The 126,070-nt window shown below is 39.2% G+C and overlaps 1 protein-coding gene across 2 annotated transcripts; it reads right to left on the bottom strand.

Moving 5' to 3' along the window:
* Window positions 1-53,238: 53,238 nt before the first annotated feature.
* Window positions 53,239-112,673, bottom strand: ST8SIA4 (ST8 alpha-N-acetyl-neuraminide alpha-2,8-sialyltransferase 4). Of its 2 annotated transcripts, none has more exons than XM_054185677.1 (5): window positions 112,160-112,673; window positions 107,381-107,512; window positions 97,361-97,618; window positions 84,047-84,340; window positions 53,239-58,921 (listed from the first exon to the last, which is right to left on the bottom strand). In XM_054185677.1, the coding sequence occupies exons 1-5, from the start codon at window positions 112,270-112,272 to the stop codon at window positions 58,639-58,641; spliced, it is 1,080 nt and encodes a 359-aa protein (XP_054041652.1). In that variant the 5' UTR covers window positions 112,273-112,673; the 3' UTR covers window positions 53,239-58,638. The 2 variants fall into 2 exon arrangements, with proteins under 2 accessions (XP_054041652.1, XP_054041653.1); XM_054185678.1 differs by lacking the exon at window positions 112,160-112,673 and adding an exon at window positions 99,306-99,584 and having other exon boundaries at window positions 107,381-107,508.
* Between the last annotated feature and the right edge of the window lie 13,397 nt (window positions 112,674-126,070).

The raw sequence follows: 126,070 nt of genomic DNA, 5'->3' as shown, positions 1-126,070 counted from the left end.
CATTATTAATTTATAGGCTGGTGTAATCATTTTAATCCTTTGTACCAGCTATATATTAAATGTCTGATTCTAATTTTGACAGTGCTTCCTCAATTATTGAGTAACAATAGAAGATTAATTAAATTGTGTGACTATTACCATTTATAACATCATCTGGAAGATATACTGCATTTAAAATGGAATTGTATCTTGTCAGTTTTGCATGATCTTGGATAACTGTTCTGTTAGAGCTTCTCAATTATGCTTAATTATAGTAGCTAAATAAGTAATTTTTAAAAGCTTCATTTAACAAAGTGTCAGGAATCAGCTTTATCCTATTAAATACAAGAATAAAACTAAAAAAGCCCAGCATGTGGAATGTTTTACGTAGTTTGATGGCATGCGTGGTTTCCCAGAAACATGTCACATCCTCTAAAGTAAATAAGTCTAACATTTCAGCACTGCAGAGTGCTAGTTACACAGTAAAACAAGTGAATGGCTCTCTGGTAGAACAGACTCCTTGACAAGAGTTTTAATTTCTTTGGTCTTTACACATCTGGAAACTCTTGCTGAAGATTTTGAGGATGCTTTATTCTTTCTTCTCTCTTCCATCACCACCAGAAAATTATATCTTTCTGTGTACTAAAAGTACAGTGTCCTTCCAGGTGTCCAAGTCATCAATAGCTCTTTTAGGCAGATAACAAGGTGCTGTTAATAGTTCTTCAGCTGCCAGCTAAAAAGATTTACAATAGTTTTGCTTAGTGAACTGTGGAGAAATGTGAAATAGAAACAAAAACATCTATCAGGCTTCATCATGTGTCTTTCTCTAGAGCTTCATTCCCCAACAGTGTGAAGTCTGGACTAGCTATTACAATTTCTAAAAGATATCTTTTGTCTGTCTGCATCCTACTGTGGGTATCAATATCAACACTATTAATTTCTTTAAGTGAATCTTACTACTGATTATTTTTTTTTTCAAATTAAGGTTTCAAAATATATTCCCAGTGTCCTGGTTTGAGGTAGAACAGAGCCATTTTTCTGTTCAGTAATTTTACTTCTCAGTTAAGTCTCTTCTAACTAACTGCACTCTCTGAAATTAACAGCATGTTCTTCAGACAGTGTCTGCTTCCAGAGTGGTGAGGCCTGATGTTTACAGTGAATACCAAGGAGTGGTATGCAGAGAGGCTCTTGCTTATACTTACTGCTATAACAACCAAGGTCAGCTAACTTTGGTATGCACCAAGTTGGAAGGTTGGAAGTGGAAGTGCATAGAGGGATCGCACCTGCAGGGAGGATGGGACAGGACAGGTGACTCAAAACTGACCAACAGGGTATTCCATCCCATCTGCATCATGCACAGTCTAAAAGCTGAGGGATTGAAGGGATCAGCCCACTTTCTTCAATGGCTGGCATCTGAGGAGGACTCTGTCTGTTCATTTGCCTCTGATCCTAATCCATGTGTTCCTAAATCCAGTTCCAGAAACCACCACTGAGTCCAATCTGGGACTACGCCACTGCTGGCCAGTGATGTGATCATCATCCTGGGAGCTTGATGTTGGTTTTGTATATATTGTATATATTTCTTTATTTTTGTATTGAAACTATTATCTTTTCTTTTTATTAATATTTCATTAAAGTAGTTTTCGTTTTCTTTTCAACCTCTAAGTCTCTCTCCCTTACTCTCTCCCCCTTGGGAAGGGAGAAGGGTCAAAGAGAGCATTTGTCATTCGTTCAGTGGCCAGCCCAGCCTAAACCATGACACCTGGTAGTTTGTGAAATAGTATAGTCAGAGTGTTTGGATAACCACGACGTATAGATGTGATGCTTTTGTGTTGTAAAAGATCCACAAATTTTGTGGAAATGATAGCTATCCAAAATACACCTGTAAGACCTGGTTTAAATAAAGATGTTAAAGAAGTCAAAGGAAAAAAAAAAGGCGATTAAATGTCTTGGTTGGGTTGGAGAGAGAAAAATATTATTGCCGGTATTGGACATTTCTCATGGGTATTGGAAAGAATTGAGAAATCTATCACCATACTGTGCAAATCAGCCTCGCAAGATGTTGTACCTAACACCCAGAACCCTGGAGCAGATTGAGAGACAGGACGGTTGGTTAACTGCATACTTACGCATTGTTTTCTCTGCGGTTTTAATACTCACTGTCTGGGATAGCAAGCAGAAATGTGTGTACACGTATGCAGAATTAAGATTAGACTACAGTACACTCCTATCATAGAGAGCAAAAATAAATAATCTGTTCAGTTGTTTCCGTGTTTAATAAGGTTTCAGTGGGTGATAAGCAGCGGTCTGACTGAATAAAAAGATCAGCTGTCTGCAGAGGATCAGCACAGGACCTATACAACACTTAAATTCATGTCAAGGCTTTAAATGGGATTAGTATAGATTTAGTACTGTCATTGAGAAATTTTGTTTATTTTTACCATTTGCCTTGTATCTTCTTATTTGTGCTGCTGAAAAGCTCTAATACAGTGTCTGTTTTGAGAAGCAAGTTATTTTGTGTAATCACAATGGCAACAACATTTAGGATTGTTTTGAATTTTACAGCACATTTCGGACTGCAGTCCGTCATGGTTGTAAAGTCTATCCATATACCTCATTGTTCCTTTTTAATTTCATTTTTAATTTAGGAATCACTTTTTGTTGGGTTTTGTTTGGTTTTGTCCAATATATAATTTAACTAGGGAAATGGCTATTAGACTTCAGAAAAGCAATTTCTAATCATTCATTAAATTTGAAGTAATTGTGTTTAACCATCTTTGCTTAGAAAATAGAAGAAAAATCTATACATATTAATCTATGACAGATTAGTAATGCAGCGAAGGTATGATGTTTTGTGAAGTTCATCATAATGATGAAGCAGACTCCATGGGAGAACAGTGCCATCTAAATAATGAAAGGTTGGGTCTGAAGTCTAGTTTTGAAGGCCACCATAAATTATTACATGAGATGCTTGTCTGATAAGCATTTGCAGAAAGTAATAATACTGGGATTTGCCAAGAAAGTGATTGAAAGCACTTTCAAAGAAAGCTCAGTGAAAACATTCCTGCAAAGGCTTTGCTAGTAAGTATGTAAGCGATCACACTGAAGCGATTACCTGGCATAACAATTTATTTATTTTTAAGTTCCATCCATTTCCTTGGCACTGCTCATGCGTTTAAAAGCAGCCAAAAGAGCTGCAGAAGGATTTGAAGAGGACAAGCTTTGCATATATTTTCACTGAAATGTTTCACTGTAACTCTCCCAAGCTCCCCAAAGCTGAATGGTTGAACTCTCCCTGTGGAAGAAACGATTCAAAGAATGTCTTTCCACTGCTTTGCATAACAGGAATGAATTCAGTACTCAAAAATCCTTCTATGTATTTGGAAATCAGTTACCTTTGAACTACACACACCTTTCTAGTTTGTCTACATGTGGACTAAAGTCAAAAGAACATGTCCAGGTGCAGTTTGCACTTTAAAGGTCCATTTGTGTAAATTGGTCCAGGCCCAGTATTTTACCTAAAATTTCAAGCTCTTAATTTACTCATTCTGTTTCAAAACATGAGAATCTCTTTTTTCTGAAAAGGTTATCTTACCTGGATATAGCTGAAACATGAATTATAAGCAGCCAGTACCAGTTTGAAATTGGAATGGAAGGAGTGGGTGCTATAGTTTTGCTCCAGTTTTTACAGAAACAGAGACTAAGACATTCAAGTAGTATTTTGCTTCTCCAGTTCTTTTGCACACTAAATTAGGATAGACATTTTGATTACAACGCATTATGCAGTGTTCTAACTAGATTTCTTTTTTCTTTTCTTTTCACCTGGCTGTGTTGTGTATTGCTGAATTGTTGTGGCACAGCTTTGCTTCTGTATCATACTTACCTTGCCACTGACTTTCATAATAGTTTGATCATTCACTGGCTGATGGTTGGGATACAAAACAACAGGCAAGAAGGGCATTAAAGAAAAAAGGCAGATGCCTTCATTAAAGGTATCTAAATCTATGGTATAAATTTAATCTGTAAATAGGTGATAACATGAATTATCCTGACTTTAAATTATATTCATAAGGTTTTTATGAATACTCTCCTGCCAACCACTGCATAATCTACAACTTGAAACACATGCAGAAGCCAAGTGCATTTTCTGCCTCACGCACAGAAACACATGCTTTTTGTTTGCAAATTCGGATAAAGGGATTAACGTATATCACAAACAATAGAGATGTAGATTGAGAATATGTAGTTATAAGTTCTGTTAAAAAAGAATAATCACAAAGGCACATACAGTGCCTATGGGGTTTTGTCTGAGTTCTTAGCTGGATTTAAAGTTAATCCAGAACAAAAGAATAGTGAGCTGCAGTCACAAAGAGACCGTGGGTATCTAAAAGCCTCTCCAGACCCTGTATGCTGATTTGTGGTCAGTACATCAAAAATCCACCATGCATTTTATGCCTTGTTTCCTGGCATAAGCAGCTCCCTGGTCTTCAAGGAGAGCTAAATGTGACAGTTTATGCTGTCTGAAAGGTACAAGTCTGAGATCCCAGCAGAACTTCACTGTCTGCGCTGACTGACTGCCAGTATGGGGATCTCTCACATAGTGCTGCATTGTATCATATAGACTTGCTCGTTTTCCTGTGTTCATTTTGTAGAATCATAGAACTGTAGAATCATTTAGGTTGGAAAAGACCTTTAAAATCAAGACCAGCCATTAACCTAGAACTGCCAAAGCCACCTCTAAACCATGTCCCTAAGCACCATATCTGCACGTCTTTTAAACACCTCCAGGGATGGCAACTGGTGACTCAACCACTTCCCTGAGCAGTCTGTTCCAATGATTGGCAACACTTTAAGGGAAGGTGTTTTTCCTAATATCCAGTCTAAACCTTCTCTGGTGCAACTTGGGGCCGTTTCCTCTTGTCATATCTCTTCCTACCTAGGAGAAGAGACCAACCCCCACCTCTCTACAACCTCCTTTCAGGTAGTTGTAGAGAGTGATAAGGTCTTCCCTCAGCCTCCTTTTGTCCAGGCTAAACAATCCCAGCTCCCTCCACTGCTGCTCATAACACCTGTGCTCTAGGCTGTTCAACAGCTTCCTGACCTTTGGACACGCTGGAGCCCAAAACTGAACACAGTATTCAAGGTGTTGCCTCACCAGTGCTGAGTACAGATCACTTCTCTAGTCCTGCCGGCCACACTATTTCTGATACAAGAAGAGTTCAGGGACCCCTGACCTTTCGCTTGCAGCCATGCATGCTGCTGGGTTGCAGACCACCAACGCAGTAGGAGCCCTGACTCTCATTCTATGCTTTTAGCTTTGGTTGGGGAATGGCAAGTGCTTTGGTCACCTCATTTCTTTCCATCCAAATGTTCAAGACTCAGAACCCCTCACCTGCTGATATGGAGCAGAGCCCAGGATAAATATTGGATCAGTACTTAAGGACATGCTTGAACCTTTTTAAGTTTGTGGCCAGCTATATGTCTTTTCTGAACCATAATCAGGTTTTGCAACCTCGTTGTTTCAGAGCAAATTGACACCACTGAGCTGTAAAAACTGTGCTAGCAAAAACCCTTTTGTGGATATTGCCAGGAAAATTTCAGCGTTCTTCCCTAAACATTCAAATGTGGAAAAACAAAGCCAAGTGCTTACATTACAGAAATTCTGGGTCACTTGTACAAGCAATTACAAAACTTCTGTTATCTGAAGATAATCTCTAATTCCATGCTAGCTAGACATAGAGATTGAAATAGTTTTTTCTGCTGGAAACTTACAGGAGGCTTTTAGTTATTTTTTTTTTATTATTTTTCTATAAAGGAATAGAAAGAATCCAGGGAAGGAGAGGATTTGTAGTATCAAGTAACAACCCTCAGAATTGCACAGGAAGAGGTGTTTCTTCCCATTTACCCCGGAAGCTGATATTATGAAAAGCAGATCTGTAAATGCTCAATAGTGAAGATACTTCTTTACTGTGTTGTTTTTCTTTTCTCTTCTCTGGAATGCAGACATGAAGCTCAGATACCAATTTTGGATAGCAATTTTTCATATTTATTTTTTAGCAGCAGCATCTGGCATCTTGGCAGACAACTCAAGCAGTTTTGTTGGCAGCTCCAGACTTGTCCCCTGGTGCAACTACTGTTAATGTCCTGAGTTATCTCATCCTCTTAACCGACATTTTTCAATGATGAATAATTTTCTTTCGGGGAACTCACCATGTTTCCCATCGTGCATCAACTTCCACAGAATTTTCAGCAACATGAAAAATGACAGGAATTTCTAGAACTTTATGACCATCTGACCTCATATTAAACCATCTAACACCTATCACTTTATTAGCATATGTTTGTGAACCTCTCTTTCTCTCTCATTCTTGTCAAATCTCTCATGAAAACAAATCCGTTTTGCCCTTCAAAGGATTTTAATTCTTTATCTCCAATTTTGTTTATCAGTTCTATCACACATAGAAGCAGGTTGTGAAGCATTTGGTATGGAACTTGCCCGCAAGAATTACTGTGAAATGTTTCCATGTATTATCAAAACTGCAGGCTAGGTTTTTTTCCCATTTCACCTCGGTAAAGCCTTCCATTTTGCATCAGAGTTGTTATTTAAATCACTTTACACCTGCTTGTTAATACATGAGATACCACTTGCTGTGCCATATTAATCAGGGAGAGTTCTTGGGCTTGATAACTTCTTTTGCTCTGTGTAGCTTGATTCTACCATAATTAATGCACAAATCATCTTGGAAAGTAAATAATCTTTGACCTTACTAACCTTTGGAAGGGAAACCAGTTAGAAATCCCACACAGGCTTGGGATCATGGTGAATATTTAGTGATCACTACACCTTGGAACTAAATGAGTTGAAATAATCTGTTAGCCTCCATTGCCACTACTTTGCTATTGGCAGGGAAAGAAAAGGCAACTACAGGGGAGGAAAATGCAAAATACATTTCTAAAACCTTGGGTTTAGTGGCAAGCATTTATATATTTGTAGAGTGATTAAGAAGAGAGTAGTGAATCAAATGTGGATTGACTCTTTCCTGCCGAATAGAGAAAACGTTTTTAAAATAAGAAGTTGCTAGCTTTCTCTTTCAAGCGCTGTGAGTCAACCTGTCACAGGCACTTGGCACAGTTGTCAGCGATAGTTGGTGCTCTGGAGACGCAGGAAGAGAAAAACACATCTGTGCATGTGTGTGTGAAAGATTAAGGAGATGGCAAGCCAGCTATGTCTAATAAATGTCATAAATATCAAATCTGACAACTATTTGCATGGTTGCGTTCTCAGAATCCACAAAAATACATTTTCCACAAGAAAAAAAATAATCAGCATTTTCAGTGGAACCAGGAGTTCAGCAATTTTTTAAAAGAATGTATCCAGCTAGGATGACTAAAATGGATCACGTAGTCACCAGTAAGCACTGAGCTACCATGCAAAAAGTGGGGTTTCCCCCTTGCGTCTGTACTGGCTTTATAAAAGAGAAGTGAGCCATCCATGTGCGTTTTAAGACATGACTTAGCTGCCTCACTCTGGAGGGAATTTTTTAATGTGAATCCCCCTGCTAAATAGTCATCTCTCACAGTGTTCTAACTTAGGAAGGGAGAAGTGGGAATATCTCATGCCAGTTTTCAAATGTTGCAGAAAACATCATAAATAAATACCAGATGGCTCATCCTGTAATTTTGTAACCCACAATTAGATTGAATGTATGTTGCTTAAAATATGTTAAGGGAACTGTCCCTTTCTATACGCACCTCTCACTGTCCCACATGCCTTTTGAGAAATTATTCTTTCTTAGAAGACATCTATTTCCTCTGTTTTTCTGCAAGCTAAAGAAATTTCTATGCCTGCTTTTATGAAAGAAAATCGTACATCTTTTCTTCTTTACCTGCAGCAATATCATCATAACAGTAATTCAGGAGAATGGAGAGACTGAAACACGTCTTCAAGACTGTATTGCCATATCTAACTATATCTCGCTATGCCATAGAAAAATGGATTCTGCAAGCCTTTTTCCTTTCTTGGCCACATCTACAGGAAACTGAGGCCCATAGTATGCACTCACTGCTGGAACCCAGGTATTATTAGCAATGCCCAGGCAGGGTTACACAACACCTTGCAGAAAACCCCAGGCCCAGTCTGCCGTTTTGTTTCCACCTCTGTCAAAGGACATCGCCAACAAAAGTGTTGCTTTATTGTCAGTGTGGAGGAGGACTTTGACATTGGCTTAATCTCAGCATTATTCCCAGCCTGGTCACAAGGGAAGAACACTCCTGTGCTCAGCAGCACATTGTTGCACAAGATCCCTGAGCTGTCTTCCAAACAGGAGGGCAGGATTCATCTGCCTAAAGACAGGTTTCTTGTGTCACTGGAGAGTCCACGGGGAGTGAAAAACATCTGTGTGGCCTGGCAGACATGGCACAAGCCTTGCAGGTCTCTATGACAGGTCAAGTCTGCAGCGGTGGCTCAAGGCCAGGCAAAATGTCTTATATTGCCTGTAATGACAATGTATGTTCTTGAGAGGTTTAGGTAACAGAATGCTGCCAAATATGCCTATAAAGCACAGTGCAGCATCATTCACAGATACTGATCAGAACCTGAAAGCAATACAGCTCTTTTGCCATGGTATTGCATCTCTCATGCATTGTAGAGAAAGGAGATTACTTTGCCTGTCGTCATGGGGCTGTTTTGCTTACGGTACTGCAACTGAATAGACCGGAGCTGGCTTGGGCAATGGCATAGTGCTGCACTGGCCAGTGCTCTGGGAATGACACATCTAGAGTTATTACTCCATGCATAGCTAGTATGGGAAAAGGTGGATTTGATTATTGGAAAGTACTTCGCCTAGCATAGGTTAGGAAGCTATTGCTTAATGATTGCTATGCAGAAGACTAAACAAACCAAAGAACACATACAAACCATGAAACTCATATGAAACTGATAAAAATACAGTAAAAAGGTTACACGGTCTTCTTTCTGTAGGTTGTCATAACATCAGAACTTGAATGTTTTTAACTTCTTTGAGCCATACTCTGAGAGGTGCTGAGGAGAAGCATATTGTTCCAAAGCCAGAGTGAATCACATACTCAAGAATATGCCATTTGGATTTTGATACCAAATATCAAGCCCTTTATATGTTCTTGAGTACTCAAAAACAGCTCTTTTCATCATTGAAGTCTGAATATTCAGAGTTGAACGCCCTACGTCATCTACTCCAATTACAACACTTTTAAGATGTCAGTCCAATACGCTACTTTCTAAGCAATTCTTCACTTGTTAAGCACAAGGCCTCTGAAATCTGCTACTGAAAATCAGGCTTCTTAGAACTGCCTAAAGTATTTGAAATATATGCAAAACTTCTTTGGCAGCTTAAAATATGAAATAAAGGCACTTAACGGTGACGCAGGAGTGGAAAGAATCAACAGAACATTTGTAAGCCCTCACTTACTTACACAGGAAAAGAGAAGCTGGACATATATAAACACAAAAGCTTTCATTCCTAATAACTACTCCAGCAACACAAATAACATGCAATGAACCACTGGTGTACACAGAAACGAGAAATAGTTCCTTGGCGCGATAAAAAAAACAGTGTGGGTGGAAGATTCAGTTTCAGTTGTTCCTAGCAGCCCAGCAGAGAAACGCATTTGTCAGAAGTAGAGCAGTGACACCCAGGGTGAGTGAGTCTTGGAGCCCCAGCTCCCAACTAAGGGAATCCTGGAGTAGGCAGGATAAAAGCTCCATCCGCTGACTGCCTTGGTACCACCAGTAGTCTGAAATGAAAGTATTCAAGTTGAAATTATTCCAATGAAAGTATTAATCATATAACACATTACTACAAGACAGTCTGGCTTTAATTTTTTGCTTAATATACCCCTGCCTTTTTCTCTGTTTCTTTTTTAGCTATATCCTATATATATGAACTTTAAATATAATATATATGTGAAAGTATTCAAAATAGAGGAGAGGTGTACAGAATAATTGTCCATTTTATTACTCATTTTTTAATCTGAGTTCTAGAACTTTTTCCTAGTTATTTTTCATTGTTCATAAGTTCTCTCTTGCCTTTGGTATTTTAGTAGGAATGGTGTCCCTGTGGCTCATTTTTGAGCATAAGATATCCATATATTTGTGGCAGAGTTAGACAATATAGTGAAAAGTCATAACTGTACCTTGAAATATCCTGTGCATTCGCTGCCACAAGGCAAATGCAGCTCTGAGATCCTTTGGTACAGGTATCTTGTGCCTGTGTTGTACAAAACCAGTTCTTGCTAGAATAGAAAATCTGCATGCTTAGTGTTTGGTGTATCCAAGACTAAATCTTAGCTGCATAGCTATCTCATAAGCCTTTCTTTGTTACTCAGGCCTCTGTTGTGGACCCCGAATGCACTACTTGTCTGCCTCACACACATTACACTGAATTTACCTTCTAAAGAGACATCCTAAGTCTTTGTGGACTACAGCACCTGGCCACTTCATCTACTCCTATTCTTTGTGGTTTTTATTGATCAAGGGTTAAGTTATTGATCCCTTTGTACAAGAGAGCCAGGTGCACCACATGAATGTACACCTGGAAATGGCTGTCCTGGAGAAGCTGCCACAGCTATTGCTCTAGACCAGATTTAGTAGCATCTCATGTATCAGCCACAGGCATGGATGACTTATTGGCTCATGAAAACACAAGCATTCTTGCCAGGATCATGCAGGAGTTTTGGCTGACTGAAGATCTGCTGAAAAATGTGGAGGATCGATGAAAGGCAAGAATGACTATTACCATGGAAACCACATCAGCCTGTTGCACTCCTGGTAAGTAAGGATGTTGCAGAGCCAAACTAAAAAAAAAATCTGTATAATGTTCCATGCCGTGCTCTCCCAGTTTTCATACCCACTGTAGGCACTGCCTTTTCACCGCTGTCATCCTGAGGATATGACTGGAGGACATTGGACTAAATGGATCCTACAGAGCTGTTCTTACATCCTTTGTGCGCACACTGTATCATCCCAAAAGCAAACAAACAAACAAACAAACAAACAAAAAACAATGCTACAACCAAACCAAAATTCCCTTTCCTTGTCATTCCTTTCTTTGCCTCACAATCATTCAAAACAGACTCAACCCAACTTCGTTCATTCTTATTCCTCTTCCAAAGTCTTTGAGAACAGGGAAAAAAACCCACATTATTTTCCTTTCTTTCTGCATCTGGCATGCTTTTGCAGTGCTGAAAACACTTTGCTTTCCTCTGTCCAAAAAACAGGGAAAAAAGTGGTTGTTTTTTTCTCCCTTCCAATCCAAAAGACAGTAAGATTTACTTAACCCAGTGATCTTCTTTCCCAACCATCCTGCATGGATTGTTACTGTTCTGAGAATCATACCTGGATATACTGCTAGTTAGTTATCTAGTCTTCATGCTCTTCTATCCACTTACTATCCTTTTTCCCCAAAATAGACATGTACGTATGAGTCCAACATTGAATAAATGGTCATGGCCACTCACACCAATCCCTACCTTGGGACCTGAATAGTCCTGAGCCTTTCTTTTCTTGCTTGGCGACATTGCTATGTCATAGGGCAGGTTAATAAAACAAATAAAGTTACAAAGGCAAGAGTAGAACACACCTAAATTCAAATATCTTTCTTGGAGAAAGAGTTCTAAACTGGAAAATTGTACTATTGAAAGACAAAATAGAAGACTTTCTGCCCAACAGTTAAATACAGTGGTTCAGGGAGGAAAATAACAATCACATCAGTGAAAATCCTGGATAAATGAACAAGAAAGAGAAGTTATAAATAGAAATATAACCAACTATGAAATGACTGGTATCAAAAAAACTGTGGAACAGGAAATACAAACCTCTGTGGGGTTCTGTTAAATATAATAACTATGAGAATGTTTTGCAACATAGCCCAAGAAACCAATCCAGAGCAAATCCATTCCCAGCAGACAGAGGCCCTCGGCCCAAAGGTTACCCAGGTAGCTCTTCGCTAAACAGGGGGATCAGAAGAATTATCAGGAGGTTTGGCGATGTGGGGATGACACCCTGCAATGCAGTATTGAGGTTTCTGCCTCTTCCTGAGCCTTCTTTGCTGGGAATCCCCATGGTGGCCTTCACCATAGATACTGCCAGGACTTGGTAGTCAGTATGATCTACAGTGCCTGTCAGCAGATATGTTTTTTAGCACTGCCTCAATTAGCACCAGGGCCAATGCCTTGTCATTTGAAGAATCTGGGGCAAAGAGAGCAAGCATGTCTTTACTAGCGCCTGGAAACTCACAATATTAAGCACCATTGCCGTAATCAGTCTTCCCAATGACCATTCACATGCCAACAGCCCTTAAGGGTATGCCTGAAGATGCCAAAGCACTGGACAGCTGTTTTACTGCATTTATTGGTTTTTGGCCTTGGGCCTAGAGAGGCAGCAGTGTACCTGAGACTGCAGCTCCTTTTGGAATTTGGCCATAAACAAGGGCTTAGAAGATCTGCAGGAGACGGGTAAGTGATATGGTTTGGACTCACATTCTGAAAAATTGGTAGGGTATTTGAAACTCTTATAAATTGCCTGTCTATCAAATACGGTGTAATTTGAAGAAAAGGGGAGGGAAATAGAGGTAAATAAACTGTTAAAACTTAACAGCACAATGGGAGATGGAAAAAAGACTAAATCCAAAAATCTATCTCTAAACTCATGCTCTGCATTTATGTAAATCAGATTTAGGCAGAGAGAGTAAAAGAAAGGAGAGCTTCGCCAAGCTGAAATTGTAACTTCCAATTACCAACCTACCCCTGCCTGACCTGTTGGAGTAAGATGCTTCTGGCTCCTGATACTAGAACTTCTTAAATCTGGCAAGTTTCCAGGCTCATGGACACATTCCGTCCTTCCTCAGTAACCACGAGCAAATTGCCACCAAAGTCCTGAACAGAGAGAAAAGAAACAGCTAAACACCCCTAGTGTGCTTGCCAGTGGCATCAGCCCTTGTCCTACGGCAAGAGTGAGGCAAGGCATCCCTGTGATGCAGTTAAGACTGGAATAGCCTGTTTTATAGTAGCATTGTGACATTCAATAAAACTAAAGGAAATGGAACCCAGAAATACATTTATTTCATTTAGAGGCAGATTATGGACTGCAATATATGGTGAATATAGCTTATGACTGCCTATTGCTCTGACATAGATAGGCAGACCCATTGCAACATGACTATATTTTTGAAGCATAAGAATTTTACTGAAATGTCTCAGGCAGACACTTAGGGAGTGAGCAAAACAACAGGGAAAATCAGCACATGCCAAAGCTAATGGTATTTCATTTCCCTTAATGGAAAATGCAGCTTTCATTGACACGGTATGTCCTGATGCTGTCAGAAAAAAACAATCATCCTTTTTCTTTAGAGGAGTTCCATAAGTGAAGGAATCATGCTTTCTCATTTCTACAAAGGACATTTGTAAGTTAATTGTGGTAGAATGATGCGTGTCAACACAGAGGCAAAGAAAGTTAGGAAATACAACCGGCTGATGCCAAAATGAGATGGAATGTGTAAAATCGACAGTGTCAGGGTACAGATTACTGAGGCACCATGGGAAAATTTGAAGAGAGAGAAAACTGTTTACAGAGAAATATACAGCATCTTAAAAATAAAATCTTCTCAGATCCAATGCCTATCTCCTACCTGTTGATCTCAGTTGCTTTATTTTCTTTTATTTACTTTGTATGATAAACTCTTTCTGATATGAGGAACTGGAAGTGTGAAAAAACTTCAGCCCATTGCCCCTGTAAATCATAAAGAACACAGTTTTTTGCTTTCTAATAAAATACATCAGTATTTAACACTGTCAAAACAAGAATCTGCATTAATTTTAACATTCATAATTCAGCAGATTTCATACATGTTATCAAGGGACTAATACAGAGGCAGGCTACAGCCCAAATAGAAAAGGCAAATAGCACACAGATACCACATGCAATTTAGCAAATTTAAGAGAAGTTTGCTGGTTAACAGTAGTACAAGGCAGGAATGCTGGAGAAACAACATGCTTCTGTGACTACAAGTAGAAATGCTTGGACGTGGCTGAACATACAAGGAAATCACTGACCAATGAGGAAATCCTGGATTGCTTTCTCAGGTGGTACAAATCAGGATGTAGCAAACACTGTGAATCTTACCCATGAATTTAAAGAAGATTTTTTTTTTTGTTACAATTGTTTTATTTTTGCAAAGATATAAACACGGAATGCACAACAAAGAAAATACCCATGTAGAAATATAAGCTTGATACTGTATCGTATCAAGAATCATATTGCAGTTACACTTTTCACTAAAATGTAATCAGCTTGACATTTATCCATCATAGTTTTAACTGAGTAGTTTTTAGAGCAGAGTCATTTAAGCCTTGTGCAGAAATCGAGTTCCTTTTGTTATTGCTAATTATTGTTTCCATTTTTTGCAGGATTTACTCTTTATGATATTTTTCCTCAACAACATGTCACTGCTTATTATAACTGTTTTCTTTGACTACTTAATCAAATAGAATTGATATTCATGAAAAAAATATTAAACTGCACTGTAAGATAAATAAGACAAATTACGTTTTCAAGAGCATCTTTATCTAAATTTTCAAAAGCGTTTCAAAACTCATTACTTCCAAAGGGATTAGGTGCATAAACTTATATTTGCGTTTGGCAGTAGTAATTTTCAGACATATGTAAGGAATCTAAAGGCAGAAATGGAGAGAAAGGCTTTAGGGGGAACCGGAGCATGGGTTGATGAGAAATTAGAAGCAGACCGCATATTCAGAATTATACTGGGAAAGCTGCCTACCACCTCAACTGAATTTATGTGTCTGAGCTCTGCCTTGTGATCCTAAGTATTAGTTCTGGTTCTGAAAAAAATCCAAGTTTGGGAGAAGCTGACCTGTCTGTTTCTTTATTTCGTATGATTTGAAACCAATGAGTTATGAAAACATTGTAAAGAAGCATCTTTCAATGCTTCTTTATATGTTATACATTTAATTGGAATAGTAAACAATATTTGATTTCTGTTCCTCTAAACCGAATAAGTCATATGTATCAGTCTTCCTGGACCTTAACGTAATTACAGATGTGAAGATATTACATAAAAGTATTTGATAAATTGCTGCCTTGTTCTCATTTGTTTTCAGGTAAGCATTCCGTATAAGACCATTACTGTGTTTAGATTTAGAAGGAGACTATGTACCTCCATTTGAATTATGATGCATTTAAGGCTAAAAGCACTGACACTGTCAAAGCTTAATATAAGGTTCCCTGAGTACAGAATTCTCCAAACAGATTGTAAAATGTTTTCTTAATTTCAAACACTGCCTTTTCTCCTTGCAACAAACAGTTCTTTCTTTTTTATAACAGCAGCCACAAAAGTCGATGGAAGTGACTTATACTGCAATTTTAGACAACCACATTATCCCCTTACAGACTCTTCCCTGAAAGTGCATCTTTGCAATGACTTGTACAGCAGTGTTTTTGTAGTAGCAAGGCATGTATTAAAGCAAATGCCACTATAAGGCCCTCTATTCATGTTTCTTCGGAGGAGTTTTATATGGTGTCTTTCCATGCAGAAAGTTAGCAAACCCTTCTGTCCACACAGGTGTGTGAAAGCCTAATACAGCTGATGTGACAAGTTAATAAAATCTTCCGGCTTCTGTGTCAGTATAAACATTAAACAACAAAAGCTGATTCTGCAGGTTAGCAGCAATCATCAATAAGATGTAGAGGCCACATCTTCAAACAGCACAGTCCTACAGAAAGGGAGTGCACAGTACTTTCTGAGCAAGAGTGCTTTCCAGACAGGTTTAAAATAAAATACTGTTGCTAGCCATGAAGTGAGTTATCTGTAACTCATCTTAGAGATTTTCACCTTAGAAAGCAGGATAGATGTGGAAAAATTTTCAGTATAAAACTGCTGGGAAAAGAGTTCATCTGGGGAGGAATTTCAGCTTACCAAAGGCATGTTTGACAGGTATCACGTGTCAAACATTTGCCATTACAGACGTAAGAGCAGTTGTCTGGTAAGATTAAATCTAAGAAAACTTGGGAATTACTTAAATTATGATTAAAACACACTTAAAAATAACCGGAGTCTGAGGTATAGCAGCTGTGAAATCGTAGCATTTAAAGCCAAGACAAACACCACTCTTCTCAGTTTTGCAACCAATTCAGCTGTACAGGAAGAAAACACTAACTTGCATTTACTTGGAGCATATTTACCAGAAAATATGGCACACAGATCGGAAAACAGCAAAAGAGAGAGAGGCTAACACATTCATGTTGTAGTGGTCTCTTAGTTCTCAAATGTTTTTTGCATCTCTCATCCATACTGTATCCAGTTTTTCATTATCTTTGAAAAATGATGTATATTGGAATGGATCGCTCTCATCAATTCATCAACAGAATAATTTTTTCCTTGTATTTAGTTCCACACTATGTTGATAGAGGAGCACTCCTACAATTTATTATGTACTCTAGCTACTAAGGTATAACTCAAAAGTAATCCACCAGGTAGGTTTTATTAAACTTTTGCTATTTTGGTTTTATTATATTGGGTTTGTAGCTTTTAGTCAGTGCATAACGTGGTCAAATACCTTATGACATCCAAATATATCTATTTGCCTTTCTTGCTTAAATTTGTTACTTCAGCAAAGAATAAAATTAGACTTGTTTCAGAAGATCCATTTTCCATATAAGATCATCAGCTGAATTAAATTTGTATCCAAACTGTTTATGAAATGATTTTTGCAAGAGATTTTTCATTATTTGTGTGGATCTCTCTAGCCCACCATTATTTAGATCATCCTCTTTGGGTGTTTTTTGGGGCTTTTTATGTTTGTTTTTTTTCTTTCAAGTCAGCATAACATTATCATTCTCCTCCTTTTCTAGAGGTTTAATACTTCTCTATTAGAACTCCTAGGTGCCATGTACTCCAACCCAATGATTTAAAAAATATTTTTATTCCTTTCACAACAAAGCACTTTCCCCAATGACTACTGAAGTTCATATCACTCTCTGATACAATCAAATCATTCTGATTCATAAATACTTGCTGGACCAATGTCTATTTTTATTTTAAAAAGTATTATCAACCTCCCCCTTTCTGTCTAATAAATTTCAATTTTATTCTTCTTGAATACTGTAAACTCCTTCTTCTCCCTATCTAGTTCTGGAGGTTTAGCTGAAATCCTTACTTGCCTGAACAACTTTCTGTTCTGTTTCAGAACTCATCCGCACCAGTTGTCATTTGGCAACTGATTTCCTATTCATTGTATATTTCCCATTAATTATATACCAAATTATGATAAACTATACAATATTGCTTTTAAATTTCAAATTCAATTTGCAGCTGACCAGAGTTCACCTCACCACATCACCAAAGCTTCTTGATTTTATACTGAGATGGGCTGGACTTCAACACACCTTGTGGGTGTTTTCAGAAGGCACATTTCCTTTACTTTGTTCTCTTAAAAAAATGCAGGAGAGGAAATTAGCAATTTGGAACTGAGTCTATTTTTGAAGAAGACAATATGATCTGATGGAGTGATTAAAAAGCTAAGATGCAAAAGAGTCATTCAAACAGCTGAAGAAAGCCGCCCCAGGAATGCACGTGGCTGGTATCCTCTTTTCCTTTTATGCACAGGCTGATCTCATGAAGCTGCTGTAAGTAGTAGCTGAGAGAAAGACTGAAATTTGGCATTAAAAATATTTAAGTGTTTAAAAGATGATTTAAAGACAAGGGAAAAATTAAATTACTAACCAAACTGATGATCTCTATACCACAGTTGATGGAGTTAATAGGAGATGAAGAAAATTATATTATGGGTCAGTGAAGTTGAAGTGAAAAGGTGAGTAATGTAGAAGATCCGCATTCTCCAGAATGGAGATTTTCCTGAATAAACTGGAATCTTTGAGTTGCAAATGTCTAAATGAATGAAACAACAAAGACTGAAAGTGGATGGATTAGAAAATAAAAGCAGAAGAAACAATCTGTCATCTTGACTTGCCTGAAGGAAAAATGAAAATAAGAATGGAAGAATTAACAGATACATCTTTAAAGAAATGTTTATAGAAAATTTAATGGCTGCATCCTTTGTCATGCAATGCACAGTGAGCAGAGCACCTGGTGGCCTCCACAAAGCAATGGTAACAAAGTTCCTTAATTATAGTAATATAGATAAGCTGTTACAGCTGGCTAGACTGAATAAAAGTCTGATTTATAATTCAGATAAGTATTGCTATTCCTTGATTGCAGTATGAAAATACAAAGGAAGCAGAATCCATAGAAACTGAGAGGAAGCTTTGGGATTATAAAATTGAATGCTTGTTTTATCCTGCTAAACTAGAAATTGATGTGGGTGAAGCCAGAGTGTTTCTTTTATAGTACTGAAAGATTGTCAGTCTTGATTTACACCAGAGAGGAATAAACAAGATCACTACAAAATGGAAGGAGTGATATTCTGAACGTCCCAACATACCCGTTTAATAGTCCTCACAAGAGCAAAGAGTCCACAAAGCCCATTCTCAGGATTACTTCTGCATTTCATCCAGACAGTTTGAATAACAGTTGAATAGATAATACACATGCAGGACACAACAGTGTCTTGCAGTCTCTCACCTGATTTAACATTTAATATTAAATATTTTTAATATTATGATTCGTTCTCAAATGCCCCTTCACTTTTGGGATGGTGAGGAAGGGTACGTAGCTGGCATACATTTCAGTAGGCTCCTGGACTCCTACGGAGTATGTGCATACACACATATCTGCACACACATCTGCCTACACATGCACAATCACTGCACGCACACACTGCACATACAGGGACATATAGTCTCTTTCATGCACTTTGTCTAACACTAGTTTGGGACAAAACCTGCAGTGAGGTGCTGTGGGCTCAGACTCCCACAAGCTCAGGCATTCACCATACAGTATACCCACTGGAGAGCAGGAGATTAAACTACACCATGTAAAAAGGGGGTTTTATCCGCAGCCAGTTGTTGACCCATTTTTAAAAAGCAAATAATGGTGCAGTTGACCGTGCCCACCTAACTGCATGAAATGGACACCTACTACTGGAAGCAGTTTCTGCCACAAGGCCTCAACCTTGCAGAGGAAGAAGAACTTTCCTTAGAGCTCTTATTAGGCATCTAGGAGGGAGAGAGAATTTCAGCACATCCCTCTCTTCAGTGTTTCCTCTTAGGCATATTAAGGATTTTGGTGCTCAGTGTGCCAGTTTCTGTGAATGCATTTTAGAGTGTCTAAACCTGCCCAAATTGCTGTGGGAAATTTAGTCACTTGAACACAGCATTGTGGATTTTACTTCTAAGAAAGAAATCTAACTTGAAGGCATGACAGTAGAAAGCATCACAACATCTAATCCCCTCTTGGCACTTGATCCGAGAACTTCACAAAGTCATAGAGTAGGAATTACCAAGCCATCTTAAGGGTCTCTCAGCCCAGCCTCTTGTATGTTCAGAAGATGTCTATTATTCTTATTGGGTAGTGTTACCTGTTTCAGGTATAGCTATTTCGATTTACAACTGTATTTAAATAAGATTTCTATCAAAGAATGATGCAAGCGTAAAAAAATATTTTTGCCTTAGAAAGAGCTCTGGAATAAATATTTCCTCAATATTCTGTATTGCTGTTTCTCCTGAGGAATCTTCTGGTAGGGGACTAATGGAAAAAGCACCTTTCACTGTGGTAACTGTAGTAGTTCCCATGTGGATAAAACAGCTGGAAACGTATTCAGATTCTGCCAGGCTAGCTCTTCAGAGAGATGTCTCTAAGTAACTTTTTGTGATCTCAGTCCTGGCACGGAACAAAGGTACTGCAACTGCATTCCCAAGCTTTCCATCATATCATATGTTAAGCCTCTCCAGGTGGCAGGTAATCTAATAGTCATTGATAAACTCTTCTTCTGCTTTCTGTGTTCATGATAAATTGCTGAATGCCTCTCCAGTAACCTTAGAAAAAATAGAAGAGATCAATAATACACAAAGTATTTTAAAATGGCAAGTCCATGCTGTGGTGATGGAGAAATGGAATTTTTTCACCTCAAAGACTGGCATAAAACTTGCAAGAACTGTGACTAATCGCTCATGGGGATTTTCTTTATTTTATTTTTTTTTGAAGAATAAGAAAGCAAGTGGACAGGAAAGCAAGTGAAAACAAGTGAAAGGGTCTGCCAATAACAATCTCCCTTGCATTTCTGTCACACCCTAGATTTTGCTAGAACCCCCCCTCTCCAGAGAGATAAACAGATTGGAAGGATCAAAGAGCTGGGTGGCCCTTGGAAGGGCCTCTATCAGCTTCTATCCCTTGATGGGCTAGGAGAAGATCATGAAGAAAAAGGAATCACCTTATACACAAATAATTGCCACTTCTAGATGTACAAACCAGACTAAAATGTCTGTATAGACATGATCATTGCAGTAAGGATAGAAACATCTGAAACACCAACACAACTGGCTTCTTCCAGTGTGTGGGAAAGCAGCTCAAAAGCCTAAGAGAAAACCTTGAAAAACACGCTCCTCCAGAATATGTATTCCAGATCGGCAAGCGTAGTATGCCACAGATAGACGGCAAAATGCAGAGCATACTAGCAAGCATGCAGTCAGTTTTGCAAAGGAGAAAACCATGATGGTAAAGACTTTATGTCACAGTACAGGTTTAACTCAAATTTTAGAACTCGAGAATCAGATTACCATGTACACACTGTAACAAAGATCACTCTGTGTTGTTTGTCCAAACCTTGTGTATTTTTGTAGGCTATAATTCCGTTAATCTGAAGTCTATGAATTGTGTTTTCAGTCACATACAACAAATGTTCTTAAGCAATTTTGGCATTTAGCACCACAGCAATAAATCTCGAAGCGCAGAACTGGGACAGACAACATTCACTGGGAAGTACAAAAAGTATCACAGATCACTGAGTCACCTCTGCTTCTTCTATAAGCTATTTATTATGCTGATCCTAAAACATACATGATATGCTACAGAGGCATTGTTTGTTCGTGTCAGCTCATGCTTTACGCATTGCCTTCTAATTAGGCAGAATACTAAAGCTGATGGCTCAGTTATTGTACATTCGCACACTGAATTTTCAGTAGAAAATTCAGCTGTGTTTATGCTCCAAGTAGAGCTATCGTATAAGGATATTGACAGACTATTGAGATAGGAGTTTTAGCATTAATAATTTCTATAAAATGGAAGAAAAAGTAAAACATACATTATCATGATCTGGTCCAAGAAGACACTAAGGAAATGCATGAGACACACATCAGCTATTTTAATTACCATTTTTAAAGCTTCACTAGTTCGTTTATCTTTTGTGCTTAATAAGCTTTTATAACAGTTTTGTATTATCTTTAAATTAAATTTTTCTTCTCTACTTTTTTTTTAAAAGCTATGAAGTAGCTCATTTTGTTTCCAATATACAAATATTTAAAAAAAATATATTCTTACAGTGACTCCTTACCATGATATTGTTTATCTGTATAGCTAATAAATGAGAACTTCTTCCACAAGACCAGTATTTCTCACTTATTTATATTCAGCTCTTGAATACAAATAAAAATAGGTTGACGTCCTAAATTCCTAAAGAATTCAGAGAGCTTAAGAGCTAATGCCTTGAGAAAAGGTCAGGGTCCTGTAATGTTCAAATATTCCTAATATCCACCTGAAATTACATGAATCCTTCTGTGCTTGGTAAAATTCTTCACAGTGCTTGTATTTCATTTGCTTTTTCCAATATCTGCTCAACAGCAAAGGCAGAGCCTTGCAGCAGAAATTTTTTCGTCAGGAATCCTGCTCTTCAAATGAGAAGGCATGCTTCAAAGAATTTTAAAACATTAAAATGTTAAGTGGGAATGCTAATGGAGAATATGTATTTTGAAGTGGACCTCTGTTTCAGGGTTAGATAATGAGAAATTTCTAGTTTCTGGTGGTACTGCTGTTACATTGCATGATAGGTCACAAGTAAATTTGTCAGCCCACAGCAACCTCACTTCTTTCAAAGACATTACTCGAGATTTATCCAGTGTCACTGACATCAATAGTAAGATTTTAGTGCATTCCCAAAGGACTGCAAGTGCTCCAAATGTCTTCAAGTAAAGCCCAGAAAGAAACACCACCCATAACTAAATAGTTCAGAGAGGAGTTTCATTGGGATGTAAGGTCATGTGTCTTCTGCACTGTATAACAAGGGAAATACCTAGTAGAACGCAAACGCTAGTGTCATGGTAGTAGAAGAAGGTTTAACAGAGCTGGGTTTATTATGTGGTTTTCATCTCATAATTGTTGTTGGGGCTTTGTGAAAATTTAATCTCCCTTGCCAAAGTTATTTTCTGATAATATTCTTGTTATTATTTTATATTTTTTTTAAAGCATCTGGCAAAAACTAAAACAATTCCACATACATATCATAAACACAGCCACAATGCATACCATGTATGGACCTAAAACTAAAGAGCATTAAAATAAAATAATGAAAAAATCTGTCAGGTTCTTAGGCTTTCAAGAAGGCATCCAAATGTCTTCACTGCTTACCTACCCATCTAATTGATGCCAAAAGTGACTTAGATGCTGACAACTGTGTTTTGAGCATTCCCAAAGATGATAAGCATCTAGGACCTTTGTCCCATCTAAAATTGTTTGAGCTTCACAGGCAAAGTGTTCACTCCAGCGGACGTACTGTCTGATACTTAATATGTTTCGGTTTCACTGCATGGCAAAGGAGCATTGGTACTTTGATTTAAAACAGATATAGATGAGAAGGGCCTGCCTGTCTTCTCCCTATTAATGCAGAAGTAAGAGACTCACCCCAGAAATAAAAGACTGTAGTAATTGGCCTGATAGGAGTCAGATTTCCCTATTTCTCAGTGATCCGTGTGGAAGCTACAATCCAGAAATCACATTTGGAGGTGATTATAGGCTTATATTATGGGCCTATGAAAAAACTTGCAAGAGCAAATGTTACTGTGAATCCTATGGTAAAGACAGACAAGCAGCTCCTGTCCCTCTTTCCATGACTTTTTTTTGTTCTATATTAAGAACTTTTTGCCTAAAACACAGAAATAATCAGAATTAAAGCAGGATTTAAAACATACATTAGGCTTTCTTTATGATATCTTTTCAGCAGTGGTAGAAATGCAAGTATCTGCTTCAATTTTTTTTGGCATTTTTTGTTTCCATCTTCATTCATCTTCTACATGAAGTCTGTGAGCTGGACAGGGAGGTTTCAGTAGCACCTACACACATCATTACAATAGAGGCACAATATCTCTAATACTAAAGGCCATTGCATGCTATTTTAGTTCCCTGAATACCGCACTTTATTCCTGTATAATCAGTAGTTTTATGGATAACATCACAACCAATGCTGTCATCCTGAATAACAAAACACCCTGAGAGCTTAAAGCAGAAGAGAGCAGGATTAGAGTTGGATTGATTTGTGGGTGCAAAAAGCACTGATCAGGCTGTCCACAAAATCCCACTTACTTCATTGTCCTCTTTTCTATTTTTGCAATACATATGATTTTCATTTTTCTAATTCAAAGGCTATCTCAACAAAACCCCTGTCCCTGAGTTTCATGTTCCAAACTATTTCATGGTCTGCCTCAAAAACGAAATCATGTTTCCATAAATATATAATACAGCCTTTAACCAAATATATTGGAGTCCACGTCAAGATAGATTTTGTGTCCACAAATTTTAGATCCTTGGCTACTGTGACAACAGTCAAAAACTGTCATATCTGAACAGTTATTTCTCCAACATGGTCAGAATAAAATATAGAACAATCCATCCAAGAAGTACTTCTACTCTGTATTATGTTTTTTTCCTAGATGCAAATAGAATAAAAGTGTCCTAAGACTATGTTACTCTTCCTTGATTATCACTACCTCATATCACTTCAGTCAGAAACACATAGCTTTAAAACCATAAGCCAGAGGAGCAACAGCAAAGGGAGGTTAGCTTTAAAAGGCCCTTAAAAAGAACTGTAATTATTTGGAGTCATTAAATCTTTTTTATTATCTTTCTCTTGGGTGAAAGCTTTTAAAACCCAGTTCTCTGGAAAATGAATATTCATGTAATTGAAATAACAGCCATAACTACCAGAAATGAATCCTGTATATTATCTTTTTCTTTTTGATTTCTTAAAATCAAAATGTAACAGATTGCCAGAGACAGGGAACACGTGTGCTAACTTTTTGATTTAATTGGATCTTTCTTGCAATGAATAGAGCTGTCTGCAAGGCCTTTTTCTTGTGCATTGAGAAATGCAAACAGACAGCCACAATAATGATGGCTTTTCAGTGAAAACAATAACTCAAATAACAAGATGAAGAATTTTGCTAATGTCGAAAATGCCATTGTTTCCAAAGTGGTACTTCTTTTTCTGTTTTGAGTCTTCTGCTCACTGACGCTTTGTTGATATTATCATATATATAATAATACGTAGAATGCAGGAATCAGAAGAAATTCTCAAACAATCATAACGTGGTCTGGAATTGCTTGCGAAAAATATCTTTTAGTTTCTACCAGAGCTTCATTGTGTAAGAAATATTTTCTAGTTTGAAACCAGAAGTTCCAACTATACTCTTAGTCCTTCAGAATGCTTGGTTTTTCTCCGAGCTGAAAAATTCACTTCCCATGTATACATATATAACTGTAGATAAATAGGTATAGATATATATACCAATGTGTGGACTTCTCAACTACTTTCTTTCCTGGTGCTTGAGACTCTATCTGCTGGATTATCTAATAGAGGAAGGAAGGGGGGATGCAGGCTTAGTGACAAGCTAAGACACTGCAGACTTTATGCTGGGGGAATGAGACTTCTAGCAAAGTTCCTTTAAACCTGGGGTATTGTTACCCTTGGCTGACATACAGTGCCATGAAATCTTCCCAATTTTATGATTTTGTTGTTTGAGCCAGAGCTGGTCAGCAAGCCCTGCTGTGGGAAGGATGGCATAGTGTGGTGGGAATGGAGTCCAAGGGAGTCAGTCTATAGTATACACAAGTGGCACACTTTTCTCCAGCTGAGTACAGAGTTACCTTGAAACCTGCAGCAACTTTGTTGTTGCAGTTCACTTCCTGGGGAGTGGGACTGTAAGACTCAGTACACTGGAGACACATGGACCTGCAAGCCCCCTTAGAAGGTGTCTGGCAGCAGCACTAAGTCTTCTGCTCTGGGAGCAGAGGTCTTCCAAGAGGTGAAACAGATGGCTTCAAGTGCAGTGCAAGGAGAGAGAATAGTGTGTTCCCCTCTAGCTGAACCTTTAGGTGTGGGAATGCTAGGTTATGCAATAAAAGCCCATCTGCATACCCACAGAGGAGCACAGAGAAACAACAGAAGGTCTGGAAGCCAAATAACAGCTTGCCTTGCCTACTCCAGGCCCATCACAGGACTCATCAGTCCATCATACGCCCATTTTCACAAGCCTAGAGGCACAACCATAAGTGGGAACCCAAGGTCAGGACTCAGAAGAGGCACCCTGTTTTGGCCCCTCAAAGAACTGTCCCAGGAGAGCCCCAGCTGCATTGTCCAGGCATGAAACCCTTCAAGATGGGTCAATTCCAGAGCACCTTTCAAACTGAATGGTCTCCGCATAAGGGAAGCAGAACACATTATGTTATTCAGAGGAAGAGCATTTGGGGACAAAACTACCTATGGGATGCATAGGACAGGAATCACAGGGAGGGAATGCAATAGATTTAAGCGATTTGGGATGAACAAGAGTGGGAAAATAGAGGAATAAGGTGATTAAAAGGGTCAGTTGTATGTAAATTGTTTGCTGGTCAGTACACTTGTCTAGCCATGTCATGCACTTGAATAATGCAGTCAGCCTTACCTTCTCTATGTGTAAAATTAAAACATAATGCTGCGGCACCTTCAGCTCTCTTGGACTGTCAGATCTGGCATGACATATTTTCCTCCCAACAGTACCAAATACGGTGATATACATGAGATCAAAGGCATATATGTGAGTCTCACTTTCCCGGGGGTGGAACAGAGTATCTTGTGGAAAGCTTACACAAGAGCCAAAATTTGGGACTGTGAGCACAAAAATTGTTTCTTCTTCCACCCACGCTGAGGAACAACAAGATGCATACCTTCCAGGGAAAAAATGGAGAACCGCACTAAGAAACCTGCTCTATCACAAACATGCTGAAAAGTCAAAGGTTCAAAAAAAGGTTCAAAACAAGAGAAAAGAATTTACAATATTTGAAAAACCTAGGAAATTATAGAGGATAAGCTAAATGTATATTTTCCTCTATGGGGGAGAGCGGACTATACTGGTCTTGTGAGTTACTCTGCGTCTTAGACAGCAGATGCTGTTTCTGTAACCTATCTCTTCCATTCACCACCTCGTGTAAACAGGTGTCTGCTCTTTGCAGGGTTAACCAAGGTCGTTAACTGTTTGCCCCTCTCAGCCACATACCTTTTGGTAAACTGTACTTTATGGATTGAACTGCATTTTTTGCTAAGAAAATGCAAGACCAAACCAACAATTTCTAGTGCCTTCCCTAAACTCCCACTGTGTTTCCAGAAGAGACAGTCGTTCTTACACAGTATACCCACAAGAGATCAGAACAGCTCACTCTCTGCAGCATAAAGAAACAAGGAATGTTCCAAAGAAGTTTACGTATAGCAAGAGGAAATTACAATACCTGAGCTCATCTAACAGATTGCTGCTGCTGGAAAGTGTGTTAGGTTGGTTTAATCTGTGTAGTGTAATGTTATCCCTGACGGAATACATGTGCAGCAGAAATAAAGCTCAATAAAAGTCCTCAGTTAAATCGTTGTATCCAAATTCATAACAGAAATGTAAGTCAGGGTGAATGGCGTTTCTTATAATCCATAGCTTGAATATGTTTAACTTTATTCTAATACTTAAAAGAGACTGGCTCTGTCAGATTCAGCAGAGTTTTCAGACACTTGAAAGACTGATACTTTTTTTTTTTATGTTACAATTTTATCCAGTTTCTTTTCATGCAGAACAATGGTTTACCGACTAGATCTTAATCTTAATGCAGCGCTTTTACGGGTTGCAGAACAAGTTCTGAAGTACGTTTCAGGAGTTTTCATAATTTTTGCTCATTACTTAACACGTAAGGATACATACAAAAGCAACAACAAAATGCTCAGAGCACTAGGCATTACTGCCCACTACTAATTAATTTTATGCAGCACAAAGCTCTTCACATTAGATATGTTTATTGTGGATTTTGCAGGCTCAGTAGGCCACAATTCTGGTTCAGAACTGAGCTTTATGGTAATATAAATGTTCACTAACAAGGTAATTGTTATTTTTTTGGGGATATTCTACTTCTCATTCTTCTTCCCTAGTTATCCCTGTTTCATTGAGATCAACATGATGACACAGATTACTCTCACACTTCCAGGCACGCATCTGGTAAACTCTTAAATATATGCAGTTATTACATCATAGTGATTTGGAGGATACCATGAACATCAGTAATGCGTAATAGACAAATGACTTGCCTCATCCCCTGTCCTTTTGTAATTCCTTACATTCAGGGCAAGAATGGCCCAGACACAGGTGACCAAAATTCTCTGGTTTTAGCACTTCATGTTGGTAGAAGCCCCTGAAGGCTCCACACCACCAAGTACGAAACTCTAGGCTAGGGGATTTTGAAGGAATTTAGACTACATTGTCAGACACAAATTTATGTGGTCTTGTGTCTGTTGCTATTTAAATCTATAATAATAATATAATATAATAATAATCTAAAAATGCTATTTTGGGGGACTTTGAGGGTTTGGGGGTTTTTGATTTTTGATACTGTGTGTCCTTCTCCTCACCTTTTCCCTCTTGCAAATTCATTACAGTGGCTGTCCAGCCTCCAGGGATATCTTTACACTTCTGCTATCTACCTGACATGAAGTACTTGACCAAGTACTTCTCAGTGCCTTCCCAGTTCCTGCTGTAGACACTTTCTTCAAACAACAGTGGTTTTCCTTGCCTGGAGACATGCTCCACTTACTTACATTGCAATAGAATACATCAATCTATGTACATACTACATTCTTCCAAAGCCAGTGACCTGGTGTCTCATTTAAACATCATCTTAAGCTTTGAGATCATAAAGGTTTCAACTCAGAAACCTTCATTCAGATAATGGAGGCACTACAATAAGCAACATCTTTTTATTTATACAAATTTATCATTCTGGATATTACACTTTTTTTATTTACAACAGTATACACTAAACCCGCATTTACCAGAAGTTTGTTTTGTCATGAGATCCACCATCATCATGGCTTTTAGAGGATATAATGCTCCATGTTTCTGACAGCTATGAATGAGTTTGTTTAAGCTCAAAACTTAATTCCACTGTTACATGAACTGTCAACAGTACGTTTGGCACAGGTTAGATAACTTTCAAATCTTCATCTTCTTATAAACCTTTTCGATGACAAGCAAATGAATCTGGCAAATGAAACCTCAGATAAAAAAGTAAAGCACAATTTATAAATAACTTGTTCAGTCAAGGTGCAAAATAGCAGAGAAAGGGACCTAAAACCATTAGAGTAAGTGGTAAAAATAATAATAAATTGCGAAAAACAACAACATGATTTTGGAAACCAGATCAAGTGTCTTACAAATGCAAAAAAATCACCTAATAGCTGCAAATCTTTGTTGTAGCCTCTAAATAAAGATAACTATGTATTTTTTGTTTATTCTACTGAAAATTGACTATATATTTCTGCACATACAGTTTGAAATCCTAGTGAATTTATTAATACAACTAAAATGGAACAATACTGTCTCTTAATCTTGAAATCAAATCAATATAACAATATATGAGTAATAACCTGGAATGAATCAACTAATTCCATTCCTCGAAATCCACAGGTATGGTGTTACCTAACCTAGTATGAGCCCTCTGAAACAGTAGCCCCAGATATTAGGAGGACAGGGCTTGACATCAACATAAGGCTTCAACTGCACAATTTTAGAGTGCTATTTTCCAAGCAACAGGTACAGCTAATTCTTATCCTGCCTAAGTGTTATCTTGGAGTATGGAAAGTCTTGCAACTCTCACTCTTCCTTTTTATGGTGAACTAGTTTTATGTATATGCTCAAAACCTATGGTGAACAGTGACTAAGTTAGTAATTTTTATAAATGTATCAATGGACACACTAATATTTTAAGAGAATTTCAATGATACTATAAAATTATGGACAGTAGTAATACATAAACAAAAATTTATGAATAATAAAGAACCGTTCTGTAGTTTGCATAGTATCATACATTTAGGAACAAGCACACACTATGGATGCAGTAGTCTGTCAGAGCTGGTATGACATTCAAAGCAGAACAAAAAATAGACCATGTCACTGAAAGACTCTGCCCCAAAACAATAAGGAGGGATCAAAAGTTCCCTGCCTCTGCAACAAGCAGGGATCAAAAGCTGCTATTTCAGATACCAACCACATGGCATCACTTTTAGTTAGTATCTCCAACCATGCTTTTCCTTTGGGCCTTGGCTCTGGGGTTGGTGCAATAAGAAGAGTTTCTCACTTTTTTCTCCCTTTTAGACTGACAGGACAGCAAAGGCTTCCATTACGATGTGGATGCTGAAGAAAGACACATCTTTTTGATATTTATGAATACCAAACTTCGCAGCTGAGATGACAGGTCTTTTCCTCCTCGGGTACTTCGACAGAATTATTTTAAACAAAACAAATGTTCAATAGTTTTGCTCTGATAGCATGAATAGGGTAACAGTTTGATCTTAAATCATATAGGCACTTCCCAAAGATCATTTCTTTTTACTATTTGTTGTGATTGGCTTAGCTCTTGTTTCTATCAGAAAAAAAAAATGTGTTTCAAAGATGTTATCAGCAACATCTGGAAAGGAGATGTCCTCACAGACACAGCATTAATGTCATCGTCCCTTTCATCTTCCTGATGCTTAGCTTGCTTAATTTCCTTTCTTGTTCTTTGTATGTTCAGTGACCAAATGACTAATATTTTCTCCCTGCTTTCCTACCATTAAACTTCCCTTATTTTCACTTACATTTCCATTACTCAAACAAATTTAACAGTAATCATGACCCTTCTTGGTTACTTTGAGGAAGTTGAAGTTATTTTCTTTATCTGATCAGATAAAAGTAATTATTGGCAACATATCTCTGACTCAATATATATTTCTTAGCTATCAATTAAGTAATAACTTAAGAAACAGTTTACATGGTTTAATTTTACACACAGAAAGCCTTGCTCATGTAAGCCAGCATAGCTATAGTAACACAGATTGTGAAGTAAGGTCCAAAATGCCTTCTTTAGATGAGGTATTTAGATTTCGCAACACTGGGTATATGTGAAAATAATAATAGAGGCTATTTTTAGGAGATTTTTCCTTAGCTATTTCTTATAGTTCTTCTATACCACTTTTTGTCCAAATAACAGTTTTATTTCACAGTTTTAATCAATGTTTCGCAGTGTAGAACGTGTATTCTACCTCTGCCAAGACTAGATCGTAAACTGGAGGAATTTTGCTTCTTTTTATTCTTTAGTCAGCACAAAATATACATTTTTATCTAATGAGGAGACACAGAGTTTTCTTTCCTGAACCTACAGCTACTGATCTGATTAAGCTTTTACCCTGAAAGGTATTCTGTTTTAAAATAACATTTAATCTTCTTTTCAAAGGAAGACCAGCTGGCATTTATTTTTACCTTCTAAATTTAGGAAGCAATGCCAAGCTCTATGGGAAAAACATCAAAAACTAGACAATTATTTTTTTAAATATGCTGAAGAATTCTCAATTCACCAGTTGTTTTTTTTTTAGCCAGTTTTACAGTTAGACCTAAGATCACTCCTACTGAGCAGCCAAATGTACAGGACCTTTGGGCATCTTTACACACACTGATATGAACCCTGGAGAAGTTCTACTGCTGCTAGAGCACAGCACATTTTGAAAGTTTTCTCAAGCCCCACAGACTTAAGTAAGAACAATTTTCCTAAATTCAAGACAAAAACCAGCCTGTGATCTCACTCTAAGATATGATGTGTTTTCAATATCGGGTGAAATTTCCAAATGCAAACTCTTGCATCACATGAAACCACTCTTCCCTCATACTGGTGTTTCTGCATCGTTCAGATAAGTACTGGTCCAGGAAGTGAAAGAAGGAGCGAGACTTTCATTTCTCCTATATATCAGTGTGGTAAGTGTTTGCAGCCTGATCTGAAACTGTTGACTTCTCCCTTTCATTATGGTTTTTTCTTCCGTTGGAGGAGAGTCAAACGAGATGGAAATGAAATGAGGTGGAGTGTGTCAGTGTGAGAGTACACATGGAGGCATTAACCTCAGATGGGGTAAATCATTGTTTTTCTCAACAAAGCTCACAGACCTCTGGAACCATACCCAGGCTGAAGGACTGACCCGTGTTGAGTAAAAATGCCAGAGAGAAGTGGCCACTTTAACTAACAAGGGACATGCTTGCTAAAATTAGAATAATTGCCCTAGTAATGATTAACAGTGCTGTAGACAATGCACAGCTAATGAAGTATCTGCTGTCTAACAGCCTATGTCACAAAAGGCTTCCTTTTTCATCTCAGCCTACACATCAGGGGCTTCTACCCCCTTGAGGAAGAAAGGAAGATAAAACTTACAGGGAAAAAAAAATGGATTAATGAACACATAGCGCTTAAAACAAAATAATAAACTGACACTGCTTTGTAAATAACTAAAAATCCTGCAGGAAATATCATATGCAATTCAGTTATGTTTTATATATATGTATACTTTTATTTGATATATACACATTTTTCTTCAAAGTTTAGTGTTATATCTATGTATTTATTATATCTATGTGTGTATATGTTCTAAATCTATGAAACAAAAAGCTGCACGTGCACATTCATAATTAGTAAAGCAAGAAACTAATTCTGTGTCAGTTGGGAATTAGCAAGATGAAGAACTTCTGGGCTCAAAATAAAAAAACACTTAAAGAGTCTTTTGTGTTACAGAGAACCTTATCTGAAACACACTAACATCATCAGGAAGACAGTTTCCCAGTACGACAGTTTTCTGAAGTTAAAGAACGTTAAATATCTTCTTAGTTATCTGTCATGTATGTACTTGCAGGGAGTCCTGTGACTCCCTGGCAGATGGTAGGAGAAAAAGCAGAAAAGCAGAACCTCAGAAACCCAGTTAAAGAATCGTGGATAAAAAGAATGAAGAAACAGTACGCCATCAAAGCACACAGACTCCACTTGGTCCCGTCATCATTTGCCATGTAAGCATGGAGAAATAAAACTGTGCACTTATAGGGACTGGACGTCTTCCAATTCCCCAGAACTTCCCCTCTTCCCTTGGGATATTAATGCTTTAGAGGCTTGTTGAATAAGAGCTTAACTCTATTTTGGAAGGTATCTATTTCCCACCTTTAAACTTCCCTTATTTTCACTTACATTTCCATTACTCAAACAAATTTAACAGTAATCAAGATCTGTTACTGTTAATTATTATGATATTGAAGAGAACTGGACAGTCCTCTTCAATATATTCATCAATGACCTGGATGAGGGGATAGAGTGCACCCTCAGCAAGTTTGCTGATGACACAAAGCTGGGAGGGGTGGCTGACACACCAGGTGTCTGTGCCGCCATACAGAGAGACCTGGACAGGCTGCAGAGTGGGGCAGAGAGGAACCTTATGGAATTCAATAAGGGCAAGTGTAGGGTGCTGCACCTGGGGAGGAATAACCCCATGCACCAGTACAGGTTGGGGGTGACCTGCTGGAGAGCAGCTCAGTGGAAAGAGACTTGGGAGTCCTGGTGGACAACAGGATGACCATGAACCAGCAATGTGCCCTTGTGGCCAAGAAGGCCAATGGCATCCTGGAGTGCATCAAGAAGAGTGTGGCCAGTAGGTTGAGGAAGGTCATCCTCCCCCTCTACTCTGCCCTGGTGAGGCCACATCTGGAGTACTGTGTCCAGTTCTGGGCTCCCCGGTTCAAGAAGGACAGGGAACTGCTGGAGAGGGTGCTGCAAAGGGCTACCAAGATGATTGGGGACTGGAACACCTCTCTTATGAAGAAAGGCTGAGGGATTTGCGTCTCTTCAGTCTGGAAAAAAGACAGCTGAGGAGGGATCTTATCAACACATAAATTCTTAAAGAGTGGGTGTCAGGAGGATGGGGCCAGGCTCTTTTCAGTGGTGCCCAGTGACAGGACAAGAGGTAATGGGCACACACGCGAGCATAGGAAGTTCCACCTAAACATGAGGAGGAACTTCTTTACCCTGAGGGTGGCAGAGCACTGGCACAGGCTGCCCAGAGAGGTGGTGGAGTCTCCGTCTCTTGAGACATTCAAAACCCACCTGGACGCATTCCTGTGAAACCTGCTTTAAGGTGACCCTGCTCCAGAGGTCCCTTCCAAACCAACACATTCTATGATTCTATGATTCTATACTGTCCATATCCAAAGATAAGTTCTGAGGCAACCGCGCCAGGGGGTGTAGAATAACATACTTCCTTCCTAGATAGCAGTTTGGCCTTATCACATTCAATATTTGAAAGTGTGTTATTTCTAGATTTTGATGGTGCGTAAATTTGCAGAAATGAAACAGTCTCGCTTCAAAAGTTAACATCCTTGGTTAAAGGTCCTTGTAGAAGTACTAAATTCATGCATGTGCAAACAAAATCTGAGCTCAAAAAATATAAATAGGAAATCTTGCCACTGAAAATAGAAGGATCCTTGGAGTGAAAAGTAAATGCTACTGTTCTTAAGTTTTTATTTGTACTGTCTGCTTCTGAACATATTTGCTGCCCATCCATGTGTCAGTAAAATGCAACAGCTTGTGAGCAAAGAAGGATTATTTGCAATTTTTTAAAGGTTTCTGAAGCTTTGTTTCTTTAATTTGATACAAGGTGAGGTCAAGGTGATGACAACCTCTCTTTTGCTGCAGATGTGTTAAAAGGCTGTAGAGATTTCAGAGAGTGTCTGTAGAAGGGTTTTTATCACTGTGAGGGTGAACATATTTCCTTTCTCACATATGCAGTTTGCAATGCTGCCATTCATCTGAGAAAAGATCTTTTCTTTCCCCCTCCATCTGTTTCAGTTTATGCACACATTCCCAGTAAGCCTGAAGGAAAGGGAGGAGTGCCCACTATACATTGCTACTTCTTCATTCTGTTCTTGTATCATACAGCCCTGGATGAATTTTTTTACCTTCCCTTGGCCTCTCAGAAACTCCATTTCTTCTGACATTATAATCAACCATGTTCAGTCTCAGTCAAGAAATACACATTTCCCACAGGCAAAGATTTTTAAAGTATCTGGAACTGTATATTACCAGTCTCCAGCCAGGTCATGGTAGGACCCTGTGATTAGATAGGGATCATTTAAAGCATTTTCTTACATGCATGACATAGCTGCCGTGTTCCTGGTTACATATTTAAAGTATCCGACAGCATCCCAGTTACACACTGTTCTAGATTATAGCAGTGCAATATGGATCAATATACACTAGTTACCGAGGTGTGTTGTCTAATGCACCTTGGCATGCTTGCTACCTGCTTTATTCTTTACAGTGGTGAGTGAGTTGGATGACATTAAAAATTCATGTTGAAAGAAGAGTGTTTCTCAAGCCAGCTCTTAAGGTCCCCTTTCAACTTCTGCCATCAGTGTCCTGATAGCCACTTGGCTAATGCTTTGAGTTATGGACATTTTCCCTATGGACTGACTAGCAATGAGATGCAGGATCCCTCTTCTTCCCAAATAGCTTGTTCCCCTTAATCATACTTCAGCTTGTTCCTTAGATCCCAATGCTCGTTACAGGTCCTCAGCAGAAGTTAAATGATCCCAAGTCAAATCTGTGCAAAACAGCTGAAATCAGATCATCAGTAGGAACAAACATCAAGATTAGCTGGATCTCCCACAGAGAAACCTCAGCTGAATGCTCAGCTGAGAAAGGAATGTACCTGGCTGCAAAGCTAAACTGGTTATAAACAAGTAAAGGAGAATAATAATGTCTTCACATTTCAGACAAAAGTGGAGTTTTAATATATCATCATCTGCTAGAAATGACTGTTCAAGACCTACATTTTTATGTTACTATAACTTCTCTACCATTGTAGCCAGCAAGTAAAATTCGGCTGAAGAATGATTTATTCTTTTTTACATACTCTTTATTAAAGAGAGAAAAAGAGAGAAGCTGAAAACTTTAATTTTCCCCTCTAAACCAGAACTCATTGCCAGGAAGATTTATTGAAAGAAAAAACAAACACGTAAAAATTAAAATAGGGTAACAGAAAGAAAGAGAGAAAGAAAGAGAGAGAAAGAGAGAGCAAGAGAGCAAGGAAGGAAGGAAGGAAGGGAGGGAGGGAGGAAGAAAGGGAGGGAGGGAGGGAGGAGGGAAGGAAGGAAGGAAGGAAGGAAGGAAGGAAGGAAGGAAGGAAGGAAGGAAGGAAGGAAGGAAGGAAGGAAGGAAGGAAGGAAGGAAGGAAGGAAGGAAGGAAGGAAGGAAGGAGGAAAGAAATGAGAGAGATTTGTAAGGAAAAGAAGCACAAGAATTGTACAAAAACAATTAGGAAATAAAAAATAAATACATAATCACAGACTGTCCTTGCATGACATCACCTTTAAACGGTCATGAGTTAAACATAGAGCTTGTAGACAGGAAATAACTTTCTATGTATATTTGCAGAATACAATAACAATAATAGCAAGACAAAGAGCTGTCATTTTTAGGAGAATCTGGAGTTTTACTTTGTTTCTTAGAGCTCACACTATCATTTAAATACACTCTCATTAGCAATTATCCCACAGAACGAGATTAATTTCTTCTAACAAAGAGGCAGGCTAAGTCTAAACTGTTTACTTTGTAAATACTGTTTACCTTAAACTAAGGGTAAAATGCAGCTTTATTAGGTGAATTTTCCATTTCAACTCTTTTGCCTGAGCTATTTAAAATATCTTCCTTTGAGAAGGGATTGATCTAAAGACACAAGAAATGCAAGCATAATTTTTAAATTAAAATAGATTCTTTACAGGTGTTTTAAGTAAATATTAGGATTTTGTTCCTAAATTCCATGTATGTATATTTAAAAGCTTCTTATCAAATAAGATTTAATCAATGTCATGCACTCAGGGACACAGTAAGGAGATCCACGAGAGGGTTTTCTACATTCTTAATTGACTAAACTTCAAGGAGCAGAAATAAAATCATAGATGTCAAGGTCTGAACATCCAAATTAGCTGCTATTCATATAGCCCAGTCTCGGCTGAGACACTCAGCTGCAAAGCAGCATACTTGTCTACAAATACAAGCTCGTTGTAAGTAAGTAAAATAATGAATAGTGGAGTAGAAAATCAGAGACCGCAGTGTCATAGTTTTAAAAATTACAGTATTTTCCTTTTTAATATCCCAGGATTTTTTTTCTGCTTGTTTTACCATAGCTAAGTCTGTATGTTTACTATGCTTATGATTTCCCTAACAAAATCCATACATGAAGTTTTTGAGAGGCTGAGAGACAGGAAGGACTTAAAAAAAAAAAATTTTCATGTCGTAAGTTTGGGGGGTGGAGGGAAGGGAGAGATATTGATAACTATGAAGAATTTGGAACTGGGGCAAGAAAAGCATGCAGAGAAAATCTATTTCCAAGGCAGGGAGGGAGACAGAGAAGGAAGTGGGTCTGGGTGTGAGGAGAGAGGCAGAGCATGAGGGAGATGGGGTCAGAGACAGAGGGTGTATGAGAGAGAAAGAGAGCGACAAATAGAGTGAGAGAGGCAGTGTGAAAGAGAGAAAAGGGGGAAAAGAGGAGAGAGACAGGGAGAAAGAAAAGGAAGAATGGGGGTAGGTAGGGAGAAAGTGTGTGTGAGGAAGAAAGAAGGACAAGAGACAACTCATTTTTGCTTTATCTTAGTATGACCAAGAATGATTTCTCAATCTAATATGATCTAACGAAAAGTAAACATAACTTCTGAAGAAAAATAAACTTTGTTTTCCCGCCAAAACTTTTCCTATTTTGCTAAATTTGATTTCATCTTCCTTTCTAAAAACTCTCTCAAAACCAAAGCTTTTCCCCTTTTTACCATCAGTGCCAACCAGCCGTAATCACAACCCTTACACCAACTGCAAGGTCCTATCAAGGAAACAGGTGTGCACGGTCAGGGCATAGTAGATTTAGACTGGAGTACTGCAAAGCCATGATATCAGATTACTTCCAAATAATACATTTCTACCAGTAAGCCAGTCAGTGAGTCCAAGTGCAACAGACATGGAGCTTAATCTCTCTGCCATACCTTCTGCTGTGAAGTGGTGAGTGACTATTTGGGTTCTGCTTTTCCGAGTGCTGTGATCTACTGATCACAGAAGCGGTATTTCTGTAAAGCAAATGTATCTGAGAGTGATTCAGTATTAAGCTGGGATGAGAAAAATCAGCAATTTTATTATAATTAGAACTGTAGTACAGAAGCACAGAACAAGCAAGCAAGCAAAAAAAAAAAAAATCCCCGCAGACAAACTCCCAGCCCACCCCTCATTTGTCATCTTCCGAAGATTCAGTCTGCAAGAGGCAGTTCATTATATGCACTATGTGCACTAAATAAAATAATCTCTTCTAGCCACTGATTAAAATGAAGACAGCATTTTAATAGGGTGACATCAGCTGCAGCACTTCAGCTGGGCTATGGCTGCTGTCTTTGAAAGACTTTGATTGGCTAATCACTGCTGTTTTTCTGGGTTGCTAACTACAGACTCCAAGCAGAACAAATTCACTCCTGATGGCGTCTCGTAGCACACAAAGTGGAATAATGTGAATGGAGGCCCAAAAAAAGCGATTAACATGGAATTAAAAGCCTCTGCCAGAACTACCGGACAATCTGCAGGTGAGCAACAGAGATATGAAGGGTTACTGAGTGCTTCCTGGTGAGCTGTCACTAGCTTTGAGCAAGTGACCCAAAATTAATTGCTCATTCAATAATGTTCATTAATATGATTTGTATACTTTTTTCTAAAGGATTTCTCTGATCTCATCTTACAAGTTTTACTAGGCTGCCAGCACAAAGACATGCAGAACACCCTGAAAAAGATAAAGGAATCGTATTCTGCTTTGATCCATTCCCATGTCAGAACACCTTTATTAAAGGATGAAAATGGGATAGTTTCTCTACCAATACCCATGATCATCTTCCCTCATCTTTGTAAGCTGTTGCACAGGCTATTCTGGGAAGAAGTCTTCCCAAATACAACTGTGCTACTGCTCTCCATGTCGATCCATCACAGGAGCCTCCAAAACGGCCAGGGTGCAAGAGACACATGATGCTCAGGCAGTAAAGCTCAGTTTGCTGGCTGTAGCTTGTCAGCTCAGCCTTGCTTTGACTTCCTCTTCCCTATATTGCCGGCAGGGGAAAGGAAAAGGGTGTGGTGGTACAATAGGGGGAATGACAACATCCTATCACTTGGAGCTTGCATCATGATGACCAGAACAACTTAAACCACAAAACCAACCTCTCATGGGACTAAGGTTTCATCTTTTTGTCTATATATTATTTCAGTCAAATTGCCAGTCAAGAGGGTTGTAAACTTTTGAAAACCATTGCTAAGAGTTAAGTGTTTTCACTGCAGCGATAAGAAGCATCAAGTCGTGATGCATTTATGTGATTCTCCCTGGAAAATACGGTTATTTTAAAAAATACAGGAATGCCTGTGGTGTATAAACCTATTACACGCTCATCTGCCAAGCATCATGTTAGCCTGAGAGTATTTAATGCCACCAATGTTTAGTCCTGCAGTCCTCATCCAGGCAGTTTTCAGAAGATATTAGCCCTCTCAGGTTGCCAGTGCCAGTGCATAGAGGAATTAAGGATATTTGCTAGGGTTTGCCTAGGTCTCTGCACAGAGCTACCTCTACAAAAAGCTTAGTTATAGTTCTCTATTATGTTTGTCCAATATCAGGAAAAAAGATAACCGAGTGTTGGGTTTCCCACCGTGGTTTCCAGGCAGTTTCCTACAGACAGTGACCACAGATCACAGGATTTCTTTTCTTGTAATGGTTTGGTGACTGTCAGGTCTCTCAAGGCCACTTCAGCTGAGCTCAGCTGAGGCCAAAGACTACTCTAACATTGCTGAGGGGATGCTGCGTGGGTCAGGAAACAGAGATGGACACATGCAGCTTTGCAGTTCATCTCTTTTACCAAGCAAACTAAAGATGTCAGAGCTGCAGCCATCCCATTAAATTATATATATTTACAAGTTATTGCTTTCTTAAAATTTGCATAAACACTCCATGCATATTTTATAGAAAAACTGACAAAACACATTTAGGGAAAAGTGGTATGAAATAGCTGAATAGGTTTGGGGAAAAAAAAAAGTATATGCAGGCCAATTATGATCACATTCACTTAGTGATATAAGATAATGAGTCAGAAAAAAGATGATATGAATGTTTTCTGCTTTTCAAGGACAAAGCTTGTGGAACTTCAAACACAAAATATAATTTTAGATGAGAGACCCATTAAGTAGTTTTTTCTTTGTTTTTAAGATTTTCAGAATAAGAGGAGAAGTTAAAATTGCCTCAATTATAAATATTAAATATGTGAGGACTATATTTTTACCTTTTGCTTGTGGGTTTGCATTGTTTCTTGAAAAACAATCAGACATACATCTTTTCCCCCAACATCTTCCCATACTTAATAATGTATAAAGTGAGGGTTTACAATCGTATTTTTAATAAGACACAAAAACACGCTCCCCATCCCCCTCTTTGGTATTCAGTTAAGTACTAGTTTCTTATTTTGTTCTTTAAATTTTCAGGCAAATGAAGAGCCTGTTGGAGAAGCTGGTATTTTAGAGTTCTTAAAAACCAAGTTTTATTTTAAGTAGCGCTTAAATCATTTTTAGGCATTTCAGTACATAAATTGCAGAGTATATAAGTGCTCAAGATTTTGCCTACAACTGTGTCACATTCTCAGTATATAAGGTCTCCCTTCAGCTAAATGGAGTTTGACTGATGAAGAACTAAATGATTTGGTGCTGCATTCTGAGTCCTATATTGTGATAATATTCTTCTTTCTTTGCCCTGTCATTGATAAAAATAATGCCATTATCCCTTGAGTAAATTGTTTCAAAATATCAACTACCTTTATGTAGAAGTTTATTTCTTTTTTTTGCACACAAGCAGTACCAAAAACACTCATATGTCTCTACATCTATTTCTGCATTTTCACAGAGTAAAGTAATTCCCTCTCAGTAATGGGATCCTATCCAGCAGATGTTAATTTCATATGATTACAAGACATAGATAGAAATAAATGAGCATACAGACTTTTCTGAGATCCTTTTAGTCATCTGCATTCCCTTTGAACTAAGACTTTCACAAACTTTCTTGTGTGAAACATCATCTGAGGACATGATCATATGGAAGATTGTTTTGCCTATATTTTGAGCTGAATAGAAGGACCATGCAAAAAATCAGAATATGCTTGGTTCTGTTAGCATGTCTTGAAAATAAGTTAATTAATTCTGCTAAGAGGCCAAAGATATTAGTGTAGCAATGGATTTAAACTAATGCAATAAAATAGGTTTAGGCTCAAAGCTGACTTACATTCAGTGAGCTCAGAAAGTGGGCTGTAATCTCCAATAAAGTCATTCCTCGAGTCTCTCTCATATTTGCTACCAGTGTATTACTCCAGTTCATTCTCTTTGTGAAGCTTTTCCACCTTACAAATTTAATTCTCTTGGTGCTGAAAATTTTTTCCCGCTGTAGGAGATCGTGTAAGATGTCAATTCTTGACACATCACAGGAGCGAGACCACAACACCCCATGTTTCTCACAGAACAATCAATATGCAAGAACTCAGCAAAGCTGTTTGGAAAAGTATTAATTGTCATTATTCATTCTCATTTTTAAAGAATGTATAATGTTAAAAAATTTTGGATAACAGTGACGATTTTTCTAAACAATTCTAGGTTATGGTTGCCTCTATTCTAGGGTGTTCAGCATGAGGGATTTTGAAAAATCCATATTTTTCATCCAGAAATGCCTCACCTGTCAAATTCTGAAAAGCATAGCTTCTGAAACTGTTTTGTCTTAAATATGAAACTTCCATGACTGGTCAGTTTGAGAACATTTTACTTTGAATATATAGAGTATACAACTTCCACATGTCTTCCTGAACATCAGAAGTTTTCTTAATACTAGTTTAGCACGAATTTTCACTTTATGAGTGGGGTGGAATAGATTTTGCTAAGGCCTATGGGTTTCTTCTAAACCTCATGGGATGCTTGCTACGATTGACATATTTTTCTGCAGAAAATAAAAGTGACCATTCACTGTTCTAGGCAAGTATACATGTGAAGTGATAACACTTGAAAGAAGAGAAGAAAGAAAAGAAAATATAGAACCCTATGTATTAATGTAAGAGTGACTGCGACTTTATACTGGCATGAAGATAAACAAGTTTTACATTGTGGACACCTATCTCATTCTCAGTAAGCGATGAACAACTTTACTGGTTTTCTCTGCTAATTGTTTAACTCCGATAACTGCAAGAGAGAATTTGTTTTAAAAGTATGAGGTACCCGGAAAAAGGGGACTGATTTGGAGAATGTCAAAAAGGTTACACTAATCTCTTACTTCATGCAATTGAGAGATAAGCGTGCCATCATTTCTTATTTCACATATATTTGCCAGCTAAATGGATGGGTTAATGTATTGCTCTTTCACTGAACAAATCTTTTGTGTAGGCTTACATTATTTTGAATATAAGGAGCCTGAAAATTGAAAATCATCAACCAGCTAAAACTTGCCTAATATCACAGAAATTCAAAAGGATTGATGAAGATTTTATTGACTTCTGAGCATTAAATATTACCTTTGAAGAGATGTATTGTCATTACTCAGGCAACATGACAAATTTCACAGTGGTACTTTGCTGACTGGAGCTAATATCTGAGAAAACTTGCAGAGCTTCTGCTGTCATAGGCTGCCGGGCTTTTTCTTTCGTGGATACAGTAACCCACACCTTCTCTGGTTTGCCGCTCTGGCTGAAATATTGTCAGGTGCGTACATCTGCAACTGCATCACAGACCACATCAGACGCCCACCCAAGCAGTGTCCTGTTAGACAATGCAAGTTACGCCAAGGTTCCAAAGCATTAACCAGAGGCTTCAAAACTTTACTCCCTAACTTCCAGTAACTTTTAAACAATAAAGCTCAAGTAATATCCCATGGTCTTTAGTAAATCTAGCATACACCTGTGTAAGCTCACAAAGACAGACCACTGCTTGAGGACTTTGGGCAATTGCTTCAAAAGAAAGGACAAGAACCCGGCCACTGAAAAGTAACAGAATTGCCTACCCATTTCTTCTTCATATGTGAGACATGGTTGAAAAAAACCCCAACAACAAAACCACTTTGTACTTTTATGTATGCATATGCAAATTAAGAACAAATTGAATAAGTATGCTTCCTGAGCACTCTATAATGATGCTCAAGTCTTACTTGTGTGTGGGAACAGCTTTAAAAAATAGTATGTGCCCCTAGCAGTTGTGATATCCCTAATTAAGAAATGCTACATCTGCTCATTTGTGGTTCTATTTTCTCTCTTTTACCCCTTTATGTTCAGCCTGCCTTTTAGCTTCAATAGTCATCTTAAAGTGGTTGTTCAATCAAAAATGGCATATTTCATAATTACAAGTGTTTTACAAAGTCAAGAGCATTTATTCTGTGCCCTCTTAACCAAAGATTAATGCAACATGAGAAATGTTGTATTACATGTGAAAAATTAATCATCAACATCATAACATCTTTGGCCCAGAAATTTTTCCCAATACAGATTTATTGGAAACTTGCCACTAAATTAAAATGCTATACTTCCTTCCCCTACCTGCCCCACGTTGATTTCAACAAATGCAGCTTTGAAAGGCATTCAGATGACTTGTTTTTCCCCTTCGAATATGAAATTTCTGAGAAAAAGAGAAACCACGCCACAAATGTTAGGCCAGAAGTACTGTAGAGGTGGGATTCCACAGGCAGCTGTTAAGCTTATGGCCATGCTCACTCCCAGTCCTGTGTGTAACCATGTAGACCTGTAAAACCCCATTGTTGTTGCTAGTAACAGGCCAGTAACAGGCCATACATTTTATGTTCCTCTAACTGACAAGCTGTCTATGGTTAATTTGTTCTATTATTTTTCTCTGTATGGCACAGCAACAATTTTTATATTGATAGTAACAAGCAGTCATCCTATTTAGCATGAGATAACTCTGACACGTCATATAAAGAAGCACAGATCTGGTACAACAGCAGAAGCTTTACAAAACGGGGGCACAGGACGTGGCGTAGGACAGTGGGTTGAGAGATGAGGCACAGGCTTGTCCCTGGAGACCCTGCGGCAATAAACAACTCACTAGTGGTCACTTAAAAAGTGCAGACTTGTAGCTGGAAATAAAATCTGATTTTAGGTGACAAAGAAATGGTGTGCAACATACACAAAGGTATCTAAAGGGTGTATATAGTAAATTTGGGTGTGACATGGAGCTGCAGACTCATGAAGAAAAAGCAAGATGTAACGATGTGTTAGCAAACATAAAAATTACCCTAACTGGATCCTAGAGTGAAAAAGAAACAACCAACATGAACATCGTATTCCTCCTAGGAAAGGACACTGGATGCTGACAACTCCCCGTAACTCCCCATGAGCCATGAGAATGACCACATCGACATTAGAACCAAAAGCAGCAGAGGAAGGATGCACATTCCACCAGAAAACAAACAAACAAACAAACAAACAAACAAACAGAAACTAAGCATGTATATTACAATTCAAATGGTACTGTTACTAAGATTCCCCCCCGTATTCTAAAAGTATTATTATTATTTTTCTGTAATAGTTAAATCTAGACTAATAATGATCCTTGAATTACGTTGTCCAGATTCTGTCAATGTTAACAATAAGTTCTTAGATTTATATGTAAAATGTGTTTCCTCTTTGTCCATAAAAAAGATTCTGAAAGTAACTTATGTATTGACCTGACATTATGCCATCACATTTCTCTGCTGGATGAAAATTCGGGAAATTCAGCCGGCAGTAAAGGTGTCCCCAGGAGACTAGAAATGTAAGAACAATGAAATGGGAACTACGAAGGCAAAAAAATTTCTGTGGGAAATGCCAACCATTGCCAAGCCTTAATTTTTTCATAAAATTTCCTGTTTCCTTATATATTATGTTATTCTTTTTTTATATTGTCTATTGAGAAACATTTGAGTTAATGCTAAAAGGGACCTTCTTAGAGACAGTAAATCAAAATTACATCTATTAATCATATGTTCTAGTTATGAGCACTAACATTGGTTTGCTTTCTTCTCACACTCATGATCTGATCATAAGGTTACTCTGAGCACTGAAATAGGCAATTTTTCTTTCTGTGGGAGTAAAAGACAGAAAGGAGACATGGTCAAACAGTCACCACAATGTAATTCAGTGCTTTTTGTACAGCTTGGCAAGCGGCCTGGCTGATAAATGGGAGACTTAACATGTTGGCATCTAAAGCAAGCCAATGTGGACTGAAATATGCTTTAATGATCATTGCTGGGAAATGCTCTTTGCTTTTGAAGTAGCTTCAAACCTCTAGCCCACTGATTCAGTTCTTTTTTTGTTCTGCTTCTTTTTTTTTCTCTTTCTTTTCTCATTTTTTTTTTCCCAACACTTTTAGCCAAATATGCTATTGCCATCATGCAAAATATTTCTGTCACTGAACCAAACCAGTCTCAGTACATCATAATATCCAGAAACTGTTTAAAAAGTATCTAAAGAAGGAAGACTGATTTTCCATCACATTTCTTTCCTGTCAGGATACTACAGACATCCAAACTGTCCTCAGAAAAATTCATTTAACTCCTTTCCACCCCAAAGCTTTTGGCAGTACTGCATTAATGTAAAACAGCTTCAGCATCATCTCTTGTACTTCAAGTCTGTGTATGAAACTTTATGCCACAGGCAGCGAACTGTTTCACAGAGCACGCAAGACTAGAAGTGCTTTTGGTTACCAGTTTTCTGAATTATTTCTATACTGACATGAATAGTGCCTCATTATTTAAAAAATATATTCCAGAAATGACCACAAGAAAGGGAGAGGCCACCAATGTCTTACCTAAGCATTTTGCTAGAACTTTACTGAGGAAAAGTCAATGGAAATTAACTTTGAACACATTTTTCTTTCTTAAATTTCAATGATGCTGAACAAGTTAATTTTCCCCTCCCAATGAAGATACATCCGTTGGCTTAATACAAGACAAGAAGGTATACGAAGGGCCCAACAGGCATTTCCAGATAACACACAGTTCCGTGATCCTAAAAGAAACCTGTATTTCCTTCAGAGCCCTCTACCTTGCTGATGCAGATGCTGCCTCAGCTGCATGCTGTTGCCCTCCTGCAGGAACACCTTCACATCACCGGGGAACTGTCAGGCAACGCTGACTGTAACTGCTGTTGCAACGAAATTATGGTGGGGCCAGTCTGCAGGGGCCCCCCCACAGGTCTTGCCTGTGATGGCCAGGGTGGGTGCCTCGCTGAAGGATTACTTGGTTCTTTTGCAAACAGGAAGCTCCTAAATTTCATTCCAGCTTCATGGTTCCTTCTTGCCCGGACTAAAGTTACCTGAGGCATGCCTTAATCAGCCCATGTGTTCATACAGCACTCCAACCAGAAACTTTCTATCTCTTTAAAATAAGGAAGTTTTGGACTCGTTTCTGTAAAACAAAAAGTAGAAAAAAATAAAAACAGAGGCTTTGTTTCAGGCCTTTACACCCTGTGCTGGTTCTTCTTTTCTCCCTACTAGTTTCAGGAGAATATTTCCTCCAGAGAGGTCTTGCTTTTCCCAGCTACCACATTTATCCATCCCTACCATATGTTGGACTACTTAACCACCCTCCCTGCTAAAATGGTATCACTTCCTTCCTGCTGGAATTTGTCTGCCTTCAGATCTGGCCACTGATTCCTTTCTAAAACTTTTTTCCACCTTTAACTCCTGGCACTTTTCCCACGTATCTGTATATACAAGATGTTAACACCTCTTGATTATTTCTGCATCCTGCTGGGTTTTCATACTGGTGGAGGAAAACACAAACACTCCTTTGCTTTTTCAGTGTTTAGCACACACAGCATCAGAAAACAATCTAGCTGTCATCTGCCTGTAACGCCTAATTTCTGTCTTGCTGCAGGAAAGCTTTTAAGGTAAGAGGAGAGCCTGATAGCAATCAGCAGCCACACAGAGGTGCTGGCTCCAGAACTCACTCATTAGCTTTAGTCCCATCTGTTGCTTAAGCCTAAAAGGTAGATTAAAAAAACAAAAAAGATAAAAGAACCAAAAAAAAGGTAAAAAACAAAAAAGATAAAAAAACAAAAAAGGAATGACTGAAGTGTTAATATGTGTAATATCTGAATCGAACCATTGTTTTGCTTTGTCAGTGCCAGCTGATGCCCAGAAAAAAGTGTTTTTCTTGCTCTTTCCTTTCAGTAGATCTGTGTAACATTATGAATTGTAACTAGCATAAGTGTTCAAGGAACAATAAACTGAAGGTAAAACCAGAAACATTTATAAAGCTTCTGCATTGAAGAACCTCATTTAAACAGCATAAGATTCGAAAAGCCCGAGTATCTTAAATAATGTGAATGGCTTTATCATGCTGCTACTCTGAAACACACTCGCCCAGATGGTATTTGCTAGAAGCACTTTAAAAAGCCACTCCACTCCTCTGTCAGTCCCATCCCCCCCAACCCCCCAAATCCCCTCAAACCAAAACTGTCCACCAGCCGCTGGGGCCATGTCCCTCGCCTGGCAGCTGCCAGGAGGCTTCTGCAGCGGGGCTGGCCCTGCCGCTGGAAGAGGACATTTGCACAACTGACCATGCTCCTACTTACACAGCATCAGCAACAGGGTCACGCCATTAACATCAGCTTTCCATACACACACACACAGTCTCTCCCTCTTGATGTGTTTACAGTCCTTGTAATTTGTCCATTACCTCATTATTACTGATCGCTCTCCTGGACTAAGTTTCCTTTCATGTATTTATTTCTGACAGTGGTTTCAGTCTTTATTTCAGAATACCTTTCCTAAGGCAACAAAATCTCTATTCTTCAATAAAAACAAAAAGTTATGCAAATATTAGCTACTCACAACATGTGTCAAACATCACCCCTCGGTCACCTCACTCTTGCTACATCTACTTCCCGTCCACACTCCAGGCTGGCTGCCACAAAGTGGTCACAACAGTGAACATGCTCTAATTTCTCTGTCTCTGAATGATAAATTTCTGCTGGAAGGAAATATTTCGATTTATCCTATGTACCACCAAAGAGAAGATGTAAATATACTGTTGGCCCACATCAAATTTGAAAACAAAGTACGTTTTTCAAATATCCACAATAAATGTTTGAGGGTTTTGTGCGTGAAACAATACACTGAAAACTACTTTTGTAAGTGCTGAGGAAAACCTAGTTTCACCAAACACAGCACCTTTTCAAACAGCTTAAATCCAAACCACTTATCTGCACATATTTTATGTGTTGTACTGTAGTATAAGCCAAGCCAGTGACTTAAGTGAGGACATTTTCTAAGTCAAGCAACAGAAGTGTGCGTAAGAAACTGTGGGACAGCAATCCTGCCTACTGCATTACCAGAAAGTAAGCTGGCCTCGGACATAGGCTGATAGCATAATAATCACACTTACCCAATGAGTTTTTTGCTCTGCTGTCTGTATAATATGACACATATCTGTTTCCTACCTGGCCACCTTTTCACTTTAAATTGTGTCTCCATCATAAGAGAAGGGAAATAAAAGCATTCGGAAGAGTTCTTTGCCAGCTGCATCATCAGCCACTTCAACAGTGAGGTGAGCCATAAGCAAGGTAAAAATCCTTAATAATGAGCTCAGTCTGAAGTCACACGTATTATGGCTGTTTCCCAATTTACAGTTCGTTCTGCATTCAGAAGTAACAGGTTTTGCCTCTTGCAAATTAGAAGTTTGCTTAAAAGCGTTATTGATCAGCTTTATTGCTTCAAATGCATTTAACTAATTTGAATGGTCAGCTATATTTCTATACTTGATAAATTTAGAAAAAATATATCTGCATGTTTTACCTATCCTACACTGTAAAATATTTACTGTTTTGTCGAGGCAACTCGAGACTAATTGGCTTAAATTAGAATTTCTATGCTTCTCTTTAACAGCTAAACAGAACAGCGCTACTGCAAACCAGAAATTTTTTCAGAGCCATGGTCCTGCCGTGCTGGGTTCTGCCAGAGGGTACTGTCACGTCCTGTGAAGTCCAGAGACTGATATAAATAACAACTGAGTCATTTTCCATAGATCTTCTAGTATTTCTTTCACAGTGCCTGCATGCCTAACCTTCTTTTCCAGGATTTTGACCCACAAGTAGGAAACCATGTCTGTATGGTAACTAATGGTGGGTTGTTCACAGTTACTGACCTCTCGCCCCGAGGTTACACAATTTTCTCATTGGTGTGCTCTCCTGCCTGGCAAGGTTGGAGCTGAGGACATGGACAGGTGACCTGGTAAGGACGGAGTGATTGCCCTGTGACAAAAGATTGGCTGCACACAGGTGTTTTCGCAGCTTACAAGGTTTCTGCTAATTTTCCTCTTGATGTTGGTGGGTATGTATACGATATAGAACCTATACATCCTGCAGAAATTTCCAAAGAAGCAACAAACAAAAACTTTCTGAGGAGGAAAACACCGTCTTTAAAACGGTACAGTGTTTTCTTACCAAAAAAAGAACCGCAATGAAGTCAGAGCACCGTCTTCAAACTTCCTGTTATAAATTTTAATTAACTAGAAGTATTGCTATAGCAGACTAGATCATCTGTTTAGTGACCAAGACCCCATTTAGATGTGTACTGTATAGAAACAGAAGGACATTCTTTTCTTTCTGTTGATTTTCATTATACCAGTAACTGAACCGAACCTGAAATTTATCAACACTTTTCTGCATACTAGTTTAAAAAAAGAGTCAAGCAATTGCTGAGAAATATACTTTATACAAACTATTTCTATGCCAAATAATTGCAAACATATATTTAGTGCTACGTGCTATCCAAATAAGGCCACAAATAAACAGGATACAGAGATGAAAAATCTTTCCTACTTTTAGAGAACTACTAGTTTTCAAACCACAAAGTTCTCTTTTTCTTATAACAGATTTCAACAGCAAATTGGAGAAAATCCAAATCATCCTCTTTTTTCAGCATAAGCATTTGCTTGCAAGCCACCTTCCAGACATATTGGTCTATTTAGCTCTAAAAATAAAGATGAGAACACAGCCATATGTTTTTAATAGATTTTCCATTAATTTACACTCTTTCCAAAATACAATAGTATCCAATGCACAAGTGCGTCTCGAGTCATTTGCTTCATCATAGTCACCTAAAGACCTGCTAAAGCCAGAAGCCACGTTAAGGCTATACAACTCTAATCTGGTCTAGTGAACCACAAGAATCTAGGAAAAAAAATTCTCCAGGCTGCACAGTAACTTCTTGAAAAGCAAGTTACTTTCCTTATCAGGAATTCCACATCATCTTTCCGAACTTTGTCACATGCTCTAGATAAGAAGCTATTCAAAATGAAAGGGAGGGAACATGGACTGGATTTCTACTCACCTGCCTTTGTGTCACAATTTATACTCTCAGTGAGGGAGTTCCAAATACAAACAATAGTAGTAGAGACTGGGAGCTAAGGTTTACTTTTATCGAGAAAATAAATACCTTAATTCTCTTCAGGTATTTTTCTATTGTAGCTACAGTCCTGTAGCTCTGTCTTTACCTACAGCTCACTTCAGCCTAGTTTGCTGAGGCAGTGAGGCTTATATGATGCCATTGCTTGTCTGTCAGTTCATCCTACTAACTTAGCCAATGAGTCCAGCAGAGGCCCAAGAGGAAGATTAAGGGACTGAAGCACCTTTCATATGAGGAAAGGCTGAAAAAACCAGGACTGTTCAGACTGCAGAAGGCTCAGGGAGGTGTCATCAATGCGTATAAATACCTGATGGCGGGGAATGAAGAAGAGGGAGCCACACGCTTCTCCATAGTGCACACTGACAGGACAAGAGGCAACGAGCACAAATTAAAACGGGAAATTCCATATGAACTCAAGAAAATTTTTTTTTTTTTTTTTTTTTTTTACTGTGAGGGTGGTCAAATACAGGACCGGGCTGCCCCGAGAGGTTATGGAGTCTCCATCATTGGAGGCTTTCAAAACCCAACATGGTCCTGGGCAAACTGCTCTAGCTGACCCAGCTGAGCCAGCAGGATTTGGAGTCAACGATCTCAAGAGGCCCCTTCCAAGCTAAGTGATTCTGTGATTCTGTACTAATACCTTGATCCAATTCTGCCACATTTACTAGAAGAGTAGCTGTCTCAGACATTTTAAATTCCTAAAATGTTTTGGAAATACGTAAGTTACAAGGAGAGGGAGAGTGAACACCACTTCTGCTGCTGCAGGAAAGACAAGTAGCGCTCTCTACTCCCTCAATGGCAACAGCCCACTCCCTAAATGGGATGCAGGTTTACTAGCACGGGCGTATTAGCCCTTGTATAGCTGCAAACTGGCATTATAGGAACCCTGACTTGCCTGATTTGTGAGCTTCTCCTGCTTTTGCAAAACTGGTCCTCTGTCCCATGCTTTAATAGTGGATATTGGAGGGATGTGGGATTATTGGAAGAGGAAGCAGCTCAGTGAGAGGACTCTGGAAGACACTGGAAGTAGAAAGGTGGAAGGTGGAAAAGCAGTGATGCAGCTGGCACAGGAGGAGCTGAGGTTACTTCAGGACATAACTTTGCAAAATCAGGCTTTACACCATACTACTCATAGGATGACTTGTTTGAGGAACAGAGTTAGAGCTATTATAGCACTGAATGCTGTTTGTGTATTACAAAGCACTCTTCTATGAGCTGTAGAAGCAGAGCAGGGAGCATTACCATGATGCACTGCCCAGGCTACTCCATCCTTCTAAGAGAAGCAATTCATCCACATGGAGTACCATACTGCAATAACTATTCTTTTTCCAGACTGGTGCATTGCTACATAACATTGCCTCAGGCTTCAAGTAGTCTCTCTTCACACACAGATTTTCAGAGTCATCCTGCACTTGACAATGATTCAGGAGGAGTAAGAACAGAGAGCTTGGAGAGCAAATGGACAAGCCTGGAGACAAAAAGGCGAATGCCATGCAGTTAGGGGTTCAGGAGAGGGACATTTGAAACCATTTACTCTTATTTTGTTATGTTCCATCTTCTCGTTCCATCTTTATCCTTTTATGATTCTCATTGCATTTCCCTTGGAATACATTTTAGTCTCCAGGAAAGAGGTATTCTTCTTCTTTGAGACTACAGTCTCTCTACTGTGCTAACTATGCAGTTCACAGAATCATAGTTCCACCCCCCCTGCCACGGGCAGGGACACCTCCCACTGACCAGGCTGCTCAAAGCCCCATCCAGCCTGGCCTTGAACACTTCCGGGGATGGGGCATCCACAACTTCTCTGGACAACCTGTTCCAGTGCCTCACCACCCCCATAGTGAAAAATTTCTTCCTGATATCTAATATAAATCTACCCTCTTCCACTTCGATGCCATTACCCCTCGTCCTATCACTACCTGCCCTTGTAAAAAGTCCTTCTTCAACTTTCTCATGGGCTCCCTTCAAATACTGAAAAGCCACAATAAGGTGTCCCTGGAGCCTTCTCTTCTCCAAGCTGAACAACTCCAACACTCTCACCACTGGCCAGAGTGGAGTTGTGTATTTGCTTTCACAGTATGATTGGTAACAGCTTAGAAATCTGTTAGTAATTAAAACATGGTAATGGTTGATTTAGTAGGCTTTAAACCATAGTGTATGGTTTTTGCAGTATTGTATATGATTTCTACAAGCTATTTTTTCATTTTCTTTTAAATTCCGAAGTGTATACAGAGATTAATTCTGGCCCTCATTGAGTAAGTTTTGTTCTCACATGAACAACTTCAAACATTTTATAATATGTTGTATTAATGGGGCATTATGAGCAGCTGCCTCCTCCAGCTGCTCCAGCCCAGGACCTCTCCTGCCCAGCTGATGGAGCCCAGCTCGGTGCCCAGGGACCCGGGGCCTGTTCCCAGGCTGAGGGACACGGGTGACCTTTCCCCATTTGCAGGTTCAACTGAGCACTTGTCCCAGACACACACACACACAGAGAGGACGCTGACACACCGGTCACTCACACTGCCCCAGAGGAGGCGCAGCCCCCGCCAGCACCCCCACAGAGGACGGGCAGGACCAGGAGGGCAGACAGCCCAGCGCCCTCCAAATCCTGGGCTGGCAGCGGCAGGTCACTAGTGCAGCACACAGGGGACACTCTCCAGCTTCACAAGCACACCCACCTTCGCGGATCCCCCGAGCACAAGCACAGCCCCTCTGCCCGCCCGACACCTCTGCCCCGATCCCGGCCCCCCCTGCCTGCCCCATGGGTGCCCCACTCGCCGGCTGGTCCAGCTTGAAGTTTGCTGGTGGTTGCACACGCACACCCCTGGCACACCATTCTTGGGGGGTACATAGACACTCGCCCCTCTTTAAGCCACCAACCATGAGCCCCTCACTCACCTCACTCATGACGGTGACCCCCAGCAGCTGGTTTTGGGACACACACTGTTCCTACCCCATGGCTGGAGGTTAAAGATCCCCACCTGCTCCAGCTGTTGGCACTGAATCATAGAATCATTTAGGTTGCAAAAGAACTTTTAGATCATCAAGTCCAACCACTAACCTAGCACTGCCCATCCCACCACTAACCATGTCCCAAAGCGCCACAAGTCTTTTAAATACCTCCAGGGATGATGAGTCCACCACTTCCCTAGGCAGCCTGTTCCAATGCGTGACAACCCTTTTGTTGAAGAAATTTTTCCTGATATCCAATCTAAACCTCCCCTAGCACAACTTGAGCCCATTTCCTCTTGTCCTACTGCTTGTTACTTGGGAATAAAGACCAACCCTGCCGCTCCGGTACAACTTTCTTTTAGGTAGTTGTAGAGAGGGACGGGGACCTCTCTGACTCCAGCAGCCGACACCACAGACCAGGGGCACCCACAGCCCTGGGTGACTCCAGCAGCTGGCACTCACTCCTCTCACAATGGTCCCCCAGCAGCTGGCACTGAGTACTCGCAGCACTCACACGCACAGGACAGAGATCGAGATTACACAGAGAGGTAGTTAAAGAAGATTTAATGGGGAGTTAGGCCAGACTGTGCCAAACAGGTGATGGGCTCAGCCAGATAAGTGTACTGACCGGTCTTGGTTCACACGCGACCGGCCCCTTTTGTGTTTATTCCTCCTTTCTTCCTCACCTGCCCATTGCCTCATCAGTTTGCACCATCCCACCATCTCCCCTCCAACATCATGGAACCTCAGGTCTGCATCCTTCACAGTCGCAAAGTCCCATGTGCCTGCAGTTTCTTGATAGCCGTTCAGTTAGTGTGACTGATGAGGTTGGCTTCTTGTCTGTCTCCATTATGATTTGCCTGTCAGGTTTGCGTCTCCACTTACTTTATTGCTTCCCCCTTTTCCTTAGTATCCCATTTGACAAGGTCCTCAATCAGACAATCTTACTGGAATAAACATTCCTACACTCCACATATCCTTATCAGTTAACACGACTGATCAGTTTTGGTTCTTATCACTGCCTCCCTTATCATTCGTCGGTCAGGTTTGTGTCTTGTCCTTGTTTATGGCTTCCTCCTTCTCTTAATATCCCCATTTGTGTTGAGAAAGTCCTTGACCAGACATCTTAAAGGAGCAGACACTCTCCTTCCACAAATCCTTACAATTAGCACATAATTGAAAAACATTATCACAGCTGTGTTACAAAGGAATATGGAACAGAATGCAGCGGAAAAAATGAAAAAAACCACCTTCTTTATTTTACAGTTATACAAATAAAAACCAATCCCCATAGCGGTACTTGAAATAATATTAACAGTGTCAAACATGACGATCCTGACAGAACACGTATCAATACTTTAAACCACAGAAATTGTATTACATACGCTCAGTAGCAATAGTACTGTGCAGGAATGAAGCTCTCTGTAAACACACTTCCTTTATTTTATCTACATTTAGAACAATTGTGCTTTTCCCTACACAAAGTAACAGTGCTCTTAAAAATAAATAATGTGCAATTTCAGAGTTATATCCTGAAATATGCTAATCTAGATCCCCATCTAAATCCTGGACATGTCTTTCCCAGGAAAGTCACTGTAAAGAGTGCTCAGCACTTTGCTAGATCAAACACTAAAAAAAGGTACTGAACCCACACCTGTTTTTCTTCAAATTGCAATCAATTAGAGAAAAGGTGCTGACCTCAAGCACATGTTGCTTATACTGTTTAACAAAAGAATGGTACAGTCTTTATTATACATCAGATTATGTAAACCAGACAAGGTCTGAAAGGTTCAGTAGATCTTGTATCTGGAGAGTGGCTCAGAGCTGTGGGAGAGAGAACTGTCCCAAAGCTGAAAACTTAACAATCAAATATATTTATCTATTATTTTTATGAAATATTATAGACTCTCTGCCACAGAAACATTAACATGTACATTAATAAACAGTTTACAATAAATTTATCTGAATGAAATAAAGTTGTACAATGTAAAGCTGCCATAAGATTTGGAAAAATATACACTGTCTGCTGTCTTGATGTAGCTCCCTGTTCTTACTTTAACAATCATTTAGGAACCATAGCCGGCAACTGATATGACTGATATGAGGATAAATTTGAGGAACACTCAACTGATGGGCTGCTCCTCAGCTGTTCCTCACCAGGGCAGATATCAAGAGAACATTAGGGATCCTTCTTTTCATCCTGTCTACATTTTATTAGCCATTGATAGCGTTGGATGATAAAAGTGGTAATTATAATAAAGCCTGTTTATCCGATCTGTGCTGTAGGCAGCACAGGAAGTGCAAATGTATATGAACAGAAATCATCCAAGACAGCTATGGAGGCTTGAGCTGTTGACTGCTGCCCTGTGAAGGACCATGAGGTGAAATTTATTCCACTTTAAAGTCCCTGTACAGCAGCTATAAGCCTTTGGTGCTATGGAGCCTTTGGTCACCTTCAGGGAAGAGGAGTCACACAAGGGAACAAATCTATTTTTTAAATTTTTTTTTCCATTCAGGATCTGGGGTGCCTCAATAGAAAAGCACAAAGAGACCCAGCGTAATACAGAGCCAGGAGGTAAAAGAGAATGATAAGAAAGGGTGTCTGCAATGAGTCCACTGCTACAGCTTCCCAGCAGTGAGAGGGCTAACAACCAAGGCCACATAACCTAACAGGAAAAAAACTAACAGGAAAAGCTCTGAGCATGTCCCATCTCAGGTCACCCTAGAGTAACCAGTAACTGATGGTCACAAACCACCTCAAAACAGACAATTTGCAGCATAACAAACCGTACACCAGGAAGCCCCAGAAGCTTTGGTCTCCACATGGACACAGATCCTATACAACAGCAATACAATAAAATGATTCCTAGTGCTTGTGAAAACCTACACAGTCAAAGACTTCAACTGCTACTTGCCTCAGAGGATGGTTTGAAACCTACCACTCACTACATTACACTTCAGCTAAGGATAAAGCTGAGGCAGGTGAGCCAGGAGATGGGTTAGTGAGGAGCCCTATGCTTTCAGTAGGGTGCTAGTTTGAGGGGAGGTTGCTATGAGAAGGGTGAGCGTGGATGATGGTGGAGCGCCATGAGACTATGACTCATGGTGCCAGAAGCGTGCAGTATTGAAGCTTCAAAACCTGCAGGGGACAAGGTTAATGCCCGGTTTTGACAAGGTATGGGCAAACTCTGTTGTCTTGGAAGCAGGTGCTACTGTCATGTCTTGTGCCCAACCCAGTCAGAGAAACCTTGCCCTGTATCACCCTGTTGTATCACATTTAGTAATAGGGTAAAAATTCGTACTCCATGGCTTGTGTACTGAAGTTAACTTCACTCACAGAGAATCAGATGTGAAGCTTACAAAACAGGCTCAGGCCAAATTTTTCTTCATCTGCTGTCTTCTAAAGGCAAACTTTCTCATCTCTCTCCCTACTTCATCTCATTGTTTTCAGTTATTCAATTACACAAGTAACTTTTTTTTTACTACCACAGGAATTAGTGTCTCTGTCTACTTTGCTCTCAGAGAAATAACCAACTGTTGTATTAAAACCTTCCCTGAGGTGAAAAAAATCACCTGTCAGTTAATATTTTAGTCTACTTGAATTCCCTTTTTGTTGATGGCCTGACAATACAGAGAAGAAGATAAGACACTCCCAGACGGAAAGATAAAACTGAACAGACGCTTCTCTGAGCTTCTGTGTGACTGGCACCTATGAATTCTTTACTGCAATAGAAATTCTCTCAATGTATATGAAACATGTTTTAAAAGATCAATGGCAGCAAAACCCTAACAGAAAGAAGAGGAATATGCCCAGCTTTCATCACGGAAATAACAGTGTCTTAAACTGCAAGTTTGCACAGTGTACAAATAACACCCTTTGTCTTATCAACAACAAATTAAACACATTGCAGTCTGTGTTGCTGTTTGGTTCCTTGTGATGCCTTGGTTTCAGTGGTGATCATGTTAGGACTACATCCCACACCTCAGCATAGAGCCAAAGTAGACTGTCCTAGGTGGAAAAGACTGGTGAATACAGAAATATGCTACCGTCTCCTAGATATAGCAGAATAACCTCCTATTTCCCATCGACGTTTGGCAAAACTGCAAGGCAGTGATTTAGCTACTAAATTTGGATAATCGCAGGCCTCTAGTTATACCTGTGAACTTAAAAGGAAGAATGGGTAATAAATGGCACTTTTAGATAGTAAATGTCTGTGAGTGCTGTGCTACATATGAAATTGCTCAAGCTAGTTCAAAATTCACTAGATACACCAAATATCATATTTGGAGATGAGGATCTAACATAGAGCTGGAAACATAACAGGAAAATATCCATACATGGTATCAACATGCCTTCTCCTTAGGCTAGCCTGACATGAAAATGGCGTAACCATGGTTTTCTTCATTTACCTCCTCCATTAGCACTAAAGCATATCATATGCAGACAGGTTGTGTATCTTAGTATATGTTGTTACTGACACTCCACCCTGTCCTACCTCCTACCCTCCTGGGTAATTTCTTGTTCTCTTTTTTGAAAGAAGACAGTGAAAGAATTCTTGGCTTTGTGGATAAACAAGAATGACGCTCAGAAAAATCACTGTGAGATAAAGCAGCTCTGTGTTATTTCAGTCAATTACAGATCAGAATATCAAGCTGATACAAAAGAGGTATATTAGAGAAAGATATCATCCAACACCATTAGAAATTTATGTTTTAAAAGAACTGTTTGACCTACAATTCTTTTATTTTCCATTTTACTGGCTAGGTCTTTTTTTTTTTTCTCTAGACGTATTCCAATGTCACCTGAGTTCCTTTACACTTTGTGTTTTCCTTTCAATCAGAAAAAAAAATTGTATATATATATATTCGAATGTATGAAATAATTTCTTTACTCCTGCTGATTTTTCTGAAGAACTAAATTCTATATGCAAAGTCAGTAAAGACGCTTTGCTTTGAGATGCTTAATTCAAAAATTTAAATAACATAAAGGATATGTTCCCTTCAGCAGCAAAGAAACATCATACCAAATCTACACCATTTCTTCAAGGAAAGGAAAAAATGTGTAAGAGTAATCTTTGGTACCATAAATAAGGGCACCTTCTCATACTTCTTTAAATCTGAACACAACAGAAAAACTTCTCTTTAAAAATGGATCAATATGGCCTCTGAGTGGTTCCATGTAGTGGGTATTGACAGCGGTAGCTAGAAAAACAATTGGGACGTTAAGGGTTGTGTGACAGCAGGATACAACACAATAACAACTGATAAAATATTTGATGTTTCCCTCCGCCCTCCCACCCTTATGAATTTTTTTCCTAAGACAACTCCATAAGATACATACTTTTAATTACTCATAACATCCTCAAAATCCTGTAAGGGCTCCAATACTTAAAAACAACAAACCCCAACCAACAGCAATAAGAAAAACAGCAACAGAAGCTGAGGTTATAATACAAGATCAGAAACAGTCCTCTGACTGAAGGCATTTACTGATTTGCTTGATCTTATGGACTTCACTTTCTCTACTCAATTCCATCATGATCTTTTCTGACAAAGCCTGGTTTATTTGCTGAAGAAAATATTCCATCCACTGGGGATTTCTTCTGCGGGATGTCTAACCACAGTGGCCAGTCAGCAGTAAGCAGGCTATATTTTTCTTCTTTAATTCATGATGAATGTGTCACTGGATCCTGTAAACACTACTGAGTATACATTCAAGCTTTGTTCTTAGTGAAAGTGGCACTTACTTGAACCCTTGCAGTCAAGATAGCTTAGTTATATAGCACTTTACAGGTATAATAGCTGGTTATGTACTTCTGATAAAATTCCTTTTTCCAATGGCTTAGCAGGTATTGAAACATAGCCTCATTGGGATCCCATTGCCATTCCACAACATCTTTATGATGAAGTGTGTATTCTGTACTTCTTTTTGTACTTTACATGTGCTTTATTGCTGTATGCATTTCCCTGTTGTTAATTTAAGTGCTCCTTTGTTATGTAATACATACAATGTTTTAAACTCTAATGGCATCCTGTGAGGACTGGCATTAGAAAAGTACCGATACTTCAGATCATCATAATAATGATACTTGACTGGTTTTCCATGTAAATCTTTCGGGAATGGCCAAAATCCATACAGGTGAATTTCATCACAAAATCTGGTGGCAAGCGTATACATGAGGAGACCAGTGCTGGGTCGTTTAATGTGGACCTTGTTTGTCAGCCAATAACTGCAAAGACAGAAAAAGTCCATTAAGAAACTCTCATACAACTTAACGTGAATAAATCCTGTAAACTTATTTTATCTAATCTATTACGCATTCATTTTACACTATAAATAAGAAAAACCTTCCTTCTTCTCTCTAAACTGAGATCATAAATGGTGACACTGTTCTGGCACACCTTTATTCCACCAAGAAGAGAAGTGAGACCTTATTTAACACAGGGCTGTAGAAAAGCTGGCCAACTAAGTTCTTAGTTCAGGCTTTAATCCTAACACGAAGTCACGATGCCTGCAAATCCTAGGAAACTGCAGTTAACCTCCTCAGCCAGATCAGGGAACAGTCTCTCGCTATAAACTTCGACCCCTTGCAGTATCCAATTCACCTCACCGAGTCAGCCCAACACTGAATATTTGATTGGCTTAGTGATTACTTCACAGATCACTTGTCTAAATAGAAAGTAAATGGAAATAATAAACATAACACCTTAAGAATGTAACTTCCAGAAGCAAACAGAAGTGAAGCTTTAATTACTTGGCTTGTGATTAAGTAAGTAAAGCTTCCTGGTTGTGGCAGTCTACAGAAAAGCAAAATCTTACACTAATAATTTTAAAAAGGTTTTGTTTTGTACTCAATGGTTGACAGATCTGACTGAAGCTATGGGACAGTTTTCCTGAGCCAGAAACAACAGTTCAACTCAACCTTGCATAAAAGAAATTTGAAATAAAGTGAAACTAAATGAAAAACAGAGTGTGAGCAGGATACAATATAAAACATTCCTTTTTTGATCAGGAGGAATCACTAATACAACACTTCAATAGTTGCAGCCAATTCTTCACCACTGGGCTCTGAAACAGTTACAATGCAGTACAAGTCCCAAATCAGGTGTACTGTACATTGGTCTTAAGCCTTGTGTCAGGAGTTAATTGATAGGACCTGTAATGATCTGGAAAAATGAAAGGAACCAGGGAGGAACAGAGTATGAGTGGAAAAACTCCTTCTACACCTGAAAACTGTAAGAAAAGCAATTAAAGATGTAAAAAGTCTACCCTGATGAGTATGAGATTCATCAGTTTTTTACATCCATAATCACTCTTAAAAGATTGCTTTGACACTTAAATTTGTCTTAAGTGTTTATGGAGCGTCAATATCTTGGCTTTTAAGAACACTGGACCTATTTCTGCCAGATCAAAATATCACCTATGGCTTAACCTACAGTCAAAACCACCAGACTTTCACCTACATCTAGCAAGATACGTGTACATTTATAAAAATGGAATGTATTACTATCAGTATGATCGCAGCAGAAATGTTAATTGAATAGCATGTTGCTACCAGACAATGACTTCTTGCAGCTATTGACAAAAATTAAATTCAAATAAACACAGAAAAACATAGACATCTATTTTTAAAATAGTTAATGTTAAAATGATCTTCTGAGAACACTCTATTACAACCACCAATATATGCAACAATTGATGCCGATCATCATTGCATTAAATGGATACTGGGGAATTCAAATGACAATTGTTTACTCTGCTACTGTGGAACAGATCACTTCTGATTAGACTACAACATGAGATGTGCTTTCCCAAGGCTGTACTCAAAATGACATGTGTTGTCTCAGACAAGGAAAACCTGATATGATGGGCTACATTCTAGTATCAGATCTTTTAGCATACTTAACATCTTTACTTACCATATCTACAAATTCCACAGGATTTCTAATTATAAATGAGATCAGAATCTCGTTGTGTGTATTTCCATGGATTTTTAACTCCTTTCTCTGGACAGGACTGAATCTGAGGAAACTAAGTTATAACTCTGAATAGCTCCAAAAGATAATATACCAAGCTCTGTTCCTTGAGTGAGAAGCTATCTCGAAGAAAACCAACTCATAAACAGTTGCCTGTCACTGAAATTCTGTTCCTTCTACAGCCGTGGACAGAATATTTTTTAGAAGAGCTTTCCGAGAAATCTTATATGGTATTTAAAAAGTTAAAATATTAGCGTTAATAAGAGAGTAGGGAAAAAAGATTGTGAGAAAGAAGATAAAAAGACTTCAGTGTTACTCAGGAACGTCTGTGTCAGTGGGAGAAGCTGGAAGATGTACATTGTCTTGATTACCCTCTCAAAAATATTGTAGAACAGGACAAGACAGATAAAAGCAACATAGGCTATCAGAAGAATATATTTCTGTAATTTGTGAGAGAGTAAACAGAGTAGATTGAAAAAGAAACAACTAAGTGGGGACATGGCAGAAAGCTCAAAAAATATGTAGTGTGTAAAGGAAGCAAATGGGGATTTAATTACTACTTTAACACAAGCACTGCAACATAAAAACCCAGTAGAGTTATTCAGTGGTAGGTCTAAAATAAACAGATGAAAGTACTTTTTAATACAATACACCACTGAACAGTGGAATTCATTGCAACAGCATGTTCTGAACGACAACGACCAACTGACTAAAAAGGTAGAAATTGTTAAAGTTCACTAACACAGCAGTGCAGATGCTCAAGAGTTTGCTAAACTGCTGGTCATGGGAGCACATATTCTTTCTTCTAAGCCTCTGTGCTGGCAACTGGCACCAGTACGGCCACTAGCTGGAGAGGGACCTACTTAAACAACCACTTTTATATTCTTGGACCCAGTGCCTGCTTTCTCTAGGTGTTAGCTAAAATAACTTCCTCAAACTCAGAAATAATAAAGCCTTTGCTTGTGCTTTCATGTCTTCAGAGGGACTAATCTCATCAATGATATGAACAATCCTTCAACTGACCCTCTCAATTTATGTGAATGTATTTAATTAAAAACACGTTATTCGTCCTTTTCTTACTGAGATACGCCTTGGGCAGGTGGCTACACAAGGAATCTAGAGTGTGAAAGAATTAAAAGTCTGAGCAATAACACTGAGACTATGGCAGCCAGCACAGAAACACTGCTGAGTGTTTGCGTGAGATCTACTTTACAGTTTTCTACGTACCATACTTTGAAAGAGCATACACAAAAACCCATTTCATTAAAAGGAATAATGCACTTTATGAAGAGCTGAAACACTCTACAAAATTGTCATTTCCTTTTTAGCAAACTTAATTCACTACTTTAATGTTATTTTTTGTTTGAGGTTTTCTTCCTTTACCCCTTTATCCTGTACTGCCAAATGAATTCAAATTCTTGCTTATAAAGCAGATTTCAAGGACCACTCAAGAGATTGGATCCTGCCTGGCAATATTCCTTAGAAAGAGAAAGAAAAGACCAGTAAGACTAGTGATATCAATGGTGAACGCATTGTTACAACACCCTGCATTGCCACAGCTAAATGAGAGCACGGCCAGCAGGCTGCTGTTCAGTGTCACTGCCATGCAGAGAGTTTTAAGCACTGTGAGAATAGTTTTTACTGGGCATGGCAAAATAATAGAGAATATATTAAAGCTCACTTTTACCTGTCTTAAAATAAAATGGTTCACCTTCCCTGGTGTTGGAGACTATTCTGCTTTGTGCCATTGCTCTAGCATGATCTGCTCACAAAGCTGCTTTAATCAACTCTTTGAAAATCACTTTAATAGGAAAAGAATCGGCTAAGGATAAAGTAGTATCAAAATGTAGCATAACACTGCCCTTCTGCTGCCAGTGAATTAAGGAACTCTTGCTAAACTTAAGACCAGTTAAGCCTACAAACTTTTTTCTCGTACATAAAAAGCCTAGAATCCTCCGCATCCATAAGCAACACGCCCTATATAATATTTGGAAGGATGGGGTAGTAAGGTCTATATATGAAGGAAAAAAGTCTTTAGGACTAATTAACAGGATATGCTTAAGACTAGGAACACGTCTTAACTTCTGTCCCACTTCTGTAATATTTCCAAGCTATCAGAATACTTTCATTTGAACACACACTAGCTCCTTTAGTTTTCATCTAAAAAAAAAAGAAACTGTTGACCTAGATTTAGAAGGAAAACACAGGATAAATAAACCTCCTTAACCATTTGACAAAAGCAGCCACCCAGAGGAAAAGACCCATGCTTCAATCCCTGATGAACCAATGACAACTGTTTTTTGTGTTAAACCATCATTACTTTCAAAATATAAAATGCCTATGCTGCAGAGCGTGACTGCAGAAAACACGGGCCTCAATCTGGCCAGATGAGGGAGGAGGCAAGTTTAAGCCTTCAAAGGCGCTGTACACCCTGCGCTGCAGTACAAAAGGAGAATGAGAGCCATCATCTCCCATCTGCTTCAATGGCTCCTGCAGTGCACCTGTGTGAAAACTGGTTTTTAACAAGCACAGGGCCTCCTCAGAGCACACCTACAAGACCAAGCTCTTCTTACAAGGCTGTGAGAAGGTCATGCTGTCCACACCTCTGCCAAGCTTAGCAATGAGGTACCTGCCACCCTGCTCACTGCTGTCATGACCAAAGCATTCCAGAGCACAAACAGAAGTTAAAACTGTGTGACCAACATTCTAAATTTTAGAAAAATCCAAGCTGCTTCCCTAAACGCTTATGCCTGTATGCAAAACTGCCTGTAGATAATGTATTTCAACTGACACCAGAACATTGTCATCACTTAGCCATGAAGCTCTGGTAAACGCTCTTTTGTTTTCACACTATTATGAGGTACACTGTATGAGTGAAACTGTTAAATGCCTATGTACCCAGATGGATATAAAGCCATTCAAAACCTACTAGAGTAAGTAGATTGGTGACTCTTTGTCAAAATGGAAAAACTGTCTAAAAGATGCTCTAAAATTTCAAAGAAATGTCACAGATTCTAGTGGAAATGCAGTCCTTGTTTAAGAAGTTGAACCTTGCTTGGTTTGTTCCAGCAGCAGACAGTAAACCCCTGCAGAGGAGATTTTAAGTGACAGGAGTTGCAAACCTTAGAGGACAAAAAAGAAACTAAAATGAACCCAAATTTAAGCAATAAAAAATACACATTTATTGCTATTCAAGACAATACGATCCAATTAATTCTGCAATTAACCCACAGAAATAGTTGGAATATTTATGTATGTTTTTTTAAAAGCAAATGAAATTATCCTGAAAAAATGATTGTGTGTTGGAAAGAAAACAATGATTTAACGGCTAGTTCACTCCAGATTTCACTGATGAGAGTGGTTGCCATCAGTGTAAATAGTAATAGCATACCAACCTTTTCCAGAAGGTCCATAAAGAACGAGACTGCAAAGTAATATCTTACATTAAATTTCAATCCTTAGGGTAAGTGAAAGCAACAGATGTGCACTGTTGCAACCACACCTTTTTTTTTTTTTTTTGTAATACTGAAAATGATGCCCCTTGATTCTCAACAGAGACTATGTAACTGTCAAGAATGGCGACCATGAGAAAAGGTGCCAACTGCTGTCTGGTAGCCTAGGCTGGGTTTAGCACTCATCAGGAAAGAATGACTGCAAATCTGATGTTAGCACAATAACTAGACATGACTTGCCATTGTCATGCTTTGATTGTCAGATCATAAGAACGATGCAAGTAAATAACAGAGAAAAAGATGAAAAAGGAGTAATATTGTACATATGTGTGCTTGTATGCAAGAGAGTGAAATAGCTGTTTTGATGCAGAATATCCTCTACAAAACTGCTACACATTTTTCAGGACAATGAAGACCAAAATCTAAGCAATGGAACAAGGACATTTTAAATGTATTGTGATAAAGATTATCTTAACTGGAGAACTGGGTTGGAAATAAAGATCACTAGAGAAGCTTGCGGAATTAAACTGTTTATAACACAATCCTATTATTAACAGACTGGGCTTGATCTACTCCAAACTGGTAGGAGGATCATCATGTACACATTTCCTCTATTCACTTCACAATAGCCATCTTCTCATAGCCTTACTGGGTAGGCTGGAATGCACGCACATCCTCTAATGTTGACATACTATTTTTAAGACCTACTTAACAAGTTCTTTTGTGCATCTTAGAACCTGTATTACAATTCCTCAGGTCTTAAATTTTGGTCCATTCAACATTCCCTTAATAGCTTTCAAAAGCCAAGGTCACTTTTGTTACTTATTTTCGGCAGAAGGGCTTTTTTTCCTGCTTATCACTGGTCTTCCAGATAATTTATTCACTGTCATCTATGATTAGCCACACAATTTTTTTCAGCGATGAGGGAAGATGCATCTTCTCCTGCTTTATTTTCATGCTTTTCTCACAATGAAGTCACTTTCAGGACAACTTTTAAAACAAGTTTGCTGAGCAAAGCTTTTGCTGACTTCTCTGGGTCACCTTAGTCCTCAGGCTGTGCTTAACTGCTCAGCACTCTCACAGAAGGACCTGAATGGGGCTTTTCACATCTCCTTTTCACCTCCCCCTTTCTCAAAGCTTCTGAGAAGTCACTTCAATCACTTCTCTTTTCACTGTGACTCACTGTCTCCAGCCACACCATCAGAGCTCTGTAACAGGTCATCATCTCTGTACCCACCCACCACCAGTCAGTACTCCCTACTGCTCCAAGCATGCTGAGTTTGCCCACACTGTTGCCTTCCTCCAACTCCCAAAACACCTCGGAAACACTGATCTGATGCCTGGGTAATTAGAAATATTCTTTGTGGTACATCACACTACAGGAGAGAAAGGGAGAGTAGAGGCTACTTACTTACATAGCTACTGAAAATCACAAAGAAGATCCATAAATACATTTAAGTCCTTTAAGCCCTTAGGAATCCATTTACACCAAAAGAGCACCAAACCTTTGACAGTAATGTTGCATAGTGACTTTAACACTTATCCTTGCTTCAGAGTCATGGAAGTCATCAGCTGACACTCCCTCTAGCACAGCACATGCCTCTGCTGAAAAGCGGTGCTCCCTCAACCCATGCACAAAACCATTTTTAAGGGTGAAATGTATCTTCATTTTAAAAGAAGCCAGTTATAAATAATTTATTTAGACATCACAGATGCCCTAGATGTGCACACAGGTACATAGCAAAGGTGCAGTAAAATAGACCTAGAGTACATTTTACAGACTAAGAAAGCTAATAGATAAACTTCTGGAGAAAAGGTTTTCCTTTCTGGCAAATCAGCTCCTTCATTAGGTCTAATGGAAAGAGATATCTCTCTCAGTAAGGTGTTCCATGTTTACCTTATTTCTGTGACACACTTAGACAATAACATATTCCTGAAATACAGAAAATGGGGCAAAATACAGAGTTCTGTGAATTATAGGATCACAGAACTGTTTGGGTTGGGAGGGACCTTTAAGGATCATCTTGTCCAACTCCCCCTGCCATGGGTAGGGACGTCTTTCACTAGATCAGGTGGCTCCAAGACCCATCTGACCTGGCCTTGAACACTTCAATGGATAGGGCATCCAAAGCTTCTCTGGGCAACCTGCTTCAGTGCCTCACCAGCCACCAGTAAAACATTTCTTCCTTCTGTCAAATCTAAACCTTCCTTCTTTCAGTTAAAAACCATTGACCCTTGTCCTCTCAATACAGGCCTTGGCAAAAAAATCTCTCTTGGTCTTTCCTTTAAGTACTGAAAGGCTGCAATAACATGTTCCTCCTCTTCTCCAAGCTGAACAACCCCAGCTCTCTCAGGCTGTCTTCACAGGAGAGGTGCTCCAGACCTCTGATCATCTTTGTGGCCCTCCTCTGGATCTTCTCCAACAGGTCCATGTCCTTCTTATGTTGGGGGCCCCAGAGCTGGACGCAATACTCCAGTGAGGTCTCCTGAGAGTGGAGTAGAGGGGCAGAATCACCTCCCTTGACCTGCTGGCTATGCTTCTTTTGATGTGGTCCAGGATACGGTTGGCTTTCTGGGCTGCAAGCCAGCTCATATACAAAGATATGTTAATGTTTCTTTCAGGTTAACAAATTCTGACCTGCTCAAAAAAACTATTTTTTTTTTCAATTTGTGGCTATAAACTAGAACCCACCAGTGATAAATAACAAAAGTGCATCAATTACTTTTTATTTTACTCCCGCCACCATTACAAATGATTGAACTACCTTCACACTTACAAGATAAAAGTCAATGTGCCAGTCTGTAAGCTCAAATCAATCTATTTTTGATTAATACAGACAGAACGTGCATCAGGTAAACTATTTTTTATTATATATTGGTTAAAAGCCGCTGGCATTATTGGCTTTTATTTTCCTCTTTTTTCATATATTTTACTCTTGCCCCATGGAACTGTTTAAATACATGGAAATATTAAAGGCTAAGATAAAATCTTAAAAAAATGACAGAGAACACCTGAACAGAGTGTAAAACAGGTGTAAACATGGTGATCAAAAAGCATGTATGTGAATTTAGGAGGATGTGAAATGGAAGATGTGAGAAGTTTTCAGATGGTTCATAAACAGTCAAATCCAAGCTAATACAAAATGGCTTTTACGGCTACAGACATCTTGCTATAGCAAGGTACAGTAGCAATGATAAGAAAACAGAACAAAACAAAAAGCATTTGATTAACTAGGAAAACCACAGAACCGACAAAACCGAGCAACTATTTGCCATAATTTGATAGGCCTCCTTCTTCCTCTGTTTCATTCCTTCCGCATGAATTCACAGAAGAGAAATTATATTCCTATGTCTATAGCTACAAAGCACAGCTACAACTGACCGATGGATGTTCCTTTTCAAAACGTTTCTGTGACTTGTCAATGTACTAGTTTAGCAAGCTTTTTCTTTCTTCTCAACTTTCTTCCTGCTCCAAATGCTAACCCTATAAAGGCCAAGTTAGAGCAAAAGGTGCAATGTCAGTTACATGGAAGTTCATAGGTGTATTCTGATTTGTTTCAGTAGGGCTTGGTTTCATCCACATAATCTAACAGGAATCTTTCCTCATTACACCTTTTCATTAACGCTATACCCTCTGTTACACAAATACCTTCCTATTTCCTACAACACCATTGGAAAGAAATACCTGGTTGGAACTTCATAAACAATTAGTCTGTGTATAATCTAGAAGACAGTTCAGCTCAATCCTTTCTATGCTTTTCAGGTTTGTGTGAAAGTCCAAGCTTTCACTGTCTGTCTTTTATGACCAAGGGGGAAGGTGCAAAAAAATACCCAGCAAAGCTTTCTGAGAGGGACGGTTTGTTGACTGGAACAACACTTCTACCACATAGTCTTAATTGCCTTATTGCCAGTGATAATGGCAATAGTCCTCTCTCACTCATGACTGGAGACGGCAATACATTCAGAGAATGTGAGTTAATGCTAATCATGACCAGTGAACACGCTAACCATAATGGGAGAAAGGCACTGTGATGCTTTGTTTACGCAGTTGTGCTAACGCGCTTCAATTAGAGCCTATCTATCTCTGCTATTCCAGATGAACACACTTCTTCAGACCAGTGACTTTAAGTAGTGCTGAGCTGTGCAGTTTTCTTTTGTGATTAAACATACATTGGGGAATACGTAAACACCTCTAAACTCATTGTAACGGGTTAACCAAATCAGACTTCTACACAAATCTTCAGAGACGAAAGACTGGAGCACCACCGTCTCCATTCCCCAATCTACAGTTCAACACAAGCAAATAACGCTTACAAAAGTTAAGCATACTGACAGTGCAAACTGGCAGGAAAAGTAGGGTGGGATTTCCGTTCTGGAAAGCACACTGGGCCCAGTCCTAACAAAACTGTTATAAAAGTAAGCAAAAGAAAGCAATTGCATTTTAAGTAAATGGGGATAGAAATGTAAGAATGTTCTAGAGGAAGTCAACTGCTTTTTTTCGTTTCATATATATTGTAAATATTACTTATTTCCTTCTCTAAAAAGTGTATTGGTGTTAGTTTGTATTAAACAGAAATGAAGAAGCAAAGGGATGAATGGTAAGAAGAGAAAAATAATAATCAGATTGGAGACAGCACAAAAATATTTTAGTGGTTTTAGAGAAGGGTTTGAGAGCAGCTTTGCCTTCACAATTGATTTTCTATTCAGTAAAATAAGACTACCTACCAAACTCTTTTATGCACACATATGTCGAGGTGGGAGAAATAGGGCAGAACAGAGAGTGAAGGTATGGAAAAGTGACAGACAAAAGAAAATGTGCAGTGGATAGAAAAAACAGCATCTCCTAACAGCAAAATGAGAAGGTAGTCATAGAAGACAGGTATTTTACTTCACTCAGATTTTCAAGTTTTTAGGACACTTAGATCCTAGGTTATAGTTTGACTCAGAATCATGCCGTGCCTGTTTTTGAAGCAGAACTCTCTCCTCCACTCTGCTCTGAGAGGTGACCACTACTGGAAAACCTTCCGTTCCCCTCCACTCATCCTCACTCCATTTCCACTCAGGGGTGGCACAAGAGACAGCACTGCTGCTCCCTGCCGCTGCCATGTTTCATGGACGTAGGAGTTGATCCAGACCAACTGTGATGATGGGCTAGCTTCCTAGGCAGAAGTTTGATCTGTGGCATCAGCAGGCTTGATATCAGAGGTCAGCCTCCAGCTGAAGGCTGGAGACACAAGCCCACACTAGGACCCCTCCTATTCCTGGAGCTAAAACAGAAATCAGAACTCAAGAGTGCATCCAATTTCACTTGGCCCACAGGAGCAATTTTAACAGGCAGAGATTGTGCAGAGTGACAAAATAGCAGCCTGCATTCTACCAGCCGTATTCCCTTCTTGAAAAAGCCTTTATTTATATGTCTTAGAGCAGCTATTCAAGCCTCATAAAGGCTACTGAAGCAGTTCCTTAGTAAGAAACCTTGATAATGGCTAGGGTTAGCAAAGATACCACAACCAAGAAATTAATTTGACCCCTGTCCTGCACGGTAATGACAAATTCTCTAATAAATGCAAAATGATAATTCTCCTGTTGCATGACTATTAAATATCTATTACATGATGGCAATTACACAGATTATATTTCATCTACAAGAGAAGTTAAGTAATTTTGAACTTCAGTTTCAACTGAAATAATACATACCATGTCACTGAAATAATATATAATACAACATAACCACATGTTCATGTTAATCTTGAATTTACATGCTTTGTCAAACTATGCCCAGGGGCCCTGACTTTTTCTGGGGATTGGTGAGGGCATGACAAAATTACTACACACAAAGCTATCTCCCATGTCAAACATGGACAAATTGAGTGGAAAAGGAATTTGGTTTGTAACAATACAAGAGTGAGACTGATTGGATAAGACTCTTCAACCATGTCAGCCAATGCTTCTCTGGGAAAGCCATGTCAAATTAAGAACAGGGAAAAATCTTTTGTTTGAACAAAGATAACAATTCAGCTAAAGGCTAGTAAGGGAGAAAGAACAATGTAGTCTTACTGCAAAGTTATAATAATAGCAATGTGCAGCAGACTGGTGAACTTTGCTAAGTGCTTTGAAACACACATAGGTAACTTTGGTTTAAATTTATAAAATACCCATTTCAAAACCCTATAGAATTCTTAATATCTTATGAAAGCATTGCTAAAATTTATAATTGATAAGCATTTTTCCTATTAAAATGGCAACAGAATGTTACTGGAATGGTGTAAAGTTAAAGTTGCACTAATTCTAGCTTTCACCATTAGATCTAGTCTTTCCTACTGATGTGAATATTTGTTCTTATGCTAATGCCCAGTAAACATTTGTCTGTAACAGATGTAATCCTAACTAATTTTCTTTCTTTTCGAAACAATGCAAATATTGTCATGTTCAGAAAACACAAAACCAAATATATGAGGAAAAAGAACAAAATGTAGTGTGTCCGCTATGTATATTAAGGAATTAGGAACACAACAATGGAAGGACCTGCTTGGATTGTTAAATTCTGTCTTTGTCACTTCAGAAAACCCTGGAATAACTTATTTGTCCCAAGAACATCTATTCTACAGGACTGCATTCTTGGGAGACTATTTTCCTTACATCAACTGTTAAATTTACCCTAAAAAAGACAAAAAGACATGACTATGGGACATTCTGCACCCTGCTGTGGAGTATTATATTCTGTGTCCTGAAACAGGGGGAAATTTATAAGGATGATCCCAGGATGATGACTATACCCTGCACCATGAAGCATTTCATTAATGGCACTGATACTGAAACTGATGTTGAATAATGTAGCCTGTGAACTTGAGAATATGTTCAGATGCTCTTTGCTCGTTGGGCTGATAAACAGGTTAAAACTGCTTTCAGATTGTGCCCAACTCCTCTTGAAGGCTGAAGTCAATAACATCTAACATCAGCTCTGGACAGATACAGGAAAACAGCATGCTCAATCCTATGTTACTTGTTAGACTAACTTCAATTACATAGAGGAAAAATCTGACCTCTTTTGATTTAATCAATACAATCTGAAGTCTCCCTTTTAGAGATTATTATATGAAATATCCACTACAGGCCCCTAAATTTGATCAGTGCAATGAACCAGAGCAAATTAATCAGATATAAAAGCTATTGATTTTACCATAATAAATCCCAGAGCTGTCATTGAATTAACCAACCAGAAGAGCCAGACTTCATACAAATAAAAGTGAACTACTTCAGAAAAATAAGGAGGCGGAATTTACTTCTTAGGATCAAGATTACACAAAACCTTTAAACAGTTAAAAAGTATTCACTGAAGCATGTGCAAGAACGTGATTGAACAGAAACAATTTTCTGCATCACAACATAATGAAGAGCTCAGAAGTGGGAGATTGCCTTACAAAGTCTATTAAATACGAAAAGAACACTTAAACAATACACAGGAGTCCACACACTGCCATGCCAAAGGACCGGTGCCTTTGAAGAATGACTGTTGCTCACTTTTCACATCCTATTAAGCTCCAGCTTCACTGCAAACAATGCCAACTGAAATGCCAATTAGCAGCAATGAGATGTGATTGGAGTTCTGCCAAGCCCACCAAGTGGTTTCACAAGGACATGCAACAGACCAAGCAAAAACTGTTTTCGGTCACTGCCACAATTGGTTAGAAATATAGTACCTATATGAAAGTCCCACTACTGATTTTACAAGTAGTAACTTCCCAACATAAATTCCTGTGGTTTTTAAGTAAGGAGATTAATGGCTATTTTTCCTCCAGCAAGGCTTCCTGCCTTTAGCTCGCATTCCTACAAGATTTGCTGATAAGATAGCCTTCTGCATCAATTTTTCTTTCCTACCACATATTTCAGAAAGGAGGATAGAGAAATATGACAAAAGACTTTGTCACGATGGGCTAGTATTTGCCAAAAAATTGAGAGATGCACCCTCTCCATTGTGTAACTTGTTTATTTTCTATCTATAGGTTTCATGTACTTTAATCTGTATCAATAGAGGCACCCAGCAGGTAGGTGTCTACTGTTATTACTGCTGTTATAAATCAAATAAAGAAGAAAAGGAATTATGACAATTGCGAAACAAATCAGCCAGCCAGTTCACTAAACTGTAAGATTACAATAAAATAAAAAAAAAAGGAAAAGGAAAAGAAAAAAAACACTGTGTAAATGCATTTTTAAAATATCTTTTAAAATGAATGGAAATGCTTGTCACTTTCTTGATTAAAGCCTTTGAGCAAAAAACGCACTGTCTTACTGTTACTTACTTACTATTATGCTAAAAGTCATGCTATATTGCCAGTGGCTTTACTAAGTCACCATCAGCCATGTAATTAACAGTAATTTGAAGTGAGATCTTCAGTTTGAATTCAAGCTACTCAACTTCAAGTCATCAATGTTATAGAAATGAAGTGTGTTTACACATTGGCACATTTCCCAGATATTTCGTGTCTGGAACTTGCTTTGCATAGTACAAACAAGTTTATAGAAACTGAAAACAAAAATAGAAAGACAGATTTCCTCTTCTCTTTCACCTCTGTTTCAGAGGATGATCATCCTACCAAAATAGCAACAATGGCTTAGCAATCTCATGAGTTAAAACCAGGAGATCTCAGGCAAATTCTGCACTTTCTGAATTACCCCTGTCAGTGAGAAGCCTACTGTTCTCTAAATGGATTCAGTAGGAAAAGCACAGATGTTCACTACTAACAACATCTCAGAGTTGAGATTTCCAAATGCACTAGCCAAATCTTCCTCTACCCGTATCCTCTCTAACTGTCCTTTTCCCTCCCCAGAATTAATTCAGTTCACCTTCTAAGTGACTCCACAGCCAGTGTCATCTCTATGGACCTGCTCCCACTGTGAAACATCCCTGGGGACTCAAGAGAAACCCACGAACTACAGCAAATCAATTCCTCTCTGAAAACCCATGACAAAACCCTTGCAGGCAGCAGCAATCCCAATTGCCATCAGTGGTCTACATGTCAAGCCCTGTGTTTTGTTTTCAGTGCCAGCTTACAGCAATCCCCTACTGCCAGCCACGCCGCACCATCTCCTCAGCACACAGTCTCCATGACATGGCTCACAGCTACGCTTGTGAGGTTTCATGCAGCTTCCCAGCTGGTGCAGATGTGTGGACCTCTCTGTTTAGGGAGGAGAACACACTGCAGCCTTGAGCGACAGGTCCCCTCCTCGATCCTGTCTTTATCAGCCTTCAGGGTTTTGCTTTAGTGATTTTAAAGTGACTGCTAGCTCTGCAAAGGAAGATAAAAAGAAACACTGAGATTATTTTCTGAAAGCTTCTTGTCATTCAGACCTATGTTCTACAGTCTACCTCCTCTCTGCTGCATCTTCTTCTATACTCTGTCCCTTGCAGACTAAAGGTGAGAAAGGCCTCATCTGGAAAGTCCATGCCAAGCAGGAATCTTTCAAACAGTTTGCAAAGCCCACAGACAGATTTTACGGATCGTAGGAGCAGTCTGGAACAAACAGGAGGATGCTGTCCTTTTAGTCCTTCTGTATGTTACGTTTAGTCTGAAGATAAAGGTTTTGGTGTAAGCACAAGCTGTGTCACCTGTTGGTTTCAGTATCACTGTTACACCCACTATTTCCTCTCTGCCAACACTTCTGGTGAGTGTGCCCACATTTATACTGAAATGGAAAAAATAAACATAAAAAACCCCTCCAAAATGTTCTGAAACCAGCAGTTGCACTTGTTCTCAGTGGGGTCTTATCTCAGATCCTTTTACAGGTCTTCTTTGCTTTCAAGTTGTAAGAGAAAATCATTACTCACTCTGGCTGGAAATTCCCCTGCATCCCACTGCTAGCTAATAAAGTACAACTAAGTTTAAAATGAAAGATCAATTTCTAGCAATAACTTTCTCTAAGTCAATTTTCTTTGACTACTTCACTAAATATATGCTTCAAAAAATGCAAATGATGACTCTTGTTCCCACTACACACAGAATGGAAAACGCAAATAAACTGTCTCCACAGTGCTCATGAGGTATATCAACTATGATTTCAATACAGAAATATTGTTAAAAAAAAGCGCTAGAAATAAAAGTACTGGTTTTTTACATTTTAGATGTAGTGGTTATTTTCTTAAATTTTTCCTGTGGCCCATTAATTCACTTGTTGAAGACCGAAGGACAAATCTCAAAAAAAGACTTCAATACAGCGACCTTATCATATTAAACTCATAATGTGAACCCACACACGTTAATCTCCCACACGTGTATACATGTGTCCTTATGTCTACACATAAGCACAAGGACAGCAGGACACCCAAGAACAGGATTCACAGGAACAACCTCTGCTGAAAGAGATGCGTAAGGCAGAATGCACAGAGGGGCAGAGACTTTAGTCTAGCCTGGGAAGGAAATGAGGACTGATGAGAGGTTTACATCTCATTCCATCCGAAATGCAGGCACCTAGCATCTAACTCAACTACTGTGTGCCTCCTAACACCAAAGAAGCAGAATCCAGATCCGTCGCCTGAGGAATCAGTTATTTTCTTTCAAAACATGTGCTGTGCTTAAAACGTCACCAAGCATCACAGCCTGACCTAACCACCTGGACTCTTTATCTCCCAAGTGCCCGAAACACAGCAACATTCACCCTTTTTTCTCACTTTCTAACTCAGCCTCTTAATTCTTTGATGCAAACTGGAACAGGCTAGTAGGCTTCCCCTAGTCTCTGAAAAACCTATACTTGGCTGATGTAGCAAATCCTCACCTAAATTCCTTCCTTTACGTGGTAGATTGACCCCGGCCAGCAGCCAAGCACCCACACAGCTGCTCTCTGGCTTCCTGCTCCCTCCTCGGTGGGACGTGGCAGAGAACAGGAAGAGCAGAAGCAAGAAAACTCATAGATCAACATAAAGACAGCTTACTAGGTGAAGGAAGGAGGCGGGGGAGAAAGGCAATGGCTCACCACCACCCACAAGCAGACCGAGGCCCACCCTGTCTTTCAGCAACGGCCGCCTGGTAGACAACAGCCCCCTCTTCTTCTGCTACCACAGTTTTATCGCTCGATAAGCATGACGCTAGATGGTATGGCATTTGTCTTTGGTTAAGTTCAGGTCAGCTGTTCCTGGCTGTGTCCCTTCCCAGATTTTTGCCCACTACCAGCCTACTCATTGGTGGGGGGAAGAGTGAGACATGGAGAAGGCTTTGAGGCTGTGCAAGCACTGTTCAGCAACAGCCAAAACACTGGCATGTTACTGACACTTGTTTTACCCACAAATCCAAAACACAGCACCTGCAGCACAGGGCTGCCACAAGTAAAGTTAACTCCATCCCAGCCAGACCCACTACACCTCAGCAGGCAGAATGTACAGGAGCTTTTCTCCTACACAATGGAGAAATACTCTAAACCCTGGACTCCTTATGTAAAAGGAAGAGATGACTGCCTCCCCACAAGCTGTGTTTGGGAGGAAGGTAGCCATTAGCCTTGGCATTTGGAAACTTCAGACATAAAATGCCCAAACGTTACTCTGTGCTTCTAACTTGAAGCACTTAAGTCCTTCTCCATATACAAACAAGAACCCAGGGACTTCAAACAAACCCATTAAAGCATTCTTGAAGAAACTCATGTGCAGTAAAAAGCAAGGCTACAGAAGATACTAAGCCAAACTGCTCCTTCTTATACTGACACCACCATAAAGATTGTCCCAGTGTATTATTTCACTGAAGGACTGGACTGTTTATTCATTTTCACAAACAACCCAATGACTCAGAGTATAAGGCAACTGACAGCATCTAGTGGCATCACCTTTCATCTCTCATGGTCACCTGTGCAGCAAGAAATACCACACTCTGCTCTTGATCTAGCTCCGCTAACACCAATGTGGCAGCTGTGTAATACAGAAGAATTACAAAAGCAACAATCACAGGCATGTGTATCCATTTCTATCTTCTCTCTTTTGGTTTGGCTTGGGCTTTTTGTTTTGTCATCCGTCCTTGTCCCACCCCGCCCCAAAAATATGTAACAAAGAGCAAAAGGGAAAAAAAAAAGCTTAGTCTTTTAAATTTTCTGTTTTCTAATTTTTTTTTCCCCACAGGAAGGGATAGATTTGGAAAAAAAGATTAATAAATATATTTAGAGCTAGTAGAATTTGTCATATGACAACATGGTATCATAACAACTCGCCACTTTTTTTACTGAGAAGTTCAGATGCAAAGGCATTTTTAGCCAGATGGTAGTCGGCAAAAAGCTGGCAAGGGACACAGCCAGGACAGCTGACCTGAACTGACAAAAGGGAAATGCCATACCATATAGCGTGTAAAGCTATAGCTTTCTTTGCTTATTTCCATGTTACCTCAATAATTAACTAAGTATTTGAAGAAATCTGTTACTGGCAGGATGCTCAATACAACTGCTCCTCATCACAAAAGTTCAGTAAGATCAAAGCCAAATGAACATGTCTCTGAAAACTCCTGGTAGGCATCATAACCAAAACAAAAAATAGCAGAATTGTATTATAAGTTTTACCTTAGAAACATCACTTCAAAAAAGGAAACCTGACAGAGCTTCCTTATGCACGCGTGTATTGTACAGAATCAACAGACAGCTGATCTCACATGTCAAAAAAACAAGAGAAGCTACTCTCCATGCTGTTAATACTACCTGCCCAGCAAGACTCTCTACGGATTCTAGTCCTCTCTGTACTTTGGTCCTTGAAGACAGACTGTAAAAACTGTTTATGGTTTGCTTCTCAGCTGCACAGCTACAATTTTTGTTACAGGAGTACGATATGGTCAAGTGAGAGTTAATTAATTTTGCACATTTTTATAGTTTTCAGAAACACAGAAATTAACAGATTTTATGCAAGGGAAGATAAAATAATAATAAAAACCCTAAAATTGAAAAAAAAATTCAGTAGCAAAATAATTTTCAAAATAAATATAAATTTGCCAATACACTGTATGAATAAACTATTTATTATTTATTCCCTGCTTAGCTGCTAACAGTCATTTGCATTAGGTACAGTGCTGTTGCTCCTGGTAGATAAAGTAAGTAGTAAAACTTGAAAATGGGCAATTTCATGACTATTTTTCCTCGGACAGATTCTGTTGCTCTCCTCTAGTTGAAACATGAAATTCAAAATTAATAGAGTAAGTTTTACAAGTCCTAAGTATACACGTTGCTGATAATCAGGAACAAAGCAGCTGCACAGCAAAAGGGATGGGAAAAAAAAAACCCCAAACTAAAATCTCTAAAACTAAATTTGATAATTTCATTATCAAAAGGTAAATAACAATAATGGTTCTCCACCTACAATCATGACCAGGCTTTTCATGGCCTACTTTGCGGAATGGATTAGGCAATGAACAATATAAAAAGCAGACAGTTTAGTGCACATTCCGTTTCCCCCTTGTGTCCTCCTCTACTTCAACTGTGCTCACCCTCATTGAAAAAAGCTCTCCTTTCTCTCAAAAAGCGACAGCCCCGGTAATTAGCTGCTAGGCTGAAAGATCGACCCCAGAGCATCTCCACTTCAGGAATGGGAGCATCACCTCCAGCTCTCCTATTAGGCCAGGATCCTGGGATCCAAAGAATGACTTCACACAACAGATTAAGTTCTGAAAATCCAAACTAACGGGCATCCCATTTGTTTGTGTAACTTATCAAATAAAGCCTGCTCTACTGATACATTATGCAAGGGCACAAGGGTACTGTAACATGGAACTCCTGTTTTAACATCCACATATATGAAAAATGGGATTGTACTCCACTGAAAAGCAGGCAAACGTGTATTTGCTTCCTAATATTATGAATATTTGTATGACATGATACAAAACACATGGTCATTAAGTGTAGTACTGTATTTTTAGCCTTATGGCCATTCTTTCAATCTTTTCTTTTCTTCAGTGATTATTTATTTATCCATGTAGTCCAAAATGTCTTACTCTCTGTTAGCAGTAAGAAAAGAAATAGAAGTGTTTACAATATAGATTGCTCCCAGCAATTGTTTCTTTATTAGCACAGAACTGCTGGAGAACTATTTGATTTCTGCACGTTTGAGTTTCTCTAAGTACTTTTTCTGTAATTCCCACAGCAAAGGACTCTGGAGCCGTGGTAAAGTTGTGTAAAAGGTCACTACATTCAAACAACAGCTGTTTGCTTTCACTAATAAAGGAAAAAAGACTCTGCACTGAAAAGCGTCCATAAATAGGCACAGCATACTCTTTACACAGGCAAAACACTGAGGTTTCAGTGGGAATTCTGCTATGTTTAATGCAGGATCAACTCTAATACCACTCTTTCGCAGGCAGTATCAAGGAGGAAATAAGCTGAGCAGAGGCAAATCCCACAGGATGCCCACGCGATTGTTCCAGATCCAGAAGACGGGAAGGAATCTTATGTGAGGCAATTTCAGTGACAGTGCCGCTGAGTGACTAATAGTTCATGGGATGGCTCCAACAGGAAAAAAAGCCAAGAAAACATTCTTACACATGAAGATGAGTGTGAGAACTTAGTTTTGTGGAGCTGGGAGAGGAAACATGAAAAAAACTTCCCAGAGAACTACTGTATTGTGAAAGATTGTCTTGCCTGGGGGGGTGGGGGTGTCCTGCCTCTTCAGCAAATGTCTTCAGATATTCACCATCAGCAGCAGAAGAGCTGTGCAAGGCTCTGGGAGTTAACTCTGGCCTCCACCCAACGTACCAACAACACGCTTAGTTTCAGGAGCCCTCTCTACTCCCTCCAGGGAACTGCAAGGCAGGATCCATAGCAGAAAGCATCTGCTGATCCTACTTTCAGGTTTGGTTGTCTGCCACCATTGGAAGTAAACAAGATCTGGACTCTAATCCCAAGAGGCTCAGTTCCTGTTTGCCTGCTGTTTAATGCATATTCCATTAGAGCTCTGCCACCGAGACCAGACTCTACACAGACACTGTCCATGCCTCAAAGAGTATCATCTCACTTGGAAAATATTATTGAAAATAATCCTAATGAAAGAGCTCAGCATTACATCTCAGGCCTATTAACAAATCAAGGTTTCTGAAATCTGTTGTTAAATTCAATTTAAGAAAAAATAAAGTTTTGTGGTTTGCTCATCATAATTACTTTATAATTAACCTTCCTGGCAGTGGAATTAGAGAGCAAGTAAATCCTTTTAATCAGTCAAGCTCTTCATTTATAGATTTTATTTCCATCTTGAACTCTCTAACATATTAATTACCGCAATTATTTTGTCAATAATATGTGCACAATTACATTTTAAGTTCCATAAAACAGCTTTTAGAAACACTTTTTGAAAAAAATCAAGCATCTGCCCCCAAATCACTTTCCCAATCCAGTATTCTAACTTGAAATACAAACTTGTTGATCAAGAAGTACAAAAGCAAAAGACAGAAAATAAATTATCACAGAAAACCACTTTATCTAAATCTACTGAAGTAAAAAATCTGAATCCAACAGCCATTTAAGATATGCTACTGATTAAAAAAGCAGTTGTCATGTTGGACTTAGTTTTACATAATATGTTTTTAAAACTTCAAGCCCCTCTGAGATTTTACAGAAGTACCCATCACTCACAGAAGTTTAATACAGCATGAAATCTGCAAAAATGCAATTTCTTTTTCTAACACCACATTACCTTTTTCGTGACCCAAAAAGTGCACAAATGGACAGGAAAAAATAAAGTTTTTCAAAATTATCTCCAAATGCAATCATTATTCTACTTTCTGATCAAAAGCACCTCCCAGATACTACAGGGAGCTCAGAAAGTTTATTTCATTAAAGGAGAAGGAAAAATAGGAGACAGAATTTCAGTGCCGTATGTGATTGCAACAAAACTGCCATGTTATTACATAAAACAGTGAGTATGAATACAGAATTTGGCCTCACTAGATCAGAACAAAACTCTAAGAAAGTTAATGTTCTATCTTTAGAAAATGCCTATGCCTTAAGCTTTAAAGAGTGATGAAGGAAAAACCTAATTTGTCTGAACAATTTGTCAGTGTGATACACAGAAAAAGGAATAGAGAAATTACTTTCCAAACTGTGGCCATCAGCCTACATACTTCAGCATTAAACGTCTCTACTAGTACTTAATGTCAGGTTGGAGTTATGAACTGAACTTTACTGATGATTAGTTACTAAGTGATTTTGCCTGCTATACACTGTTTTTAATAAAATTGTAGGTGCATTAAATCAAAGAACTCTTGATATCAATATAAATTTACGCTGGGCATTTGGTTGGGTTTTTTTCCCAGTAAAAAATATAACTTTATAATTGTAAATTTTTAGGATAGACTTCTCTTTTTAGGCAGTTTTCAGGCCTGTGTTTTACAGTTTTACATTATGAAGACATGTAGTTGCAATATAATACATTAAAATTTCAAATAAAAGCCTTATTTTAACCAGCTGAATGATATGGATATGGCATAGCCCGGTGGTACACCACATCTATAGGTATAGCTGTGGTATAGGAGAAAAAGCATGGGTGCTTAAGTCTTCCAAAACAGCTTAATGGAATCTTTTAGCTTATTAAACATTAAATTGCACCTCTTATTTTTCTCCATAAGAATATGCTTTCAAGTTGAGGACAGTTCTTCAGTAGACCATCTTGGTGGTGTGTCTTTGGCACAGCCTAACAAGTATGTCACTGTGTTTAATTTGTTATGAATTTGAGAGCGTTTCAAGATACAAAAAGCAACATAAGACCCACGATGACTTTCTTGACTGATTCTCTTACCACTAAATCCTAATTTAAAACAGCTCTAACTATCTTCATATAAATTATTACTTAATGAAAAATATTCATACTTAAATAAAGAATAAAGCCAGAATGCTTTGGAATTATTAAGGCAAGAAACCGGAAACTAAAGTGAATACTTACTTGTATGGAGGTTAAGAGGACTTGGGGGATGTTAGAAGTATCAATACAGGACAGTGATTGCAAATGCTACATTCACGCGTCTGCTCTAAACTTGTGTAGCCTTTAATGAAAAATCATCAAGCCACATTCGAGCACAAAGATACAACTACCTGAGAACGCTCACAGTCTACAAAACAAAGGCTGGAGATGCAAGCACCTTCCTTGTGTAAAGTAAGACAATCTACAAAAACTGCTTCTTACGGTTCAGCTTTCCTTATCATGCTTTCATTAACAAATCCAACTCCATCTCCCTCTTACGGCTTAAAAGGCTGAAAGATCATAGGATCACAGAATTGTCTAGGTTGGAAGGGACCTTTCAGATCATCTAGTCCAACCATAAGCATGGTGTAGCATAAGCCTTCTAGCATAAGCTTATGTAGCACAAGCCTTGCATTCTCATCGTCTTGCACATATGCTTAGGCACTCTATGAAGGAGGTTAGATGCTCTGCACAGGTCTTACTGTGTGTTTTAACATGCAGGTTTTGTGGGTAGACTTCCTGTTTTTGCTTCTCATTCAACTAACAGCAAACTTCACATTCTGTTTATTTTACGCTTTCTGTTTTGCAGCACCACAGGCCTCCACTAAGTCATCACTGTTAACATGGTCAGGAAGACTTAAACTTGCAAGCAGAGAGCTTGCAAAAGCATCAAATATATATAAAAAATATATCAAATAACGAATTCACAAAAACAGTTCTGATTCATAAAACAAGGAGTGTTTTCTAGGAGTTCCTTTTAGGTAGCATCTCTTCAGAGGCTCATAAATCATCAGTTTACATTGAATTTGAAACAAATATATGATAACACAATGGATAGAACACAATATTATGAAGATTTTCCATAAAAATAAGTAAGTTGCATGCATTGTTTTAAATGGCAGCAGACTTAGCTGTCCATTAGTTTCAAATTGAAGTTAGCCATTGTAACTTGCTTAAACTTCCCCAAGTCTTACCGCTCAAAACAGACCGATTTCATAATCAGCTTATGCAGCTTTGAATTTTACTTTATTTTTCAAGTTACTTTACTTATTTGTAGAAAATATTATTTTTTAGCTCAGGCACATTTTAATTTAAGAACAATTTTTGCTTATTGATTTCTCATACTACCATGCTATTCCATTTGACATTTAAACTTAACCGATCTTAGAGAGATGCAATTCAACCTGTAAAGAGATTATACTCTTTCCCTAGATTTAACTTTGCTGTTGACACAAACCTCATTATTATGGGCTGATGTTTTAAGACTGCCACCTAAGAAATCTAAAGAATACTTGCTCCAAATATATTACTGCTCACGGTATCACTTCCAGACTTGACTCACAAAGACATGTTCAACTCATGCACTTCACTTTGTGAAGTCAACAGTTAGACCAAAAATAAATTTGCTTTCTTATTTTGTTCTTCCTCAAATTACAAAAACAAAAACCAGAAAAGACTACACAATGATACTCAGTTACTTCCCACAAGAACAAAAAAGGGGAAGCGAGGTGATTAAACAGAGTTTGAAGTGGACAACACTAAACAAAATTTAGAGCACAGATTCAACAACTTGACAAATTTATACAGTCGTATCAGATGACGCTACGTATAATCTGAAATAAGTATACTCTAAATTTTCAACACCAATTCCGATGGCAAAGCCGTTGTTGCCTTTCTTTCAGAGGGACAATGTAGGTGCTAATTCTTGTTTTAAGATAAAGCCCCCTAAAGGACGTTCAAGTTGGCCAACTAAAAGACTGCACGTTCTCAACTGCCATTCACTTTTGGTAATTTTGCCCAGATTTAGCAGATGGAATTGAGAACAGCTGTTTGTAAACTGGAAGTAATCTTATTTGTTCAGATTTATACACACACAAAAAACACTACAAAAAAGCACTACAGCTATCCGTGTGTCTATAACACATTTTGAATACTCGAAACTTTAACACAATCAAAGCCTATAAGTAGCTGAAGTGTAACGTATAACAAAACAACTGGCCAAACAACTATGGAAACTGAGCAACTCGGTAAAAAATAAAGGATTTCCAAATTCCAAAGGAAATAGATTTTTTTTTTCCAGTGCCAGAAGTCTACCGCATGAAAAATACCGCAATTAATCTATTGGAGACACGCAGAAGGAGAAAAGCATATTCAAAAGTCCTAATATTCTGAAGAACAACATATTTCTAAGCTTTATTCTCATACTCTTATACTAGATTGGGGTAACAGTTCAAACATCCCCTCTGATCTTAACTCTGCTGCTGTAACAATGACAGCTGTTTAGGCAGATACATGATCAGTAACTGCTGTACAAGCCAACACCAATACTTTAAGGTATCTCCCAAAGCCCCACAGACAGCAGACAGTTCAAGGAACTCAAGCTGAGTATTATCATACTGTTATAATTCACTGCACACTTCACAGGTATTGCACTACCATAACCTTCTGAATGGTTTTCATGCCTATATACTCTTAATTGTAGCGAGAAAGACACTGGAACCTTCATCTGACAGTCTTGTTTAATTATGGGGTTAAAAAAGTCTCTGCACAAAGCATGAATGCATTTTTTTTTTTAACAGCTGGTTACATTAATGTTTTCAGAGATTCTGATCAATGTTTTTGAACTGCCAAAGATCAAGCGTTGTATTTTTTATCTCCATAGTCTTGCCCAAAAGAAGACATGTAGAACTTTCATTGTCCCCTGATTTGATGACTCACAGATATCCTTTGAATTCAGATATTTTTTCATTAATTTATCGCTATAATGATCATAAAAAATTTTTGTACATAAAAGTGAAAAATTATTGTGCTAATGCACTTCAGTTGTTTGCATTAGAGCAGGTTAAATGAGTGGATGACATTTATTACCAAACAAGCTTACTTTATTATAAATGCAATCCATTACAACAATAATGGAAATATCATACTCCTTTTAACGTTTTACTTGAGCTTTTTTCTGCCAGCTAAGAATTCTAGTTATGAGCTTCATTGTGCCAAGGACAGACCAGTCTTTTCCAGACACTTACCCTCTGACAGCATGAATAAGTCTCAGTGATGGATAGGCGGTTCGCACTTTCAATTTATTCTTAAGGATTAATGCATTAACCCACTCCACATGCTTCTCTCCGCCTTTGACCATGAAAGCAGGGATCCAAAGGACACTGTCATTCAGCATGGATAGTCTACGCACAAACTTTTCTCTGTCACTCTCATTCCGAAAGCCTCCAAATGCTCTTTGTACAACTGATGGGTTCATGGTAATAAAATCAGATTTAGTTCCCACATCGGCAGCAAACTCCACCACAGGAGCTAGATTGCACCTGAAGAGGAAGAAATTAATGGAAAAATGAAAATAAATATGAAACATTAACTCAGAAAAATGTGCGCATGAAGGGAAAGCTGAAAATGAACATGCAAGCCCGTTTCAATTTAACGTGAGAAAAAAATACCAGTGATAATAGGTGTGATAATACTTAGCATTCTACCCAAATTGGACATTCATTAGACAAATTTTTTAAAAACATTAAATGTACATAACGCTGCAAGAGAAAAAAAAAAGGTCTTTGTACATTTGAAAACCATGTCATCATGCTTTAAAATGCATCGACAGCTAGAGTAGCACTTATGAATAAGAGTATGCATTCTAACACCTATTACCTTTCATTAGTGTTCATTTGTCATGATGTTACCAACAGCTTACACCCTTAAAAGAAGCCACGCCAGCCAATTAAGGTATAATTTATAGAGGTTAGTCATTGCATTTTTTTTTTACAATACAGTGTTTAGATATGATTTACAAATGAACTCTACCCCATGTTAAATGAGTTTTTTGGTATTTTGTTTTTTGGTATTATCACCGCAGCTGATTGGATATTTTGAAATGTAGTATTTTCATTTAATTTAGAAATTAATTTTTTGGGAAGAAACTCTTAATCTTTCCATTGCTCCTTCACGTCTCATTTTCAAACCTTAATTTTGAAGTAGCTTTGTGTTTTTTTCTAGGTTTGAGACAAAGGTCTCATCAGGCCTTTGTTCAGCAGTTTTTTACCTCAGTTATAGAAATGCATATATATGTAATCACACAGAGGCAGCATTCTCAATGGGCAGCACTGGATGTGGGTGACAAAATGCAATTCAGAAATTAATTGTAATTTCAGTGACCAGTAAGATTCGGCTGAAACAAATCACCTCCACAACATCCTCAGTGAATTAGCTGGTAGCTAGTATACCGCAGATTAAGTATCCTGACACAGTATTTTCACAAAATTCAAATTTCAATACTAACAAACTGTTCTGTTGAGGCGAAGGATGCTAAGAAGCAATGTCAGAACTAGGCCTTTCAAAACATTTGCATGTTATTATATTCCTAATAGAAATAGTATTCTATCAGTTCTGCAACTCTTTTCTGGTACAGTAAACTTTTTACTTAAGCTTACCCCTTAGCATGTTCTAATGGCCAGATCTCCAATGTCATATATAACTGAAGTCAGCAAGGCAATATTGATTAACGCCAACTGATGACGTAGTCCTGACTGATAATACTACTTCCTCAGAACACCATTTTCATTCTGTAATTATCAGCTAAAGAAGTGGTCCTATCTTCTTCAGAAAGAAATGTTCTGAAGACCATAAAGCCTGTATATTCTTAGGAGACAAAGCTGTCCCCAAGTTTCTGATGCCATGTGGGCAGATGTAAGTTTGCTTAGGAACTGGATTTACTTTCTTCAGCATTTCATACATCTATTCCACAAACCATCTGCATGTATTACAGGCTGCTAAGAGTAATATATTTTAGAAAATGGTAGTTAGGGCAGAGGAAAAACTCCCACTGATTTAAATACTGGCTTTGAAAATTGTTTCTAAAAACCTTAATGCATGAGCCTCTAACCTGGAATTGTCAAAATCTGAAAATAAAAAAAAAAATAAAATCAAACGAAGGACTTAAAATCAACCAATCAAATTCACTGAATTACTGCTGCTCTTGAAAATACCTCTTTTAAAGCACTGCACAACGTAATGCAGGATTCTTGCACAGCAGGGTTTCCTTCAGTAGTCACACATGCATCCACATGATGACATCTGTTACTTACAAACATAAGACAGAGCTTGACACTGAAAATCCTGCTCTCTCTGTGTCCGACTTTGAGAAGCACCCATGTACCAGCACTACCTTGTTTAAAAAGCTGTAAGCCATATGCAAAGTGTGCACACATAACATAGGCCTTATGCTTCTAATATGATTCCATGTCCTTTGACAGCTCCTTTCTGATCTGCCAACAGCACCAGTGCCTAAATCTTAAAACCGTATGTAGTTTGAAACCAGCATATAAACATAACAACATAAAAAAAAACATCAAAGGCATACCAAATACGAGATCTACCTACCTTGCATGTCATTACTGTTTCATCAGTACACTTAATATCAAATACTGTATTTTAGAAAGACATGCAGCATAAGCAGTATAAATTCTTAACATATTGCATATTCAGATTTTTCAAGTGTAAGTTCAGAAAGAAATGAGCAACCCAAATGCACTCAGTAACAATGGGGTTGTCTATGAACAGTTATTTAAAATACTAGCCATACTTTTTGTGCTTTAGTGTCTCAAATTAGACATATGATCTTAACCTTTGGTCTTTTAAAAATTCAGTTGTATAAATATGGATTAGTAGCAGTGCTGAAGTTTGAAACAATGTAATAAGTATATCTGCACTTTGAAAGGCTCCATTTTCAACGAAGTAACTAGATGCTCTTAGCAGTACACTGCTATGATTGTTGTTTTAGTAGAACACGAATGTAAGACAAGCTCTGCACAAATTTCTAGTTCTTTTAAGGAAATAAACACTGCTAAATTAGTTGTAGTTGACCAAATTACAAAATATTACCCTCATTAAGCCACTTCTCGTTTTCTTAGAGGTTACTTTCTTCAAAGAATGATGCTAGTGCTCATTAAATTAGAAGTGTCAATATTGAATATTTACTCTATACTTATCCACAAAGTTGGAAAATATAAAACACCTGCTAAAACACATCAATTAAAATCAGCACATTCTTCAGTAGGTAGTAAATGGAGCAGGTATGTCAGAAGTGTTTCCATACTAGTTCAAGAGTTTATGTGCTAGTGATGAACTGTAACACTTACCCTAAACTGCTAGTACCTGACAATTTATATTTCCAGATGAGTTCAAGAAAATTTTATAGAAAGGTAACACAGAATCATAGAATAATTTGGGTTTCAAGGCCAGGCTGGATGAGGCTTTGAGCAGCCTGGTGTAGTGGGAGGGGACAGGGCAGGGGCTTGGAACTAGATGATCTTTAAGGTCCCTTCCAACCCGAACCATTCCGTGATTCTGTGTGGGTTGGAAGGGACCCTTAAAGGTCATCTAGTCCAACCCCCCTGCAATGAGCAGGGACATCTTCAACTAGATGAGGTTGTTCAGAGCCCCGTCCAACCTGACCTTGAATGTTGCCAGGGATGGGGCAGCTACCGCCTCTCTGGGCAACCTGTGCCAGTGTTCTGCCACCCTCAGTGTAAAACATTTCTTCCTTATATCTAGTCTAAATCTTCCCTCTTTTAGTTTAAAGCCACTACCCCTTGTCCTATCAGAACAGGTCTTGCTAAAAAGTTTGTCCCCATCTTTCTTTTATGTTTCAGGACTAATAAAGCTAGCTATTGTGTATTGGCAAATACACCTGATTATATGTAAATAGCTTTTGTTACCCATTTCAGAGCTTTTATCTTAACTTCTAATGCATCTTTATGCTATGCTACAGTTTCATACGGTTGTTGGAATTTTTAAGTTTATTTTGTTAGCAGACACCAATGATCTCCTGTCAATTCTCAAACCTCTTTCAAGAAAACTTCGTATTCAGAGAGACATAAACTTATTTTAAGTCAAATTAAGAAGCCTACTAACTGAGCAACTTTGAAATAGGCAATGCAATATCCTTCTCTTGTTATATTCTTTAATTCTACCGCATTTGTTGTAAGGCATAGAATGCTGAATATAGAAACAGCAGCGATGAGGAAGTGAGGAGGACTCTGCACCATGAGCTTTATCATTATGTGCCTAGAAATTTGTACACAACAAATGAAACCTTACTTTTCTTTTTTTTTAAGCTGTCATTGCTATATCAAATCCATCATGAAGAATAGATGGAAGACTATAATTTACTGAGTTTCCTCTTTCTCACATGCTGCGTTATTGATACCTTGCACCTAATATGATTGCTTACACTTTGACTCCAAAACACAATTTCACAATTTTCTGCAACAGACCATCACCTTCCATTCATTCTAAGACAACTTCAGTATTGCCTTCATGTCAGTCAATCCGCAAATTAGTGGGCTGCGGGCCAAAGCTGAGCAGAACAAACTTGCTATGAGGTTACTAACACTGAGAATACGAGAACAGGTTGTAATTAACAGTCACACATAGCACTGAAGATTGACTTCAGCAATTAAGCAAACAGCTTTAAATATGAGCATTGAGAATATACATCACATTATATAAAATTTTCTAAACCTCATTCTCCTGAGCCCAAGCTATTGACTGTTTCCAGAGAAAATGATGAAATGCAGCTTGCCTCAGCAAAATTAATTTTGGAAAAAAAAAAAAAAAACGGCTTTTGTAAATTCCTTTGGTTTTTTTTTCATAAAAAAAACTTACTGTAAGTGTATTCTTTAAAACTAACAAGCTTATTTTTTATATATAATATTGTTTAATCAGAAGCTCTAGCTCCTTCCTTTTTCCCTTGCACTAAACTAGCAAATAGAGTCATTATTTGCTCCCTTACTTCTTCTAAGCACTATCCACGGTAGAAGTGTTCAGAAACTGGTCTAATGAGACAAAGATTGGTACATCTGGGAGAAGGGGTTAGGAAAAAACCCAAATAAGTGGGCAATGATGTTCACAATCTGTGTGATTGGTACTGTCATAGGCAATAATATACAAAATACCTCAAATTGATGCTGCAGTCCCTCTTCTTCCCATGACATCAGCCCAGACCACATCTAAAACCTCAGTGCAGCCATTTCAACAGGGTAACTAATCTAAACTTACTATCAGGCATCAATTCTTTGATTTAGGTAATAAGTAAGCTTACAGGGCCACCTAATTTACATACTATCGGTGTATAATCATGGCACTGAAAGGCAAATATATATATAGAAAATATTCATAGTAAAAATGCAGAGGTTCCCACGCACGAGCTTTCAGTCTGATAGAAGATTTTCAAAAGGAACACGCACTGCAATGCTATCACTAAAGAGAGATCTGGGGTAAAAGGGAAAAATTAGTTCATGAGGTATCACACAATATTTCGGTATCTGTAGAATAACTGAGATGCTAAGACACGCAGATCAGAAAGTCTCAGTGATTGAAAACCTGCTTCTTCCACAAATACTTGTTGCATATATTACTTACAGTGGGATATATTAAGAATATTGTGGAGAAAAAAAGAACAAAACTGCCAATGGCTGGAGTTGCATGCCATGAGAAAAGAACAGTGGAGTAAGTGCTGCTAGACCGCACTTACATCAAAGCAATCAGCCTGGGTTGATTGTGGGTTTGCTGTGACACCTTTATGGCCCAAACACATCCACAGCATATTTAGTCTTCTAGAGAACAGAGCTTAACAAAGAAAATAATGAAGTCATATTCACAAAAATACACTAACTGAGAAGTCAGTTATTCCACAGAGATTCAGTTGAACTTTATCGGTCACTAATAAACATACAGTTCATGTATATGAACGCAAATGTCCAATACGTAATATTCATAGGTATTCATATATTGGTATTTTCAAGTTGATTTTAAATAAAAGCCATAAAAATTTGCTTAAGTAGAAGTGATTACTATTTCTATTTTATTTCACATTGAGAACTAAAAGAATATTCTTCATAAGGTAATAATGCAAGAACTGACCATGAATCTGTACACTTATTAATCCTTTAACAATCTGTGCACTTGAGGTTTACAGGTTGAAATAAGTATTTAGAAACCACTCTAAAGCCTAAGCTGCACAAAACTGCAGTAAAAATGTGCTTTATTTCATTAATATCTTCTCCTTGTAGAGCAAAGCCAAAAATACCCATCACACAATATTAACCACATACACTCCGAGAAGCCAAAAAATGTAAATTAGATTAAACCTCTCTGAAACATAAGGCATTACCTAAACTAATATCAAAAACATACATTCTTTCCTGAATAGCCTACAAACTTTCAGGTTCGGGTTCATATCCAGTTTCCTGTAAGAATCAATATTGCAGTCTTGAATGCAAAGATTTTTGACATTTTAAGAAACACCTGGATGTGAAAGTAAAATTCAAGACTCAAGCACACAGGACTTAAAAAAAAAAAAAAGTTAAGTTCAAGGCAGCAGACAACCCAACAGTTGGAGTACTCTCTACCCAGCCTACTTGCAGAAAGCACATCACACTAATACTTGTGTATATGTAGCACATCATTCACCTGGTTCTTCAAATAAAGGTGTACAGCAGCAATGTGGTAATTTTCACATACACATAAAAAAAGAGAGATTTACCAAAAAAAACATGCACAAACCTCCTATCTCTCCCTGCCAAACCTAATGACTACTAAAATGTATGGATTCTCACATGTCCTGTATACTTGTTTGCCTCCTGATAAAAGCAAAATTGCTTCAAATTAACTGTAGGGATCTGGATTAGCAGGAAATCCCCCTGACATATCCCTCTTCATCCCAGTTCTTATCCTCCACGTGGCACAATAGAGAATGTCTCATGAGAGATGCAAGCTGTGTAGGGGCTCAGGTACAGCCTAATTATGGATTCTATTCACACACAGGAATCACAGCTGTCTTTTTTAAGATGTGCCATGTAAAATATACCATTATTGACCTGACAGCCACTTTTATAACACAAGTCCCCAAGAATCCTAAATTTATGACTGATTTCACGTTAGTTAGAAGACATATTTTTGTAGCATCATCTGATAATAAACTCCATTACTTCTTGTTGCCCAAACTAGAACCTATACTGACAATCATTAAATTCTTTCTCCCCAGCATCTTCTTGAACACCAGTGACTGAAATGAAAGTTATCCTCAACTGACACAGCACAGTGAAGTGACAGAAAAGGTCTAAGTTAGAAACAGTGGCAAAACACATTATTTACCTCTTTGAGTCCTCGCTGCAACATCACCCATGAATTACAGAGTTTTACTGTTCTTTCCAATACCATTACTTTGACACCAAAATAAAGAAAGGAATTTCTATCACTGAAAGTTTGTTGCATATGGAAAAAAAACCCAAAAAACACAACTACAGCAGTAAAATATTGAGAATGATATTTTAATGTAAGAAAACCTGAGAAATAGAACGTAGTAGATTCCTGAATACCTGTATCTTTGCCCTTTTATGTGAAAATACCTTTACACATTACTGTCTATAAAGGGCATGTTCTATAGGGCAATTATCAAAATACCACAGAACTGTTGCTGATAAAAGTTTAGAACAGTTTTGCAACACCGTGAGGACAGAAAGAATTGGAAAAATTTCATTATCCTTGCAATAAATTCAGGCAAAATGATCAGATCATTGTTTCAGAGAAGCACTTTGGGGTCGTGAGTTTGGAATGTAGAAAAAAGCAGTTGTTTGAACATTGAGAAACAGAGAACAGCAAAAAAGGCAATGTTTAGACTAAGACTGTTCTGACTATTGTCAGACTTCTTAATTGAAGTCAAAGAACAAATGGATTTGTGAAGCTCTCCTACATTTGAAACTGTTCAGAAAATAACTAAATTGAAAGCTCTGTACTACCAACAATAGGAGTAATCAAACTTTAAATAATTTTATCCTTTTATCTCCAGATAATTATAGAAAGAGTCAGGCTAACCCTATGTGCTCTACATTTGGATGCTCATAGAACACCTATTTATTTAAGAAACCACTTTGGAATCTTTGATCATTTGTACAGGGGTTTACAGAAGTCACTTCTTACTCATGCTTCCTCAGCCTTCTAAACTTATGTCCTTAAATCTCCTCCCCTACCACTTACTTAAGAATTAACTTCTTTTTTTTTTTTTTTTTTTTAAAAAAAAAAAAGGGAAGTTGCACCACAGTTGCAATTATAAATGCTTATGGAGGGTACCCAGTACTGTGGCCCACCAGGGTAGATGGCACCAGGTGCTACATACTGACTGAGCAAGAGATTCAGCTCCATAATAAGACATCTTTGTAAAAGCTCTTGCCCCATGATAGGCTTCCTGGAGTAGCAGTCATGCAAGGACCCTTCCAGCAGCTGAAGATGCCGTGAGGTGAAGTCAAAAAGGGAAAACGTGGCCACAAGAAGTCAGGCGTTCTCCAGGGTTCTCCTGAGGTGGAGGCCACCCATATCTAACTTGACTGGAAACACCCAACAGCTACACAGGTACTCCCCCTTTCTCAGGCAGCCAAATCACTGAGCAAGAACATCTGAAGATGACGGCTTTCTGGCTTTCTTCTGCTTTCATTTAATGTTTCAATGTAGTGTAACAATTTGTAAGAAGAGACAGAGGGCAAAAACAGAGCTGCCACATTTGAGAGCTGAAAAAGGTCTAATGAGATAGTCATGATGTATTCAAAAGTAATTTTTAAGGGAAGAATTATGTTTTAAAATAAGTCTGTTAAATTGGCAATTTCGCCTTCCAGAGATCTGCTGGCTCTGAGCATCCAGCTCTACTGGCACAATGGTTACGCTCCAAGCAAGGTGTTTTAAATAAGTATTTGAACGTAAAAGCTGATAGCAGTTACAAAAAAAACCCCAAAAGTTCCCAAATTTAAGTACATTAATATCCTAAATCTTTTTATTATGATAAATTTATAATTGTTTTTTCCTATGAGCTGAAGATAAGCAGCTACTACCAGTCTCTGCTTACATATTAGTATTAGCAGAGAAATTTAAGTTGTTCCCCTGAAACGAGCAACCACAACTCCATGGTATGCTTAGGAGGTCTGTCCTGTTCTTCTTCCTGAACAGATACGGTGTCTTCTGCTCATATCACAATTGGTTGCCAACAAAACCAAGATGTCAGGCAGGAAGTCAAACGTATTATCCTCCTCTTTGCGCAGAATAAACCAACAAATTTATTAAAGGACTACAAGTTTTTTTCTGTGTCAACCCCACTAACCACAAGAATTGCCAAGTTAAAAATTGGGTGCTGACACAGTTAGCAGGAAAACACTCCAACAGGAGAAAGAAGAATGGTAAACTCTAAACTAGGTACTTCAATCCAAAGAAAGAAGTAAATAATATCCTCTCATGGCTTTTCCTTGTCAGAGGAGCCCTAAGCTAGTCAAACAGATGCACTCAACGGGCCTGTTCTCCATATAGGCTAACTGAAACGAAAGTGGCTTTTCCAGAAGTAGTGTCACCACACAAAAAACCACAAGATTATTTACTAGGTTTGGGGGGTTTTTTTGTTTGGTTGGTTGGGTTTTTTTAACCAAATAACTCCAAAACTCTACTTCACCTCTGCTTTTGAATAGTTCTCATCATGAATACTGAATTCCATTAATTTAACAAAAAAAAACTTCTTCTGATCTTTGTCATTTTTCAAATTCTGAACCCAAAGCTGAACTGAATTCTTTTTGGTACTTATTGGCTGCTAGAAGTAATTCCAGGAATCTGAAAGTTATTACTTGGCAATGTTTAGTATTGCTATTTTACTTTTACCCAAAATACACAGGACTTCCTGAAAAATACAACTGTAACTACTGCATTTCAAAATGTACCACTTACTATAATAAGTTCACCTGCTCTGTAGGGCATTAACAGCTAACACAGCCCTAGTGTGAGAATTTCAGCATGAGAAAGCGTAGACAATGGGGGAATAAGATATATTGCGTTTAAATCTCACAGGAAGTGGGCACCATATATCTGACCCAACAGCAAAAGAGCGAGCTGAAAACAGTACCATGAGCAAAAAAACCCAGCTCCTGCAACAGCACTGTGCCATTTGTACATCTTAAATGTAATCTGGTTGATTATGTCATATTTTCATTCTAATTTATTTTATGGAATCAGAGATTCTGGAATGCTTCAGACCCTTTCTGAGTATAGTATCAAACTGCAGCACGCTTTAGCTCACCACTATAAAAGCAGCAGAGGAGCAAGGCTTAACAGTCACTTAACAGGGTGCAAAACCATAAGAGGTAAAAAGGAAAGGAATAAAGGAAACATGAAATAGTTCATAGTTAGCACAGGTTTTTTTTAATAGCAAAGTGTCTCCTTGCTTCCCATTTTAACTAGATGGGTCACATTTTCTCCTGTCCAAATAGGCATGACTTCACTAAACTTGTGGAACTAATCCATTTTATGCTAGCAGAAGATATGTCCCTAGACTCTTGATTTCTGATGCCATGTGAACAAAGTAAGGTCTTATGTGATCAAGTAATTAAAATCAAGCCACTTTAAAACGTTCAGTAAATACAGTAAATCTGCTTATGCTGACAAGATATTACCTTCCTTGCAGAAATGACAATTATTTACGCACTTTCAGAGATGTCTAACGAAGAAGAATCGTATTGTTTTATTTGTAAAATTTGCTGACAGAATTATATGTTGGCTTGCACACATGCTTATTATTTGACTCTAGTTTAGGTGCCTGTTTTTACTCATTTTTCATACTGGAAGTATTCTGATTATCTGGCGTCTCTGTTGGATCAATGTTCTTTGAGAGGCATCATTATATAGAAGGCACTGAATATGCTGTATGTCTCAAAGGAAGACGGACAGTTATTAGAAACTTTGGATGACTTTCAAAGACATTGACAGATACTATCAAACTTAAATTACTTGAAGCGCTAGGCACTGACATTCTTCTTTACCCTTAATAAAGGATATATTCTGTGCTTTTATCAGTTATTACAAACATCTTCATAGCACCTTTATAGGAGCATTAAAATTCAGGTTATTGAGTTTATTGTACTGTAATGCAAATATTGCTGGATGGCTGTTGTGTCCTCTTCACTTTCACATATCTTCGCTATCAGTTTTATCACTAAATTAATGGTACTGTTGGTGTTAGATCTAACATTAGAACGCCTGCTCTAAGAAATAACTGTCAAAACCGCAGGCTTTTGTTTCAGATCTCAGAAAGAACATACAATACTATCAAAATCAACTGGATGATATATTTAACCAAAGTAGTATGACATACTTGTCACAGCACACAGGCATAATGCACTCCACATCAGGAGATTCCACAAAGATGTTGTTCATCAGCCTATACACCTAGCTGCACACAGCACATAAAGTAACTGCTTTTCAGAACACCATCAGGTGGCAAGTAGAAAGAGTACATTTTACTCCTAGAGAAATCATCTGAAAGCAAAGAGGGTAACAGAGTGCCACGGTACGTTTTAATGCCAGAATCCTAACAGCAATAGAGGTGAGTGGTTACCGCGTATGCCAGTACCATGAGATCGCGAATCACGTTGCGTACAATTATTATTTTTTTTTAAGTGGAAGAGGAATGTGGAAAACCATAACTCTGAAGAATGCTCTGCCTTTTTCTTTAACTCAAAATAAAAATGAAATCATTGCTATTTACTTTAAATGGATGTTATGTACCTATGCACCCATCCAGACACACATAGATAAATAGCATTTACTTTAACCTATGAAATAATCTATGAACTTCTAAAATGGTTTAACTTCCATTTGTAAATTCAAAAATTTCACTGCATCAAAACTCTCTGTAGGCTGCCAGGGTAAGTATTCTGTTCCCAGAACCTTATAACGATTATTATCCACAGTATCATCAGACTAACTAGTTGTTATACTGATCACTTTACTAGTCATGCGCCACATGAGAGAGGTTTCTCCAGTCTAAATAACGCTTGGCAACAGTAACTTCCTGATGAAGTTCCTGTTAAACTTCACCATTCTTCTATTATTCATACACAAACCTTTAAGAATATTATCTTTACTGCACATGGCTTGAATTAGTTAAAATCTCCTATTAGATATCATCACCTAGTTTCATGACTAGTTAAAACATGGGGAGGAGCATGGAGACGACGTCTAAGAAATTTGACACATGATTTAAGCATGTACCTTGCCTTCTGAAAGAAAATTTTAATCTAGAAAATCTAGTATCTGAATTTTTCTGTAGTCCTGTTAAATGAATCCCATTTAACACGTGAAAGAGCACAAAAGCATGCCATAGGCTAACTGTTCCTTAAAAATGTGGTATTTACTTTAGGATTTCTTCTGCAATAAGTATGCTAATTTGAAACACCAGCGGTACAAGCTAAATAAATAAGGAAAATAAGAGCGGTGTGTTATTGTTTCAGTTGCCACCTGCTAGTACACCTTTCAAATAAAATACAACTTTCCTGTCCAAATCCTGTTTTATGTATTGAAAAACTACAATTTTTCCTTTACATATCCTCGTGATATTTTTTTGACACCACCTTTCTTCAAGGTGAGAAAAGAAAAACCAAATAACTCACAATAACAACTGTTTTTATATTTTCTGTCACTGCCCTTCTGTTTTCTGCCCTTTCACCCTTCTCAAACTAAATCAATTGAAACTTCTGCTTCAAAACCAAAAGGACCTATCTCTTGCCCAACCCTCTCTATATCCACATAATGCCAGGCTGCCAAATGAGGCCACGCTTCAATGTTGGGGCCGGGCTGGTGGCCAGCAGGCACTGAGGGTGGACGTTTGTTGGGGTCATGTTAAATGCTTCGATGTTAAAGTCACAAGCTGCTTTATTTCCTACTGATATGTGAAGTCCAAAGTTATTCTATTGTGTGTGCTTGAAGAATGAATAAAGTGAAGCATATCAACATTTTTGCCCAAACTGCAGCAATACATTTTTAGACTGCTGTGAAGGGATTTAGACGTGTGACTTCCAATTATCTTAACGGTAGCTATCTGGTTCAACATCAACACATCGCACTGAAATTTTACCCCATGCTGCACATATGTAATGTAGTAATTTACCATAGGCCATCTTTATTGGCCAAAGAGCTAAGAAAGAATAATTTCGAAAGAGAAAACATTTTGCATTTATTCTACCAAGGCTTATATAAAAATATTTTGTCTGGAATAAAAACAACAAACAGCAAAAATAAGTAACATGAACCTCTCTCCTCTGGCCCTTGTTTTATTTTCACTGTATAAACGATCCTCTTGTCAACAACATGGGCATGTATTTAAACTTGAGGAATCACACAGTGAAGGATACTGTACCACAGTAATTTCAGATAATTCTTGAAATCTATATCTCAGATTAAAACACCTCTCCGAGGTTTTCTCCAAGAAACATAGCAGGCTGTATCTTCAACAGCAGATGAAAACTCACCTTATTACAAAGTCATGGCTATCAATCTCTTTTCCACATCCACTGTCCAGAAGGATGCCAGAATTCCCAACAACTGCGCAGGTTTTAAACCGGCGATTCTTCATTGGGGAAACTTCAGGGAGAAGGCTGTGCAAATCCTGAGAAATGTTTAAGGTGCGACGCCTGTCCAGCACGTAATGGATTACATCTCCTGGCTTGAAGCTGCTTTTGACCACTGAGACATCTCTTTCAGCATCCAAGAATCGAAGAATGTTCTTTCTGGGTTGACAGAAAAATGCACAGATAAAACCCAACACCCACTGCTCGCACGGAGTTCATCTAGTAGTAATACAGACTGTACAGAGCGCACAACATAAAGCAGAGGGTAGACAGTGTCAGACAGACTAAGGTCATTTCCCATGCTCTAGGATGGAGTTAGAGTAAAGCTGTTAGGACAGAGTTCAAACCCTGGTTACAATATAATGTGTAAATGCTACAGTGGCAGAACGTAAGGACTTCCTACAGACAAAGGCACTGAGAGACCAAGGGAAGATGACTTCAGAAATTAGAAGGCATACTGGTTTTGGGTATTCTACAAAACTTTGGGATAAACACATATTTGAAAAAGGACCAGAGCAGTTTGTTTTCATAGAAACATAGTTAAATATATGAGCTATTTATGATTTAGGAAATAAATCACTACAATCTCATCTCCCACAAAATCAGCTTGGTTCAGGAATGGCCAGGTTTTCTTATAGATTCTTATTTCAGCATAAGAATAATGTATTCAGTTTAGCATAAACTTGCTCCTAATTAACGGAAGTTCAGCCAAAGTTATCCTAATTAACTTGAAATAAGAACACCCACAGTTTTTTGTACCGATTTAAACAAAATCAGCTTCAAAATATACTGCAAATTAAACTACAGCAGCTCAAGGTCTAGTCAAGCTGCCAGCTGAACTGACAGAAATACTTCTGAACTCTATCATAGATTTAAATCAGGTTAGTCCAATCCCTTATCTTGCTTCTCTGCAATTAATTGTTTAAACTATTAGCCTGGTTCAGCCACACATGACCAAGATATGAGGGTTTAACAAGCCACCACGGGTCAAGTGAACTTTGGTAATTAAATAGTTGTATATTCCCAGTCCACAGCAAGTAACAGCTGAAGAATGTTTGCTTAAATGTCATCTGAAGAAGTTAAGTCATGCTAATTGTACCTGCTTACGGAGGTGGGGGAAGGGGTCTAAAAAATGACACACTTTCAATATGCAAGTTAAAAAAAAAAGACACTTTTAATGACTGCAGCTATGTAATGACTGATGCCTGCACTGGCAGTGCTGAGCAGTTTTCAGTACACACTTATCCTTGATATAAAAAGCTGGAAAGGACCCCAGGCCAGAGCTGCAAGAGCCACTGGTAGCTCAGGATTGCAAATGAGCAAAGCCTTGCAAGCTTGTGTCCGTCCCTGCTCTGCAAAGCGTGTACGTTTGTGAAGAGGCATAAAGATCACGTCTGAACGTAAGCGTGTACTTAAGTACAATACACTCATGGAACAGACAGGGAGTGCTGAGCTGGGGCAGGGTGTTCACGTTAATTTGCACAGCAACTTTTGCCTCTGCAACTCTAACAAGACAAGAAGAAAAAAATCACTTTATATTTTCCACTGCTGTCAGCAGGTGAGGTGGAATTTAAAACAGAATACACATTTTGTTGAGCAGGAGAATGCTATTTTGACGTAATAAGTTTGTATAGCAGAACTTCCTTAGAGCAGATGAAAACAGGAAAAGATAACTAGAGATGATACACCCACTGAGAGACATAAAGGGAAAATAATCCCCCCCAAGCAAAAAGAGATGAACTACAGGAACACCATGCTCACCAGCTAGCTCTTTTGTCACTGACTCAAGGGAGAATATGTCTGAACCTTGCAACCAGTGACACAAAATACTCACCCTGGAACTGACCTTAAAAGCCATGGGGGAAGTGAAACATGATAAAAATATTTTTTCAAGTGTTTCCTCTCATTTCTTAAACCAGGACAAGAAAAAAAAAAAACAACCGCAAAACAAAAAAGGAAAGAATGTCTTGGGCTCTCTGTTACAGCTGTCATGTATAAATGAAGCAGCATCAGAGCAAAGACAGCTTGTTCTGAGGCATATGAGGGACTAAGAATAACAGAGTAGGATAGAAAATGTTAAAATCTTGAGTGTCTGAAGCTTTTGGTAAGGCCAGGCAAGGTATTTCTGTAAAAGAAAGATGAAGACTTCACTTCAGCCTGTAAATTGAACGGATTTAAAATCTCATGGGTTTGATAAGCTTAATTTTGTGGGTACTCTGCAACAGATATATAAATTGCTACAAAATGAAAAAGAGCAAGAAAGAAGGAATTGTCCGATCTAGCAGTATTAAAAATGACTAAAATTCTTCACTACCTAAGAACAGAGCTACCAGAGCTGTGGCTGTAAGAGACAAGACGAGTGCATCAAAAGTTAGCAATAACATCAGCCAAGCTACCCAGAGACTCACTTCACACGCGCTCTGACGTGAGAAGGGATGACCACAAAGTCTCAAAAAGCAAAAGAAATTATGTGAAATGTACAGAAACCTAGGCTGTAACAAAAAAAAAAAACCCATGGGATCACTAGAAGATTCACTTTAGAAATTTAGTATCCCAGATACCTAGAATGAATGGGTCTAATACTGTTTCTGTCAGCAAACAAGTAGCAACATTTTTGTGTGAACAGAGTATCTTGGGTATTATTTTAAAACGTAAGAGGAAGGCAGTGAAGTTATGCAAACAGTGCCAAAAAAATAAAAGCACTTTGGCTTCCATTACTAATTTGGTAACTTGTAGTCGAAGCTTACTTATCTATCTATGCGCTTACATATGCTCATAGAAGTCCTCCAAAAGGTTTCATGTGGACCTGAATCAGATTCAGATAATCAACCACTTATTTAAGAGAGCTGAAATTTCCAAAATGTCTAAGGAATTTACTTTTCAATAAAACTTTGACACAGGCAAAAGTCACTGAATCTTATTCTCTTCTCACATATTTAAAAATGTTTTCTTATCCAAAGTTATCAGTAGCATATTCAATTAAATGTATGCACAAGTATTACAGTACATATAAGAATCCTTGCATAAAAGATGTGTAATAATGAAAACATTAAAAATATTTTTACTAGTTCATCTGACTGTACCCAGATATCTTTTGATACTGAAAGAAATATGATTAAGAATGCACAGTTCACGCTATTGTTTTAACTTCCTCTGTGCTACTGATTCATCTGTACCACAGGGACAGTAGTACTTCCCGTTTTAACGTAAGTGCTAAGAGAAAAAAAAAGAGGAATATGACAAAAATCGAAAGTACGTCCATGAGAGTTGGTCAGTCCTGATGCTGGTTAATAACCTGAACTTGTTTAACCTGTTCTGTCCCACAAAAAGCACTGAAAATAGCACAACAAGGCTATTCTAGATTAAACAGACATGACAAAATAATTTAAAATAAGTGCTAATCCACACCCAGCTGCGTGTAAAATTCAAAACTAAGCTCAATTAGAAGAAGGAAAAAAAACCAGCATGATTTCTAGTGAACCTTGAAGCAAAGGTGTTCTGCAACCCTAAGAGTTAAAATGCGTACAGAAACGGTTTTTATTTGAGGTGGTCTTCAGGTTTTGTTTTGATGCATAAAACTGCATGTGGGGTGTGGCCCGAGCTGTTTGTGGGCAGGTGAGGCAGATGTGGCTCGCTCTTATCTGAAGCCAAGCAGCTGTTTGCAGCATGTTTACATGACTCACAGAAACATGGTGTCACAATCTGTGGTTGACCTAGGGTTTTTCTTTGATAACCAGAAGCAGATGTTCATGATATTTAACTATAAAGTAGAATTCCCAGTTATCTGATAAAGTACGAGTGACAGACAGCATTGTCTCTGAAGAGCCTTCCAAATGATATAAATACGTATTGCTCTGGGGCAGCATGGTGACATCTTTCTACTTATGTGCATTTTTCTGATTTTATTTTGTATTGTAGTCTTTGTACTACAATGGCAAACTCCCCCTCATCTACCTTAGAATTGTGTGGATTAAGGAAAGAAAATAAATCATCTAAACATTTGACTTCTAAGATTACAAATAAATTTATATTTTCAGACATTGTCAAGAACACTGGGATATGATCTCCAGCGCTTTTCCCAGGAAAATCATTCCTTTCAAGCAAGGCAATGCCAGAAATCCTCGCTGCTGGGGCATCTGAACCTGTGCGGACCCCAACCATGAGGGGAAGCCCCCGAGGCGCATCCTCAGTACCCAGGAAGCCAGGCTGGCTCACCAGCAACCACGTTATGGAAACTGCGACAGACGAAAAGACTACCTAGTCCACACTCTGCCCCCGCTAAAGATGTGCCTTTATCGACATCACCCCCAGCCCATGTCTATCTAACACGGTCCTAACAACCTGCGTGGTGGGGACTCAGCAAACTCCCCGCACAGTCTACATCAGTGCTTCCCTGGCCTGACTGGCAGCACAATATTCCTCGTGATAGCTCGGATCTTTCCCACAGCAACTGAAGCCTGTTGCTGTTTCTTATACCTTGCCCTTGGAGGACAGACCATTCCTTACTCTTAGCAATAGCCTTCATTTACCTGAGGCTACGAAGCCATCCAACTTTTTTTTTTTTTTAAAAACTTTTATTTTTTAATTGGACACGTCATGAGTTGTAGATCTCTGACCGCTCTTGTTGCTCTCCTGCAGACTTCCGCTGACTGATTCACGCAGGTCTGTAAACAACCTGATTTTCTAACCCTAGCAACTCCTGATGCTGCTTCGCACTCCTCAGTTGGAAGGAAGGTAGTGGCTCTCTGCCTTTCAGATCACCAAGGACTACCACCTAGGTAAAGCAGACTTTCTGCCAGCTAAATTAGTTTAATTAAAACAAAACGAGAACAAACTGTGTGGTAGCACAAGGTCACAGCCTGCCTTTGTAGATGTCTACTGCTACAGCTCCTGTTGGCCTCCCGAGGAGGGACTGGGGACTGCAAGTGCTGGCACCTGGGTTGCCTTTGTCTTCAGTCTGACTGAAAGGGAGTTTTAAGAAAACCTCTTCAAGGAAAGCAGCATTTAGAATCATAGAATAGTTTGGGTTGGAAGGGGACTTTAAAGGTCATCTAGTCCAACCCCTGATTCGGATTTGTTAAAAACACACCTAACTGCAATTAACTATGGAAAGGTTCCCGGCATTCCGCAGCCCATGGAGGAGCGCACAAACAGAAACGCCGTATTATGGGAAGTTGCTGTCTGGCTCTGTTCCTGTACTAGCCCTCCTCATGACCTTCAGGGCACCCCACTCTCCCTTGACCAGAAAGGGCACTTCAGTTGCTGAAGCACACACTAACTGGGCACAAACCTTCAGTGGGCATGCAGAAGGAAAAGAGGGCTTTCAAACAGAGCGTGACTCAACTACAGCTTACCATAGGCAGACAGCCATACATCAGCTTTCCATAAACTTAAACAAGTTAGAGTCAAAAGAAAGGAGTCAAAGGAGTTAATCACCCCAGCCGACAGTGAACACCGACTTTTCAGTTGAGGCAAGGGGTCTGAGGAGGTGAAAAACCCCTTAAGGTTTATTATGACTAAACCAGACTAGAGAGCCCCAGTTTGCATGTCTTAGAGACACAGAAGATCTGGAGGAAACAGTGCAACTGACCCCAAAATGTTTCTCCAAAAGTTTCAGAGCAATTTTACTGCTTAATTGCTAGTTCAGTATTTACTGCTTGCACTTCAAGGACTTACCATAGCAGTTTCATACTAACTTGAAAGATAAACAATGATAATAATCTGAACCTTTCTAAGGAGGAAGTTGCCCTTTTTTTTTCTTTAATGATGCTGTTAACATCTTAAAAGTTCTCACATTTTTCTGACAGGAAATTTCCACTCATCAAGTTCTCTGTTACATTGCAAAGAGATAAATACATCTTAACACACTTTTTTTTTTCATGTTGCCTTCCTGCAATTCAAAACCTCCATCTGCTTTTTCTAACATAAAAGACCACATTTAATCAAAAATAAGCAGAAGAATAAACGCACACACTGAGACGTCAGACTGCAAGTCATTTCACACAGGTCATAGATGTGCTGGCATCATTCCTGCGTGGAAGGCTTCTCCAGATATGTTTATACCAGCTCAGCCACATCTTTCTGAAAGTATGGCCTTCAATACAACTTGAATTTCCTAATTTCCATAACTGGAAAACCTTCACATTGCTAGAGAGTAGAAAGGACTTAAGACACAAAACTTTGCAGAAAGTGGGTTCCCTCTCTTCTTCTTGACTGAAATCATTCAGACAGAAGGGGAGCCAAGCAAGCTCTCTTCTTCCCTTAGGCACAAAGAAGTTGTCAGCAATCAGAAGGTAATATCCGTTGGAAAAATCACTCTCCCACTAGATCAATGATGCTTGGCAAGGCAGCAAATGTGGTACAGTCTCAAGGAATTAATAATACCCATCATTTCCACCTCAGTCACAGAAAGTCCGGCTCTTTCTTCTAATGCCTGGTTAACATCTCCAAAGGGCTACTGCCCACCCAAAAGAGCTGCTACACTCCCTAGACTGCTTCTTCTGGCTGCAAAGTCCCAGAGAGCATCTTGTGACACCAGAAACCCAAGGAAGCTTTTCATCCTCCCATGGGGTCCTGATAAAGGAGCTTTTTCACTCATTGACTCCTATCAGAGCCTGGCCTAGCCAGGAACTCATAGGACTTTTGAGGCTGATAGACTACCTAGTCTATTGTTCACTAATGTGGGCAAAAATAAGATAGACAGAGATGATGCCCATCGTCAACAAGGCAAATAGCAAGCCATGATATTCCAGCTGCTAGTCAACTAGGTTCAGACACACCATTGATCAGCAGACCTTGCACAAAGCAAAACTCACTATCAATTATTTTCTACGTTTTAAAATTGCTAACGCGGATGTAAAGCAGACATAAAAAAACAAAAGTAGCTGCCATTTATGGGTGATAATAAGGTTTGTGAAATGTCTTTATGCTTCACACTAATGGTTTCACAAACTATTTCTCCACTGCTAAGAACGGGTAACTTTTTACACATTATTCAACAGGCTCTAGCTTTTTTTTTTTTTTGGTTTCTTTATTACTGTTATTTGCTATGGTCAACCTCACACAAGACCACCACTATTCACCTTAACAGTTGCAGTAATAGAGTATGAATCATCTTCATGGTCTACACAGTGCACGTAATGTACTTTGGAGGAGCTGAACAGTTAGTTTAACCATGAGAACACTCTAGAAGATTACTAGACACATTTGAAGTTAGTCCTGATAGGTCTGTTAAGTATAAAAATATTTACAGCTAAGATGCTTCTTACTGCTGTGACAGGGAAGGAAGGTGTATAGCAAACCGCCTGTAAAAGTGAAAGAAGAATGCATGTTGTTTAGTCAGCATCAGAGTGGAACACATATCACAAGGGGCTGCATGTGGCTTCCTCGGGGAAAAGCATGCCAAACTTCCCTCCCTCACTGCTGGGAACCATAACTGAATATGCTATGCACATTAGCAAAGAGGACTTCTGGAAAGAATATGACTGGCTGGTAGCACTAATTCCTTTCATACAGTTTATGTCAAATTTTGGCCCTAAATCACATTAATCTAATAACTTTTACTGGTTCAGTGAAAACACCTGCTCTCTGCTTCAGTGTTCATGATGGTAGCTATTTCATCCCAAACCAAGACCAGCGACGTGGACATCTAAATAAACTCAGCTTTATGCTTTCTACTGTACATTAAATCTTTACACTGATAAAGTGGAACCTTTACTGCTTAAACCAGTGTACAAGATACACGTCTTTCTTCACTGTACTACTGAGACAAATATCCTTCACTGTACAATTTTTAAAAAAACCACTACATAATCACATCGTGATGCTTCCTAAGAGCACATTAGTAATTTATAAAACAAGAAAACTTCCCTCCACCAACCAACAGTAAATCAAAACACTGATTTTGAAACTCATGATTTTAGTAGATTCAGATGATACACATGTAGTAACAGGCTTAAAACAACCTAAAGCATTCTCTGCTGTTTTACCTCTTTGTCTGAAAGACGTATTTTGCTTTTGAAACAGATGAAAAATTAGCATAACCCCAGCTTCATTTTCTTTCCTTTTAATCAAAAAGTTTTTGTAATATTTTTACTTGTTTGTTGTTGGGCCATTGGTTTTAAATGGCTCTGAAATATGACACTTAATTTTTCAAGAAAATGACTGAAAAGAGTTATCTGTCTCTACTTACAGTCGTTCAATGGCTTCCAAATCAGTTTACTTCACAAGTAAAACAGTGTACTATTTTCTTCTAAGTGTCAGAATTGTAACCTATAATTCAAGATTTCAACACTATTCTCCTGAAGTTACTCAATATTTCTCCAACTTGAGTTGTCAGTTATGCACGTATCAATTTTAAATACGGTTACTGGTCTAGAAAATCTGCTTATCTTTCCTAGACTACCTTGGAGCACAACTTAGCCTTTACCGAACAACCATACACTGGTCAAACACGCTGCATACAAACAGACAGGCCTGGAAAAAGCTCCATTCCTGAGCTGCATTTTAGGGTGACCACCAGGTCTTCACCAGTAGGAAACCCAGGTGCCTGCGGAACAGTCGAGTGCCCGAGGGTCCCTTAGTCTGTGCAGTCAGGGAGTGGGGACCCCACAGAGCTCCACGGAGCACTTGCCAGGCAGCTGAGACACAGCTACTGGCTCCAGAGCATCAATTTGCTGCCTCCCCAAATCCTGCCACTCCTTCCATCCCTGACACCGTTCCTCGGCTGTGCCATGTCCATCATAGCACAAGACTTCCAAAACATCAGTCCTTTACTACAGCTTTATACATTTCTGAGCTAGCCCTGCATGTTTTAGAATTAGGGACATAAAAGAGCAGTAATTTAAAAAAAAACAACCTAAGTTCCTCATTCAGAGTAGCCATGCTTTCTTACATGGAAATACTGCTTAAGAGTTTTGTAAGCTGTCCTTTAATATATAAAAAAAAAAAAAAAAAAGAAAAAAGGTAGAAAGGAAAATGACATAGAAACCACATTTTAATTAGATAAAATTCCTATTAAAAATCCTAATATTCAGAAGATCAAGTCTACTCCATTATGTGGTTGCTGCTAAAAGTAGTTATTTTCTAACATTTTTCACAGAACATGACGCTCCTAGCCCTCCACGCTGCCAAGCCATGCTCCACTACACTTGCCTCACTGGCCGCCTTCCTGATTAAGACAGGGAAGATACAGTGACAACACAACACGCTTACAGGGTTCTGCTTTCTCTTCTCTCAAGCCCCAAGGTGAGCAGACCACTGCAACTGCTAAGACACATCAGAACTATCGCTCACTTTATCTCTGCTACTGTGTTTCCCCCGTCAGACTGAGCGTAAGGCTCTTTTTGGCCTCTCCGACTTCAGGAGAGAAAGCCGTGTTAAGAGATGGGTGTTGTCAACATCTGACCTTGTGGCTTGGCCCAGCCACAGACAAGGTCGTATTCGCAGCACCTGACGTCCTGGCTCTCGACTCCTACATCTAAGTTGTCTCCCTAAGCTCCTTTTGTAGTTGAGGGAGAAAAAACAGTCTATTCAGGGTACTTCCATCTGCTCCATTTCAGACATTTAGGATGACAGGAAATCACGTCCTAGAAGTGCCAGTTTCTTACCAGTAACTGCAATAGAGTTCTAGAAGACCATCTCAAATGTGGGCATGCATAATATAGATAATGACTGCACAGGTCTGACTGACACAGCCAGATGAAAACATTTTATTTATTCTTATGAAGGATGACTTGACTTTGGAGTCTAATGTAATTTAGTTGCATTTATTTTGAACCCTAAATACGTACAGTTATAAAACATCCACCTGCAACCATAAATCAAATGACTGTTTTCCAGATGAGAAGAACTATAGGCAGTACGAAATTAAAAGAACTATAGGCAATATGAAATGAACTGCTTTTTATTTAAGACACTCACCTTATTTCCAGTACCAAAGAAGAATTGATCTTCCAACCTTCTACAGCATGCTGGAAGATTGAGGAGCCACCCTTTCGAATTATCTTATCAGAGCTATTGATCATTGATCTACTTAAACTCAGTTCACCATCTCTGCAATGCAATATAGAAAAGACACAATTACATCAAGGCTAACTCTAGTTATAAATAATTTAAGTCACAAGTACCAGTGATACTTCCTTTCATTCACCAAAAAAAAAAGGAAGAAATTATCTCTCTGCTTGCCAAAGCAAACAAACTGCACCTGTAAGAAACCTATGGGACACCTATATCTAATACTTGAGTATGCAATTTAAGAGCTTAAATATGTTTATATTTATAATGAAATGGACATAACAAAAATTACAACAAACAATTGTGAACCTGGACCAAACTTCAGTATTTGTTTTATATAGTTTGTGAGGCACATTCTGCATTTCTATGTTCCAAATTTCCAGTGATAAACCAAGAATTGATAACTTTCAAGCCTCTGCCCAGCAATTCCTCATGTTCTACAATTATGATCTAATAGACTCCCTTTGCATGCTATTGATACTAAAAGACTTTCATGCATGGAATTCTGGAGTTTAACACCATACAAAATACAAAATTTCGTCCAGAATTCTTGAAAATTGTGTATGCAGACATCCAACCAATCACAGTTGTCTTATCCTCTTCATCAATCTTATCATATTTATGAATTTTAGTAAGGCAACCTTAAAAAAAATAATACAGTAAGCTGCATATGATGACCACTGAACATCTGATGAGGTATCATGTTACCAGTTGCAATGATATTAGGCAATAGGGTCACAAAAATGTGACAGAGAAGCTAAAACACTTCAAGCACAACTTAAGGTGTTAGGTCTAAAATCTGTTTTTATCTCCATATTTCCATTATCTTCCATACTGTTTCCATCTAGGTGCCAGAGCAATGTTCAGCTGAATTCAAACATAGCTGTTAATGATAAATATATCAAAGTTGTTAGATATAACACTCTACCATGTAGAATGTCTTGTGTCTCAGGAGCACATATAACAGTAATATACAGAAATCTCTTTATCTATTAAATAAGCATGCTCTGAAATACCGCCAATAACTAACTTCACTTAGCTTGCAAACAGAACTTTTTGACCACCAGCCCTTCAAACAACAAAATGGAAAAGATGCGAGACTGTAAACTTTTTAGGGAATCGCCGACTCTTGTTCTCCTGCAGCTGATCATGGCCCTTAGTAAGAGCTATACCAACATTACTGCGGCATATATATAAAAAAGTATTAATATTTGGCAAACTATATAGCAGACTAAACTCAAAACAAGCTTGCAATGGGACATCAATTAAGCTAAATTAACAAAACTAGTAACACGTAGTCATTTGCAAAAAGTGCTATGCTTGCAAAAGCCCCTGTAACTAATAAGGCCAGCATTACATACTTCATTAAAAACAACCCAGCATTACCAGCAACGCTCTCGCTGCCTCATCCCCTCTATGCCAACGCGCTGCCGCACCGACAGAGCGCTGGCTCAGAGGTAAGGCTGCCACCTACCGAAAAACCTACAGCTTAAGCGATCCTGTAGGTACAAGATCTGTATGCAAATTAGCCAAATCACACTAACTTGAGGGGCTGGGAGGATGCTGCAGAAGTCCCTATATTCAATAAACAGAATGTAATTAATAACTTTTGCTATTTTAAAATGTTTTATTGCCTTAGAGTTTTCCATAACGGTTGCAAATATTCCTGAATACATATTTTCTAGATGCACAGTGTGTATGCATCTATAGGAAAATTACCAAAATACGTCCAGGTAAAGTACTCAGTCTAAAAGTACTTCAGAGATGTCTCCAGTTTATGGTGGGTGAAGCATTATCCAATAGATACTTTAAGTTGACAAAACTTAGCAACAAAGTACATTGCCAACACCTAAAACACCGAAGCATTTGAAATGTGTTGCCTTCCATATTCACAATTTATATCTGCAGCAAGCTATGTAGATTGTACAGTAAAACAATGCTAAATTATGTTCTCATGAGCTAAAAGAAGGTCCTAGAAACTTTGTGTTAAAAGTTCTAGTATGAACACAAAGGTCTTCACTTACATGCTCCTCTCCCTTTTATTGGTATTATTTAATTTTCACCTAAAGTAATATTAAATACACTAACACATAAAAAGCTAAATTTACTCCAGAAAATTCTTCATTGTGTAAACAACTGTGAAATAAATTTGGGCTACTTTGTATCTTCTACAATCACTGCAAATCTTCTCTGATGTAAATAAAAAAGCTTTGGTAGTGTGACAGCAACTTGTGGCTGACAGTGCCAGCCTTCACTCTGAATTACCTTGCCTTGGTGACCAATCAATCAGACCAATATAATATGATTATCTCTCCTCCTGAAGACATTTCATTAAATATAAATAAACCAGTAGAAGATAACTCTGTTTACGAAACATTGCATTCCACGTAATATGCGTGTTTCTTTACTTGCTTAATTTTTAAAGGGATATTACTGTCTAGCTAAAGAAGGGCATGTTTTTGCAATTATTGTCCTAGCAAACTTTACTACAAGAACACAGATGATTTAGGGTTTATCACATACTTTGGAATTGCATGTAGTCCACTTTGGAATATCTGGGATTTACCTGCAGTGACACTAATAACCATAAAATAGGCCACCCCACGCTTTCACAATTCTGCATTACTGGTACTTCTGGAAGTAAAACATCCCATGGAAAACTGACTTTGCCTGCCCATGTGAAAAAAATAACCAAATGGCATGAGCCCTTCCTTCAGGAGAAAGGCAAGTGTAACATCAACAGCAGCAGCAGATACTGGTAGTACACCTAGGGTTTTTTATTTTTCCCCCCTGCTTCTTCATACAGTAACAGATAGGATGACAGGCTGGGAAAAGAAACTATATTCCAATATCCTTAGCCAAAGTGAGTAGCACCATACTGCACAAGAAGTCTCACTGGTACCAAAGTAGAGCTATCACTAAATGACCTGGCAGAAGTATATTGCAGCTATACTTACAAGTGTTGTTATGGTCATCCGTATTTATAACTAAACAAACTTATCTTCTTTCATTCAATATTAAATAATCAGTTCATTTTAGTACCTTTTAAATCGTGTCAAACAATGTATCATAAGATGAAGGGGGGCTTTTTTTTTTTTTTCAAAATATATATATGGATTCTACCTTGTGACTAATTTCTGAATCATTTTAGCAGCTACCTCTAGCCTGACAGGAACGAGTACATACTAAGAAATATGGGTATCTTTAATGCTGATTCTCCCTCATACATTCATTTTCAGATGTGTTTTTGCACACCTAACTTCGGTACATCTCATAAGTATGCGGATACCACACCATCGCAGCAGAAAATGGGCTTACACCCAGGCTGAACAAGCAGGAAAGTTACCACCAAGTTGCGAAAATATTTAATAACAAGGGAAGCCAACACCGCATCATTAACCACGCACATGCACAGAGGAGGCCTGACCCTGCTCCCGGAGGTGCCGGGGCTACTGTCGCCCAGCTGTGCCCAGCTGCCCCCATCCCACTCCCGCTCCAGCCTGCCTGGGCAAGGGCCGGGAAGAGGGATGCACTTTCTGCCTTTACTCTGGGGACCGCGGGGGCGAAGGGGGGAACAAGTAGGTTGTAAATTGCCGCGGCCTCCTCCAAGCCCGTACGGGAACTTACAACCTCCTTATGCCTCCTCCTCAAATCAAGGCAAAGGCTTACACCACAGGACGAATGTGAATTCACAGGATGTTGTGAATGCATCTCCCCCCAACACGTCGATTTGCACAAGCAAACAGAAAGTGTGAGCCCCTTCCCCGCCTTTGCTGGTTTCACGAAGCCACCCCAGAATTTACGCATCCCTCCTGTGAAAACAAAAAATTATACCCCTTCAAGGAGAAACAGGGTTGGCTGAAAACCCAACATTTTCACAGGATAGCTGCCGGCTGGGAGAAAAAATGAGGAATATAGGCATGCACGTACACAAACACAATGCGTGACAAAGAGAAAGCTGAGGTGCAAGACAGAAAAATGGCAAGGGACTTTTCGGCTTTTATTTTCGACGGAAAACAGGCAGAAGAGGGAAAATACGTAACACAGGCGCTCAGCTAGGGACCAGAGTTTCCAGCAGAGGAGCCTCGGGAGCTAAGGGGGATGTCCCGCACGCTGTCAGAGGAAGCATCCCCAAGGAGCACCGAAGTTAAGCAGGGCTCACAGGCAAACTTCAGGGAGGGAGGCAAGGACTAGCTGGAGCCGACAGCGGCCGCCCACCCGGGCACGCTCGCCTCTGAAGGACTACCGAAGCAGAAAACGCGGCACAACGCGCTCCGGCGGCCGCCGCCACCATCTCCGGCCACCCCGGCCCCAGCGGAGCAGCCGCCGCCGGGTGAACTATTAGGGGGACTTCGGGGAGGGGGGAGCAGCACCAGCCGCAACCCCAGCACCGGGCAACCCCCCGCCCGTCCCCCTCGCCCCCAGCCGCTGAGCCCCGCCAGCCCAACCTTCCCATAACCCGTCCCGCGGCGGTACCCTCGCCCCGCAAACACCGCCACCCCCCGCTTCCCTGCGCCGGCCATCGAGAGCGCCGAGCGGTGGTGGCACCGCAGGGGAAGCGGGTGACGGCCCGGGGGGCGCCAGGGGAACCTGAAGACGCGGGTGGGGCCGCGGAAGAGACCTCAGGCAGCGACATCGCCCCGCCGCCCCTCGGGGAGCCCTCCCGGCGCGGCGCCCCGCAATTACCCGGCGAGAGGTGCCTCCTGGCGCTCCTCGGTCCGCGCGATTTCTTTCGTCTTATAGAAGATAAGGAGGAGACTTATCGTGCACACAGTCCACCTCTTCCTGACTGAACGCATGTCTTCTGCGAAACGCGGTCCCCCTCCCCCTTTTCCTTTGTTTGTCAGGGGTGTGCGGAAAACAACTCCACACGCGGCACAAATTGACAAAAAAAAACCCACGGTAAATTGTTGGGTTGGTTTCCCCCTCCCCCCTCCCCCGAAATAATTAAAGAAAAATAAAAAATAAAAATCGGGCGGGCGCAGGCGCCGGGGGTCGTTTGGCGTTTAGTTTGTCTGTCTTTCACCCTGTCCTCCCCTGCCCAGCAGCCGGGCTCGCAGGCGGCGGCTCCTTCTCCTCGGCCGGCTTGGGGACAAGTCCGCGCCGCCGCCGCTACGCGCCCGCCCAGCCCAGCCCAGCCCAGCCCAGCCCCGCCGCTCCGCGCTCCTCCGTCCGCCGCTCCGCTCGGGCTCCGTCTCCCTCTCCGCGATCGCGGCGGCGGCAGCGGCGGCCCGGGGGCGAGGCTGGCGCCTCCCTCCCCGCGGCGGGGCGGTGGCGGGCGGAGCGCGGCCAATGGGCGCGGCGCGGGGGCGGGCGGCGGCGGCGGGGCCGTCCCGCTGCGGGGCTGCGGGGGCCGGCGGAGGTGGGGAGAGATCCGTGGGTCAGGAGCGGCAGCCCATGGGCCGAGGCCGGACCCCGCTCTCCCCGAATTGTAGCCCCCGCGGCGTTTGGGGGGGGAGACAGGCACCCCCCCTCCCCCAGCACGTTGTACCGCGGGTCGCGGGCTGGGTGTCAGAAAGTTTAAGTAAAGGACCGCCAGCGCGGTGCCGCTTCTTTTTAGAAACGGCACGTGTCCCTTTCTGAGAAGGATAAGGTTTTTTTCTTAATTCCTCAGTATTATTTTTTTTTCTCTCCCCCGATGGACGGTTGGAGCTCGAAAAGGACACTGGAGGTTCGTAGGTTTTTCCCATCCTCGGAGCGCCGCCCGGCCCCGACACCGGCAGGAGAATGCGGGGCTGTGGGCGGGGGGGGGGGTGGGGGGTGGGAAGGGAAGGGAAAAGGCAAGATCCTCGCACACCCCCGCCGGGAGATTAGCCCCGGAGCCGGGCCAAATCCACCGCCCAAGCTCCGCGTCCTGTTTGATCTACACGGTCTCAACATGGCCTTTACTTTGCTCTCCCTGCCAGGAAAGGCACATAAAAAAAAAAACAAAACCAAAAAACAAAAACAACCAAACAAATACTGAACCCGAAATCAAAACACACCAATACCTTTAAAATGCATAATGCAACATGAAAAAAAATAAAATCATGAGCTATATTCACTTTTCTCAGTATTATTTTGACTGGGCTGTCCTGGGCTATCCTTATTCTGTGTGACAGGGATCTGCCCACAGCCCTTAAAGTTTGCATTTATGGAGCAGGCTTCAACACCAACATCACTCTTCTCCCACGGGGATCCAGGAAGGGTTTGTGACAAATCTACTGTGACTCCTCTCCTCTTAACTTAGGTTAAGAGCCAGAGCTCACGGGATGACAGAACCTTCCCTGGGTCTATTTGGTGTGATATGCTGTCCCCAGGACTGTTTGGTAAGAGACATTTCACAGCAAGATGCATGCAAATGTGGAGATAAGCATGGATTTTTCTTTCCCGAGGGAGTATTGCCTCACAGGCATTAAAAGTGAAGAAAGGTTAGAGAAATCCTTGAGACTGTCAGGGCTGCTAATAGTTGTTATGTTCTAAAAATCAATTTTGTTTAATAGGAAAGGTTTAATTCAGCCTCAGTGGAATGGAATGGAGACTTTGCAAATTCCTTCCACACAAGCCTGATCAAGCTGTGTTTTCTATGCTCTTCTCTGCCATGGCTCTGATAACCTAGCCTGAGAAAGTGACCTCTAAATAGCATCAGCAGCAAAAGGAGAAAAACCCATTCTATCTGTAGGCATGAACTTCAAATTTCACTTGGTATAATTCATGTCAGACAGTCTTTTCTAGGAAAAAAAAAAAGTGGATTCAATGCAAACCCCCACTTTAATACAGTTGTAAAAACTGCATCACTTGTTCAGCTTAAAAGTTAGGATTCCCTCAGTCTTGTCAGCCTTGTTGAACACCAGTAATATTCTTTTTTATCCATTACATTATTTTTGTACATTATATTATTTTTATAGTTAGATGGGCTTATCAACAGCAGATGCTTGAACTGTATACAGAGGATCCCAAATTCACCCATCATCATTGGTGGTTTTACTCAGTTCCACCCACAAATACCAACGGTGGCTCACAATACCGGTTAGCCACAGCAGCTCTTGGTTTCGTGCCAGGCCATGCGCACATTCAGAAAGTAGTGTGCCGCCTTCTTCCCCACTTTCTGCTGCACTTCCTTCCCACTGAAGTTTAAAACCCAGCTCCCTTGCTGCTTCATATGGGCTGATCTTCACCCCACACAAGGAATCCCAGCTTGTGTCCAAGAGACTTTGAGGACTGATGGAGATGGGTGTCATGAGGTGTCTTGCACAGCAGTGCACTTCTCTGTTCAGTCTGCTTGCAACCAGTCTGAAACTGACCTCCAGCACCTGGAGAGGACAAAAAAGTTGACTCCAAACTGGTTCCATGTAACCACAGCAGCCCCATCCAGGCAAGGGGACACTTTTGTTTGTTGGGTTTTTTTATGTCTCTGTGGTTTTAAATACCATCAGCAGTACCAGCATGCGCTCTATGATGCTCCCAGCACTCTTGAGGAACGCATCTAATATTGTAACTACAATATCTAAACCATCAAGACTCCAAAACTTTTATTCAGTTATTAAAATGTAAAACTGTCAGTTCATACTTGAGTTAAGTGTGGAAAAAAACACTTCTCCAAAAGCACACATCAACAATCTGTGGCCGTTTCCATGAAAATTCAGGCTGTTGCCATGCCTGCCATTCTGCTACGGCTGTGTCAGAGGAGGACTATGGGATCCTGAGAGGTAACCCAGTGCATCCCCTGTCACGAGGCAGGCACTTGACCCATATCATCTAACCTGTTCTTGAAGATTTCTGCTGTGGGCTGCTCCACCACCTATTGTCTCCAACAATCTGATGCTGCAGTGATTCACTGACTTCACCTTCTGCGCATGCTCTTCCAAGCTCAGGTTACCTGAGGGTCCCAGAGTCACAGGAGTCACTTAAAAGATGATCCAGGGCAAGTTTCCAACTGGTTCAGTGCTCTCACAAATGAGTCCTGGTCTCTATTTCAGAAATAGCCTTACGGCTGTGAGTACAGTGAGGAAGTGGCTGTTCTAAACAGGTTTTCCTACGAATATATTCGTATTCTCCAGCTCTCTGACGTACTCAAGTAACAGACAGACACATATAGTATATAGCATATATATAACATAATTAAGCCAGGTGGTATATTTCATTTGCAATGATAACATTTATTATAACACAAAATGAGTTTACTGTATAGAGTTTAAACATTCATATCTAGTACTTCGCCAATTCCTTTAATTACCTTTCTTTAATGTATCATCAACAGCACTTCATAACTATAACACGCTATCTAAATTATGCCTTGAAATTATTTCCTCTTTCTCATACAATCTAATGATATTTAAATAATGAATACAGTTTATATCAAATAGTATGGATTATTTTATATGAATTACAGGAATAGTTTAGCTCTGTGAACCCAGAAACATGTTCAGTAAATCCTATTTCATGGCAGCTGATGATGACAGTAAAATTTCTTTCATGCAGACTACTGGAGGAGCAAAAATGTGAATAATACAAATAATCATGCATTTAAGCATTTCACATTTCAGAGTGCTAATTAGTTCCTACGGCAAAGAGTTCTTGAAAGGCTGCATTTCATGCTGAAGAAAGTAGCTGGAAACTTGAAACGTTTACATTTGTTAAAACTTATTACCATATAAAGTCCTTCTTGGATTTAGAGCATCTCATGTTATGTGTGGGTGCCCAGAAATATCTTCTGATTTAATTCTGTCCTTGTTATCACTGAGGATAGGGAAACACTAGGAGAGATTGCCTGGGGAAGCTGTAGCCTTTGCATCACTTGATGTCTTTAGGACCAAGTTACACAAATCTCTGGACTCTTGGCTCAAGGTGGAAGGATGAATGAGGTAACTTTTTCAGGTGCCTTCTAACTATTTTTTTTTACCATGTAATTTTAATGCAGATCTGCTCAATTTACAGCAAGTAGAGCTTTCTGATTCCTATATAATAACTTTTAATAGAACACTCAATATTGTGGAAAGGTCATGTGTTTGTACACACTTCTGTTTCAGGAATAGGAGTGGGTGATGCTTCATTCTTGCATTTGCTTAACACTTTTAACACTGATTTAGTTCTATGCAATGTGTTTAATAGTATTAACTATTCAAATTTTGTGGTAAAAAAAAGAAACATCAGTTAAAACAATAAATGATTATTTGAGAAATTTCTAAGTACCACTGATGTGTTTTCATGCAGACATCAATATCCTTCAATATTTGCTTGATGGCTCACGCAAAGACACCAGACTTGTTTGCTTAATATTAATGTGCACAGAACACTAACGCTTTGGAGAAGAATTACTCTTACAGCCACAATTTTAATACTTTCTATGCTTCTGTCATCATCCATGCATACTTTTTTTTAAAAACATCTTCCTCTTTGAAATATAATCTACTTGCTATTGTAGTGGAAGTGTAGTTCTGTATTACATTTTTAGCATTACTGGCATTGCAAATAGCAGCATTTCAAATACATCAGCTTTATAATGCAGCAGCTTTTCTATAGGCAGCAGAATTAAAGATGATGCAGTGAACCGCATGTTTCTATAGTTATTCCACTGTGTAGGACTCAAGGATTGGGTTGGTGGTGCTTAAATTTCTCTGACACAAAAAAACCAGGTCAGAATCCGTATTCAGATGCAACTTCACTTTCGTTTTTGTGACTAACATGCAGTGATGACTTAGTGTTTGCAAACACCTTGCAGAACAACCACAGGATCAATAATGTGGAGAGAGTTGCAACAAGCTTACCTGAATCTCTCGTCCGTTTCTTTCTGTGTGTGATAGAAACAGAACATCTTTTTCTGTAGAAGAAATGGTACAGCAACTTGTTAGAAAGCGTTGGAACTAAATCTCAATAAAGCCATATTCTTTGTTCTCTTGTGCAGTAATGCATTTATCCAGTGCAGAGGTCCCCAGATGAAGTTGCGGTGTAACAACAAGGAAGGATGTTTACTTTAGGGGCACACACTGTTGTGGTTATTGCATTGCAGACTTCTCTGATACAGACACACTTTTATATAGTAGTAAAATATAAACTATATTAACATTTCAAGGAGAGTGATCATGCAGAGGCCAACCTAAAAGAAGGCATTGTGAGTTGTCATGATGTCCTCTTTACTTTTGCGCCATGGGACGTTACAAATGTCCCATAGACATTTGTTATAAATATGCAAATTTTCTGCTAACTCAAAATGGCTATCAGCAAGTATATCTTTCAGGAAGGCTAAAACCTCACTGCTTTAAATCAAAGTGGCTATCACATTCCTAGAGGCTGTGTGTGTGAAATTTGATAACGATGAGCTGCACTACTTCCCATATTGTTTTAGTGAGACAGTCTATCCTTAGGGAAAATAATAATCCTGTATTTTTTACATAATCATGGAATCATTTAGGTTGGAAAAGACCTTTAAGATCATCAAGTCCAACTGTAAACCTGACACTGCCGAGTCCACTACTGAAACATGTCCCTAAGTACCACACCTACAAGTCTTTTAAATACCTCCAGGAATGGTGACTCAACTACTTCCCTGAGCAGCCTGTTCCAGTGCTTGACAACACTTTCGATGAAGAAATTTTTCCTACTATCCAATCTAAACCTCCCCTGGCACAAATTGAGGCCATTTCCTCTTGTCCTATCACCTGAGGCTGTTTCCTCTTATCTTATCACTTGCTACTTGGGAGAAGACACCAATCCCCACCTTGCTACAGCCTCCTTTCAGGTAGTCGTAGAGAGTGCTAAGGTCTCCCCTCAGCCTCCTTTTCTCCAGGCTAAACAATGCCAGCTCTCTCAGCTGTTCCTCATAAGAGTTTTGCTCTAGACCCTTCACCAGCTTCATTGCCCTTCTTTGGACACACTCCAGCACCCCAATGTCTTTCTTGTAGTGAAGGACCCAAACCAGAACAGACATTATTTGAGGTGGAGCCTCACCAGTGCTGAGAACAGGGGGACAATCACTTCCCTAGTGCTGCTGCAAATGTTATTTCTGATTTAAGCCAGGATGGTGTTGACCTTCTTGGCCACCTGGGTATACTACCAGCTCATTTTCAGGCGGCTGTAAACCAACACCCCCAGGTCCTTTTCTGCTGGGCATTTTTCCAACCACTCTTCCCCAAGCCTGTAGCATTGCATGGGGCTGTTGTGACCCACGTGCAGCACCCAGCACTTGGCCTTGTTGAAGCTCATGGAATTCGCCTCAGTCTATTGAACCAGCCTGTCCAGATCCCTCTGTAGAGTCTTTGTACCCTCAAGGACGTCAACATTCCTGCTCAGCTTGGTGTCATCTGCAAACTTACTGAGGTTGCCCTTGATTCCTTTGTGCAGATCGTTGATAAAGATATTAAACAGAACTGGTCCCAATACTGAGCCCTGGGGAACACCATTTGTGACCGATCGCCAAGTGGATTTAACTCCATTCACCACCACTCTCTGGGTTCAGCCTTCCACCCAGTTTTTTAGACAGCAAAGAGTGCACCCTTCCGAGCCACAAGCAGCCAGTTTCTCCAGGAGAATGCTGTGGAAAACAGTGTCAAAGGCTTTACTGAAGTCCGGGTAAGCAACATCCAGAGTATTTCCCTTATCCAATAAGCAGGTCAGCTAGTCACAGAAGGAGATCAGGTTTGTCAAGGAGGATCTGCCGTTCACAGGCCTGTGCTGTCTGGACCTGATCACACAATTGTTGTGTATGTGCCATGTGATGGCACTCCATCACTCCACGTGATGATCTGTGCCATAACCTTCCCTGGCACCAAGGCCACACTGACGGTCCTATAGTTGCCCAGATCCTCCTTCCAGCCCTCCTTGTAGATGTAGATGGGCATCACATTTGCTAATCTCCAGTCAGCTGGGACCTTCCTGGTTATCGAGGGCTGCTAATAAATTATGGAAAGTGGACTAGTGAGCAATTCTGCCACCTCCCTCAGTACCCTTGGATGGATCCCATCCAGCCCCATAGACTTGTGTGTGTCTAAGTGGTGTAGCAGGTAGCTAATGATTCTGCTTGGATTATGGGGGCTTTATTCTGCACCCCATCCCTGTGTTCCAGCCCAGGGGCCTGGGTACCCTGAGAAGAACTGGTTTTACTGTTAAAGACTGAGTCAAAGAAGGCATTAAGTACCTCAGCCTTTTCCTCAGCCTTTGTCACTGTGTTTCTCCCCACGTCCAACAAAGGATGGAGATGCTCCTTTAGCCCTCCTTTTGTTGCTAATGTATTTATAGAAACATTTTTTATTGTCTTTTATAGCAGTAGCCAGGTTAAGTTCTAGTCGGGCTTTGGCCCTTCTGATTTTCTCCCTGCATAGCCCCCCAACATCTTTGTGGTCCTTCTGAGTTGCCTGCCCCTTCTTCCAAAGGCCATAAACTCTCTTTTTTCCCCCTGAGTTCCAGGCAAAGCTCTCTGTTCAGCCAGGCTGGTCTTCTTCCCCGCTGGCGTGTCTTTCGGCACATGGGACATATGCCTTTAAGATTTCCTTCTTGAAGAATGTCCAGCTTTCCTGGACCCCTTTGCCCTTCAGGACTGCCTCCCAAGGGGCTCTGTCAACCAGACTCCTAAACAGGCCAAAGTCTTTGCTCCGGAAGTCTGTGGAATGAACAGAAAAAATGAGGAAACAGAAATAAGGATTAGAGAACGCTGGGAAACTAACAGAAGAGAAAGAGAGACGAGGACGTAGATATAGAAGAAGGACGGGGATTAAGGGATTAAGTAGTTGGGAACTGGTAGAGAAGGAAATAGCTGTATCTGGTCCAATAAAAGAAATGGGAGAAAAAGTTGGGCGGCCAGAGAACACAAAAGAAACTACTTGAATGGAGGAGCATGACTAACTCAGGCCTAATGAAGAAACTGAGGTAAGAAATTATATAGTTGTGTCTGCTTTTAGTCCTGATTTGTCCTTCTTGCGAGAGCAAAACCATTGTCTCCCTTGCTTAAATGTGCCTGAGCCTGTGTTCAAGCCCTAAGTTTACTTTACTGTTCAGCTTCAATTCTGTTTTGGAGTCTGAATGAAGAATTTTATCATTCTAGAACGTAAAGCATGGTTCAGCTAGGACACTGCTGTTTACTTAAAAGTTTCTTTTTGTTGAAATAAAAGAAATTCAAGAAAATTTCTGGCCATATTTCCATCCTTGCATTTTAACTGTCTGTAAACCACAAACACAATTAAAACATAACTAAATAAATTATTACAACTCCAGAAAGCCCCCTTCTTTCTTTATACCAAACCTCCAACTTCTCTCTTCATAAGGGCAATAAGGCGTCTTTTCCTTCAGACTCTGAGCCTAGGCCTAATGGTTTAAGTATTCCCAGGTAAAACTGATGACAGTTAATTAAGAAAACCTTTACTACCGTCAAGCCTCACTGAGACTTTCCTTATGACTCATGGGAAATTACTAAGAGTTTAAAAGGACTATGAACACCTTCTTATGATGTTAATTGATCCGTCCACATTGCAGAAGGGCTATGGTCATTAGAGTTTAGGGTTTTGTTTAGGGTGTTAGGGTTAGGTGTTTAGGGTCTAGGGGTCACAGGTTAGTGTTAGGGTTGGGGTTAGTGGTTATGGTTAGGATTATGGTTAGGTTTAACTCAGCTGCATTGAGTCTGTTCTGGTTTTAGGTGTCCTCAAGATCAGTGATTCCAGTAGACTGCCTTACTACATGGGACATTAGGGAGACCCCAAACTGTCTGCCCTATATTGTTCCCATGATTTTTCAAATAGACCTCACAAGATACGAAGTGAGATCAGACTTAGGCACATCATCTCTGTTCTTGCATACTCATTCAACATGGCACAAAAGGTCCAGGTTGGTTTAGGTCAAGTTTAATCTTTCTCTTATGTTCTTCTCTACTTTGGGTGAGTTTCTAGAGATGAAAAACCTGGGATCACATCAAGGTGAACTTAGGTTTCTACACAACCCAAACCAATGTACAAAATATAGCACCAACATACTTATTCAGAAGCGGTGTTGATTGGGTCTACCTGAAATGTTAAGTCCTGCTTTCTGCTAAGGGGCAGTAGGCAAGCACAAGACAAGCTATCAGACTACTCTGCAGTAGTTGCTGCAGAAATGGAGTTTAAGGAAGTGTCTGAAAGATACATAATAATACTTACTATGCATCTATTAATGCAGAACTTGCATGTTGATATTTTTCTTTCTAAATGAGTAATCACAGTTATAAAATACAACATTAAATGACTTTTTTTTTTATTTGAAAGGCTATGCTTTAGTTTCATGTATTTATAACACTTCATAACTCATTACTGCATGCAGAGCAATGCATTTCCCAAACACATTGTAGTGAAAATATAATATGAGAGATTACTGCATGAATTTTCTATATCTGAGAACTGTAAAGAGATTTTCTGAGAAGCTATATGGTGGATTTGTGAGGTTCTGCTATATTTTAACATGTGAATGGTCTCCCAGTAAGAACCATCATTTTACTAATAGTTCCCAGCAGGATACCCACCTAGGCTATATAGATTTGGAGGTGGGGAAAGAAGCTTTTTGTCTGAATTCAAACCACAGCAGGAGCCATTCACTCTTTGGGAACTAATTCCCATTTTTATTATTGCTATTTTTAATTTTGCTGAATTTAATGGTGGTAAAGCTGTGTATAGATAGATACTACAAAATTGCCTGACTTTTATTGCTTTGTGTTAGATAAAGTCATACAAAAGAGCTTCCCATATGCCTTCAGCTATATTTTCTTACTCATCTCTTTGAGAGCAACACTTTGAGGCATTTGCTGAGATCAAGACTACAGCTTGTTGTGAATTTTTGTTTCCTTTTTTTTTCTAATTGTAAAACTGTAATTCAACAACACTTTTGTGGGATCTTTATAAGTTTCGACAAAAGGAAATATTCTCCATGTCCAAAACTGAATTTCTGGTCAGTGGGAGAGGTCAGACCAACCAGCAATTTAGTCTGTTCTGCACTCACCCGGCATACAAAGGATTTGGACTCAAATCCCTGTCAGAGAAGTTTTTTGTCTGTCTTCATCAGCAGCTTATAGACCTGGTATGGGCAGATGAACAAGCAAACTCTTTTTGTTGACAGCTAAGCTACATCAACATGATCTCATAATTGCTGCAAACAAAAGCATGCATGCAAACTGTTACTATATAACAACGAACAGCCATTGTAAGTTCACAGTACACTCTCTGCTGTGGTAACTTGTTTGTGAAGCTGTACTCTCAGCGTGTGTTGGTATGATCAAGTTCATTTTTAATTACAGCTCTCAATGACAGTTTTACAGTCTGAGTGAGAGAGAGGGGCTTACACCGCTGCCTAGAGCTTAAGACAGGACAAAACCCTGTCTACCACATTCCAACTAAGATCTTTCTTCAGGGCAAGTCATTCTCTAAAAATGTAGTAGTATTCTTATTTTTTTTCTCTTTTTCTGTTTTATTTCTTTGCAAAATAGGATTTGGTGTTCAAGTCACAGATGATCAACGTCCTAGGTATTTAAATTCCCATGGGAAAGCCCACCTCAGAAGACTACAAGGAAATGAGATTTCCCATATGTCACCCAGGTCAGTGGGCAAACATGTGAAGGAGATCTAAGGCTGAGTTTCTGACTCTGCTGAAGAAGATGGCAAAATTTTGATTGAGTTCAACAGGATGACGATATCACTTCAGCTCTCCTACCTTCCAGTCCTATACTCAAAATAGGAAGCCACTAAATGTAACAAGAACATATCAAGGAAGATATTCCCTAATTTTACTTAGTGTATTTCATTAAATTTTATCTCTTGGGGTAAAAAGTTTAAAATATTACAAAAAGTACAAATGTATCCCATAGAACTTGCATTAATAATCTAATCTTATTACTTGTAGTCCGCTGAAAGACAGTATAGAGGGAAATAATTTTTTTCCATATTTTGATGACTCAGGAAAAGCATAAAAAATCTTAACCAGTCACGGTTATAGAAGTTCTTTAGAAGCTTTTCAGTATTAAGACTTTTTCATCTGAGAAAATATAAGCACAGTATCAACTTCAGAGACCTTTTCTTTTGACTTTAAAAAATACGATTTGCATTAATTAAAAGGCAGAGAACTTTTTATTTTAGCTTGGAATACTTTATGTTTTAGTGCTCTTTAAAGGAAATTACGTCACAAAATCAAAAATAGCTATTTTTGATGGAAACAAATAGCGCAATAACTATTTTTGTAGTACAGAGAAATGTTGTGGAAAGTAAATTTGATTTACCAAGCTTATCACAGGCTGTGAACTTTAACATTAAAGTGAAAGGAATGTTTGGTTTTGAAATCACTGGTTCAGCCCTGACTGTAATAAAATAATGTGTAAAGGAAATGAGTGTGTATATATATATGTGTGTATATATATATGTATACACACACATGTATAAGTCACAAGATGTAAATATTCTGTAATTACAGAGGAAGGGACAAATCTGAGCGTGAAGTGCTTGAACAGGAAATCGCCACCTACCTGGGCAGAATTTTGAGAACTTATTTTCACACATCTATTTTAGCTGACTGAAGAGTGGAAAAATCTGTCCTAGGCTGGATGAAAGTATATGATTAACATAGATTTGTACCCAGAAACAGGTCATTTGAAATGATTTCGCTCAGCTGCTGCAAAGTGCTGTAGTCTGGTTGTGTGCTCTCAGTGGAGAGCACACAGTGGAGAATTCACCCAAAATTCTCAGTGGAGAATCACAGATGTGCCACATCTAGGCCTGTGCTTCCTCTCCATGTCCTCACCTCAAAAAAAAAAAAAAAATAATTCCAAGCAGAGGGAAGAGGAGACAGAAGAGAGCTGTATCATCCTATATCAATCCTCCCCTGGCAGTGACTGGAAATTTCTTTGGAGCCAGGTCCTACCAGCCCAAGCTATCGTACAAAGCGCAGAAATATTCTGTGTTCTCATGGTAAGGAAGGGCTTAGGAAGCCCTTTTGGCAACAACAATACAATATTTATGATGAGTTCCACGTGTCACTTTTTCTCCTCGAAATCAATGACTTGCCATTTTTTAGTATAATATGGGAGTATCTCTCATTATGAGTGTATTGACACTCAGCTTTCATAAGCACCTGTGATGCATTAACTTGTTTTGACCACAGCATTGCAAATGGACTTTAGCAGTACGTTTCTCGGAATCTTTGTCTGGACAACTTAATACTGGATGTGTCTCACATGTAGGACTCCTCTTAGCATCTCTGTCAGAATCTCAGATAATCAAGATTCAACCTGTATATCTTCCAAAGCAGCGTTCTTAAGGCAATGATTTTAGAATTCAGGCTGGTGATTTTCAAAAAAAACATGCTTATTTGCAGGGAACTTTTAACTTTTACAGTGTGAGGAAGCAAGTAAGTTGATGAATGAGCTCAGGCTTGCTGCAAAAAAAATGTTGTTCTTTGCTAGGTTAACTTATCCCAGCTGTGCTATTCTGTTGTATTCTCCTGTGAAATTCTTTCTATGGGGCAACCCAAAAAGCAATCTGTGGAAATGGACTCTCTCCAGATGAAACACTGTTGTGTGTTCACAGACCTCTTTCTCCACTGACAAATCCTACACGACACAAATGCTCCTTTTACTGTCCTCAATAGAATCACAGAATCATAGGGCTGGAAGGGACCTCTGGAGATCATCTAGTCCAAATAGATACATCTTTTCTTGCAGGCTACAAATTCTTTGGGTTTGTGTACTGAATATTTTTTTTTCCCTTTGTCCTGACTCCCCAAATCTAGTCAATTACCCACTGCATTGCTTATTTGTTTTGCTTTATCTGCTCTACAGCATAGGAAGTTTTTCTAGTGAATTGAATTGTGTGTCATTTGCTCAGTTTCAGCTTTAGATTTTTCCTTACTGATGGCTTCCTAAACACTGGGGAATGTCTTCAAACTCCTGCAAAATGAATTTGATCCTTTACCATTCAAGTGAAAGTAGCATTTTCATAAGGTGAAGCTTTTATAACCGTGCTGAGTAATACTGCTTAACAGTAGAGTCCTGTATTTAAGTGTAGCTCACTCTTATATTCCACCAGGGGCATGAAAGTAGAAGTGAAAATACTGCGTTTCAGCTTGCTCTGCAGCAGTCCTTCTCTTTAGCCACATTGTGCATGCTCTATAGGTGCTAACCAGCCTGTGCAAACTCTACTGCATTTCTTGTACATTTTTTCCCATGGGCCAGCTAGTGCCCTGGCTTGCTGGCTGTCACAGCCTGTATGTCTTTATCTCCTTGATTCTGATATTTACATTTCCTGATCAGAATTTTATTGTTTAAGCCAACTCAAACTCACAGTCCTTGTATCCAAGCTCTGTTCATTCTTATCTCCACGTTTCTTCTTGGTCCAGTAAGTTTTAGCAGGTTTGTAGCTGTCTGTTTTAATGGGTTCCTCCATATTCTAGAGGAACTATGTCTCTATCTACTATAATCTCTCTCAGGAAGGACTCATTTTAATCAAGTAAGACTGCAAGACTTACTCCTTTGTTGTTTCAGTCATTTTTTACTTTTCAGTTAAACCTATTACTTTTGTATCTTCCCTTTTCATATTAAGTAAAGCAGACCTTCGATTTGTGTCTCGAGTAAACATTAAGTGAAGCCAGTGCTTCAGTCAGCCCCTTACAATTACCACATTT

The sequence above is a fragment of the Rissa tridactyla genome, chromosome Z (assembly GCF_028500815.1).
Source record: "Rissa tridactyla isolate bRisTri1 chromosome Z, bRisTri1.patW.cur.20221130, whole genome shotgun sequence".
Classification (NCBI taxonomy): Eukaryota; Metazoa; Chordata; class Aves; order Charadriiformes; family Laridae; genus Rissa; species Rissa tridactyla.
Note: the sequence above shows the minus strand (reverse complement) of the source record. Positions and strands in the feature narration are given on the sequence as shown.

What these genes read in the sequence shown, in the direction of transcription:
- ST8SIA4 (XM_054185677.1), bottom strand. Translation starts at nt 112,272, where the DNA reads ATGCGTTCAGTCAGGAAGAGGTGGACTGTGTGCACGATAAGTCTCCTC. An exon ending in CAGGAGGCACCTCTCGCCGG is followed by an intron (nt 107,513 to 112,159) that starts GTAATTGCGGGG and finishes ATTGCATTGCAG; the next exon opens with AGATGGTGAACTGAGTTTAA. An exon ending in AGCCATGACTTTGTAATAAG is followed by an intron (nt 84,341 to 97,360) that starts GTGAGTTTTCAT and finishes CTTCCTCTTCAG; the next exon opens with GTGCAATCTAGCTCCTGTGG.